Source organism: Rutilus rutilus, assembly GCF_951802725.1.
Source record: "Rutilus rutilus genome assembly, chromosome: 12".
Lineage (NCBI taxonomy): Eukaryota > Metazoa > Chordata > Actinopteri > Cypriniformes > Leuciscidae > Rutilus > Rutilus rutilus.
The window spans coordinates 23285258-23407153 of NC_140217.1; the positions used below are offsets into that span (position 1 = coordinate 23285258).

The window sequence follows — 121896 nt, forward strand, 5'->3', positions numbered from 1 at the left end:
CTTCGACGACTTGCGCTGCATTATACACACATGTTTTAAATGTGCGCACTGATGTGTTATGCTGTTATGTTGCCCTCTATCCTTCAGTGCAACAACCAGCTGTCCTATCTAACTGTGCATATTCACAGTTCTGTCGCTACGGTGACTACACTGCACTTATGTACGTACAAGGACGTGTTTTTGCTATTTTGTTGCCCTGTTTCCTTCAGTGCAAAACTAGCTATCCTAATCTAACCGTGCATATTCACAGTTTCTGGATGTATGTACGTACACGGATGTGTTATGCTGTAATGCTGCCCCGTTTCCTTCAGTGCAGCTAGCCATCCTGATCTAACTGTGCATCTCAGTTTCTGTCTCTACACAGTTTCTGTCGCTATGGCGACTTACGCTGCATTTTATGTACATACATGGATGCGCTATTCTTACGCACTTGTGTTATGCTGTCATGTTGCCCTGTATATTAGTGCAACTAGCTATCCCAGTCGAACTGTGCATATTCACAGTGTCCGTCGATACGGCGACCTGCGCTGCTTTTATTTGCACATGGATGTGTTCATGCTGCGGTGTTGCCCCGTATCCTTCAGTGCCTATACTGAGCTACTGCGTATATTAAGTTGGCGCTACAGCGACCGATGCTGTTACGTACATGTGCTACGCTGTTATGTTGCCCCGTTTCCTTCAGTGCAACTGGCTATTCTGTACTAACTCGTATACTCATAGTTCTAGCTACGGCTACGACTGTGTTTGTGTACTTACTGAGGTGCTATGCTATTGGGGCTATTATCTAACTGCGTATATTCACAGTTGTTGTCGCTACGGCCACTAGCACTGTGTTTATGTACATTCAGTTATGTGTTAATTTGCACTTCTGTACGTCGGCTACAGAACATCGGCTATGTTCTACAAGGGAGTGTCAGTTTCCTCGTGACCCCCTTACTGGCCTATCATCCCCGGTTCATGGACCTGAGAGAGTTATGGGGCCCCCCATGACAATCCCCCTCAGGAAGGTCCTGCTTCTGCAGGCGATCGGCACGATTGGCACCCCAGCCCCAAGCTGTGGAACCTTCTTGTGTGTCCGCTGCTGGGTCCATAGTTGAGCAAGACACTTCACACTAATAAGTGCTGAGAGCTCTCCTTGAGATGGCCTTTCCAGTTTCCACCTGCTCTCGCCCCAGCGAAGCACTTGGAGACCTACGCTCATTCTAAGTGAAAGATTTTGCATTGTCTCGGACCTGGTGACTGCAGTGTCACTCTCAGTCCGATACCAAGCTGCGTTCCGAAGTCGCTTACACCGTTCAGAGCACAGATTGATCCCTGCCCGCCTTCTGCTGAGCCGTCAGCCTCACGTGATGCTGATGCTCAGAGTGCTGTTGGCCCTGTAAGGGCTTTGCAGATGTGCGTGGATCACAAGGCAGCAGTCTGACTAGCTGTTTGTGTGCTTGGTGGATGGTACTAGGGACGTGCTGTTTTATACTGAGACTTTCTCACTGAATTCGACGCTTGCAATGCTGGCTTAATGCCTACGGGATTTAGGTATGCTGGCTGTCTTCTCAGAACACGTTCGCCAGGGTTTCAAGTTTGATGCACTGCCTATAGCGTCTTGGGTTCGGTGAGTTTTATTCATGTACTCATGAACTGTTAATCACCAGCTGTGCAGTAGTCTGCATTATGCAGAGTTACCATTGCTGCTAACTCTGTGTTATGACTGTTACATAGCTGTTCCGCATTACGCAGTAGTTTTCAATGTCTGTTAACTCTGTGTATGGCTATAAGGTTATGCAGCTGTCACCGCTATTGCCGTCGACACTGTGTTAACTCGTGCTTGAGTGCTTATGGTATTGTGCTGCCCTGTCCAGTGCAGCCTTCGCTTCATTGCATTGGATATGCAACTTGGTAAGGTCGGAACAGACGTTTCTTGGTCTAGTTTTGCCTATCAGTTCGAGTGCTCCTAGCGGCGCTGCTGGCTTAGAACTGTTGTCTCGTGGGAGTGTAGCTTGACCCCGTTCAGGGCTTATCTTCACTGCGCTCACGGCGGGATTCTATACAGTTCCCATATACGTCAGTGACGTAATGTCGAAGTGACCGCCTTGAAAGGGAACGTCTCCGGTTACTATCGTAACCTCGGTTCCCTGAGAGGCGGGAACGAGACATTACGTCAGCCGCCGTGCTCGCCGTTTGATCAGCTGTGCTAGCGTTCAGTCTTGATTCTGACGTATTGTCGCGCCCATGCTATTTATACTGCCCGCGGACCGGTCAGCATTTGCATGTTCGCGTCAATTGGCCAGCTGTCTCCAGCTGGCGTTAGCCTATAAGATTTCAGTGAAAATGGAGAAGGAAGGAGTTCCCATATACGTCAGTGACGTAATGTCTCGTTCCCGCCTCTCAGGGAACCGAGGTTACGATAGTAACCGGAGACGTTTTTCTGGGGCAGCAACGGAGTTGAGCAAGTGTGTTTGTTTGTTCCCGGCATTTCAGTTACAAATGTTTTATAAACAAGGCCCAGTTCGACGCTGGATTTGCAGATCATTTGAAACTGAAAGATGGAGCGGTCCCAATCCTGGTCATGAGTTGGAATTGCAGGAGGTAAGTCAAGTCAAGTCAAGTCATTTTCATTTATATAGCGCTTTTAACAATGTAGATTGTCTCAAAGCAGCTTTACAGAGATAAATGTATAATTTAACGTAAGATTGTTTTGGCTTTATAGCGGTTCTTTAATAAAGTTATTTTCCGGCTAAAGTTAGTTTTGATTGATTCGCTTCCGTCGCAACGATCATTTGTTTTTAAATTAGGGGCCGCCAAGACGACACCATTCTCTCTACACAGACTTTAAACGCGAACCTGTGAGAAACGCTGATGGCGTTCAGATGCGCATTAAGAACGGGTTCTATAGTTATGTGCGTTTGAATATATGTGTGCAGGTTTGGAATTCCCTACAAACCAAACCTAAACAAATTACTGGTGTTTCCTTATAGTTTTGATTCAGAATTTTATTTTATTTTATCAATTCGGGGTAGATACGCAAATTGAGTTTTCCCGACGACGCGTTATCTGTAGAGTGGGAAAGGGATCCTCCATAGGGAGAGACTAGTTGGCACTTCAGCACTGCGTTGACACCGGGTCCAGGCGAAGGTCCTTCATCAGATCTGGAAACGGCCTGGATCCGGCAGGCTGCGGGAAAACCTTGGGATAAACAAAGACACTAAAATTAGCGTAGATGCCATTCTTCTCATGATGTAACAAGTACATCAGGATTTATGGGAAGTGTTCCCGGTTCCAGCTGACCTAATCTATGCAGCCTAACATTGAATTATAGAAGTCTATAATGTATTATGTGAACGCTATGTCAAAGAGATGTGTCTTTAATCTAGATTTGAACTGACAGAGTGTGTCTGCTTCCCGGACAATGGTAGGAAGGCTGTTCCAAAGTTTTGGTGCTAAATAGGAAAAGGATCTACCGCCAGCAGTCGATTTAGATATTCTAGGTATTATCAACTGGCCGGAATTTTGAGATCGCAATAGACGTGAAGGAGTATAATGCGTTAAGAGCTCGCTCAAGTACTGCGGAGCTAAACCATTTAGTGCTTTGTAAGTAATCAGCAATATTTTAAAATTGATGCGATGTTTAATAGGGAGCCAGTGCAGTTTTGACAGAACCGGGCTAATATGGTCATACTTCCTGGTTCTGGTAAGAACTCGAGCTGCTGCGTTTTGAACTAGCTGTAGTTTGTTTATTAAGCGTGCAGGGCAACCACCCAGTAGAGCATTACAATAATCTAGCCTTGAGGTCATGAACGCATGGACTAATTGTTCCGCATTTGTCAATGAGAGCATATGACGTAATTTAGATATATTTTTAAGATGGAAAAATGCGGTTTTACAGATACTAGACACGTGACTTTCAAATGAAAGATTGGTATCAAAGAGCACACCCAGGTTCCTAACCGACGACGAAGACTTAACAGAGCAGCCATCAAGTGTTAGACAGTATTCTAGGTTATTACGTGAGGAAGTTTTTTGTCCAATAATTAGAATCTCTGTTTTTTCAGAATTTAGAAGTAGGAAATTACGAGTCATCCAATTTTTTATATCAGCTATGCATTCTGTTAATTTAGTGAATTGGTAAGTTTCGTTAGGTTTTGAAGAAATATAGAGCTGAGTATCGTCGGCATAACAGTGGAAGCTAATTCCATGCTTCCTAATGATATCTCCAAATGGCAGCATGTACAGAGTGAACAGCAGCGGTCCTAGTACTGAGCCCTGTGGTACGCCATACTGAACTTGTGATTGATAAGACATCTCTTCATTTACTGCTACAAACTGATAACGGTCAGATAAGTATGATTTAAACCATGCTAGTGCAATTCCACTAATGCCAACATAGTTTTCTAGTCTATTTAAAAGAATGTTGTGGTCAATGGTGTCAAACGCAGCACTAAGATCGAGTAACACTAATAGAGAGACACAACCACGATCGGATGATAAGAGCAAATCATTTGTTACTCTAACGAGAGCAGTCTCAGTACTATGGTACGGTCTAAATCCAGACTGAAAATCCTCGCAGATATCATTTCTTTCTAGAAAGGAACATAGTTGTGAAGATACTGCCTTTTCTAGTATCTTTGACAGAAAAGGTAGATTCGAGATCGGCCTGTAATTGACTAATTCTGAAGGATCAAGTTGCATTTTTTTAACAAGCGGTTTAATCATAGCCAGCTTAAAGTTTTTTGGTACGTATCCTAGAGACAAAGAGGAATTAATGATATTAAGAAGAGGATCTATGACCTCTGGAAGCATCTCTTTCAGTAGCTTAGTCGGTATAGGGTCTAACATACATGTTGTAGATTTAGATGATTTAACGAGTTTAGTAAATTCTTCCTCTCCTATAGCAATGAATGAATCAAAATTTTCCTCAGGGAGACTACAATGCACTGCCTGATGCGATACTGTAGTAGACGGTTGCATAGTTATAATTTTATCCCTGATATTATCAATCTTATAAGTGAAGAAGTTCATAAAGTCATTACTGCTGTGCTGCTTGGAACCTTCTGTGTTTGAAGCTTTCTTTTTCGTTAGTTTAGCCACTGTTTCAAATAAATACCTAGGATTATGTTTATTTTCTTCTAATAGGTTTGAAAAATAAGCAGATCTAGCAGCTTTTAAAGCCTCTCTGTAAGCAATCGAGCTCTCTTTCCATGAAATGCGAAATACCTCTAATTTTGTTTTCTTCCAGTTGCGCTCCATTTTTCTGGCTGCTCTCTTAAGGGCCCGAGTGTGCTCGTTGTACCACGGCGTTGGATTATTTTCTTTAATCTTCTTTAAGCGCAAAGGAGCAACTGTGTCTAAAGTGCTGGAAAAGAGAGAGTTAAAAGTTTCTGTTGCAATATCAAGTTTTTCTAAGCTATCCGGGATGCTGAGATGATGAAACTGATCAGGAAGATTATTAATAAAGCAATCTTTAGTAGCAGAAGTGATAGGTCTAACATATTTGTAACACGGAGTCGGCTTTGCAGCCTTGGCTAAATGTAATTTACACGAGACTAGATAATGATCTGAGATGTCATCGCTCTGCTGCAGAATTTCAACGGCATCAACATCTATTCCATGTGATAATATTAGATCTAGAGTATGATTACGACGATGAGTAGGTCCTGACACGTGTTGTCTAACTCCAATTGAGTTTACAATGTCTTTAAATGCCAAACCCAATGCATCTTTTTCATTATCGATGTGTATATTAAAATCACCAACAATTAGTACTTTATCTGCAGCCAATACTAACTCTGATAGAAAGTCCGCAAATTCTTTGATAAAGTCTGTATGGTGCCCTGGTGGCCTGTATACAGTAGCCAGCACAAATCTCAAACGTGATTTATCATTTTTACTATATATTTTTACATTAAGCACTAACACTTCAAAAGAATTATATTCGAAACTTGATTTCTTAGTGGTTTTGAAAATATTACTATAAATTACAGCAACACCACCCCCTTTGCGTTTAAGACGAGGTTCATGTTTATAACAGTAATCTTGCGGGGTGGACTCATTTAAAGTAATGTAATCGCTTGGTTTTAGCCAGGTTTCTGTCAAACACAGCACATCTAGGTTATTATCTGAAATCATATTATTAACAATGAGTGCTTTTGAAGTAAGCGATCGAATATTCAGCAACCCAAGCTTTAGCATTTGCTCATCTGTATTATAGCTGTTTTTTATTTGTTGAACATCAATTAAATTTTTAACCTTAGATGGGTTTAAACATTTTTTGGATTTCCAAAATCGGGGAACAGACACAGTCTCTATATGATGATAGCTAGGTGAAAGAGGCTCTATGTGATAGGATTTATCTGACCTGGGTGACGCGAGGCCGCTAGCAGACGGTTGGTTTAGCCAGTCTGTCTGCTTCCTGACCTGGTGCCCAATTTGTCATGTTTGAGCTCTAAGACTATGAGCCATATTACTAGATAGAAGAGCAGCACCATCCCAGGAGGGATGAATACCATCTCTTTTCAACAGGTCAGGTTTGCCCCAAAAACTTTTCCAATTGTCTATGAATTCTATATTATTACACGGACACCACTCAGACAGCCAGCGATTCAGTGAACACAATCTACTAACTATCTCATCACTCCTGCGAACAGGAAGGGGGCCAGAGCAGATTACATTGCCTGACATCGTACTTGCAAGTTCACACACCTCTTTAATATTAATTTTGGTGATCTCCGACTGGCGGAGTCGAACATCATTAGTGCCGACATGAATAATGATCTTAGAAAATTAACACTAAAGAAGGTAACATCAAATGTCTGTGTTTTGTTGGCAAGCGTTGGTAAGTGCATGTAATGTTAACACAAACATATGGTGAATCAAAAGTTATCCAGGGATAATGCGATGATGTATTGTGCGCATCTCTTTAGCTCCGCCCACGGCACGCCTCCAGGAGCACGGTGTATGTGAAGTTTTAGCTCAAAATACCCCACAGATCTTTTTTAAATTTTTTTATAGCATGTTAAAGTTGTCCCTTTTTGAGGGTGAGCAAAAACGCGTTTTGTGTGTGTCCCTTTAAATGCAAATGAGCTGCTGCTCCTTCAAGAAGAAGGCGGAGCTACAACAGCTTGTGTCCTTAGTCGCTTGCAGACATGCACTAAAATGTCAGAAACTGTTCTGCCTTTTATGTTCAAACTGGAGTTGGACAATGATGGAGAGACTCAAGAAGAAGTGACAACATGTAGAATGCAACAGGACGTTTTTGAATGGTTAGTTGATGAATTTATATTGCTGATGTGGAGTTAACTATCTTCAAGTCTTTGGTTAGCATATTCTGTAATGATAATCTATAAATCGCTTGTGTGGGAACTGTTGTAAGATGCCTACAGAGTGACAATCTATTGCATTTGTGTTGCGTACTGTATTGCAATAAATGTGAAAAGACGGACGCGACAGCTTGAGCAGACTCCCAAATACTCTTCTCAGGTTGTGTCCGAAATCGCCCCCTATACCCTTAAATAGGGCACTATTTGAAGGGACAGTCATTTGTAGTGGTGTCCGAAACAATAATGGACGTTATCGAGTGCACTCATTCAATCCCACAATGCAACGCAATAAGTGTACAACTGATGTACGCTCAACAGCTAGAGAATACCCATAATGCACTGTGAGAGTCACGTGTTGAATGAATTCCCGCATCTCGCCAGGAGATTCAGGCTGCAGCTGAATCAGTCATCCATCCATTTTACAAACCTCCCTGGTGTAGCGTAATATCATACAGGTATAAATTCCTTTTTAATTGATTATTAAATCGATTAATTACGGTTTATACATGCTAGTTTCCATAGCAGAATTCAGGATAAATATTTTCATTACTGCTGGAGCTGCCAGTTTGCTACGTTTCAATTAATTATTAAACAACAAGCACAAACTATGCCAAAGCGTCAGTCCTTCTGGTGTCTCAGTGTCCAAATTCACTCACTTCTTTCATTCACTCCTTCAAGTGGACTACCTTAGTGGAGTAATATAGTGAATAACGGTTTAGGGACGATTTCGAACGCAGCCATAAACTCACCCCCTTTGTTGTGTGTTCCCGGGGGCAGGGTTTATGTAAATTGTAGGGTTTGTGATGTCACTAACGACTTCTGTAAAAGAAAATATCTCCCTTTCCTTTTAACTTTGAGCATTGTAACTTTGCAGATGTTGTTGATGCTCAAACAGCAACATTACACACTAACTAAAGTTAGAAAAGTGAAATCATAATCAACCACCCCTTTAATAAACACAGACCAGATCAACTTTTTTTATTAAAACATAGGCCTGCTACAAATATAACCTACTAAAATACTTAATCTACAAAATAATTGAAATGTATTGGTAGGAATCGAGTAGGCTAATTTTAGTAACTCAAATCATTTGAACACATATCATTCACTAAAAGATTTGTGCATAATTTGTTCACTGACCATTTTTGCAGGTTACATCGTAACTTACAACATAAGAGGCACTGAGGCCACTTCACAAGTCATTCACGAGTCACGACCAAAAAAGTTTATCTTGCGAGACTCCACTGGGCAAGGAGGAGGAAACCCCCAACCCTACAATTTAATACTTCAGGCCATGAAAAATATGAGTCCGTAAATAGAAGTGAACAATGATTCGTTCACTTAAAAGGTTCCTTAAAAAAAAAAACTGAATCGTTTTCGAAATCATCACTATAAGCATGTTAAAGCTACACTGTGTAATTTTTTTGTTGTTGATTCTTAGCAAAAAACACTTAGTTCTTTCAAAAATATATGTGCTCATTAATGTATATTTACTTCTTTCAAGTAATAAAGTATTCTCGTAAGTTTATAATCTGCCATTGAAAGAACATACGGGTGAGGGGTTCGAATGCCGGTCGCCATGTTGCCCCTCCATCTTGAAACTACATTAGCCAAAGAGGGACATACCTGTAAATTCAAGCCTCGCCTTTCGCGCTTTACACTCAGTGACTCAGAGACGAATGCGAGAGGGAGATTACTCGCGACTGCCGGCAGATTTGAAAGATTGCTGATGGAGGATCACGCACGCCTATTTTCGAGGACATGTAGCAGAGTCGCCAAGAAGCGAAAGAGAGAATTAAAACGTCAACGCGACAGGCAAATCAGCAAGACCAAAGTCAATACTGGAGTAACTTTTCCCAGATGGAAAGAGCTCATGAGGAGCAAAGATTTTAAAACGGACGCCGAAGTTGCCTGCTTTCTTCGCGACAGGTAATTCAGCCTATTTGTGTAAATTTGAAGTTTTATAGTTGCTTGTCTAACCATAGCATGGTTGAGCATAACGCCAGAACGACCTCTAGTATAACTTGCGTTACTTTTCCTCACGTCAATGGTGAAAAAGTATTGTTTACCTTGTAACATAAATCTGTGCTGCGACGGATCACAGGTGATAGTTTTAAAGGCGCAATTGGACGAAGTCAAACTGGAAGCCATGTTAATCTTGGAATAATACGGCCACCGTAGGAGTTAAAACGCCCTCGAAATTGAAAGGAACAGAAACTAATATTCACTGGGTAGTCATATACAATTTCACCGCTAGATGGGGGGGGGGAAATATCACACAGTGTAGCTTTAAGTGTTCTATAGCCTATCCACACAGACACAGACACACAGACAGAGAGAGGCCTTTATATATAGATAGACTATATGCATACAAATAGCCTCTGTATAAAGCATAAACAGTGGTAACGTATGGTGAACATGGATAATGACTGATTACATAAAATCATGGTGTATATATAAATATAAATATATATATAATTATTATTATTTTTAATTTTTTTTAATTAAAGACGCCCCTACTCCCATGAGTAAGTTAAACCATAGAGGACCTTGGTGAGCTTCCCTTGCATGTGCATGGCCTTTACATTGCATAGTTTGTCTTAAGGCTAATTACATCAATTTGGATTTAGATCTTTTTGTATTGAGACATAATGCATAATGCAATCATGATGTGGCATGTGATGGCTGTTGTGTTGTTGTTTATCATCTCAACTGGTCTTTTGTTGTAGTCTCTCAATACAAACGTAAACCTATGAAAACCTTAATCTATGTCTGAGTTCACGGGTTTGTTCTGATTGACAGGAAGGAAAAAAACAAAGCTAAATGCTAGTAAGTAACAATGCCTATGCTAGAAAAATAAATAGGTTTATCAACTTTTAAAAGTGTGTACTTGCCATATATTGTGTTATTGACATCAAAGGTTGTGCATCTAGTCAAAACGCATTGTTTTTGGTGCAGATATTTGTCACTTGATAGAAGCTAGCCAAATCAGACATACCCTTATCCTCTAAAACCAACGAAACTGTATATGAGTTAAATAATAAAACTTTAAGGCTATTGGTAAATCACACCTGAGTTGTTGTTTATAATTTACAGAATTAACAATAAAAAAAAAAAAAAGCCTATGTAAATAATTTGACTGGATGCAAGTGCAACAAAAGTCTATAAGGTCTTGGACCACTCCACTGAACACTGGAGTTTTTTTTTTTTTTTTACTGTCTAATTAAATCTCTTTCGTCTTTATGCATGCTGACCAGCAAGCGTAACGAATAACTGCCATCAGATCTTAAGTGATTGTATTTAAGAATATACATATTTGCTCCAATAGGAAGAACAGGGTTAGATTACAAGAAAATACTCCTTATTTATTCCTTAATTTAGAGCTATACTGTCTTTCAGAGGGATCTGATCTTTTGTTATATATTTGTGGTATTCATATGAGTGTAGTCATGTTTTCGGCCATATGATTTAAGATAATTTTGTTGCAGATTTACAACATGAAGAAGTTCAAGTTGCTGTAGTGCAACATTATCCACAACGTTGTCCAGCAGATGGGGACAGATCCTTCTCATTGAGCCAATGATAGAGAAAATGACTGCTGTAATTTCTTTCAGTTCTTTAAAACATTCATTTTTTGGGCCACAAATAGGATGAGAACCTCTTTCTCAGTGTTTCAAAAGCCGAACATCTACCATACTGTGCAAGATGATAGTGCACTACGGACTGACTGACTGACTGACTGACCTAAGACGTAACAATAACATCACTTACTTTGCAATAATAAATAAATAAATAAATATATATATATATATATATATATATATATATATATATATATATAATTTTTTTTTTTTTTTTTATATATATATTATATACTATATACTATAGTAATAGTTATATAACTGTATATATTTATTCACTTACTACTTACAAATCATTCCCACTGTTGCTACAGCATGTCTGTTTTTACTATGTACCTTGTTTACCTTGTCCTATTGTTTGTTTGTTGTCCCTCGTGACTGTCTACTTTGCTTCATTTTTACCCATTGTCATGCAATGTCGACTTTAAAGATATAACATGAAAATGGTGTTATACGCATGGCAAAAAGTATAGGCCTATGTCATTTGTTATGGGGCATTGTTAAGAACACAGTCCTTGCTACCACCTTTGTTTGCTTACTAGGGTTTGCACAAACATATATTAAGGCATTTCTTTAAATTAACTACTACATTGGGACCTTAAGACATTTTAGATATTACTGCAACATTTTTCTGTAAAACTAAAACAATGGCCATGTGAAAAGTGCTGTAATAAATACATTTGACTCGTTTTTTGACAAGTTGCGCAACTTGTGTATATTTAGGTAGTTCATCCTGTTTTTTTGGTGTATTGTACGTCATTTTATTTGTTGCTCTCATGGTTACAGCAATTAAGAAAAAAATTGTCGTTCTAAATGACAAAATACAGTTCAGTTGTGCACTTTTCTCTGCTATTCTGTATGTTTTAATGACTTCTGGGTTGTTTGCACTGGTAGAGGCATGTGTCATAAATAATTAGGGAACTAATTTCAAAGCTTCATCACATATACCATCTGCAAACTTGGTTGATGGTTGTAATGTAGTACTCCGAGACCGGTCTCGAGACCGATATCTGCTTTCTCGGACTCGTCTCGGACTTGTTCCTTCAAAGACTCGGTCTTGACTCGGTCTCGACCCTTCAAAGACTCGGTCTTGACTCGGCATAGGCGGTCTCGTCCCCATCACTAGTCCAATAGAATACATACCACTAGAAATTTTTTATTTGCTCTGCATTAGGGATGGGACTTTTTCTCGACAAAACGACCGACATTCGACACATGCTCCACTCGACAAAAAAAATAGAGTGTCGACATGTCGAGGGGGCGGGGCTTGTGGGATTTCCAAATTGCATTTTTTTTTTTTTGGCTTTTAATTTATTACATTTCCTCGGTTACTTTAACCTCGGTTCCCTGAGAGATAAGGGGACGAGTATTGCGTTGCAAACGCTATGAGAAAACTCCTTTTCTCGAGAAAAGAACGACCATGACGTGTAAACAGAAGCAGCAGCGGAAATATGCACGATCCGCGAGTGCTGAAGACGTTCTGCACGGCTTTGATGGGTGCGCAGGAGGAGGACACAAATGGGCGGCGACAGCTTCTTACAGTGGCGGGAGCTTTTTCCTCAGCGCCGTCAACAGAAAGAGCGTTAACTGTAGGTACGTACACACCGCCGCCGACTTGAGCTGCAAAGAAGCTCTGGCCGCCCTGTCAAGGACGCTTGTCAAAAAGTACGGGGAAGCTTGACCGCTCTGAATGGTGAGTGCGCGCGCGCGCGGCCGGGACTCGCTCTCTCTCTCTGCTCGTGCGTGCGCGCTTAATTTCATATTTTGTTATGAACATTCACCCGCCAGTGTGGCGGATAGCCTTTTGAGATTTACTCGCCAAACAGAAAATCTACCCGCGCTTGGCGCTTGGCGGGTGTTAATTTCGGACCCTGATGTAGAATATTTTCCACCCTCCGCATTGCTGCTGCTCTTTAAAAAAAGAAAGAAAAAAAAGGCCGACAATCCGACAAAAAGTCGACACATGGGCCTCGACAGTCGATTTCCCAAATCCCGTGTCGTTCCCATCCCTACTCTGCATGTCCTAACTATGATTAAAAAAGTCAGGGTGGGCTTAACATGTTGATGACAGAACAAAAATAGGCAGAAGATGATGCATGTGGTAGGGATTTTTTTTAATGATAGTAAAAGCATAGTCCATATTAAGACGGTAAGACTGCTCCTCTAAACAATTCCCAATCTAGCTTAGTCTGTAGGCCTAACTGTTGATTATTAACTGGGGTGATATTAAATCATGAATATGAAAACTGACATGTTTTTATGGTCTTGGTCTTGGTCTCGACTCCTAAAGACTCGGTCTCGACTCGGACTTGCTTCCCCAAAGACTCGGTCTTGACTCAGACTTGCTTCCTCAAAGACTCGGTCTCGACTCGGACTTGCTTCCTCAAAGACTCGGACTTGACTCGGACTCGACTGTATTTGAAAACCAACGGACTCGGTCTCGACCCTTCAAAGACTCGGCCTTGACTCGGACTCGGCATAGGCAGTCTCGTCCCCATCACTAGTTGATGGCATACAGGTTTTGAAGAACATTGTGTTTCCTGGTAAATACAATATGGAAGAGATGTGTAAAATCCTATTGTGATACCGTTCTGGTGTGACTAGTTATATTTTATATTTCTATAACAAAATCTTAATTTTGCTAGAATATGTGTAAATTACTCTAAGGATGCATGTGGATGCCAATCTTTAACTGATTGACTCTATTGGCATTTCAGGACCAATCCTCTACTTTTCCCTCCCCTCACATGTGACAACAATTACTGGGAGAGCGTTGTGTGATGGATTCACTTGGCATCCCTATACTCTTGGGTAGAATCAGTTAGTGTGGGCTGAGGATATCACCTTGTGGATTTTGATTAGTGTAGGTGGACAACATTCCAGAATTAAAAGCAGGGAATACAAAACTGAGGTGAGTGGAATTATAATTTTTTTGTTTACTTGCCATGTGATGTGCGTCGTATAAAATGCCTTGATTCGCCCTGACAAAAAAGTTGTGTGGAATACAATTGTGAATCCAGGCTTCTTCTTCTTTTTTTTTCTTTTTTTTTATGTATACACAATAAAAGCAAAAAATAAAGCTCCAAATATCTACACCGAATGCAGGTAAATAAGCTTTATTCCTAATATCAATTTCAGCAAATAAGTTAAAATATGAAACATTGTTACCTTATTGCAAGTGCAAATACTGAAACTATCTGAACACTACTCTTCGTACTGTCTGAACTTCTTTGTCATGTGTTTCAGACATTTTTTAAAGACAATACTGTAAATGGGATGTATGTGTTCATAAAAATGAAACCAGCACATATTACTGTGGGCTTATAAAATCTGGCCTTTCATTCCACATGTTCATATTTTCAAGCTGCATATCTCTTATCTTCCATCTGTTGTCTTTAAACTGTTGAAAAAGAGTTTTGACTGGGATTGCTATGGGCTTTGGGCACACTGACTGCATTGTTTTCCCAGGATCATTTCATAATAAGGGAAAGTGGACTAAAGTGCTCACCTTAAGGTTCTTGTAACTCAGTTAAGAAGTGAATGAAGAAGAAATGCTTTGGAATACAGACCTAAAGAAGACTGCTTTTTTAAAAGCAGATTATTGCTGAAGTGAAAGCAGTTTTAGAAAGTTTTAGAAGTTTAGGCCTAAGTTTACTAAGCAAATATAATGAACTAATCATTTGTTTTATTTTATAAAAAATATATATATACTTTACAAAATAATTTGGACTTTAAAACAGCTAGAAGATCAAAAACATATGTCTAATAGTCTAAACAAGTTATGTAGTTGATATAAAAATTTAGCCAATTTCAAAATAGTTTTAACAGGATGAATGTTGAGTGTTTAAGCTTTCAAATGGTACCTAATTTATGAGGATTACTAAAATATGGGATAGGAAGAAAAGGTGATAAAAAGTGTGCCAGGTGTCCCACTACCTTGACACTGAGCCTTAACAGGCTATCTTAATAAACATTAAAAATGTGCAATTTTCTTGATTCAGGTGATGGCTTAACACAAGCTCATCTTGCCTTTCCCGTTTTCAGTCATTGGTAGATTTATGGAATGTGGGAAATTTCCAATTTCCATCACAAAGGTGACTTGGTTGAAAGGTATTACCTGCTTGACACAATTTAGTAGGAATGTCTTAGATGATTTAGCTGAGCTGGCAGCGAGTGGAGACATGTGTGATCGTACTTGCCAGAAAGGTTGCCGAAATCAGCTCTTTTTACAGCATGATCCAGCTTTTCCCACAAAAGGGAAGTTTCTGGTGGGTTTGTGTGTGTGAGCTGGGTTGTGGGTGTTCAAAAAATAACATATTATTAGTGCACACAATGTTTAAATATGTGAGAACTTGTACTGGTTGTATTTAAGCACATTTTACTGCTCAAGCTCTCAATGCAGGCTACAGACACCTCGGGTGTTACTAAATTAATTATCTTTATTTATCAAATGAGATCAAGATCATTTAAAGCCTATCTGGGCCATAATGCTGAACCAATTTTTTTTTTTGGAGTAAAGCACACACAAAAAGGCAAGTTTGTCTGAGCTCTTATGTGCAAATCAGATGAAATCACACACACTCTGTCTGGACCTTTATGTATAGGGACATAATGTAGCAATAACATGCAGACCACAGCACAGCATGTGGCAGTTACCAATTAGAATGCACTTCATTACAAATTACTATTTACTTACAATAATATCTAATCAGTAACTGTACAGTAACACCATATATAATAATCTAACTAATCTCATTGAGTTATATATATGCAAATAATAGGCTAACAAAAGTAAACCATATCAATTATATAGTATTTATTTAAAGGGGTGGTTGATTATGATTTCACTTTTTTAACTTCAGTTGGTGTGTAATTTTGGTGTTTGAGCATAAACAACATCTGCAAAGTTACGACACTCAAAGTTCAAAGCAAAGGGAGATATTTTCTTTTAAAGAAATAGCTTTTTAAGGACTAAAACGGCTGGTAGGTACTACAAGACAATCACCAACCCTAAAATTTACATAAACCCCACCCCCGGGAACACGATTTATAGATTATCATGACAAAATACGCTAATCATGACAGAATACGCTAATCAGTGACTAGAAGATAATTACACATACATAAATTCATCAAGTAACCATTCAGAAATGTTGTCTACATGTTGTCACTTCTTGAGTCTCTCCATCTTTGTCTGACTCCGGTTTGAACATAAAAGGCTAAATGTTTTTGAAATGTTCTGGACACAAGCTGTTGTAGCTCTGCCCCCTGTGCTGGGAGCAGCAGGTCATTTGCATTTAAAGCGACAGACACAAAAACGGTGCGTTTTTGCTCACCTTCAAAAAAATTATGGGGCATTTTGAGCTAAAACTTCACATACACACTCTGTAAGACTTATTTTGCATCTTGTGAAAAGGGAATTATACCACCCCTTTAAATGTCATTTGTACACCAGAAAAACTAATTTGCCCTCTACCATACTGCTCTTACGTTTTTGCCATATCTTTATATGTTATACAGTTGTAATCGAAATGATTCAACCCCCACTGCAAATCAGGTTTATTGGCAAAATGTACAGACTTTCAGCTCTTTACAATGAACAAATAATTGTATAACAAGTAACTGAAATAGCTCAACACAACAAATGTTTCAAGTGGTTTCCCCAAATTCAATTGCAACTTTTAATGACTTTCGCAGTCTCAAAATTATTCAACCCCCTGAATCCCTCACAACAGCACACATCTGCAAAACATGTCTCAAGCACACCTGATGCAACTAATCAAGGGCTTCATTAGTTGTAACAGGTGTGAACACATGAAATCTTAACTGGCTAGATTTGTTGAGTGTCATGTTTGACTGCATGTTAGAAATATGGCTAAGCATAAGAAAAGTTTTTGTGCAAAATCATAAATAAGCCACAGAAGTTTTGGGATTCTGTTCTTTGGAGTGATGAAACAAAACTTTTCGGCCCTATGGATTAACGGTATGTCTTGAGGAAGAAGAACGAAGCATATGCTGAAAAGAGCACTCTGTCTACAGTTAAGCATGGTGGTGCTCGGTGATGCTCTGGGGCTGCTTTGCATCCTCTGGCACTGGAAACCTGTAGCGTGTGGAAGGCAAGATGGATTCATAGAAGTTTCAGGAAGAAGAAAACATCGTGTCATCAGTGAGGAAGCTGAAGCTTGGGCGTCATTGAACCTTCCAACAGGACAATGATCCCAGGCATATACCTCAAATTCCACCAAGGCCTGGTTGCAGAAGAAGTCCTAGAAGATACTACAGTGGCCATCACAGCCACCTGACTTGAACCCCATAGACAGTCTCTGGTGGGATTCGAAGAAGGCGATTGCAGCACGCAAACCCAACAATATTACTGAACTGAACTGCATTGCTTATGAGGAATGGGCTAGCATTGCTTATGAGGAATGGGCTAAGATTCCTCAGAAACGCTGCCAGAAGCTGGTTTCTGGTTATACATTTCGTTTGCAGCAGGTCATAACAGCAAAAGGTTGTTCTGCAAAGTACTAAAGCTGCTTGAAGTATCAAGGACTAAGTACTTGAGATTGCAGAAGTCATTAAAATTTGCATTTTCAGTTGAATTTTTGGAAACCACTTGAAACATTTGTTGTGTTGAGCTATTTCAATTACTTTTGTTTGAATTGTTAATTGCAAACAGCTAAAAGACTGTAATTTTTGCCAATAAACCTGATTTGCAATGGGGGTTGAATAATTTCGATTACAACTGTAAATAGAGCATTATGCTAGTATGCATTTCTGAAATCAGCTATTCACTTATTGTGTGTACACAATAGTGCATAAAATCTGCTTACAAACGTTACACCACAGAAATTTGTCAAGTTCTTAAAATACAGATATAATTTAAGTACTTTACACATCAAAATATGTGTACTTGTTTAAAGCATGACAAAAGATTATAAAAACATAAACATTTTAATGTACTTTAAAACATTTAATTTGACATTACAAATTAAGTGATCTTTTTAAAAGTCTACTTAAGCGTGCTAAGAAACACTTTCTACTTAAGTACACTTAATTGCCACTTAAGTGAAACGTTTATTTCATTATTTCATTTTTAAGTGCCACTTTTATTTCATTAGAATTATTTAATCGGCAACTACATTTTCTTTTTAATTAATTACAAAGACTACAAGTGCAGATTCAATACAATTAAGCACACTTCTTTTTCACAGGTATTACCATTATAGCATTGGACTAAACAGATTTATTCCTGTTGATTTCGCCCAGTGAACAATTTCAGGAATCAATCAAGTCAGTCAATCAAAAGATCTTTCATTTCTGTCTTATATAGACCCATTTTTAGAGTCATCTGTGAAAATTCACACTGGCAACTAATAAGTACTGCTCTGCTCCTCCTTGCAGGTGTCTGAAAGCCATGCCAGGGCCAGATGGATACAAAGAACTGTGTTCTTGCCAAAACTTGCTAAAATTTACTGTCCCCCTGAACCTCCGCTTAAGGGTGAGAAGTGGGGCAGAGCGACAGACTTTATTTTGAGGAGTGATGCCCAGGAGAAGGACCACCATCGCTGGGTCAGCCAGCACTCCACACCAGTAGCACAAACCCACCAAGCAACTGCCACTGAAGGTCTCGTCGCTGCCACACAGATAAAACCAATCCCAAAACCCTGTCTACTGAAAGCACATTTCAATGCTGACCATCCTCAGTCTGTCAATAATAGAAATGTGGATTATGTCGTACCTTTGTCAGACCCAACTTGTTCAGGTTGGGATGTTTAAATCATATATTCCCATATTGTTACCTTTTAGTGTTTAAATTCTTTAGTGTTAAAATTGCTACCTTTAGTGTCTAATTTCAATTTATGAATATGAACTCCCATGAGTAGATTGAGCAAAACCAGCCTGCATCCAATACTGTCATAATAGCAGATGTGAGTAAATCTGTAAACCACTGGCAAACATTCACCAATCTGATTCCACAGATGGAAAGAATAATGACACCCATTTGGGAAACTGGCACATTCATCCAAAAACGACCTCACATAAATCAAAACGACTCCCTCCGAGCATACCTGTACCTGCCAGACCTCTTCCGAAAGAGCCAGAGCAACATCTCAATGCCGTGTGAGTGTTCATTTATCTTTGCCATAATGATTTGAATTTATTTCTCATTACTTTTGTGACTGACAAGCATATCCAAAGCCAAAAATCCAACACCTTTCAGATACTCAGCCTTTTTTAACCCCTTTTCTTAATCTTATGAGAATTGATCATAAACAAACATTTTTATTAACACCATTGATCACCTTTGTGAAAAAGAAACATACTTATTACAGAAATAAGGACATTCTTAAATAATAATTCTATACAAAGTAAAAACTGAATATACTTAAGTACTGTCATGGATGGGTGGAGATCAAGATTCAATTAGAACAATCACCAATACACAGGAAATAAACACAACCACATTAACTCACGACATATACAACACTGAACAAAGAGAACACGGGCTGAATCCGGAATCATTCACTATTCCCTACGTTAGTCGACTAATACTGTTCACTTGAAGGAGTGAATGAAAAGAAGTGAGCGAATTTGGACAGCGATTGAGCTTACATCGATTGTACACTCGTTATTGCAGTGCAACGTGGGATTGAATAAGTGTACATAACATTCACTATGGTTTCAGACACCACTACAAATGGCTGTCCCTTCAAATAACGCCATATTTGAGGGTATAGGGGGCGATGTCAGATTCAGCCAGGGCTTAAATACTCAGGGAGTAATCAATGTAACCGTGGACAGGTGTGGAACTCAACTCTGTAACCAAGGCAACTAACAATGACAGGGAACACAGGCAAACAAGAACAGATCAAAATGAAACCAAAGCACAAATTAATAGTACTGGTTCCTGTGTTTGATTTTTGTTATTATATTAATCAAGCCTCCTGCATTTTGATCTCTGAGTTTCACCCAACATTACAGAACCAAACACAAGGCTTGTAATTGGTTTTTGGGGCAGGTGGACATAATCAGTAACCAAGGTAGCAAACTAGAAATGGGGAAGAACAGGCAAACTAAAAGTCCATAAAAAAACTTAAATGTTATGGAGAAACATTAAAAATTGTTCATAATATTAAAATAATTTTAAGCTCAATCAGTAGAACATGGACCTAGCAATGTCAAGGTCATGGGTTCAATTCCTGGAAAATCCATGAACTGAGAAAGTGTAACTTAAATGCAAATGCAAATGCAATTCACTCGGTTCCTTGCCACTGTTGCCTTTGGCTTGCTCAGTTGGGGATATTTGGGGATATTTAATTTAATTAATCAATCAACAATACTATTACCAAACGTGGACGTTTTCCACTAGAAACAAACATTGATGTATTATTTTAATTTAATACTGTGAAGCTGCTTTGATACAATCTGTATTGTGAAAAGCGCTATATAAATAAACTTGACTTGACTTGACTTGACTTTGGATTAAAAAATGTCTGCCAAATGCATAAATGTAAGAGTTTGAAAGAAAAAAAAAATACTATTGAAATGTCTATTATTATTGTTACACTAAATCACTCTTGGAAACCAAACATAAAGACTGTACGCATACTTTCAAGTTTCTTACTGTATGAGAATCAGTTTGTCAGCAATCTGTCTTGTGTTATTCGTTTTTGTTGAAAAAGCATCTAAAAATTATATTGTTGAGGGCATTTATGTGGATATGCCCACAACACCAGCCCAATCTGAATGCTCCAGCTCACCGGTGCTGCACCACAGACAATCAGGTACTTGAAATCCACCATTATTATTACTGTGTAGAAATATTTCATATTTGATTCTAAACTTGCAGTGACTCTCCTGTTCTCTCCAGGTTGTGGAGTGTCCAACCTCTTCCACACCTCTCTCTATCAAAATCATTTTCTGTTCTCAGGATCCTGGATAAAAGCAAAGTAACCTTTGAGCACAACAATGAAGTTGGATCGGTCAGCAACATTATCAGGGAAAGTTTGGTTTCAGAGCTACACAAAATATTCTCACGAACAATTAAAGAGAAAGATTTTAGCACCAAAAAGCCAAAAGTAGAAAGTCTACTTAAACTTATTCATCTCAGATGTTTCCAATGGAGAGAGTCCAGCAGATGTTTTTAAAAACCAAGAATACCAAAAAACAGATGAGGAGAATCTCTCTGAGCACTTGCTTGAAATTTTTCTGAGGACACCAACAATGCTGCCTCTTCCTGGTTTGGTGGACAAACTGATAGAAAGCCCCTCTAAGAGAGACTCCAATTGCATGTGTGTTGATACTAAGAAAAAGTCACTAGAGAACTTATGGCAGGATCGAAACATTGTAAGAGACAGTGGAATTCTGAGCCGGCTCAGTAAGGAAAAGCTAAAGCTTCAAGAGGTACTCTAAAGTTTATGGTTATGGCAATGCCTGTTTTTCATTTACATGACCTCCTTTTTATAACCTCTACTCTGTTTTCTGATGTTCTCCCAACATTCTTTGCTCTTGCCCATCTTCACACCCCTTCACCAGCATCTGTATGAGGTTGTCACATCCGAGCAGACATATCATCAGAGCTTGACAGTGGCTGAACATTTTCAGGAATCTTCAGTGCTGAAAGACGCTCTGGCACCAAGAGATAGAAAGTCATTGTTTTCTAGCATTGAAAATATCAAAGAGTTGTATAGGTGTGTATAGTCTGTTGAACAAGATTGTACATTGAATAAAATTCAGTGTAGAAAACATTCAGATCTGATTCTTTCCTGTGTTCACTGTCATGTTCAGGAATTAATAATGTTGGACCTGCATGAAATTATTTCTTACTGTTCAAACCAAGTGTGGGTCCTGTAAGTTTTTTTTATTTATTTTTTTTAAAGAAATGAATACTATTATTCAGCAAGGGTGCGTTAAAAAGTGGGCAAAAGGGACAGTAAAGACTTTTACATTGTTTAAAAAATGTTGTATTTGTTTTATATTTATTAAATAATCCTGAAAAAATGTATCACAGTTTCCACCAAAATATTAAAAGAATATCAAGCAGAACAACTGTTTGCAATATTAATAACAATAAGACATGTTTCTTGAGCACCAAATCAGCATATTAGAATGATTTCTGAAGGATCATGTGACACTAACAATTGCAGTCATGGTTGCTGAATATTATTCAGCATTGTCAACAAGAATAAATTACATTTTAAAATATAAGAAAATAAAAAATATATATTTTAAATTGTAATAATATTTCACAATTTTACTGTTTTACTGCATTAAATAAATGAAGCCTTATAGTGATCATAAGATACTTTTTGCAAAAACGTTTAAAAAAAATTGACAGACCCCAAGTGTTCAAATGGTAGTAAATATATCTAAAATGTATGAAATCATTTAACCTTTTTCCTTCTAAGAATGTATTTATTCAAACTCTTATCTTAGCTTCATGGATTCAATGCTGTTGGAGCTGGCTTCAGGTGTTTTCTGCGATGTAATCTGTGATGTTGTTCACCAATATGCTCTTGGACCCTTTGGGGCGTATATGAATTACATCCGTAATATACCCTATCAGGAGCAGACATTGCACAACCTTGGGTAAAAGAGTAGTGCTTGATGTTTATTTATCATGGATATTAGCATAAAACCTGGCACTGTATTCCATAGAGATATTCTTTAGAGACAAGGATAATATGAATAAAGTGTCTGCTGTTAACTAACATAATTTTCAGAAAAGAGAGTCCTCAAATTGTGGCGATCTTGCATAAACTACAGGAAGATCCTCGATGCAACCGACTACCCCTCAAATCTTTCCTTTAACTACCATTTCAGAGAATCCCACGGCTTAAAATCCTAATGCAGGTGAGTGATGAAGAGCATTAGCATAATTAGCATAAGTATTTTCAATTGTTTTTAAATGTTACGTCATAATTCAATATGTCAAACATTTTGATGCAGAGTATCCAGAAGAAGGCCGTTCCGGGATCAGATTGTGAGGCCACAGCACTCAGAGCTCTGACGGAGATCTCCAGAGTATGAATGCCAAGCAGCTCAGCATATTCTCAAAGAGTGCTATTGTATAAACACAAGTTTGATGCACTATATTGTATGACATTTGCTGTCTTCACCTACAGCTACTAGAGGCTTGTAACTGGCAGGTGGGCAGAATGAAACAGATGGAAGAAATAGTGCAGATTGCTCACAAGATTGAGTTTGGGTGCAAGGTAGTTGCATGTCGCTGGTAAACTGTTTACATATAGGTGATTACATGTCACCTTCACATTTTGTAATGCGTAATTTACTATATCCTATTCTTTAATGTCTTCTCTGTTTGTTGGTTCTCTCTCTCAGGCTCTGCTTATTGTGTCTTCCTCCCGCTGGCTTGTGAAACAGGGAGATCTTGTTCAAATCTCTTCGAAGGAAAACATGTTTGGCCAGAGAAAACTGTGTCATGTACTTATGTTCCTCTTTAATGATCTGCTGCTGGTGGCCACCAGGAAAGGGTATGAGAGCCAAATCAACTAGCTAGTCAAACCAAGGTTACTTAGTGAGAAATTTTTCCCTAGTTTCTAGGGATTCACTGATATTAAAATATGTCTTAATTTCCCACTCCAATCTGCACCAGGATAAGAGCAAACAGCTCACAGTCAGTCTTGGGCTGAATCCGAAATCGCCCCATATAACCCCCCATTTTTAGTGGTGTCCAAAACCATAGTGGATGTTATTGAGTACACTCATTCAATCCCACATTGCAACGCAATAACGAGTGTACAGCCGATGTACGTTCAACAGCTATCCGAATTCTCTCACTCTTTTTCATTCACTCCTTCAAGTGAACAGTATTAGTAATCATCGTTACTCTGACTCTGCCATTACTCACCTGCTTTCGGTTTAATTCATCACTTTCAATAAATACTCTGTTTGCGTTTAACCTAATCTCTGTCTCAGAGTCTGGTGTTCCCCGACAGAACATCATGAACCCAACAGCATATTCATCCATCCACTCTGTTGCACCTATCCATCTCACAGGATGGCCTCCCTTTAGAAGACTCCGCGAGCTCCTCGAGTTCCTCGAGCTATTCCCACATGGTGTCCTGGAGTGACAACACTTTGAAGACTTCTGGAGTGGGTTGGATCTCTTCAAACAGCTACAATGGGAACTACCACCTGTACCTTGGAAATATATGAAGAGTTCAGATCCAAAAGCCTCTAAGTGCCATCTGAAATTTTCTTGTAAAATTATCATTTTTAACAAGCTCGTATATTTAAGTTCAGTAATTTCACTTAAAAGCCAATGAAAATGACCTATTAATTGTCATTTAAGTGAAATTACTGAACTTAAATATACAAGCTTGATAAAAATGATCATTCTAGAAGAAAATTTCAGATGGCACTTAGAGGCTTTTGCATCTGAACTCTTCATATGTAAAATATGCACTATGGCTGAGTAGCTCCTCCCTCAAAGCAGGTGAAGTGGATAAAGACATCTTCTACCCTTGGTCACAGCCTCCCCAGCCCACATCAGTCCTCCTGGTGCCATCGGTTTTCATCTCAGAGACACCACCTGCCTCGGAATTCCATTTAGTCCCTCTCTACCCCTACTTACACCAGCCACTGAGCCACAGCCCACCATGAGTCAAGAGGCGACGATTGCCACAGACACGAGCTCAGACAGCCCCTTAGCTCACCCACTATGGTCACAGAGCCCACCGCAGACCCAAAACCTGAGCCAGAGCCAGCGACCAACAAGGACCTGCCACGAATGGAGAAGGTCACCCGGAGCCAGACCCTGCAGCCCTACTCATCCAAGAGCCCAAGCCAGTCATCATGTCTGACCAGATGCGAGAGCCGGCACCCATAGCCGTCCCAGTGGGGATTCTAGTGGAATTTGATGGTGTGGAGTTGGATTCCATCCATGCCCCCTTCCCTGATGTACAGTTGCTGCCTACGAGCATGGTCAATATAATGGACTCACTAGTTCCCTCCTATTTCCAAACCAAGTCTCCTGCGACTCCATGGGTCCTGCCCAGCTTCAAGTCTCCTGCATCTCTGCTGGTCCCACCAGCTCCAAGCCTTTTGCGTCTCCAATGATACAACCCAGCCTCCCTCTCCCAACTCTTCTACAAAAGACAGCTAGTCCTTCGGCTCCACCTCCGCTGGATCCCACCTCAGATGGCTCCAACCAGCAACTCTGATCCTCCTCGGGTCTTTAGCTCAGCCTTGGCACAATGATCCCCTGGGTTAAACTCTGGCTGCCGAGCCCGTAACTCCACATTAGACTTTTCAACTAGTCGGCTCCATCCTGGCTCCTCAACCCCTCAGCTCCACCTGTGACCGCCATCCTCTCTTCAGTTTGCAACTCAACATGAGACTGCATTATGTTCTGCAACATCTCGACAGACCTGGGACTTATGCAAGGATTTTATTTGTAGACTTCAGTTCGGATTTCTATACCATCAGGCCAGATCTCCTATTATACAAACTGACCCAGCTTTTTGTGCCCAACCCAATCTGTCAGTGGATCACAAGCTTTCTAACAGATAGGCAGCAGCTAGTGAGGCTGGGAAAACTCACATTCAGGACTCTCACTTTCAGCATTTGTGCTCCTCAGGGTTGTGTCCTCTCCCACTGGTCTTCTCACAAATTACACAAATGACTGCACTTCAAAAGACCCCTTTGTTAAACTCCTGGAGTTTGCAGACGACACCACAGAAACTCCCCCCACTCACCATCTTGGACAGAACTGTGGAAGCAGTGGAGTCATTCAGGTTCCTGGTCATCACCATCTCTCAGGACTTGAAGTGGGACAATCACATTGACTTTGTGATAAAAGCCCAGCAGAGGTTGTACTTCCTTCACCAGCTGAGGAAGTTCAACCTGCTACCAGAGCTGCTGATATAGTTCTGCTCAGCCATCATTGAGTCTGTCCTGTATTCATCTATAACTGTCTGGTTTGGTTTAGCCACCAAATCAGACATCAGGAGATGAAAACGGACGGTCCGGACTGCTGAAAGAATTATAATTAAATGTTATTATGTGTCTTGTTATACTTATACTTATATCTGTGGACTGGAAGCTTCAATACCTGGGTAAATTCCTTGTGTGATGTGCAAGCACATTTGGCAATAAAGCTCTTTCTGATTCTGATTATGGCTTCACCGGGCTCCCTTGTCCTTCCGGCTCCGGCTTGGTCAGTCGTCGCTCTGCCTGCACCCAGAACTTCCGGGCTTTCACCTGCGCTTCGTCCCACCACCCCTTCGGCTCCGTCAGGCTCTGCCTTCCCCCCGGCTTCGCCTTAATCCTCAGTCACACCAGCTTCGCCTCAGTCCTCCGGCACCCTGGCTCCACCTCGTCTGCTTGTCACCACGGCTCCACCTTGACCTCCAGGATTTACAGTGTCATCCAGTCTCATCAGCCCTTCGGCTTCACCTGGGTCTTCACCTACCATGGCTCCACCTCTGTCAGTCAGATCTCTGACTCCATCCTTGTTCTGCCATGGGTCTTTGTTCTGGCTCTAGTCTGACTCGCTCTGTGATGTTTGCCTTCACCAACTCCTCCACTGCTCTCTCACTCACTGTTCCCCCTCAATGCCTCAGACCCTCCCTCCCAGGCCCTCGAGAACTACACCAAACTACGTCGTTCAAGGACCATTACATTTTTGTGGGCATCAGGATGGATGGGGGTAGTAATGTCACATATGCCCTCCATCTGCTTAGTCATCTAAACAGATACAACTGTCCCTAATCTGCACTCACTCTGTCATCCCGCACCTGTTTCTTATCGGCATTCCAATCTGCACCAAGATAAGAGCACACACCTCACAGTCAATCTTGGTCTGGTTTAGCTACGGATAACAGACTACTTACCCGCTCTACTTCCCTATTGGATCTTCCTGTGATACTCCAGCAATCTCCTGTAAACTACTCTTTGGAATATTATATGTACCCGTCAACTCACCATAATCCTGTGAAGAGGTGTGTGCTATCTGTACTATCACACTCCAGTCATCATTGTTCCACTGTAACCCTGGTAAAGATTTGGTAAATATTAGTGTTTTCAAAAAGTTACTTTAATGAGCATTAGATGATGGAAAAGGTAATCTAAATGTTAAAATAGGGGATGTGTGCACACAATAAATATTGACAGAAATGAATAAAGAAACCTCTAAAATTGCCCAAAAACTGATATGTTACATATTGTGTGTAGGTTCTATTATTAAAACCTATTTGATAGTATTCCGTTATGGACACACAGATTGACTATACCATTCAAAAGTTTGGGGCCTGTACGATTTTTTGGTAACACTTTACATTAAGGTTTCACTAAGAATGAACAATACTTCTACAGCATTTATTCGTTAATTTAAAAATGTACTCATACATTATTAAAAATCAAATATTGTTGGCCTATTTGTTTACATTACTTAATGCACTGTGAACTAACATGAACAAACCATGAATGACTATTTTATGAACTAACGTTAAGAAAGATAAATAAATAATGTGAACAAATTAGACTTTATTGTTAAGTGTAACTGTTTTTTTTATGTTTTTGATACATTAAACATCTTATGCTCACGAAGGCTGAATTTATTTGATCAAAAATACAGTAAAAACAGTAATATTGTAAAAATTGTATTATAATTAAAAACAACTTATTTTAATATATTTGTATTTTATTGCTTTTATGGCAAAGCTAAATTTTCAGCAGACATTACTCAAGTCTTCAGTGTCATGTGATTTGTGGTATTTATTTAATGTAAAATGTCTCAATATATCTATCTCTCTCTCTATATATATATAAAACAACTAACACTCTTTGCTTGTGCAGGTTGGACCAGTTTGTAGTTCAGGACTATGTGCACCGCTCTCTGATAGAGGTGACCGAGGGTAAAGACCTGGAGGAGGAGCTGGAGGGATGTGAGCTGAACTGGATATTTTAGCTGGCCCTTCTGCATAATCACCAGCACTTCTGCTGCAAACAAATTCAGAGTCATACCCTATGGTCCATATACGACCACAATACCTAAACAGTGAACTGTGTCAACTTGACAGTGTCAAACTCTCTGTATAGGACACAAGATGGCATAACAAGATCAAAACATTTAATAGTATAAAATATGATGTTCCTCTTAATATAATAACAAAGATATGTCTTTGTTTTCTTAGAGCTGAGAAGGACTTATGGGTGGAACTTCTGGGTGGGCGGAGAGATGGACAGGACACAGTGTATGAGGAGTGGGGTAAGAATGAATCACTGAATGCAATATCAGTCCAAGTGTTTTTGTTTGAGTCAGTTCAACAGAAAATAAAACAATTATTACTACTAATACTACTTAATGACATATTGACACTATCTTTATTTATTTATTTTTTTTAATTTTTTTTCATTGATTTGAATCATCGCTCATGGGAAATATTTCAGTTTTATAATTTAAACCATAGAAGTCTACAACCTATTCCCATTATGTATTATAGTAAGGTATTATAATACTTATCTTCTCTGTATTTCTATGAGTTTTTACATTTGATTTGTGTCACTCATTATATTTGTTATTTCAAATGATGGTGTTATTTCAGAGATTCAATTGACCTTGGCAGTTCTGTAAATAATACAATATACAGAAGCCTGTATTATAATAGTTACCAAAAAATAAAATAAAATAAAAACCTTTTCATTTTTGAGTGAACTATTCATATTCCTAAAACGTGTGCAGCTAAACATTGGCCACTAGGGGGCAAAAGTGTCAATGGCTTCAAGATTGTGTTTCCATAAAATGGAAAACATCTGTTCTTAATCAGAGCAAACCACTAACTTCAGTGCATATGTTCTTTAGAATTATAAAACATTTAGGAATAAATAAATTATGTTCAAATTGTAATCAAAAAGGCACTGTAGACTGTAGGCCTACTCAGGTGCGATGTATTGAGGTGTTAAATGGACAACAACGAGGGGAGCTTAGTCTACAGCTAGGAGATATGATCAACATCATACTGAAGAGTACCGATGGTGCTGTTGCAACACAACCCTGCTATTCCAAATGAAATTAGTCTAAAATTAACTAAACTTGCATGCTCATTCTCGCCTCTGCTGTTTTTTAGGGTTCCTGGAGGGCAGTAGGGTACAGGATGGACAGCGCCAGCGGGGCTGGTTCTCTGCTACATGTGTGGTAGAACTCACCAATGAACATGTGCAGAGACGTCACCTTCGTCAGCTGTAACCAGTATGTCCTACAGACAGCCACACGCCTGCTGAAACAACGCAATGGAGGCCTTGAACAACGAACCACAACATCCTTTAAATGAGAGACTGCTTTGCTTGACAGTCTATATTTAGAGATTTTGACTGCATTTTTTTTTTCACTTGAATGAATATATATATATATATATATATATATATATATATATATATATATATATATATATATATATATATAATTCAGTTTTAGTTTTGACTTTTGGTCTTACTTTATATTTGTATGTAGTATGTATAGGCCTATGTTTCACCATATTTTATGTCTGGTTTTACAGAACATCTCCAAATGTCCTTATGCGACTGAAGCTACTTTATATTATGACAAATAACCTGGTCACTACTGTCAGCAAATGTGGGGTTGCTGTTTTTGTTTCTTTATATGTAATGTACTGTGTAGGTCATGCTTATTCTGTTCTGCTCCCTTATATTCTGTGGAAATAGATTTTGTTATTATAATGTATATCCCTCTAGTCTTAGTGACTCCTTAATGATTTGCTTAGGCTATATGTCAACTGTTTTAAATGTCACCTTACATACAATGTTTGCTTATTTTTGCATGTGATCATACAGTATATATGGCATTTTTTGTGGCATTCCTGCAAATTCTTGGAAAGAGGAGAGCAGACACAACTAGTTTTGTTGTTGTTGCTGCAACTAAATTAGACAGTGTTTTAGACAACAACTGAACACAAATCAATAGTTTAAATTTCGTCTCGTATTTATTTGCCTATTGAAAACTATTCAATGTAAATGTTTCCATAACTATATTATCAACAAACGACATGGCATTTCGAAACCAATAAAGTCAATCCGCAGGTACACCTCTCAGCCAATAGCTGTCGACGATTTCAGTACGAAACTGAACCAATAGAAGGCAAGATCTCTCCAAAGTCGTCCAATCAGAATGCAGCTTTGGCCACAGTTCGCCTACAACGACGGTCGGACGTGTAACTCGTTTAGAGTTGAAGAAATACCAGGCGAAAAATAAAAGGTATGATGTCGATTTATTCCGAAATAGAGATTTAAAGCAAACGCGAACCAGTAATATTGGCAATAGTTTATTTAAACGTGTCTCAGTGAAGCGTACGGTAGAGTTTTATGATCTCTTCGCATGTTTGTGCGGTTTGACTAAACTTTCTCAAGTCTTTGTTTCATCTCTGTAATAACAAACAGTAAAATGTGCGCTTTTATTTTTCGTTGCAGTTGAGGATATTGTCGTCGGTGTTTGTGAAATACTCTCACACGAGAAGAAAAATGAGTTTGTCGTGAGAGGTTAAGATTGCAGAGATTTTTTTTTATCGTAGGTGAATTGGGTGCATGCAGCTTTAACGCATTAAATTAAATAAAGTATTTTCATTTAATAGTTTTTAAACATTGTTGCCTTATCAAGTGCATGATAATTGCTTCATTGCTCAAACAAAACGATAAATGGTCGCCCATTATTGTTTAATACAGCGGTAGGAATTGCTCCAAATCTCAAGTATTCATTCTCAAATATGTTCACTTCATTCCTATGAGGGTAAATGGGTCAATTTGGATCACAGCTTGTAAGTGAGGCTGTGCTTTGAAGGCATTCCAGTCAAATTGTTTAAACCAACCTGTTGCATTAAAGAGCCAGAATCAAGAATGATTTTGGATTTAATGCCGAGTGAATGTGATTCTCATCAAAACAGTGGAGCTTGTTTATTTAGGATGTTGTAGTTGGTCGTGTTACATTATTGCTTTAGTGTTTCCATTGTTAATCAGACCTCATGCAAGTCACTGTGCTAAATGTGACAGTAAGGGCTCATGTGAGCTTGTCTTGTGTTCATTTCACTGCTGTTGTGCTGCTGGCCAATTGTGAAAGGAACTGAATGAAGTGCCATGTGAAAGAAAGGGAGCTGGGTCATAATAATTTTTTCTGAAAGAATGAATCGTGTCATTCAAGATATTTTGAATGTGTAGAGCTGTCAATAAATGTTAGGCTGACAATAAATGCATCAGCTCGGATTGGCTCATGCCTATCATATAAAGTTGGCATGAAATGGAAATTCTTCTGTTTTCTAAATGCATCTTTTTGATCTTATTTTAAACGATTCTTCCATGTATGTTTTTTTTTAGCTCATTTTTAATCAATATATCGTAACATTTCGTCTGATCAAAGCTTGCATTCAGATCTGCTTCCATCCAATCAACAACTGATGGAAAGTCCCTGCTATAATTTTGTTTTTCTTCAATAATCCATTTCACACGGATATACGCCACAATACAGAAGAAAAGATCTGACTCTACATTGAGATTTTACATAATAACGGAATAGTTTGCTTGTTTAACACTTACAATAGATAATGGTTTACTAGTTAGAGAAACAAGTCAAAACAAAGATGAACTTGCCAGGTGGAAAGTGTAAAGTATTTTAATTTAAATAAGATTTCAAATTGTAGTTGAATGACTTAGACTGTGCAATATTTGTCTTTAAAGGATGATGTTCACCTTCAGATGGTTAAATGGTTAGTTCACCCAAAAATGACATTTCTGTTATTAATTACCCACTTTCATGTCGTTCCAAACCCGTAAGACATTTGTTCATCTTCGGAACACAATTTTTTTAAATTTTTTTTTATGAAATCTGAGAGCTTTCTGTTCTCTCCATAGACACCGACTCAACTATCACTTTGACACTTCAAAAGTTCGTAAAGAGATTGTAAAACTAATAATATGAATTGAGTTGTTTAGTCCAAATCTTTTCTGAAGAGACACAATCGCTTTATATGATGAACAGATTTAATTTAGGTTTTTATTCACATATAAACATTCATCAACTCTCACATCAGTTATGATAAATGGAACACAAGCATGTTCGCTTGACGTGATAACCAATGAGGTTCATTCTTGTGTGTTATGCAGCACGTTTGAGCTTCAGCAAGAGGTTTGTTCTCTCGCATCAAGCTGGTTCGGTTGAGCTCCTGTTTATATTCGCTGATCAGTGTTTATGTGGTTGTGAATAAAAGCCTCTTAAGAAAATTTGGACTAAACCACTCAATTCATATGGATTAGTTTTACGATCTCTTTATGAACTTTTTGAGGCGTCAAAGTGTCAGTTGCGTAGCTGTCAATGGAGGGACTAAAAACTCTCAGATTTCATCCCCCCCAATTTTTTTTTATTTGTTTCGAAGATGAACGAAAGTCTTAACAGGTTTGGAACAACATGAGGGTGAGTAATTGATGGGAGAATTTTCCTTTTTGGGTGAACTATCCCTTTAATGATGAATGATTTAGTCATTATGTTCAGTGGTGGGAATAATTACTATCTTTGTAGATCCAGTTTCATCTGTTTTCATAATAGTATCTTCTTTGAATCCTGGAGTAGTCCCTTTTATAATCTGCCATGATATCAATTCCTGTATAACTGGCGTGAGATTTAATTTCATTGTGTCATTTCTTTTATTATTGTGTTGTCCCCAGGCTGGGGTGTGTATATGTGTGAGAGAGAGGGGGTAGGCTGCATCGGGAGCAGCTATGGGTGAGATCGAGGGCACCTACCGCTCCTTGCAGACCCCTGCAGGGACACGGCTCGGAGCTCAGAACAACACCGGCATCAGCACCCTGGAGCCCGGGCAGAGCCTCAGTTCGGCTATGGGAGCGGGAGGGAAAGGCCACAACAAGGGCCTTCAGATCCGCGTCCAGGGTCTGGACGATGCTCAGGAGTTCTATGAGCTTGAGGTGAGACACTTCACATCAGTTTCTTTATTTTTCCATGTCTGTTCATCACCTTATCGGCCTGGGTGAGACTTCCTGAAGTTTTTGATTTGTAAAAAAAAAATTCAACAATATAAAATGTCTTTTAAAGGAGTCATGACTCATGACCTGTAATTTTCACTTTTCCACGAGAATCAATGTATGTTATGATTGCCTAACGATTATACACTGGCCGGGAAGCCGATATTTAAAAGTGAAGCGTTTGTTTACCCCTGGGTTCATAAACCAGCCCACGTGCACGCGCACTCAAATACGAGATTTTAATTTCTGCCCCGACTTGACGTCAAGACGGGGCAGGATATACCATATATGGACACCGCAGACCTATGCTGCAGGAAGCCCGCCCTGCCCCTCTCCCCCTCATATTCAGTCGCGAAAGATGCAGAAACGTAGTGCACACGTGAGTTGCTCTGTTGTTGACTGCCAGAATCAACATGTAAATGTGTTTTCTCTCCCAAGAACGGACCAAGCTGTCAGGGACCAGTGGATTAAATTAATTTTTAATGACGCGGTTCCTACAACCCTTCCCACTGGCTTAACGTTAGGTGTCTGTGCTAATCATTTTACGCCGGAATCGTTCACAAATTTGGGGCAATATCAGGCGAAGAATTGTATATTATATAACTATGACAACATATAATTGTATTGATTTTTTTTTATAGAATAGATAAGGATAGATAAATAAAACAAACAGTCAAGTAATAATAAACATAAAGAAAAAGATCACGTTACATGTCTGTAGAAGAAAAATATTGAATATCTAAAAAACCACAACGTGAAACAAGGCAAAAACACCACATGATAGCAAACGTTGATCTCAATAACCACTGTAAGCTGATAAAAAAAAAGTAGACTACATCTCCGTTAATGTAATCTACATTGATTAAATAAAAGGTATAATGTATGTCTCAGTCAAAATGATTGTCTTTACCATTCAGAGACATCTTTTAGTAGACGTCCTTCCATCGACTCTACATCTTCCCTTTCCAGCTCAGGTTCAGAGTCTGGCTCATACATATACGGTTGAATTCCGTAGGTCGCGGCCAGGTCGGGTTCATTCACAACTTGCGCCATGATGTCATTTTGGAATGATATGCTGAAGTTACCAGCGGTGTCAACCCCCCTCCTTCCTGCCACCAATCAACGCGCCCCTCATTTGCATTATTAAAATGACCGTCCACGACAGCCAAAATATCGCATCAGATCTCGCGAGACAATAATGCCTTCAGAAATAAGGGTCAGAGGAGCTCTGTGTTTATTTTTTTTCCACTTTTCTTTTTTAGAAGGGCCTGAAAGACTTATAATAGAGCGTGGGTATCCAAGGTAATACTAGGTTATGACTCCTTTAATGTGCTTTTAATTTGACTGTTCAAAAGCCATTACTCCAGATTTCAGTGTCACATGATCCTTCAGAAATCATTAAAATATGCTGATTTGTGCTCAAACTTTTCTTATCTAATTATATTATTAATGTTAAAAACAGTACTGCTTAATTTTTTGTGATAATGATACATATTTTCAGGAGTTGTTTTGGAATTTCAGTAGAATTTATTTTAAACAAATCTTTTGTAATATTGTAAATGTCATTACTGTCACTTTTGGTCAATTTCTTGGCTGAATAGAAGTATTAGTCACATAAAAAAAAAAAAAAAAAAGGGCTTACTATTACTAACCCCACACTTTTGAGTCACGTGACATTTTTTCATGTGCTGAAATGTTTTAGTTATAATACGTGTAAGTAAATAGTGCTTTATATTGCTTTGTTAGTAGACAAAAATAAGTATAATTAAATATAATTCTTTACTTCTATAGCTTAGGCTACTCTTTGGATCTTCTTGACTACAGTGGCTGTTGTTGGAACTCCTGAAGTGATGCATATCACATATTGTTAACTTACACCCTGATCATACTTTTTTATAGTAGTCTGGTTGTTTTGTTTGTTTGATTCCACTGCACAAATATTGTACGTTTGCTATTGTGTTTGCAAAGCTACCCAAAGTTTATTTAAAAATAAGCGCACTGTAGCAACTGTGTTTAGTTTTGTCCATTTGCGGCTGTGCTGGAGAATGTAAACGACCGTCTCTCCGGAGACCGCTGGCAGTCTTGCTTTTGCGTGCCGGTTGTGGTGGGTGACAGCTGCCACATGGCTTTAGCTCTTAAATCCTGCGTCTTTAAGTCTGTTTTACACCCAAGGCCTGAAGTCACTTTCTAAGTGCTAGCCTAGGTGTAGTTACACATCTGACAAATGCATTTTCTCCTTTGATGTTGTTTATTAATCACAATGGGTGAAATGATCTGAAAAAGCAAAAGTCTTTGGTGAAAATGCATTGCTTGAATTTCCTACAATATGACACCAGCATTTGACTGCAAAATGACATGAACGGGGCAAGATTTAAGGTCTTGTGTGTGGGTTTGTGCACTGTTGAGATTAGCAGTGTGGTTTTTAAAACATGTTTACTATTGCCAGCTGCTCAGTCAAGGACTTGGAAACATTTCACTGGCTTTCCTGCGGCAACACCTGAATTTATCTTAACCTCTCCTTTATATTTTGCTGGGCTGACAATGACACGGAAGATTATCTAAATGATGTTAAATGTGGTGTTATAAGACAGCCTAACTGTTTTAGTGGACTGAGGATGAAACTTCCCATAATTAGATCAGATAACAGTATGCTTTGAATTCCCCTGTTACAAAGATCAAACACGGGAGAGTGGAAAATGGTCATTATCCAGCTTTATTAGGCTACAGGACTCTGGAATGCGGTGGTGCCACCAAACATGCTGTACTGAAGCAGAGAGACCCTGCTGGAGGTAAATGACTGTTCATATTATGTCTAGATAATGGAAGAACAATGGGGTCAGCTCTGGTTCAAAGATTTATTACTCTTTCTAGTGTTCCCCAGGAGTGCATTGGGACTTGTTTTCCATTACTCTTTATTTAGCACTGCCAAGTGCGTATGAATTGCGGTATTGATTGATCTGCTGTCAGATGATGTGGATGTTTTATTAGGCAGATTGTGTTTAATGATTCATAAGGCAACATGGCTTCGTGATCTGTTCCATGATGCACAAACCGGCGATAACGCAGTCTGGTGTTGCTCATGAAAGGGTTTTGTTTATTCTCAGCAGGAGTGTGTGTGCACGTGCGCTTGTGTGCTCACTGCATTGTGGGTCTGATGTCATGTTGCCACATCTGTTTCCAAGATGGGACTGTGTTCTCGTAAGCACACCCAGGTACTCGAGTGTGAGAGCTGTGGGAAAATATCCCAAATTGACCCTCAGGATTAAACTACCAGACCAAAGAAATAAAGACATATGTGCTGAACTTCTGTTCATGTTAGTCTAAACAAGCAAAGTATGCATTGTCTGGTGATGGTTGCAATGACACTTTTTTCAAATGTACAAGTTTGAAACCCCATTGTTCTAGGGCTAAACGATATACACCGCTTCAGCATCGACATCGCGATGTGCGCATCCGTGATAGTCACATCGCAAGATGTGCGATGTCAAGTAGGGATCGTAGTTGATCCGTGATCCGATCGGACCAGGCCACAATGTCTGAACGCATGTTCAGCAGATTCGTTGCAAAGCTTAGGCTAACCATCATAGAGTGAAAGTTTATCATTTGAGGGTGTTTTTAAGTCCTGTCAGTTTCATTCAAGCGTGAAAAGACGCAAAATAATTCAGTTCAGAACGCCGCGCAGACGTCACGCAAACACCGAATTCAGTTCTCTTTATGCCCATCTTGCCGAGTATCTTCGTAAACACAGTCACTTATGTGAACGTAAACATATTGGATCCGTTCATCAGGTATTAAAGTGACAGCAGCCCAATAAACCTTCTGCCAACCGTATCATTAACGTTAGTCGAACAACAGAAGACAGAGAGAAAATCCCCCTTAACAAAGATTCATTTAATTTATACAGTGCAGACTATGCAGTGTTATTTTACATTTGACCTGAATACTGTAAAAAAGCATTTTCTATGCTGATGCACTCCCCTACAAAATCACCCCAGTCATTATAGAATGATTAATTCTTTCCAAACAGAGCTATTAAAGCAACTTGCTCTGACGTATCTTAAAATATGTCAGTGCCATAGTTTTGTCTCAAGATGCACATCAGTAATGTTTTTGTTTTTTTAAGCATGTTTAAAAACGCTACTTAAATGTCCTAATTTAACTAAGGCCTAATCCTGTTTTAATCTAATCCCTGTCTGTGAAACCAGGCCATATTGATAAGCGGCTAGCATTAAGGTACTAATTGTTCAAAACTTTAAAGACCATTAAAGGGTATTAAAGCTGAAACGATAAATTAGAAAACTAGTCAGTCTCACTGACAGACTGTTTGTTTGGTAGATTAGTATTCGTCCGTTCTGATCCATCCTTAATTTAAACGTACTTGATTTTTTTTATATAGTTTTAAACATAAATTGGCATGAAACTTACAGCTGTTTGATTTTAGAAACTGGCAGGTCCATATAGTCTGAAATGATTTGTCATGAGGGCGTGTGCATATTGGGCACTAGTCTGTTTTTTTTTTTTTACTCTAACCTCATTCCCAGTTCACCCGGAAACCCACTGACCTGCTCTCCTCGTCTGTGAGCCGCTCCTCTGCATCGCCAACTTGTAATTTGTGTTGCCATCTAAATGCTGAAGGCTTGCAGCAATCTCAGCCTCAGAATGTATTTATGGATATGGGTTTGTTCTCTCCTCCACAGCGTCTGCCCGAGTAATAATTTTCTCCAACTTAGAAATCAGGGAAAATGTATTTATGGACTTTTACTCCTTAGTTGGATATAATCTTTAGCTTTCTTTTTGGGCTTTCTAACCAATTTGTGAATATTTGGGCCTATTTGCCAGGTGTAAATGAAACTCATTCGAGACAAATATTTTGATCAAGGAAAATGGTCTAAATTGCGCTATATTGTCTCACCAGTGCTGACACTTTGCACGCTACAGTAGAAGTGTCCGTTATGGTGATGCGTCAACAGTTGTCACAACACCTCTTTTCTATTTTTGACACGTTAATGAACTACACCAGAGTCACTTTATTTGTCTGAACTACTAGTGTTTTTACTGGAAAAGTACAGCTATTAATTCTATTAGTTACATGTTTAATTGTTTTTGGTGTTTTAAATCCTATTACAGTTCAAAAGTTTGGTGTTGGTAAGATTTTTAACATTTATTTTGCACACCAAGACTGCATTTATTTGATCCAGTAAAATAATACAGTATAACCAGTAATATTATGAAATATTAATACAATTTACAGTAACTGTTTTCCATTTTAATATATTTTAGTGTATTCCTGTTATGGCAAAGCTGAATTTTCAGTAGTCATTACTCAGTGTCACATGATCCTTCAGATCATGGTGCTAAAAAACCCAGTCTTCTTATTATTAATGTTGAAATCAGTTGTTCTGCGTAATAATTTTGTGGAACTGTGAATTTGAAATAGAACTCTTTTGTAACATTTATGATGTCTTTTAAATCACTTTTAAACAATTTAATGCATCCTTGCTAAATAAAAGTATTACTTTTTTTACAAGTCTTGCTGACCCCAAACTTTTGAACGGTAATGTATGTGGTTATAGTAGTGTTAAAATGATCATAATCAATTATTATTAGATGGATTTCTGTTGAAATTAATGTAGGATAGATAAGCTGTGTCTGAAATGACATTAGTTGTAGAGTATGCGAAGAAGAGCTGTTCTTTAGATATGGGCTGTAAATACATTCCGGGACATACTTCATCTGCCGTTATCCTTTGACCCGCCTGTTCTTTGATCTATGACATACTTATAACAGCCACAAAAATAATTTACTTGCCTGTTGTTAAAGTACAATAACCACAAAGGAACAACTTTGTTGGCACCTGTAGCGCTTGCACTTGCTCTCTTTTAGTTTTTTTACATTGCGGTTTTCGTGGCTCTACAGCTCCTATTGCAGAATGGGAAAGTAAAGTGTCCACTGGAATCTCTGGTTATTGTTTGCCCACTGTATCATGAATGCTGTATATTCTGAAATAATACCAAGTTGACGTATGTTTTTTGCATATTACGTACTAGGGAGATGCGCATATTTGGATAGTCAATCGCAGTTGATAGTCAATCACCCGTTTTGTCTAGTATATTTTCGAGTTTACAGCTGATTGGTCTGTGTCGGTGGCAGTGCTTATCATGAGATGATTTGTTGCCTTGATATTTCCAGTATAAACAGGCTTGAGACACTCTGACTGTCAGACGTCTGGCTCCCTGTGGGTTTTTGTTCATTAGGCCAATAGGAAGTGATGAGGAAGCCGCTACAACAGTCCAAACTTCCTGTTCCATCCACACCCATGGGACGACACAGGCCTCTGCTCGCTCTCCAAAATAATCACCCAAGCTGTCAGTCAAAGTCACGGACAGGCTTGTTGCCTTAATTTATGTGTGTGTGTGTCTGCATATTAGTTCTACACAGTGTTACTTTAGTATCAAATTCAATGAGATACTACAGGTATTTTTTTTTTATCATTTTTTTTTTTACTTTCAGTTAAAGGATTTTTGTAATGTTGTGTTTTTTTTTTTTTTTTGTCATTTTTAGTTAAAAAACAAAGTATTTATAGTTTAATAATTGTTATTTTAGTTTGAGTTATTTTAGTACATCAAGTTATATGTATATATATGTGTGTGTGTATATACACACATATATACATATAACTATATAGGCTATATGTATGTATATACTATATGTATATACATGTGTATATACATATGTAACTATATGTGTATGTATATACATATACATATGTATATGTATATACATACACATATAGTTACATATGTATGTGTGTATGTATATGTGTGTAGGCCTGCACACACACACACGCACCACACACACAACATTGACCTAAATTTGTAGTCATAACAAGGACTCCGGCAGCTGTGATGGTGTGGGCTTGTCTTAGAACATCGGTTTTTATAATTTGGTTCGCCATATGTTTTCTCAGCTCTTGAAACAAAGAGAGAACATGCACGCATACACATTTGCATGGAATTTGACCAGTGCACGCAGCACGCCATTCAAGCCCTACTGTGACCTTCTGAGGAATCTATTGGAGAGCTGGGGCTCTGCGGGGGGAACGGCAGAAATAGACAGCATTAAACGGAGACTGCAGAGAACTCTCGCACAACCCAGGGCCAGAGCATGCTGCATTTTAGGAGATCCCCTGCTTTCAGTCCTGAAGAGAGGCAGAAGAGGGTGTGTGTGTGGTAGCATGTCACACTAGTTCTCTTACTGAGCTGACACTGTGCCAGGACCAGGAACCTTGCCAAATACTCTCCAATGAGGGTCTGTTCACAGCTGCTTGCGGAGAGAGAGGGTAGAGAGCCCCCTTTATCTGCTCAATGACACTATGCAACAGATATAAATACACCTTTAGCCATGTAATAATGTCCTCTTTGTCTGGACAAATACTTTTTATGCAACTCTACAAATTTATCGCCGGTCTGCGAGTTTTGGTGATGATGGATCAAAATGTTACATTTATACTTGCTACACTAACTTTTGGGTCAATGACATTTATAATTTTTTTTGTCCAGATCTGTTAGTAAAACCTACATTACAAACGCAATTCATGCATACACTATTTTGAATAAACCTCTTGGATGAATTAACATGTTTTTAGTTTCTGAATTTTTTTGGGCGGCATTAAGTCAACTGTATCACTGTCCTGATATTAGAAAGTTGTTCAAGAAAAAATATTGGTTTCACTTTATTTTGACAGTCACATTCTGTTACTCTCTACTAACTGTCATTAGAGTGCTAGTAGAGTGTTAGAAGACTGGTAGGGTTAGAATAAGTTGGTATAAATACGTACACACAAGTACTGGACTAAAGTTTATATTTTGGATATATACACTGATGAAGCTGGGGATGTCCCGATACCGATACTTTCATTTTTGGTACTCGCCGATACCGTAACCGATCCCTGAATTTTCACTGCATTTGTAATTTTTAAATGTATTGGTAGATAAACCAAAAGAATATAAATCATATTAGTTGGCTTAATTTGTTCATCAAACAAATATTTCTTTCAGTTATTTTCATGCTTAATTAAGCCTGCTAAAATGCATTGTATGAGCTTCTGTTACTGTCACTCTTCATTCTATTGCTCTATCATATTTTATCTTTCATTTAATAGCCACAGCACATATTTAGAGCTGCTTCAGCAGGGCTCAGTGCTGAGGACCGGGTCAGCGGTTCAAATGTTTGTCAAAACCAGTGAAATATCAATTATTTAATCCAATTTTGATACTACAACAAAAACTACCAGCCTAATTAATGTGAATTTTAAACAAGTAAGCAGTCAATAACAAAATAAGAACAAACAATCGAATTACAAATAGGACAAATAAATACTATAGAACAAAGAAAGGCTACAAATGAAATAAACACTGTTTTTAGAGTTTTTCAGGTAGATCTAACAGGTACAGAAATTTGAATAAAGTAATCAAATGTGGGGAAAAAAAGCATATTCATTACTGTATAAATTATATATAGATGGATATTTTTGTAAAGTTGAAAAGGGTAGCCTATTTAGTCAAGAGCAGTGAGTATTTCTTTGTCCTTTGTTTGATTAACATTAAAACACAGAAGCAGGTTTATCAAACTGCTGCCCCTTTAAGACCGAACGCACCGCATTTGAACATGGCTACGTTCATTTGAGATATAACCGACTTTGTTTACTATAGGATACTCGCCAAGACGGGCGTTATTACATCATTTTGTGTGAATTTGTCCGTACAAGCGCAAGACGTGAAAGACAATTTAATTCAGTATTTGCGCACTGAGACGCTGGTTTGCGGGGCGCGCGCTTCGGATGTTTGCGTTCATGGAACTTCTTGACCTGCACACGTCCTGTAATAATGTAGGGAACCACTCGTTATACTTAAATCAGGTAACAGTTCATGTTTTACTTTACTTGCATATACGATTTAGTTTTCATCCAAATAACGTGCTGAGTGAACGATCAGCAATCAAGAGCATTCAAAAGAAGTGCGCTCTCTTGCTCTCTCTTGTCAGTTAACGTTAATAATAAGCTACATGCCTCGGTTTATTTTCTTTGCCATTGACATCCGACTGAACAAACTTTCCACTGATGTCTGTTTAAAGGGATGTGCTCGCAAAATGTACGTGGTATCGGTGCGTGGTATCAGTGAATTTTTATGAGTAGCCTACAAGTACGAGTAGCCTATATGAGGACAGTATCGGCCCGATCCCCGATGCCAGTATCGCTATCGGGCCATCCCTAGTTGAAGCGATCACAATAGAGTAAATCACCTTTTGAAAGTAAATTGACGCTTCAAATACCAATTATATTGTTACACTATTAAGTGGCGACAACTGGCGATTAAAAGTTGCTTCATTACAGGATGAATCAGCTTTTTGAAAGGATCTCTTGAATGATTCAATAATATTTGTTATTGAATCATTCAAGAGATCCTTTCAAAAAGCTGATTCATCCAGTAATGAAGCAAGTGAAGTCTTTATGTATTTGTCTTTTCAGAATCATGGGAAAATGATGATCTGTATTTTAAACAAAAATTGTGATTCTCAATTTATTCAGTATCATGCAGCTCTAACTGTTACTTGATAGTTGAGTTGTTGTTTTTAGAATCATTAATTTTACAGTTTATGGGGGAATGGTGGTTACACTTTATTTTAAGGTGTCATTGTTACAGTGTAATTATTTAAGTACTGAGTAGTAATAATTAACTACATGTACTTACTATAGGGTTTTTCGTAGGATTAGGTGTTGGTTTAGGGTTAATTGCATGTAATTATGCATAATTTACTCGGTAAGTACATGTAACATATGTAACAAGGACACTGTAAAACTGTGCCAAAATGGTATAAAGTTTTTTGAAACCAACATTTTAAATTCGATTTTAAAGGATTTTCCTTTTCTTTATTGTGCACACTTTTACCCTTTTATAATTTTCTTTGTGAATATTTGCAAGAACTTGTGATAAACATTACTGCATGATTTATGTAGGTTATAAAACTGATCTGTCCTGACTCTACACACTTGTAATTCAATCTTGGGCTTGCTCTCCATTGATGTTCAAGTAAAAATAGACACTAATTGCCGCATTGGATGTTTGAACTGGCTCAGGCCTTGAAAAAACAGCCTGTCTTTTAAAAGCTGAGAATGTCCAGTGGCCAGAAATGGTTTTTGATCCTACACAGACCTGGAAACAGTCACATTAAAATACATTTCCTGTTCTTCAATGGCTTTAATGGCATAACAGAACGTAAAACATGCCTTTCAAAACCGTTGGCTCCTTGTGCCAACTTTAATCCTTATTGGCAAAATTCCTTCCTTATAATGTCTGTGTTTTTCCTTTTAATAAAACAATGTGTGTTGTGTAAGACTGTGCAGAGGCCCAAAGTAGACATTCCCTCTGTGTTTATGTAGACGTTGTACTCAGATTCTTTCCTTTGTTAATGTTGGAGCCGTTTTTGAATGTGCTTTCAGACTCAAAACAACTGTAACTGACAGTGAGGGAGCAGCAGTGACAGCAGGTAAATGGGCGGCTCTACAAAGAGAGGGTTAAATGGGATTGGTCAGTAGGCTCGGGGCTCCGCCCACACCTCAGCAAACACCTCAGGAAGCTCAGGAACACTGGGCCTTTTTTTCAACCCGTAACAACAGAGGAAAGAAGCACTGGCATTCACTCCCTGCTTTGTGTTTGAGACCTGCAGAGCGATGAAAATTTGTGTGTGTGTTTTAATGAATACATATGAATGTGTTTTGTTTGTGTGAGGCACAGATGAGTCTTTGTGGAGGGGTCAGTGCAGTGAGGGGGCTGCTTCGATCATTGGGAATGCGGAACAGTGGAGACAGGGGCTGGCTGATGGGATTTCGGAGGAGGGAGTGGAGCAGGACTTGTCCAGCATGAGCAAACAAGCTCATAAATAGTTCAGTTGACAGACTAAAGGAGTGAGTGGGAGGAATGGGGTGGTTGGGAGTTGGCATGTTGTGTGTATTGGGCAGATTGTGTTGGTTTGGCATAACTAGTATTACAAGTAGTACAACCTTAGTCCAGCCTTTGGACAAGTCTTTAAACTTTAAAGACTTATTAGATGATTTTTATTCTTTAGGGACTCTGGTTGTGAGTTTCTTTGTGTCAGACAATTTTAAAATCAGAATCCTCAAAAATAATGGCAAATGTCACTATTTATTTTGTAGTTGCTTGGAATTAACTAAGATTCAGTTTTGTTGCTGTAATGTCTTTTTTTTTTTTTTTTTACACCAAGAGTTCAGTTGAAAAATAGTTGCCTAAAGTATTGTTTAACAACACTGAGGTCAGTTGGCCTTTTTAGCTATATTTAGTAGAAATCAACAGATATAGATTTCTCAGTGTGTGATACCAATAACTAGAGGGCAAGATGGGTGTTAATTTGAGATGTGTATTATATCAGGGATGCCAAAAGTTCCAATACTAAAAATGTTAAATTAAAATGGAAGAATACTAGCGATCTACTATATTTCAGTGCCATATCGGTTATTGGCTACATTGTTTGGTCACATGACTTAACTATGCCTCAGGTCTGAATACTGCTTATTAATAGTTAGAAATGTAGTGGTAAGTTTAAGTGTTGGGTAGGATTGAGCGATGTAGAATATGGTCATGCAGAAAAAGGTATGAATATGTACTTTATAAGCTCATAAGGTTCTCAAGGGAGCACCTGGAGATGCTGCTTGGTACTCTCACTTTACGTGGCGCACATATCCTATGATGGTTAAACTTGGCAGTTAATCCGCAAATCACATGCATGCCATACTGTGGGGGATATTGGCCATTTCATTTTGAAGTTGTCAAAATGTTCAAAATTGTGTTACTTTAGCTCATTTGAATGAATTAAACTGAACAAAAGCAAAAAAAATAAAAAAAATTGAGTGCAGTACAACAGTATTTTCGAACACATGCATGTGTATTTGTGCACTCATTCTATTACAGTATTGCATTATAACATTTACACTGGTATTTCTTCTGACTACTTTTTTTGGTATTTATGGAAACCCTATTTGAAAGCAGATACATTTTAATTATAATGATTGAGATGTACACACACATGCTGAAATTAGACAAACATTTACATAAATTAAATGCTTCTGCTAATCAGCTATGGGGGTCTATGCCGATAATCTCAAAATAGTCCGGTTTTTTTGATTATCAAAAATGTATTGTTGCTTTATCTGGTTGTTTTATCTTAACATAGCAACAATGGCAAAACAGCTTTCTAATAGTAAGTCACAAGATGCATGATCTACCACATCAGTACAGTCAGCTCTAGGAAGCCTCGCACACACTCACTCATTTGGCCTGCTTAACGTCCTCCATACGATGCAATTAGTGGAACAAATTAGTGACTGCTTTGAGAGAGCTGGCCATGAGGAAAATCCTAGAGAGCCATCTCTTGATTGCTTCAAGCCCCTGCCACCCCCAACTCAGATGACAACTTTTCCCATCTCTCACTCTGATGTAATTTAAGGGTGTTGAAGCGTGACAGATTTGGCTTTTCATTGGTTTGGCCCTGTTGGCGGCTGTCACTGACTTTGACCTTAAGTTGGGATTTGCTCAAGCACAGATCAAGTTCACTACAGAGCCTTTCCAAAGAGACTTAATGTTTTAATATATATTTATTTAAACAATGTCAGTACTAAACTGGTACTATGCAATAGAGATGGTTCAGAATAAATTCCATGTGCATTTTTGTTTCGGTGTAAACTTGTGTGTGGTCACCTGTGCATGTGCGAGTGATCTGAGCACATAAAAACAAAGGTCCACGAACTAGTGCTTATGTTATTGCGTAATTTAGACCTTCTTTTTAGAAAAACTACAGAAATATGCTTTTAATAGTCACAATTCATCCCAGCACATGCAAGATTAATGTCCAATCAATTTTACAATGTTAGTGGCCATTCATACAAAACGCAGGCCAGTTAAGCGGTAAAAAAAAGCAAGGTCTAGAGATTTTTATTTTTATTTTTAAATCGAGCGCAGCATTTTTAGAATGCTTTGTCATGCACGAAACGCTGCAAAAGACGCGAGCACAACAGTAAAACATGTCCGTCTAGCACTTATCTACATTGAAAATCAATGTAAAAGTAACACAGTTGAATGGAAAAAATGCATTCCATGTGAACCGGACCTTACAAGAACATTTTACTGAAAATCAAGGTGGGGCTTAGCGATGGGCCAATAGTGCTGCCCTAGCAAAAACCGTGGTTAAAAAAAAAAAAAAGAGAGAGAGAATGCATAGCGTAAAAACTCTTGAGAACTCATCTAAACATGAGAGATTTGATTAGATTTGACTAAATCCCATTACACCTACAACTAGATAATGTGTTGCTTTGTGCTGTGCATGTTGAATGAGTACTATTCCTGTTGAACTGCACTCTGGGAGTTTGGTTCATAAGGCTGGCTTTAGCGAGCTATTTAACCATCTGGGTGACGCAGCACACTGGAGCAGTTGGTCAGTAATGCCAGGTACATTAAAACCCTACTCTGATCCTTATTAACTCCCATTTTAAGTGCTGACAAACTCTTTATATCCAGCTGTCCACCCGAAATGCTAGCCACTGGTGGTGGTCACAGGTCTCTTGCAGGAGCCAGTTGGTTTGATGCATACAATAAGGAATCAAATCGTTAGCCTCATAGCATAAATGCCTAAGTCATTTAAAAAAAAAAAATTACTTAGGCAATTATGCTATGAGGCTAACGAAATGTATCATTTGTGTACTATTTGAATGAAATCTCCCTGCTCTGTTTATTTTAAGGGTCAGATTCTTGAAGCATTTAGTTGATGCCTGTAACAGCGAGTGTATTGAGTGAGGGAGTGTTTTAATCTTTGCACTTAAATAAGTCCATGATCAAGAACTTGAGTGTAGGGTTAGCTACAATTACTTTTTTGTTCTTGGCATGTATGCTCTTACCACAGTGACGAAAGTCAGGAAAATGTAGCCGCCTGCGGCACATTTCCTGAGAACTTTACCCTTTTACTTCATTCAGATAAATATTGAACTAAATAGGTAATCTAATACAGTCATGTGTTGGCTGTTACATTCATAATATCATTTGGCTTGGCCTGCTTCATTTTTCTTTTTGCTTTGTGTGATTTGAGTTGATTCATATGATCAACATTCCACAAATTCATGTGGATTTTAAGATGGATGTCAGTGAAAGTAATGTTATTTTAGTTTAAAGTCATCATAAAAATAAATGTCACCTTTTCTATTTTATAAATGCATGTGTTAGATCTTATTGTGAAAGATTAATCAATGTTTCATTTTTATACCAAGTCGGTTGCTAGTCAAAACAATAGCCGAGTTACTCGAGTACTTGTGGTTGATGTTACCGTTTTTAAAAAAGACACAAAAAATAAGTGTCAACAAGTGTTTAATTGACAGCTTAATGTATGTGACAATTATGTCTCTTACATGTGTTGTTAAAACATTGTATTTAACATTGTCAAAATGACACATAAATAGACACACAACATTATAACCTTAACATCCATGTCTTTGACATTGAACAATACATTATACAACATGTATTATACAACAATAGCCTCATCATATAACATTTCACAGGTCTTCAACAGTTAAAACAATAATGGATCATTACTCGCATCACTTAGATCTTCACTCAACCCGTTTAAAATAGTTTATAATAGAATAAGACAAAATTCATGTAGTTTATTTGCTGTCTTTTCCCCCCTCCCATATATTCTCCTTGGTCGCGAGGTCATGGTTTGCGTTAAGGAAACCAAGCATGCCCTGACACCGGCCAAGGAAACAATTATTTTACTCTGTATATGGTTATTGCGTGCTCGAGTACATTGGCTTCCGACAGCGCCTACTAGTGGGTGAAGTAGTCGACTACCTGACTACCCGACTAGTCCATGCAAGCCCTAGTCTCAGCCCTACGTTTTTTTTATTTTTTTTATTTATTACCCTTTACATTTGGATGTACGTCATATAAAAAAAAAAAAAACTGTCGCTATTGCAAATTAGATGTTGCTTCACACTACAGCCCTGCACGAGACGAGTTTTCTTCATCCCGCGCCCGCCGAATTTCTGACCATTACCGCCCGCTCCCGCAACGTATGTGTTACACTCCCGCCCGCACCCGCAAAACTCTGAGAATTTATTCCCGCACAATAATAGAGATGCATTGATTTTGTGTCTTCTCCCGTCCCGCAGGAAAAAACACATATTTGTATTGCTATTATTAAAGAGATTCATGGGGTTGTTTGTTTCGTTTCCCTGGCCGGCATGTATTCTGGACACATACACACAGGACAATGAAGGAAATCGCGTGTATGCTGTTTTTGGATGGTTTTGTTTTTGTTTTTGCTGTTTTTTATTCAGGATACTCCGTCTGGCGCGTGCAATGATGCGTGATGATTCTCTCTGACCAAACAGCAGTCTGCCGTGTTTTCACGTCACATTTTAGTATCGCCTCAGCTCGCTCAGAACCTCGCCGGAGGTGGTACGAAAAAAAGTACCTGGAAGCAGATACAGTTACAACTTTTACACAGTGGAAAACCAAACAAAGGCGAGTCGAGTCGAGCCGAGCCGAGGCGAGCTGGTGCTGTGTAGTGGAAAAGCGCCATTATTGACATCTCCATCATGTCGCTAGGCTACTTCCCGATCCCGCAGTGTTTTTTTTAGCCGCCCATTCCCGCCCGCAGCAAAGTTCAAACCGCCCGCTTACCCGCGAGATTTGCGTTGGGTCCCAATCCCAATGCAGCCCTCTACTTCACACCACTCTGACTGATTAAAAATTCATCAAAATAACTATTGAGAACATTTATTTGCTTGTCATTCAGACAGAACCGCTTGTCCTGTATGTTTGTGTATTATGTCATTTATTTTGTCACAATCTATTCATTCAATATGATTTCTTTTGCTCTGAGCCTGTGGTGCTGAAGATTCAGCAGCCGTGCAACAATAAACACCTGTAATTCATTCGTGTAACTGCCATGCATTTACTTAAAGTTAATGATTTACAGCATTTCTTATTTGGTGTCAAGGTATGGCTGGAATTGTTGCAACATAGCAAACGCTGCTACCTGCTTGGAGTGTGAGAAAGAGATGCCTCCTGCTGAGATCTCAACATGTCCCAACACAGCACTCAAACGCATGATCACAGATTCTGTACTGACAGACTAATGGGAAAAGCGTACATATTACTGTTAGTTTGGATTCAGCAGTTGCCAATGTAGTCTGACAAATTGGCTTGGTGAATACGAGAAAGATTCCCCAGACTGTGAACATCTGCTGCTCAGTAATCCCAGCCACTGTTGACCCATAAACCCGCCCGACTGACGCTACAACTGTAACAAGGAAACTCCTGCTCGCTGGATAGCGTCTATGTGCTTAGAGGGTTCAGCAGGCACTGCACCGTGACGCATGGAAAATATGCTACGGGTGGTATTTCCTTGTTGGAGTCAACACCCCCTAGTTGATCCATAGCTTAGATTTGTTATGCTGTACTTCTAATGGGCTTTTAGGTTAGGGTGCTTGAGGAAGCTGCAGAAAAGAGACTTAATCCAATTATTGCTGAAGTATGTGAACTGACAGTCTGTAGAATTCTCTTCCAAGCATAAGACACACCTCACACATGGGAACGTCGAAAATGCACTCCGAAGACCAGTACTGTTTCTTTCTTTTTTTATATCAGTGTGAGTGATTGTACACCAAAGTCCCTCAATTGGCAACCATTTTTTCTTTGTAGATTATCCACCTTTTGCAGTGCAGAAGCTACTTTTTTTGAACGTGCGAGACTTCTGATTCATGAGCCGCTATAGGTAAATAACTCTTAAAGATAACAAAGTGCAGCAAACAATAAATCTATATGTGATATAAACCAATGTGTTCAGGATTATGATTTATCAATTAAAATAATCAGATAACAAATACCAGTTTGCAATATCAAGCAGAATAACAGACAATGTTTTTGGACTGGTAAAATAACTGAAAGCAAAGGACTCTAGTCAAATGAAGCAAGTAACTCTTACACTATCATTCAAAAGAGTGAAATGTAAAAAAATAATAATAATTGTATTCTAATATATTTTAAAATGTAAACGTCACATGATTATTCAGAAATCCTTCTAATATGCTGATTTGGTGCTCAGAAACATTTCTTATTATTTTCACGAATTTTGTGGGACTTTTTTTCAGGATTGTTTGAATAGAAAGTACAAAGAACAGCATTTATTTCTTATCAGAAATCTTTATATCATTGTAAATGTCTTTACTGTCTTACCCTTGCTTATTGCATCTGCTTTAATGGGAAAAGGCACAACTGATTGCCTTTCAATAATACATTTTAGGGCTGGGAAAAAATATTGCTTTTCAAATTAAAAATTTCCAATGAATGACCCTGATATCAATTCCGCACCAAGGTAGAAGAAATCATATTTTTACCAAAGTTGTTTTTTGGGAAAAAAGAAATACAGCACAACCAGTGTAGCCTGATTCCAGAAATGAATGAACCCTTATAAGCCAGTTCTTTCAAAGAATAGTTTTAAAAGAATAACCATTTCTACATTGTATGATTAATAGCATTGGTAGATAGACAGTAGGTTTCTTTCATATGCATGTAAGATTATAAATGACATTTATAACTGAAATATACCCAAATGAACTTGATCTTTAATCTGTATTAAATTGAGAGCTTATGAATCAGAATCAGATCTGGAAATCTATATTAAAAGCCAGCCCTGATGTATTTCATTAAATTCTAACAACAATTTTATAAAAAAAATGTTTTTTCTTCAGATCAAATAAACGCTATTAAAAACTATTTTCCAGGCCGGTCCAGCTAATTTGTGCATTTAACACACAAGCAGTGTTTCCATCAAAAAAGCATTTGTTTTATTTGTTGATTCTTCCAATCCATTCACAGCTTCCGTATCAAGTATTATGATTTCTTCTCCATTTCTCTTTTAGTGGTCCGTGTCCTCTTTACACTGCTGTGCATGTTGATGCCGGTTTTGGCAGAGTTTAGAGGAAGCCATTTGGAAGGTGCTTACCTGCCCTGCTTGGCACAGAGAGTACATTCTTTACTTAAGAAACTGTATTAAAGAATCAGTCAAGTTCAGAAGGTACCACAGAACTCAAGGGTAACAATCTGGCCAGCCCAAAAATACATTTCACATTACAAACAGCTGTCTGCTGTATAATTTTCCCCAAAAAAGTCGCAGGCTTGAATGGCAAAACCCAAGCACAGTGTGTTCTTGGTACATAGTAATTAGTCCTTCATTTTGTAATGACAAACCCCTGAGTCTGTTTACAGGGAAACCCCTTTTCCCTTTAAGCAGGTTTAACCGCCTGTGTGCTCTGAAATGTCCTCAGATGTTCTCCTAGCCTTTCACAGCTATATGTTTACATCAGACAGTCCAGCTGATCTCAGAGACTGAATGTGTTTTGGCCTTGCGTCTGGTTTAGGCCTGGCTGCATGCTGTGGAGAATTTCTCAGATAGCCCACAGATATTTCCCACTGACACCCATTAGCCTCAAATATCCAGCGAATTCATAGCAGACACAGCTGCTTTTCCACAGAAACATTTTACCCCTCATAACCCCATAAAAAGACCACTCTTTGAAATGAGCTATAACATCATACTTGGAAGAAGTTATACTTGATGTGATTATTTGATCTCATTGCAGTTATACATTGCAATATATTTTCTAAAATAAGTTAGTATTTAAAATAGTATTCTTGTCATCTGACTTCTGTGCAAAATGTATTATCATATATTTAACGGAAAACATACATTTATTGTATGATTCTAATTTTGAGCAAACTAATGATGTATGTGTTTTAAGTGGTGAACAAAATGGACAATTAAATATATATGTATGTATGTATGTATGTATGTATATGTTTGTCATATATATAATGTATATTAATTGAATGTCTTGTTTTCCCTTCTTTTTCTTGTAGTCAAAAGCAGATGGGCAAGCTCTTTTCTCTGAGGTGTTCAGACGGATCAATCTCATTGAGAGCGATTACTTTGGTCTGGAGTTCCAGAACCTGCATATGAACTGGGTAAGTGGCCACTTGACAAACAGTCCCCCTGTTCACACAAAGACGGGATTGTGAACGGCCCGCTCCTCTGAAAACCCGGCTAAGCTCTTAAAAGACGAGGAGGTGTATTATGTTATTTGTGCTGCCTTTCTCTGGGCCCCAGAGGTTTGCTGTTCCCTTTAAACCAGCCTGATACAGACTCTCAAACTTAAAGAACACATGCTTTATATTGTATAACACACTGTATCTATAAATGGGTGTCATTAAAAGAATACATTTATACAGAATTACTTCACACTGGAAGACTTTAGTTGATCAAACAGTTCTGTGTGCTGTGCCAGACAAAATTTGATGTATTTAAAGGATTATGTGATCCAGAAACAAAACGTTAAAGCTGAAGTGTGTAATTTTTCAATTTTAAAATACTTACCCTAGCTTAATAAGGAGATAAAATGATAAGTAAGCATTGCTAGGTTGATTCAGCTTAGCCAGTGGTGTGAGTTAGGGATGGGACTTTTTTTTCTTTTCTTTTTTTTTGACCAGTGACGGATGAGAGGAGTGTTCAGAATACCAGTTTGAAAACGGTGGTTATTTTTTACATTTTGCTTGTGTTTGATGTTGCAAGCCTAGAAATTTAATTTTCTGGCAAATTGTTTGTGGTTGTGTGCTTTTCAAAGGAAATGTAAGTTATTTTATAAGCCAGTGAAGCAAGTTTGTATGTATTTTTCATAATGAATAAGCTTAAAGGGATAGTCCACCCAAAAAATGTATATTGTCATCACTTTCTCATCACAGATAGATTGTCATCACAAACTTTCTTTTTTCTATGGAACACAAAAGAAGATATTTTGAAGAATGTTGGTAACTAAGTTTTGGTTCCAATTGTATTCCATTGTATGAACAAAAAATATATAATGGAAGTCAAAAGGAACTGAAACGTTTTGGTTACCAACGTTCTTCAAAATATATTTTGTGTTCAGCAGAATAAAGAAATGTTTGAAATGACATGAGTAAATGATATAATTTTGGGTTGACTAATCCTTTGTGTTATGTAAGTGTATGTGTTTTTCTTTTTTTGCTGGTTTCTTTTGTTTAGATCTGTTTATTAAAAAATATTTATAAAATCACTATGGAGAAAATAAATGGGAAAAGTTAGCAGTTTAGTTATTGCCATAATTCATCTTTTTCGTTTTGGTTTCTTTATTATTGACGCAATAAAAAAATTAAAAAACCTTTGTCAACAAACTTTTCATAAGTAATTCTGATATAAACACTGTAAGACGGTCTGTTGGCCATCTGTTTTTGAGTTTGCCACGCTAGCTTATTTGGAGAGGTTAGAATCAGGTGTGGAATGTGTGTGTATAGGGTTGTTGTGATGATTCCGCAAAAGTTGAGAGGTCAGCGGAGTGGAAGGAGCTGGAGGTGGAGTGAGAAAAGGTACATTCTTGCCACAATCAACTCCAGATGTTCTGTGAGGAGCAGAGTGTCTACAAACTCTACAGACACATACAATTAAAACTGATCATCCACATCTATGCAAGATCCCAAAACTGGCAAGCACAGAGTTTTGAATTAAAAGAGTGCATATCCCGGGGCATTTGAATAGGAGCAGATAATAACTTTCCATAAATCTCTGAAATATGTTTTTGGTGTGGTCACCATCTCAAGATCTCATCTGTGGCCTCTGTGACCATGATATTCTTCAGTTTTAGTGCTTGCTTCAAAGACCAAAAACAGATGTAGTTTGAAAGAGTGAGAGATTATTTGTATTATTTATTGCTTAGAGTTTATAAGCTGAAATGCCAGTCTTATTACTTTGGACTGTTTTATTTCTACAGGTTTGGCTGGATCCCACCAAGCTCATAATGAAACAAGTGAGACGTAAGTACACCTTCTGCTTTGTGTTGTGTTTAGAGATCAGAGGATCTTGGGGTCTTTGAACCTGTGTGTTTGTGCTTACCATCCACAGGGCCGATGAACACACTCTTTCGGCTGTCAGTGAAGTTCTTTCCTCCAGATCCCGGTCAGCTTCAGGAGGAGTTTTCTAGGTGGGATGTTTAGAAATCACCATCCATTCATACTGTATATACTGACAAGCTGAACCGTTCTTGTAATTATATGCCTTTTTTTTTTTTTTTTAGGTACTTGTTTTCTCTGCAAATCAAGAGGGATCTAATAGATGGTCGACTGAACTGTTCAGAAAACACTGCCGCCTTGCTTGCCTCTCATTTGGTGCAATGTATGTCATTTGAGATCAGTTAGTTTCCTGACCCAAGTCCTTCATAATGTTTTAAATCTGTTGTGTTTCACTAATTATGTTGCGTCTCTGCTTTGTAATGTCAGTCATTGACATGATTATTTCCCCTCATTTTTTTTCAAAATTGCATTACAAATGGAATGCATAAATTCATTGACTTGAATGTGTATTTATGAATAGGGGTGCATAAAGTAGAAAATGACATCGTTCAGAAACATACAGGGGGAAAACATAAAACAGACATGCTGTCATAGAGATGAGGATCAGCAGAGCCTCATGACTGTATGTCAAGGTCAATAAGTCTTTTGAAATGTCAAACAATTTTATACATTGCTAGGTTATTTTCAGGTAGTAAAATGTCTTATGGTACATAGTTGATTAAAAATATAGTTATACTTGGAAATGTTATTAGTTTAATTTTCAGCAGCAATTATTCCAGTCTTCTGTGCATTGGTGCTTAGATAGCATTTCTTATTATTATCCATGTTTAAACCAGTTGTGCTGCTTAATATTTTTGTGGATATATTTTTTCAGAATTCTTTGAATAGGCATTTTTTTTTAAATAGAAATATTTCGTAACATAAATGTCTTTAATGTCCCTTTTAATTAAGTTAATGCATCCTTGTTAAATAAAGGTTTTAATTTCCTTTAAAAAACATAGTAACTCTTGAACGGTAGTGTATGTATTATAATTTCATGATATTTGTGAAAATTAACTTTTTACATTGAGAACGTAATTAAAAACTTTTTTGAATTTATTACTTTTTACACCAGATTACATTTTTAGAGTCTTTAAATTTAAACAGCTGGAAATGTTGTTAAAGTTTTTCAAAACCATATGAAACCAACATGAATGCAAACAGTACGTTTTTAAGAACTTGCCACAACTAGAAGTTTAAAACTAGATCCTTTTTTTTTCTCTTGGATGCTCTTATTTGTCTTTTTACATTTACTTTTCTCTTCCCCCCCACACAGCTGAGATCGGTGACTATGATGACATAGCAGACAGGGAGTTTCTGAAGATGAATAAAGTGCTGCCATATCAGGAACGTGTGCAAGAAAAGATCATGGAGCTCCACCGCAGACACACGTAAGACATTTATTGTTTTGGCCTGAAGGTGTAGGTTTGCACATTGTTCCTCTTAAATGTATCTTAGACTGTCAAGCTTTGCGTTTGTAACTTCACTGAGCTGACCGCTGGGAATCAGTTGAGAAAATTTATGGCACAAAAGTAATTTTATCTTTGACATGTCCAGTTTAGTTGGAAGCATTTGTGTGGAATGAGAAGCCATTTGTTTCAAGTGGAACATCTAACTGAACTTTCAATACAAACTCCCCTGGATATCTTGAATGACAGTGTGTTTCCATTTGGTGCTGAGTTTATTTGGTTTATCTGATAGTGAGTAAGTGATTGTTGTGTGTGGCAGTTTAAGAGATTTAGAGGCAGTTAAAGGTGGACTGCAGATTCTCTGCTTGAACTTTAGAAAGACACTATTTTAAGAGCTTACAGACACTATTAGATAATATAATAAAGGACACGTATCTGCTTAAAACTATGTGGCATGTGTGCTATTACTTTTGTAAGCAATCACACTTATTGAATTTAAAAAAAAAAATTGGCCAAAAAATGGGCTGACAATTTGTGTAAATGTACATAAAACAAGAGATTTGAGGTAATATGAAAACAAAATATGTTTTTTTTTTTTTTTTTTTTTTTTTAAGATCTCAGGCATATGAGCCCTGTGTTTTTGGCTCTTTGTAATGATGCATTTCCGGTGGGTTTAATCTGAGGCTTTGGGTGTGAGAGAAGTATTGCAGGTCGGCTGTGTCAGTGGCTATGTGAGGCTGTAGTTGTAATCCAGTGGCTCAAGGCTTTTTATTAGCCATACGGCCACAAGGGAAGGGGAGGGGCTTAAGCAGATTGAACAGCTTAAAGGATGAGCAAAATTGCAAAATGATCTGGCACTGCTCTAACATTTGCCCAGGATTAGCCAGAACGCTATACAACATTAATGGAATATATCTGACCATCCCCCAAACTTTGCTTAGAAATGGTAGGATATAAGTTTTGTGAGATTTAGATTTAAAAGGTGTGTTTATATACAGGTATATATATAAGGTAGTGAGGTATACACTGCCATTTGGGGTCAGTAAGGTTATATATATACAGTACTATGCATACGTTTAGACACCTAAAGAGGAATAAAAAAAGAGGAATAAAAAAAAATTATCTTTTGGAAATTGAACTTAATGCCTTAATTAAAAAAATTTGGAAAAATCCAACCTTTAAGGACACCAATTTTCTTTGTGAATGAATAATGTATCGTAACCTTTAAAAATTAAAATCGGCCTGCCTCTATGGGTTTTTAACATAGGGGTGTCCAGACTTATGCACCCTGTATTTTAAGGAACATTATTACATTATTCATTCACAAAGAAAACTGGTGTCCTTAAAGGTGCTGTATGTAGTTTTTAGCGGCCTCTAGCGGTGATGTTTCAGATTGCAACCAATAAGTTTACAAGCGCGTGCTCTTACGCGTGCTCGAATTTATGAGCGAGCACTGTGGGTACCGGCCAGACTGAGACGCAACCTATGGACGCAACACACAAAGCATCCCACAACATGCTGGAAACTCAGGTAAACTCCCACTGCAACGTTAAAATAATAGGCTACTTTTATCAGCTTGACATTGAACTAGCTAATGCTCCATGCTCGTACCATGATAAGTATGGAACCCTATCAACATTCTAGGTTTGTAGATAAGGTTTCTCCATTATTCAAATGCCCTGCCGATGTTGATCTGTGTTTTTTACCCGAAGTTCATCCGATTCACGTCTGGCCTTACGAGCTTCAGCAGAATTATTATTTATTTTTTTTACGTTTTTATCAATATGTGGAGTTTGTGTTGGAGTCTGTGTTTTGCTGGGCGCAGGTCGTTTCTTAGTGTTATCAGACATGTCATAAGTTGCATAAGTCATAAGTCTATGTCATAAGTTGCAGTGTCGTCGCTGTTGAGTGCAAAGTCAGTAAGCTAGACGAGGCGAGAGGCTCGGTAGCGCGCATGCAGGTGACGTCACTGGCGGTAAATCCGACCCGGGACCTTCACATAAAAATAAGAATACTTGCTTTCAGAGGTAATAGCAAAACCCGCAAAGTGGATAATTTTAATGTGAGATTACAACCCCTTCACACACAGGCAATAAAAAAAGGATTCGTTTTGGTAGAAAATCTACATACAGCACCTTTAAAGGTTGGATTTTTCCAATTTTTTTTAATTAAGGCATTAAGTTCAATTTCCAAAAGATGATTTTTTTTTATTCCTCTTTTTAGTCAACTTTAGCATGGGTGTCAAAACTTATGCATAGCACTGTGTATATGTGTATATATATATATATATATATATATATATATATATACACATACATACATACATACATACGCACGCATACATACATTTTAAGTTAATATTTCTTCTATTCTGCAAGGATGTATCAAAAGTGGCACTAAACATTGTTTTAGAAATTCTATTTCATATTATTTCTGTTCTTTTGAATTTTATATAAAAATTTTTTTTTTTTTTTTTTTTAAATATTAAGCAGCACAACTGTTTTCAACATTGATAATAATAAGAAATGTTTCTTAAGCACCAAATCAGCTTATTATAATGATTTCTGAAGGATCATGTGACACTAATTACTGGAGTAATGATGCTGAAAATTGAGCTTTGCCATCATACAGGAATAAACTACATTTTATTACTGTATTAAAATAGAACACCTTTATTTGAAATTGTAATATTTCACAATTTTGCTGTATTTTCAGTCAAATAAATGCAGCCTTAATGAGCATGATACTTTTTTTCAAAATATAAGGTAATATAGTACGATACAATACAATACAAGAGGATAAGCAGTTTGGATGGTTAACAATATATTAAGAATTCAGAAACCCTCGTAATTAGCAATACAGGTGGCTGTTTAGTAAACTGCAGCCAGCAACTTACTGCTTGTGCTCATACACATAATGCTCAAGAGACTGAACGTGATTTAATGCCCCAATATACTCACAGTGGAGTTATTTTTCCTTCTTTGCTTAGAAGTAAAAAGAATTTGGAAATACTGTTGCAGCAATAAACTGTTCACGAGCATCCAGATGCCGTCCAGGCAGCTGAGAGCGACGTTTAGATTAATATTTAATAATGTGCTGTGTGCTTTTATCAATAACAAAATAAACGCACAATTACAGTACAGTACAGAATGACTCTTTTAGCATTATCCTAAACATTGTATTAGCATTCATTTCATGTGTCATTGAACGTAAAAGGGGATCTCAGGAGTGCACGTAACCGTTACATTTGGATTATCCTGGCGAAACCAGTCCGAATCCTTCTGATAAAAATCAGTCTACGGGCTTTCATAGACCACCTAGGAAGTCAGGGAAGGTCTCATTTTTAAGTGTCATTACAAGCTGTTCACACATTGGCAATACAAAAATATAAAAGTTAATGTAAAGTGGGTATGGAGGATATTTTGTGTTATTAATTTTCAAAGTTGAAAACCTATAAAATGTTATTCTAGTCAACAAATTATGCTTTACCCAAATTCTTTTTGCTGTGTTAATGTTTCACTTGTCTTTGCGCCCTCGCCTGTAGGGGGCAGACCCCAGCAGAATCGGATTTCCAGGTCCTGGAGATTGCACGTAAATTGGAGATGTATGGGGTACGCTTTCATCCCGCTGCTGACCGAGAAGGCACCAAGATCAACCTGGCTGTAGCACACATGGGCCTGCAGGTCTTTCAGGTACATGTACAACTTTAACGTCTTAGTGAATATAATTGCTTCCTTAGAGCTCTAAAAATGATTTATTATTATTATTATTATTATTATTAGTCCAAAATTATTTTAGTCTAGTCCAAATATTGGTGCATTTTTAGTGCGTTGATATTTAGTACAATAATATAGAATTCATCTGATATGTAGTCACAGGTGTGTATATATGCATGTATTTGTTTTATATCTATTTTATTAAATATTTGTCTTTTTATTTTTCAGGGCCACACCAAAATTAACACCTTCAACTGGTCCAAGATTCGGAAGCTGAGCTTCAAGAGGAAACGATTTCTAATTAAACTGCACCCAGAAGTCCATGTAGGTATCACGTTTATAATATTATATATATTGTTATATATATAATATTATTATATGTACATTTACAAACATGTAGTAGACACTACCTCAAAGAAAAAGGGATGGAATAAGTCTAACATGACAAGGAAACAATTTCATATGAGTAAAGACTCAGTCAGAATGACAATACATGCATATTTTTTATACTTTTTTATCATCCAGTAATTTTATAATGTGTCTTGTTATATTTATATGTGTGTACTGGAAGCTTAAATACCAAGGTAAATTCCTTGTGTGTGCAAGCACACTTGGCAATAAAGCTCTTTCTGATTCTGACTCACTAAAAGACACAATTTTGGAGAAATACAAAGCAGTGAAATCATTCTAAAAACTCCTGGGACATACAGAATCAACAGAGACTTGACACACAATAAGACGTAGAAGTAATGTTTTTGAGCTCTGGAGTTTTGTTGGATGAGGCCATCTTATACATCTTATGTAAACATTTTAAATGTATTCCAAGTGACGTTTGTTATTCTGTCTGGATCACTTTCATGGGTTGCTAAGAATTAAGACCACATGTTTCCTCATGTTGCCTTTCATCTGAGATGGAAGTTCTTAAGATCAATCTTTTCTCAGTGACTGATCAACATTTCGTTCCACAGGGTCCTCATCAGGATACGCTGGAATTTCTCATGGGCAGTCGAGATCAGTGCAAGATCTTCTGGAAGAACTGTGTGGAACATCACTCGTTTTTCCGTCTCTTAGACCAGCCTCTGCCCAAATCCAAAGCCGTCTTCTTCAGCAGAGGATCCTCCTTCAGATACAGGTACACATGTACACAGTATCGCTTCGATTGTGATTATGCCAGTGTTTCTGGCACTGCTGCTTATGGCCCATTCACACCAAGGATGAACGATAAAAAACATTGACAGCCAATCAGAGTCCATCCTGTTTTCAGAGCTCGAGCATTTAAAGTGGCAGGCGACAAAACTGCATCATGCTTAGAATGAACAGAACAATATTGTGCACTGGTGTGGATGCTAATTGTGTTATCATTATAGTCATCGTCCTTGCGGTGAACAGGCCGTGGGAGTTTCTAACAAAACAAAAACATACAGCCCAATCATTGTAGTCCTATTCATATGAGCTGATTTTAATAAATTGTTCAAAAAGACTTATTGAGATACTAGTTCAATCTGTTAGAAGAACCCTTCACAGAGTGAACTCACTAACATCTGCCTCACTTATGCCTCGTTTCCACTGAGCAGCACGGTACGGTACGGGACAGTACGGTACGGTTCGGGTCTGTTAATCATGATCTGGCTCGCGTTTCCACTGCCAACAGTAGGCTACCCTTACTTGATAGGCGTGGTGTTTCGATCGACGTCATTTTCGCGCGAAGAAGAACATAGTAAACTACAGTGGATGACATGCAGCAGATCTTATTCTTGCTCCTCGACATGTTTGTCACAAGAAGACAAGCGCCGACATTAGGCTTTTCTCAATATCAAGTACGCAAAGTTTGTACTTGCCATGTGCGACTCCTACATGCAAATGGTACAGCGCGTTCTTAAAAGCGTCGCTGATACACCGTTATCTCGGTTACTCTGTATGTACATTTTAAGCAACAATAAAACGAAATATGTTATAAAACACCACTCTGCCTCTTTTCGTTTTCATTTAAATAAATTAAACATTATAGGGACACAAATGTGGTTCATGCGCAACGTTATTCACTGCACATTATACGTTATTCTATTTATAACGAAATGAAATTTAAAACACAACCCTAACGTTACCTCTTTTCGTTTAAAAAATAAAATAAAATAAACATTCCAGGCAATATATGCATTTGTACAAATGTTGCAATAAACATCAGTGATAATCTTGTAATAAAAAATGACAAGAAACCATATTTCTTTTTGTAAAATTTCAGTTTTATCAATAATAGCCTATATAAAAGTTTAAGTAAAGTACAAGAAGCTATACAATAAGAAATAAAGCAAACAATTCAGTCAAATATCCAAATACAGCGCTCTAGTCTAACATTACAAGTAGTTAAACACAAATAACGTTAATATAAAACTAAACTTAGCCCTCAGCCAAAACGACTGACAGGGAACTCATTATATATTCACGAGACCAAAGATCGCCCGTTAGGTCTACACAAAACTAATTATATCTTATGTTTAACCACTACCGTCGGAGTCCGCGACGAACGCCGAGGAAAGGCTCATCCAGCCGGGAAACATGAGCGCCGAGCGCCCGCTGAACGCATGGATCTCACAACCGGGGGGAAAAAAATCATCTTTATAAATAAACCACAACCATAAACAACTACATTCTCGCCTGAAAAACTCTTAAAATTACATTTCGTGATACAGTAACAGTAGTATTATATTAAACTGTATATTAAAAAATAGCGCTTCTTATGTTGTCATTCCTCTTGTAGCACGCGCAAGTGACGATTCTCTGTCAACCAATCAACGTCCTGCAGTGAGTCTAGCTCCACCTTTTAGTACCGTTCCACTGTGCTAGGTACCCCAATGGAAGGGTACCTAAAAAGTGGTACGGTACGGTTCGGCATTTTGGTACCATTCACAACTTTTGATAGTGGAAACGCAAATAAATGCGTAATGTTCCGTACCGTACCGTACCGTACCGCTCAGTGGAAACGAGGCATTACTGAACAGGTACTGCAAGTTACTTGCATAAGTCACCAAAAGGTTTTCATCATTTCATGGAAGGCTATCCATATCATTTAAACAATTTTTTAATAATTTGTTTATTGATAAAGTTGTTTCTTTGCATTGTTTTGTTGACTGTTAAAAAAAATGTATCTAAAGTGACTGTAAAGAAATTTAATGTTTTAATTCTGTTCTTTTGAACTTTTCTTTTCATTAAAGAGTCCTTTAAAAAAATATGATCACGGTTTCCACAAAAAAATTTATCCGTACTGTTTTCCACATGGATAATAATAAGAAGAAATGTTTCTGAAAATTCAGCTTTGCCATCATAGGACTAAATTACATTTTGAAATGGAATAGTCTTAGAAATAGAAAATAGTTACAATAGAAATAAGTCTTTTTAAATATATTTTAGCGTATTTTTATTTTATTTTTTTTCAAATAAATGCAGCCTTGGTGAGCATAAGATAATTTTTTAAAGAATATTGTGAATATAAATTGTGGCTTTTACTGCCTACTCCTACTTAAAGGTAATAGAATGTTTGACTTGGTTTGTTAAAATGCATTGTGTATATGTAACAGTGGGAGGACGCAGAAACAGCTTGTTGAGTATGTGAGGGACAGCGGGTTGAGAAGAACTCCTTACCAGAGGTAAATCTTTTCTTCTTTTTTTTTTAAAGTCTCACATGAAACCTGTTTTATACTGTATATTGGACCGTTTTTCGTAAGCCATTTTGTTGTGGTGCTTCTCTCTCTGTGTATCTGCTTTGCACTAATTATGCTGTTTCTACAGGAGGAACAGTAAGATTCGCATGTCGACACGTTCCTTGGCTTCCGATGTGCTCAAACAGGTCAGTAGAGCCTAAGATCAGGGTCACATCCAACCAAACTCATGACAACCAATACCACAATGAAGAACAAAAACAACTCACTTTGTTTTCATCCACTCTCTTTACCTTACCCATCCATTTCAGAATCTGTCTTTTAACGACAGTCTAAGGGCTCCAGTGTGTCCTTCCTCTGTCACCGCCTCCTTCCACTCCCTGCATGCCCCCAGCTTACCCATGCGGACAGAGACCCCGAACCAGCCTCTGAATCTCCAACAGATGCAGCAGCCTCCAAGAGCCCCCAGCCCAACTCAGCAGGACTCCATCCAGAACTCCCAATCCACCTACGCCTTCCCAGGTGCCACTCATATCCAGGCAGCAGGAGACTGCGGCCCCTCGTTTGTGTGTGTAGAGAGTAGTTCCTCTAGTGCACGGCCCTCCCAAAATGGCAATGAGGATAGCGAGGGAGTAGGGGTGGGTGGTGCAAGCGTTGGGGCGAAAAAGGGTTTCTTCACACCTGAAGCGTTTGAGGCGGAGTTAATGCGCGTCCAACAGATGTCGTACCAGATCCCGAGTGCCTGCAATCAGCTGCATGTTAGCGAAGAGTATATAGATGATGATCCAGCTGAAATCTCGTTTTACGCTGGTGGTGCGGAAGCCTACTGTTATGGGTTTGACGAAGAAGGTGCTGAGAGATTCGAATACGGCGATAGAATCTCCGTGCCGCCCGCTACATACGGTCTCGGTCTCGAGGACCTTAACGGCAACGCTAACGCATACTCAGAGAGTGCCTTCGGCCGATCCGAGACCAGTTCCCTGGTTAACAACCGCTCCGAGTGTAGCTCGCTGGATAACCTTCCTATAGGTTCTGCCGGCGACTCGCTCTCGCTCGGCTTTGGAGGACCCGACTCTTCATCCTCCTTGCGTCTGCCTGGTTCCGAGAACCTTTCTGAGGCCAGTTCGATGGTTAACTTCCCTGCGTATTCGGTGCGTTCGGAAGACAGTTCGGCCATGCAGTTTAATGATCTGGTGGAGCAGCTGGAGCAGCTCAGCTATCCGCCCACAGCCACAGAGGGCTCGGCTGACGGCAGCTCCGATTCCGACTCCGACTGGGGGTCGGATGGAGGTCTGCCTCCAGATCATAACCTCTTCTTCAGCAACCCACTAGTGAGTGAGGCAGATTTAGACAGCTTCTTGCTGGAATGCCAAAATCTCAGGGCTCTAAGCATTGGGGAGACCCCGCCAGGCCCCACCCATCTTAAAATGTAGCATGACCCCCATTAAACGGCAACAGTATTGGTGGTTTTTAATACAGAACATGACCAAGCACTTAATTCTCCACCTCATCCTGATATAATCAGTTCTTATAGTTTTGGCACTTCCTGTTAGCGCTTCAATCTACCCCTTTTTTTCTCACGTGGCTTTCCAGTGTACTTCCTCTCTCTCTCTCTATCTATTTCTCTTTGGTGTTAATTCATTCTTTTTTTTTTTATTGTTTTTGAATCATGTGCTGTAAGTTCTTGTAGGGTCATATGATTCATTTATATTTTTCAGATTATATAGTTCAATTATTATAACTGTTTAGTTTGACTGTAGTCTGGATGGCTACAAGTTGCGCTGTGACCTTTAGAAGGGGAAAATCAAATGGATATATCACCTAGAATTGTGATATCCGTACCACTTTATGCACACAAAACTATAAACTTTCAAATTTATGAGCATTTGAAGCTTAGAAAAGAACGTTAAATCATGTTCCGTAATTATTATTTTTTCCTTATTAGGGCTGCAAGACATGGAGAAATGCAATAATAGCTGTATGCATTACATACAAGATAATGGCACACATCAGTTTTATCTAGTAGATTTAAAGCCAGAAAGTTCTCTTTCTGAGTAAAGAACTTCCCAACTACTCAAAGTGAACATCAAATCTTTTACTAAAATATCATGCTGTAAACATAAAAAAAAAAAAAAAATCTAGCATTTATAGGTAATCAACTGGAAATCTAAACAAAGGTTTAAGTTTAATTGACAATTTTAACTTGTCAAGCTCATATGTTTATTTGCAATATTTTGTAATTATTTTTGGGGGGTTCTTGCAGTTCTTGTCCCTTTAAATGTTTTGACCTAAAAGGGGTCCGAAAACGAGTTCAAATATTCATTCAACCACTGAACTGATTTGTCTGAAGAGGAAAACTCGCTTGAATATGAATAAGGAAAAATACACATCACTAAGATGAGATTTACATGCTTGTAAAGGTACTTTCATATCAGGATAACTGCATGAGCCTATTCCAGTAGTGAGCCACTCTACTCAGGGCTGTAATTTAATTAGCAGTGGAGCTGACAGCCTTTGCTTTTAAAAGCAAATTTGAGCCGAAGTTGATTTTGTGTTTGTTACTTTAGAATTGTTCGCTCCACTCTGCCCCCTGCTGTTTAACTTTTAGACGTGTGCATCTCTTATTTTATTGGACTATATGGCTGCATTTACACACGATCACTGGCACAGATTGGACCATGTTGCATGTGTGTAAACGCCAAAAGCACTCTTTTGGCATCCGATTTGAGCCATTTTTAAATCTCATTTTCAAATTTTGCATTTTGACTTTATATTTTGAGTCTTAAGTTCAGATCTGTGCATGTTTCTTTTCAGTGTAAGCCTTTGATGCCTCATTTTTCCGATTTTAGTTGTAGACTATTGTAGCCATTAACCCATGTTCTGCATGTAAAGAAATGTAGAAGCTTGCACTACAGTTAAAAAGTTTGGGTCAGTTAGATTTTTTAAAACATTTTTTTGAAAGAAGTCTCCTATACCGTTTCCTAACCAGACGCGATGCGATTCCAGCAACAAGCAATTTATCTGGCCACATCAGACGCAAAGCGACTAAAGGTGATGATACACAGGGCAACTTTTTGGGCAATGTTGCTGGGCAATGTTGCCGTCAACGGGAAACCAGATGACACACAGGGCCCACGACCGATCTAAAGTATCCAGATAGAAATTTATTGCTCATTTTCAATGGGAAAGTGCCCAAGCAACAATCGCTCAGCAAGATTGCCCAGCAACATTGCTCAAAAAGTAACCCTGTGTATCATCACCTTAAGAGACACGATAAAAACAATCAAAAATCACAGCCTATCAGAAGAGCGTGTGGGCCGGCACTTTCGACTCTTACACCATTTTAACAATTAAAAATACTTACTGAGTGACTGAAACAATCTTTTTTTTTGAATAAACTTGCTTGTTCATATTGAGTTCACAGTTAAAAGTTCTTGTTTCCTTTCATTTATTTTCAAGATCTGAGGTGAACGATCCATTGTCGATTCAGTACGGCTATAAAGGTCATGCAAGATGACATTCAGACTCATATTAGATGCTTTTAACATTAAATCATCCAAATAAACAGTACCTGAGATTATCAGTGTCAGACTTTTGTATGTTGTCGTTCCAGCCGCGACATCGCAGAAACATAGAAACCGTTTCTAAAATAGAATTGCCACATATCACAGCTGGTTAGGCCAAAAACTCTGATTAACATGAAAAAGATACCTTTTATCGCATGTAACGTCTGGTTAGGATACGGTGTTTTATTTGATCAAAGATACAGTAAAAGCTGTAAAATGTATTATAATTTAAAATGTATGTTTTAATCTCTAATGTAATATATATATCTGTATATCCGGCAGCCATTACTGATTTGGGGCTCTAGAAACATTTCTTAATGTTATCAATGTTGAAAAAAATTGTTTTGTAGAAAGCGTAATGCTAAATGATTATAGTTATTTTAAATAATCTTTTGTAACATACGTAAATGTCTTTATGGACACTCAGTTTGATGGTTCTTTGCTGAATAAAATTAATTTCTTCTTAATTATTATTTTTTTTTTTTACTGACCCCAAAATTTTGGCCAGTAGTGTAGATTTTTGCTTTCATCGACGAATGTAAGTGGTTGAGTATTGTAATGTGCTGTCAATACCACTGATAAGAAAGTGAATGTAATATAGAACTTCTAACCTCATGCACAGTATTGTATGCGCGTAGGAGCATAGTCATAGTTAATCGTCCCTATTATAAATATGGTCTGATAATGTAAAACGTCTCTATCATTAACAGTACGACCGGTTCTGGCACATTTCTGTGAATTTAAGGTTCAAGAACGATTTGTTTGTGCCTTTTATTTGCTTTATACAAAATTGGTGAACTTCTCTTCTTCTTTTTTTTCTTCTTTTTTTTATAAAATAGCCTCAGAAACATTATTCAGGTATTATAATTTAGTGAAGGGTTTTTTTTTTTGTTTTTTTTTTACTGTCTATTTTGTGTCTCTACTCTGTCCTCTCTCAATGATTTATACTGCAGGTTTGCTTTCGATGCACTTGAATCTTTTGTCTGTGCCTATTACCTTTGGGTGTCTCTTTTGAAGGTTTTAACTTGATCTTTATTTGCTTATTAATACCTCACCTAATACATTTAAATTAAAGGCACTCCTAATAGTACAAAGTATTACACAGTGCCTTAATAGGTAACATCAGCTCTGTGCAGTTGTGTTTTTGTATGACATCCAGACCACACAAATGCCTTAGGTTTCTGTTCTGGGGTTTGGAGGGAATAACACTGTCTGATTGCCATGAGTACATTGAGTTCTATGAGCCCAAGATGAAATGCAGACAGTGTCTTTGTATTGATGTCATTTCCACTTATTTTCTTGAAATCCCATTTAATATCCTGCCATATCACTCTGCTTCACTTCTGTCCTTTGCATTTCTTTAGCAATCCCATTTAATGATTCAAATGTATTACATTTGCTTTCTCAAACCCAGTGTAGATTGTTCTCCTGTCAAAACGGTGAATATCCTGAATACCACCCAAAACTGAACTAAAGTTTTGAACAATTTTGTTGTAAAGAACAACCATTTTAGTATTAACCATAATAATTCATTCTCATTGTCATTTTGAGAGCACATTTGGCCCGTTTATTTTTTCTTTGCATCCTATTTTTTAAAACTGCAGGAGCCTCTCTCTACTCCCACAAGCGAGGGCAGGCCTGGGCTGCTCTTAAACTCTGGGCAAGGCACCATTTGGCCATCCACCTAACAGTGCTTCCTTCACATCAGATCTCCCATCATGGACACAATGACTTGACTTTCTCTTTGTATTGACCATTATTATTATTATTATTATTAAGTGTTGCCAAACCTACTTTATAAAGTGACCTATGAAGTAAAAAGTAACATCTTTTCTTATTAACAAAGTAAATAATTCAGGAATTTTTGCTGTTTTTACTTTAACATCACAAGGCCAGCACTAATGGATTCCCATAATGTTTCTGGTCCAATCTTAGCATGTGTGATCTTCTCTCTTGCTTTGCGAGGGCTGTTATAGTTTAGATTTAACTGTCCATTTAACACACAAAGCCACTGTATAAGAGGAGACCTCTTTTATCTTTATGAAAACACTTTTTTATTTAATTTAACTCAGGTCTTGTTCCTCTCAAATGCGTCAGTATCTCCGATTGTGGATGTGTTTTAGTTACATGACCGATCTGCCACTCTTGAGTTTGGATTAATATGTAATCATAGTGTGCTCGATCAGTGTTTTAACTTCACTCTGTCTATGAAGAGCGTTTTCCATATCATGGATCATGATTATTATAATGTATTGTTATGATTTATACCGTTTATACCATAGCACTTCATTTTAAAACAGATGATACACCCTTTTTATGGTAGATTCAGTCCTTAGTAGGTAATGAAGCCCACCATTTTTTTCTCCCCAGAGATAGATTTATGATTTGTTTACATGCACGCTTAAAATCTTGGCGCTTTAAAAAAGAAAAGTGTTTCTTATAAGAGATGCAAAATAAACATGTTATTGGTAGGGAACATTTCTTACAATGTACTATTGTAAAACTGTCATTGCTATCGAAGGAGTCTCAAATTAAAATAGTATTATTGTGCATTTTGTTTTTGGTATTTATTATAAAAAATAAAAAAAATTATGTTTGGGTGCCGAGTCAGACCTGATGTTAAGTGACCTCTGCACAGATTTGGTCCAATTAATTTTGTTTTTTGAGGAGTTAAAGAGCGTGATTATTTAATTAAATCATGTAGTTTATCTGGCTTTTCATATGAAAGTTTAAAGCATTTCAAATAGAAATACTATTATTATATTATATTATAAAATTAAGTCACAATCACAATACTGCATCAGAAATGTTTTTTTTATATATATATGTATATAAAAATGAGGTATTCTAAGTGCTTTGGGGGATTTAATAAGAGAGAACGTAACCAGATTCACCTTGCCTTTCTTTACTTGCCTTGTGCTTTGCTTTTTGCTTCCTCAGTATACATATTTTTGTAAATTTAAATCTGAAATTAAGAGCTATTAATGCAAATACAAGGTCCTTAATGTACTAATGTGAAAATAGTTTACTTATGTGTGTGTGCATTTCATATATTTCCCCTTTGAAATAAAAAAAAAAATACTTTTTGGGTAACTGGGATTTCAGACTTTTTTGTGAATCGAATGACTTAACAAACATCAGCTACATTAGCCCCTCCTATAACCTGTGTCTATACCTAATATTTTTTGTAACCATGGTGTTCATTAAAATTTAATACAGTTTTCTTACACTGCAGGAATGCTTTTTTTTTATGAGGATATGACCTTAATCGTTTTTTCAGGATTTGTGGTTTGCAGTGTTATTTTGATTAGTTCTATATTTAAGGAGCTATTCTCAATGGCATGGATCAGTGCCACTGTCAACAACATGAGCCACCTATTTATCTTCATTTCTTTGAGAGTTTGTGGTGGGACTCACAGCTAAAGTCTTAGAGAAAATCAAGCCGATGGGCAGGAAAGTAGGAACACAGTGTTAAAACTAGCACCATAACGGCAGAGGCCGGGAGACTGTCTGGCATCATTCTGATCCTTCTATCTGTATGTTAGATGTTGCAAGATCATGGGTATGGCATTGAATGCTAGGTTCTGTGTTGGATAATGCCCGGGTATTTTAATACTAATTCAAGTAATTTAATCTTGTACAAATCTTAAGTGAACGTGTTTGCTAATATTGTACCAGCCACCCGGAAATAAATTAGCAAAATCCGTAAACAGTGCTAATGCTGAGACCATATCAGATGTCCATTTGCCTTCCTGTGTGTATTCCTTGTTGACCCTGTGATTTAATTTGCATTCATGTTGCATTTCAGTAAATATATACTGAAATATAGTCTCCGTCTAAACTGAAATAACCTTTTATTTTTATATTTCAAATTTTCACTTTATTTGAAAGTTTTAGTACTTTAAGTACTTTTGTTTTTGAGTTTTTGACTTCAACTAAAATGTATTTATTTAATTTCCAATTTAAGTTTCTCATATTAGTGTGTGTGTATTAGTGTTAGTGTGTGTGTTCATATAAATATATATGAAGACTTCAGATGCAAAAGCCACTAAGTGCCATCTGAAATTTTCTTCTAGAATGATCATTTTTATCAAGCTTGTATGTTTATGTTCAGTTATTTCACTTTAATGGCAATGAAAATGACCTATTAATTGTCATTAAAGTGAAATTACTGATCTTAAACATACAAGCTTGAAAAAAATGCTATTTTATATATATATACATACCTTACTGACCCCAAACGGCAGTGTATATACCTCACTACCTTATTTATATATACCTGTATATAAACACACCTTTTATCTAAATCTCACAAAACTTATATCATTATAACTTATATATTATAATACATTTTTATTAGTTTTATTTAATAGCAACACTGGTCTCCATTATATATGTTTAACAGATAAGTTAAGATAAGAATTTATTTCACTCATTGTAAAGGTCTGTCTTTTTATCCTTTTTAGTAATACATAAGTTACTAAATAGGAAGTCAGTTGTATTCTTTTGTGTCTATATATTTACATGTATGTTCTAATCTATGTTTATTTCTGAACAACAGATGATACTGTACACAAGTACATATAAAATACCCTGTTTATGATTACTTCGTGCAATAGCTCAAGATTAATGTTGTTTGTTGCTAATAATTACAAGTTGCTAGTTTACAAATAGTTCTGATACATCTGTTTCTCATCTATAGTTTATAACTATAATGAACTACCATTAGGATTTGATACAAAATGGGAAAATATGCACAATCTAGCATGAGTCTTTCTGTTGTTTTAGAGTTTCAGATACACTTCTTATGCTACATTCCACAGCCTCGATCTAGTGTAGAGCGCTGTTTGCTTAGGCTAGCTGCCAAACCCCGGCTCCAGACCCCCTCTCTCCCTCCCCTCTTCTCCTATGTCATCCCCGCTGGGACACTCCAGTTAAACTGTAAACCACTGCCGGCTCACCAGCCCAGCAGAATTGCTGATAATCCTTTGCAGGAATTATTTCCGGGTCGTAAAGCCACCTTTTTCTATCTGGAGTTCCTTGTTTATGCCCAGCCTCTACATTCTTGTTTTCCCCCGTGAGCTGCTCCTCTTTGAGGAAGAAACCATTTCCCCCTTCTCATATTTGTCCCTCTTTATATAGGCGTAGTGCTATCTTGCTTTTGTTTTCAGGTTTCTTATCTTCATTTTGTTTTTTAAATAAAATAGTCTGTGGTGAAGGAAATGGATGTGCTTTTTGTCTAACTGCGTGTTTATTGCACTACAAAAAGTGGCTTAAAAAGTCTGGGACCGGACATGTTTCCTGGTGTGTCATATCTTTTGCTGTTCTGCTTTGTCCAAATAGCTGAAGTGAATGCCTTTTTTGTTGACCAAATGTTTTCTAAAATTTGCCATGGTATGTTATTAGCACTTTGAATGGTCTGTTTGATCTGTCAGATGCAGGCTTACTGAATTGACAAGAAGCATGAAGAATGTCTTGTAGTTTTTAGTGCATTTGCAATTGCTTGCGCAATTGATAGCTTGTTTTCAGTGGTTGCTGGCATGTTCAGTTGTTGATGGGTGTTCACTAAACTCCTAAACTTATTTTATTGTCTTTAATATTATCATCATTATTTTCATTATGCTTGTGATCTTAACAGTATTATCTCCCTCTCTTTTTCCATCCCATAGACTCGCTGACAGCCATTGACAGCCCACAGCTGTCTCCCTTCAATGCCAAGGGTGCTCTGTGTCTGTCGCCCTCCTTCCAGATGTCCACCCTCAGTCTTCCCGGCCAGTCACCCTCGCCCCTGCACAGCCCCATCTTGAATGAGGTGGGCACCGGCAGACTAGAGGAAGACGAAGAGGGCAGGAGGAAGGTACACTGATTGCATGCTGACCTGCCCAGGCCTCAATAAGAGCTGAAAAAAATGTTCTGTTTAAGCCCAGCTCAGGGCATGCTTGGGTTTGATTAACACGAATGAGGAAATTGGAAAGAACCATTTAGCTTGCATTGATAGATTATAGATTGTAGGTGATTTGAGTTTTTTAGCTTAACCTTGGTGTGCCTTCAGCTTTTATAGATCTATCAGACATTGAAACTTTAAATATTTTAAAGTTTCAAGTAATTTTTCTCTTCAAATATTACTTGAATACTAACTTTAAATATTGCCAAGTTAAGTTGAAATGAGTTCTAGGTTCTGCCTTACTTTTCTAGGTTCTGTGTTAACGTTTTGGTTATAACTTCTAATTTCTTTGTTAAATTCTATTTTATGTGTTTAAGGTTAACTTATATGTTTGTTTCTATGTAAACGTCTTGGTTCTAAGTTCTGCATCTAGGTTCTTAGTTATGTAAGTTCTTCATTCATTTCAAAGATACGTTTTAGGTTCTAAATTAACTTGCTAAGTTCTAAGCTATGTTCATTTCTAAATTCAATTCTAGGTTCTCTGTTCGAGGTTGTACAATGTGTTCTTGGCTAGCTTCAACATTTATTTCTATATTCTCTATTTTCAGTTCTACATTAACTTCTAAGTTCTAAACTGTGCTAATTTAAGTAAAATTCTAGGCTCTTCTTAGAGATTGACTTCTGGGTTTATGTTCTAAGTTCTACTGTATATTATAAGAACTACATTAAGTTCAAAGCCAACGTTAAATTCAACTTTCTGTGTTTGAGGTTACATTCTACATAGTTTCTATGCAGTTTCTGTCGAGACACGGCAGGCAAAAACATCGATTTTTCATGCAGTGGTCAGTTTTGAGATTTTGGGCTAGTTTACTCCTTCAATATGTGTTCTTTCAAGCTGCTATAAAGAAAACGTTGAAAATATACATTAAGATGTTTATTTTATTACATTTTGTTTACTAAGTAGTAGTAAGTTTCTCCCGAATTTACCAAGAAGTTAGCATTCCAATGCGACATGCCGAGATCTGTCTGTTTACTGAAGTCTGTCATGACCGGTATCGTTGTAAAGCTCAAAGCCAAATATGGGCATTTTCTTTCTATCAGTAACCAATCATTAATGTCCAAAGGGGGATTTAAAGCTAATGACGAAATCTAATTTAGAGCTATTTAAATCTTTAACTGCCATTTTCACAAAATGAGTTTTTTTGTCATTCTCCAGTGTAAACATCTCAGCCTATGTAGCACCTGTGTACACCAAACTTTCTAGTTATACACTTAGCAGTATTCTGAAGATATTTTCAGAGGGATTTGTTAATAAATCATTCCTGGCCTGATTTATGTGACATTTTAATTTAAAAAAAAATGGCGAAAATCGATTTTTTTTTTTAAGGCTATGGACAGTATATATTGATTTCCTAGGTAATGAAAGCATATATCCTGAAATCTCTCTGAATTTTTTTTTTTTTTCATCTTGTGTGTAAACAAAATGAAAAAAGAATTTTGCATCTGGCTTTATCATATGTTCAGATCTATCTACCGAAAATATATGCAAAATCGTGCATATTAAATGAGATAATGCCTAATTTGCATAATTAAACATACAAATTTCTAAAACTTGTAATACATTTTTTTTATATACTTGTGTAAGTAATCAACTGAGGAAGTTTCATGGTGATATCTATTATTTTAAAATTGTACCCTATTCACCTGTAGTGTCTCGCCTTAACTCCTGAGTTCTAAGTTTGAGGTCTACATTAACTTCTAGGTCCTAAGTTAATCTAAGTCTAAGAACCAAGTCTTCTTGATTCTATGTTCTACATGAACTTTTACATTTCACAATTATTTCATATAACTTTAATTTGTTAAATGGACTTAACTTGCCAAATAAAAAGTGTTTTGAGGGTTTAATCAAAGTATGCTTTCTTTTTCAGAGATATCCCACGGATAAAGCCTACTTCGTTGCTAAAGAGATTCTGACAACAGAACGGACTTACCTGAAGGATCTGGAGGTCATCACAGTGGTGAGCAGAGCTACGCTCGTGACTCATGAGTGTAACAAGTTTAGTGTGTGGGGCTTGTCTGGAGAAGAGTGCTGTAGAGTAGGGGTGGGCGGTACACCGGTGTCATAGTCATCACCGGTGTGACATTGCGCCACGACATGGATTTTCTAATACCGTCAATACCGTAATAAATCAATTATGTTCCTTGAACGGCTGCATTTACATCAATAATATCTAATTCTAAATAATAGGGCTGACTTCTAATAGTCGAGGATTCGACGAATCGATTCGGAGAGGTCTGATTCGACTATGAACCTCAAACCTTTGGTTTGAAATGTGCTGGGGACAGAGACGCATTCGCATTTTCAGAAGGGCTGGGTACATTTTTATTTATTTTTTCGCTTTCGCGCAGGTCATGTTTTGAAAGACGATGTCCTGTAGCTTACTAATGTAAATAAATAAAAATGTATTCAAAAATCTGCTTCACATTTTCAGCAGGGCTGCGGAGCGGCTGTGGGTTGACTCCACACGGTTCTCATGTGCGTTAAAAAGCTTTACGTGGTTTAATGTAAACAACGATTACCAAATTTCCCTCTCATATTGCTCCTCATAACCACTGAAAATGGTAAAAAAAAAATCGAACCCGGAGTCCAATTATTATGGACGTTATCTGATATTAAGCGTTTCTGCTTCACATTTTCAGCAGGGCTGCGGAGCGGCTGTGAGTTGACTCCACGCGGTTCTCATGTGCGAGTTGACTCCACGCGGTTCTCATGTGCGTTAAAAAGCTTTACGTGGTTTAATGTACCTAAACAACGATCACCAAATTTCTCTCTCATATTGCTCCTCATGTTTATGAAATATTATAATATATGTGTGATATATGTGTTTTAGCTCTTTTGTTTGAAATGGAAAAAATCTAGCTGCTATCTAAAAAAAAAGAAAAAAAAAAAAGGTTCGACTATCAATCGACTACGGCAAAATCTAACGAATCAGATTCGACTATGAAAATCCTTTGTCGAAAACAGCCCTAGTTATTACACTGCTAATTTTTGTTTTGTTGTACACTGTTAAGTAAGATCTTTAGGTTTTTTGCAAAATAAATGTTGAGAATGCATAATACTCTCCCATGTCTCTTTTTGATAAGGATACCTACCATTTACTTATTATATTATAAAAATATTAACTTTATTCACATACTAAAGAGAGACAGGACAGGCTACTCCTCCCAAAATGTACCAAAAAAAAGTTATACCGTGATATTATACCGTCACCGTTCAAAAGATGAAAAATACCGTGATATTAATTTTAGGTCATATCGCCCACCCCTACTGTAGAGTCTGTACAATGTATACTGTATGTTGTGTCAATTAGGAGGGCTGTGTGTCTCTTTCTTTTGATGTGTTCTTGATGATTTATGGCTTTGAACTGTCTAATCATTGGTGTGTGTGTGTGTGTGTGTGTGTAGTGGTTCCGCAGTGCAGTGATTAAAGAGAACGCAATGCCTGAGGGTCTCATGACCCTCCTGTTCTCCAACATCGACCCCATATATGAGTTCCACAGAGGATTTCTCAAAGAGATTGACCAAAGGCTGGCTCTCTGGTACTTGTCCTTTTCATTTATCACAATGTAACATGTTGACATATGACAATGATATACAAGTTTTCATTTGCTTAATGATTGGAAAAATGTTTTGCCTTAGATGTTGATGATTTTCACGTTCGCAGGGAGGGGCGCTCTAACGCTCATGTAAAAGGAGATTACCAACGAATTGGAGATGTAATGCTGCGCAACATGTGTGCTCTGAAGGTGAGGGTATAGTTTGGTTCTACAAACAAGAACAACTTTGAGTTTAACTTCAATTTTTGGTATAAACTCCCAAAGATGATCTATAATTTAAGATCATATTTAGATCGTTCATAACTTATGTCATGGGGTTGTTGCCTTCATATCCTTAGGAGTTCACAGGCTACCTGCAGAAGCACGATGAGGTGTTAACCGAGCTTGAGAAAGCCACGAAGCGTGTGAAGAAGTTGGAGACGGTGTATAAAGAGTTTGAGCTACAGAAGGTGTGCTACCTACCCCTCAACACCTTCCTGCTGAAACCCATCCAGAGACTCATGCACTACAAACTCATCCTGGAGCGTCTGTCTAAGCATTACGCCCCACAGCACAGAGACTACGATGACTGCAGAGGTGGACCTGCACCCAGATAAATCTCAAATGTTTTTTTTTTTTTTTTATCTGACAATGACAATAAACTCATACTGGTTCAATTTCTGCAGAGGCCTTGAAAGAAGTTGCAGAGATTGCTGCTCAGCTGCAGAGCAGTCTGATTCGACTGGAGAACTTTCAGAAGCTGACAGAACTTCAGAGGGATCTGATTGGCATTGAGAACCTCACGGCTCCAGGAAGAGTGAGTTGTTACCTTGTACATAAAGTTTTGTTTTGGTTAGTCAAAGCGGGTGGATGTTTACTAAGTAGTTTGAAATGTAGCTTCAGTGCTAGACTTACACTTTTTAAATGGCAGAAATCTATAAGATAAAAGAAAAATCGATAAGCTCGAAGATATTGTTTCAGCTCAGAATATAGAGAAAAGTATTTAAAGGTGCTGTATGTAGGATCCAGCGGCCTCTAGCGGTGATGTTTCAGATTGCAACAACAGCGCTCGTGCTCGTGAAAAGCAATAAAGTTACAACTGTAGTCTTTCAGATCAGATAACGTTAGCAAATGGTCGGCGTTAGCTGGCGAACTAATGATGTCTAACTTGAGCCAACTAAAGCACAAAATCACAATATATTTTACATGCTTTGAAGTATTGTTAGCTTACCTGTCCAAAAGGATGAAAGCCAACTCAGGGTCTGTTTTTATACCTAAAACAAAGCAAAGGTCTCTCCATAATTCAAACGCTCTGCCAATGTTGATTCGTGTTTTCGTCCTGAGTCGATCCGATTGACGTTTGGCCTGACGAGCTTCAGCAGATACTTTTTTTTTTTTTTTTTTTTTTTTGGAGTTTGTGTTGGAGTCTGTGTTGTGCTGGAGGCAGGACAGGTCGTTTTTTGGTGTTATCAGACTCCGTGTCGTTAGCTGCAGTGCCGTCGCAATAGACTGTATATATAAAACAGAGAGGCTCGGGAGCGCGCATGCACGTCACATCCGGTGGATTTCGCAGAAAATCCGACCCGGAGACTTCACATAAAAATAGGAATACTGGCCTTCAGAGGTAATAGCAAAACGCGAAAAGTGGATCATTGTAATGTGTGATTACAACCCCTTCACAGACGGGCAATAAAAAAAGGATTCATTTTATAAAAAAAGTTACATACAGCACCTTTAAGAGGGTTAAATTACCTAAATGATTGCATGTATGCTGTCTATCACTGGCTAAGCTAATTGACCTCAGTACAAACAATACACTGCTTTGTCTCATTGCTCGTCCCTAAGATTTGTGGTACACCACTTGCAGGATGATAGTAATGTAGTGGTTAGGGCACTGAACCAATACTGCAAACATCAGATTCAGTCTCACATATCTTACAAAATGAAGAGTTCCTGGGAATCTGGAGTTACCGTTTGCTGCATTATAATTAATTACAGTAATTGTCTGTGTACTGTTTTAATAAAATCTCTAAGGACAGTTGATAATCTGCAGCCCTGTGAATGACAAAAAAAAATTTCTGCTTCTTCTCCAGGAATTTGTCAGGGAAGGTTGTCTTTACAAGCTCACCAAGAAGGGTCTGCAGCAGAGGATGTTTTTTCTTGTAAGATTGAACTTTTAGTCTGTTTTGGTGGTTTTTAATTTAACTTCTGTCTGTGCTGACCAAAACATTTGTATTTTAAGTTTTCAGATATGCTGCTGTACACAAGCAAAGGGGTGACTGCAACCAATCAGTTCAAAGTTCATGGACAGCTTCCTCTGCATGGGATGATTGTGAGTATTCCCAGGAATTATATTTGGAATGGAATTCTCACAAACTGCATACTGGATAAAATAGGCTATATACTGCTATAGCATGTGAAAAAGTATGCATTATGCAGTGATGCTCATTTCAAACACGATCTCATGTTATGTTCAATTCAACAAGTGATGTTCAGTTAGGGCTGGGAGTCTATCCCAAAAAGATTTGATTCAAAGGCCTTGAGAATCGGAAGGCAACTCCAAAAGTTGAATCAACCCCACTAAAGGGCCTGACATATCTGAAACAAACGAATGTGTCCGAAATCAGATACTGTCTGAGGAGGTAATACATTTGAGGTTAAGTTGCAACTGTCTTATATAGTGTGTATGCAGTATGCATACCACATCCTCCATGTTGCCTTTCTGATGTTGACCTGCTGCTTCCGTTGTGTCGCTTACCTGCCAGTCATGACTGCTTTCCTGTGGCCTCATGGGATAGAAAAAGTGTTCATCGAATGTGCACTTCCAGCAGAAGTAGGAGGTCATCCGGGGGTTTTTTGCATACTTTTTTTCAAATACTGTACATTTGGTCATACTACTCTTTTGCTGTAGTGTTTTTCACATGTAGTCGGGAAGTTGGCATATTGAGAGGCAATGAGTGTCTATTCATTTGATTCATCCCAGTTACTCAAATCTTTTGATTCAGTTCAGCAAAAAGACTGATTTGTTCAGTGATTCATTTGGTGACTCTTTCTGTACATTTCATTATTACACCAGTAGATGGAGACTCGTAAGTGTTGTTTTTTAATATTATTAGTGAGTTTTTGAATCATTCACTCAACAGATTTATTTTTAATTTTTAAGTCAAGTTCATGACATAACTGCACTAATTTTAATATACTTGTTTTAAAGAGATGGTAGCTAAATTAATCATAATTACTTGACTGATCAACGTGACACTTTTTTTTTTAATGGCTATTTTTACCCACATAGCCTGCAAAAAGTACATACACTTCAACTTAGTTTTAACCAGTTGAATCTTTATCACCTCAATAAGTCTCATCTCTCTCTTGCCTGAAAAGCCCTTTTGATAAATGACTCTGTCAAACAGTCTGCACAAGTGCTAATGCTGAGAGGATTTGCCCATCTTTAAACATGAGAAGAGTGCTCTCTCAGTAACATGGTGTTTTTAAGCGAAGTTAGAATTAATGTGGCTAGCTGGGTTTCTCTCAGATGAAAGTACACAGGCAGGCGGTGATAAATGACGTTTACACTGGCTTTTTTCTCTAAACATCTGCTCTGTCTCACATCTTAGCTTTGTTTTCGTAGAGCAGTGATCTTTCAGGCCTTATTTGCAGTATCATCCGTTAACTAGAATTTGAATGTGGACCACAATTCATACGAGACTCACGCTCAAAGTTTCTCTTACAAGGACTGTTTACAAGTGTTAATGACTGGAATTTGGAGGAGAGAAGTATTCTATGTTATTTTCCACCTTCTGTCATGCTGTCTATTAACATAGCCAATAATAGACTATATTACCATTCAAAAATTTGGAGTCAAGGTTTTGATTTGAAAGAAATATATTTTTATTCAGCAAGGATACATTAAAATGATCAAAAGTGACAGTAAAATACATTTATAATGTTACAAAATATTTATATTTCAAATACATTCTGTTCTTTTGAACTTTGCACCAGTTGATGGGTTTTTTTTGTATTACTATAGTGAGTTTTTGAATCATTCACTTTGATCCACTTTGTTCAAAAAGTCAAGTTCATGATTGAACTATTTCAAACAAATGCTGTTCTTTTGAACTTTATATTCATAAAAGAATCTTTGAAAAAATGTATCACTGTTTCCACATAAATATTAAGCAGCACAACTACTTTCTACATTGATGATAATAATAATAAGAAATGTTTCTTGAGCACAAAATCAGCATATTAGAATATCTGAAGGATCATGTGACACTGAAGAGTAATGGCTGCTGAAATTCAGCTTTGTCAGCATAGGAATAAATCTTTAAGTTTCAAAATTGATTTTAAATTGTAATAATATTTCACAATATTACTGTTTGTACTGTATTTTTAATCAAATAAATGCAGCATTAGTGAGTTTTACTAACCCCAAACTTTTTAACGGTAGTATATATTACCTAATGAGAAACACATTTGCAATACATACTGTTACAATGGACTTGTCTGTGCTTCGCTCCTACCCGCAGCTCATTGTGCTGGACGCTCCGGTGAGTATGAGGACAATCCCACAATCCCCCACTCCCAAACAACACCTCGAAAGTCTGCCCACAACATTTGCACTTCCCTCTCGGCTCCTTCTGCTATCCCTTCCTGGCATCAATAGAAATAAGGATTACCAGTAGTCAGGATGTTACCAAGTAGATTATTGATATTATTGGGAAGGGATTAGTCACATGATGCCATGGAATGCTAGTCGTACAGACCCCTTTGGTTTGACTGGCAGGCCTCTCTCTTGACTGTGTGTTTAAATGTTTCGCAGGTGGAGGAGAGTGAGAATGAGTGGTCTGTCCCTCACTGTTTCACCATATATTCTGCTCAGCGGACCATTGTGGTGGCAGCCAGGTGAGACATAGAGTGTGTGAAGGACAGTTCAGTACAGCTTTCACAATGTGTTTAACTAGGCCTTGGGAATCATGATGAATTCAAAGATTTGGGGTTTAATTCCTTAATTATTCTATAAACCGTTCCATTAACAATTTTTGGAAATGCATTACTCTTAGCAGCCTGTTGGGTTAATGAGATCACTTCATATTTCAACAGTACAGTAATAACAAATACATTTGCATTACTTTTTCTGCTTTTTATTTTATTTATGTATATTATCTTTTGACATATTTATTCATTTATGTATTTAAAAAAATATTAGGGGGAAACCTGTTTTCTCTACAATATCTCCTACATTTTTTGTTTGTTTTTTTGTGAGATTGATTGCTTTTTTACATGAACAGCTGAAAGGATATGAGTATAATGTATGCTGTTCCATCCTCATCACCACAAGAATGCAGATGTCATCAAAACTAAACCTTCTAAATCATTCATTCCAGTTTTTTTTAATCTAACGTAAATCTACAATATTAACTCTACATCTTAATATCTTATCTTTTTATGAAACCTTTTATTACATTACATTATATTATTATTATATTAAAAATCTGTTATTTTGAACTTTCTAGTCATAAGAGTCCTGAAAAAGTATCATGGTTTTCTCAAAAATATGAAGCAGCACAGCTGTTTTCAACATTGATGATAATAAAAAAAAATAAAAAAAAATCAGCTTATTTGATTTCTGAAAGATCATGTGACACTGAAGATTGGAGTAATGGCTTCTGAAAATTCAGCTTTGCCATCACAGAAATAAATTGCATTTTAAAATGTATTAAAATAAGAGTTATTTTGTATATTGTAATAATTGTAATTTTACAATATTACTGTTTTTACTGTATTTATCAAATAAATGCAGCCTTGGTGAGCATAAGTTATTTATTTTAAAAACTAAATCTTACAGATGGCAAACTTTTGAACTGTATATTATATTATACTATTGGTATATTATATTACAGGTATATTATATTAAATTCAAACAAACATATACTTTAATATTTGTCTTTTGTTCATATTTCAGTAAGAGTCTCTCTCTCTCCTCCACAGCTCCAAAGTAGAGATGAACAAATGGATCGAAGATCTAAACATGGCTATTGAAATGTCAAAGAAATGTCAGGAGAAATCCGATCTTCCGTTGGACCCAAGCCTGTGTGATCGCTCCAACAGTAAGTACCTCAAACCTGCTCGCGACATACTCCTCCGCTGTCCACACGTGTGCAGGTCGCGGTGTGTTTTTATCCCTTAGCCTCCTTATCACTGATCCTGAAGTAGATGTAAACCCCACCCCTTCCAACTGCCCCTCCCCTCTGCTCCTTTCCTCCTCTCCCTCCGCACAATCATAAGGATCATCCGATGAGATGTCTCTGGAGCAGGAGTCAGAGGATGACATGAACTCCTCCCGCTGCTCTCTGGACAAGCAGAGCCACCACAGGGCCAACACCACCATGCATGTGTGCTGGCACCGCAACACCAGCGTCTCTATGTCTGACCACAGCCTAGCCGTAGAGGTAGCATTTACACACACACACACACACACTCATGTAAATCTTCATGAAGCCTGATTGTGAAGGTCTTGACTACAGCTGCAGTGTAGAAATGAAGGAATGTGAGTCTAGCATTTGTTTTGGTCAGTCTTACAAAGAAATGCGTGGGTCATATTTCACACCAAAATCAGAAGAACCAAATATTTTCGATCGAAAAAGAAGCGTAGCTTAGGACTGTTCAGAATGAATGCATTCGTCCATCAGTCAAACTTTTTATCGTAAATAATTCATACATGCATATATTTTTGGTATTATTTTCATGTGTGCTAGGAACATTTCCACCCTGAATAGTCAGTACTCTATGTAAAAACAGCTTTATCCTCAACAAAGATAATTTTTAGGTTCTACATATATATATAATCATGAAGTGCTATAGGAGTAATTCATGGTTAAATAGATTTATTTATTTATTTGTTTGGTTTTAGTATATCATAAACTTTTACTTTTTTTTTATCATAAACAAATACAGTACATGTTTTTATTATTATTTATGTCAGCTATGCACATTTCCATCCTGAATTGTCAATTAATTTAGTTATTGTTTTTGCTAATTCAGTACAACAAATACTATCATTATATTTAAGGTTTAAGTAATCATGAATAGCTTAAATAATAGTTTAAATGAATGAATTTAAATAATGAGATTCTTTACATTTTGAATTGAGATGTTTAATGAGATTCGCCTGTTTAGAGCTTTACAGACATGCTATATAACATGCCTCATAAACTATATATACAAGAACACACACACACACACACACACACACACACACACACACACACACACACTTCTCTGAATCTGGCTGTTGAGGTCTGGACTGCAACCAAGCTTGTGGATGAGGGGCAAAGACTCGTGGATCTTTTTTTTGTGTCTGTCTCCTTTCTTCACCCTCCTTTTCCAGTTTTTCCGCATCCAGTAGCTTCTCCACCTCCCCCTTCCATGTTTTTTCTTTTTCTTTTATGTCTGTAAAAAATGTTTGTCCTCTTTATATGTCCATCTCTCTTCTGTTTTAACAGTTAACTGCCTTTTGGAATGAAAGTGACTGAATTAATGAACATTTTATGACAGAACTTCACTCCGACTCAAGGATTAAAAGCTAACATTCTAACACACTTCTGTTCTTCCTCTCTTTTGCTCCTTGTTGCCCTTTTTGTCTTCATCACTTTCTCTCCACCACATTATCTGTCTTTCTTCCCGTGCCTGTGCTCTGTTTGCCTGCCTGCCTGCTCTCAGTATTCAGTTCTCCAGCTGTGTCTCCAGAGCTCCCCCCTCGGTACCTGCTCGGTCAGGGCCAGAGACCCAACACCATCACACATGTGTGCTGGTACAGAAACCAGAACCTTTCTCTCAATGACTACCTGCGCATGAACCAGGTACCAGTGCGGTCAAAACCCCTCCAGTAATAGTCACCGTCATCTGAATATGAAGACTTCACAAATTAAAATACAGTTTTCCACAAGAGTGATCCTCAATTATCAAAATCCATCTTCTATCATTTTTCATTCTTTTACATCATGCTTCATGTTTTATTCAAAAAAAAAAAAAAAAAAAAAAAAAGCCTCTTCTAATGAAGATCATGGTTTTAATTTGTAATATTTTTTTTTATACACCTGTCCTTATAATAAAGAAAAGTCTTCATTAAATAAGTGAAATTTATTGAAAAGAATAAATTGTATTATCTGTTATTATTTCTTAAGGGGAGAAAACTAATATTTTAACAAAACTGTTAAAAAAATTAAATAATGTGCAAATATTATCGCAAAAAATATAAATGTGGTGCTTCAACTGTCACTCATGATACTAATATATATGATTAAGATCTTTACGCTTCATGAACTCTGTCACTCATACAATGGATCATCAACTCTTTAAGTGCTATTAATCTTTTTATTTAAAGGAATTATATAATTAAAGGATTAAAAGAAATAAAGATGTAGTAATTAAGTAATCAATTTAACTATTTGCAAGTAATATTTATATTAAAATATGCATACTTTAAATCTTATTCAAATGTCTCATGTAAAAAACACACAAAAAAGTATCTCTTCACATTCAATTAATTACATGAATTAAGTAAATAATAGCATGTGTTCAATTCAAACCGTTGAAATTTCATAGTAGTTTGCATCACTGTATATTACTGTCGATCGCTGAACATTTCTAGTGTAAACATTGTCAAATATTAAATGTTTAGCTACTTGTATCTTACCACATACTCTTTCACTACTAAAAATGTCACGTTGGATTTCGCACTCGTCTTCTTTGAAAATTAAGGCCTGCTTCCTTTGATTTAATTGGCCATCTCGATCATTTTGACATTGAGCGCTGTTAGAGCAGCCTAAAAATGCAACTTTTAAAACTCCTTGCCATCCTTACAACAAACAGAGCGTGATGGAGTGCAGCAGAGCAGCGGTTGACTTGTTTCCCTCAAGGTCTACGGTGGTTACGGCCCTGGTATAGAGCACAAGCTCCACTGTGAAATTGAGACTTTCTATTATGCATTCTTTCTTCTTTTTTTAACTACTGATTTGGAAAATTGGCACTCTCTCCCTTACCTTACACATTTCATGAAACACTAATGCAGCACTAACGGTCCGCGCTGTTGTAGCAGTTGAGGTTTTAACTTGCCGTTGCGCTCCATTGCAGAACCAGCTGTCCGGTTACCTCCTAAGGAAGTTCAAGAACAGCAACGGCTGGCAGAAACTCTGGGTCGTCTTTACCAACTTCTGCCTGTTCTTTTACAAGACACATCAGGTATTGAAATATGCACCATCCCTTTGGTTTCATGTATTTGATGTTCATTCTGAAAGCTTAAACTTCCTGTAGGAGGTCTGAATAATGAATCATTAATTCTTGTCTTTGTCCCAGGATGACTTCCCTCTAGCCAGTCTTCCGTTGCTAGGTTACACAGTCAGCACCCCAGGGGAATCGGATAGCATCCATAAGGAGTACGTCTTCAAGCTGCAGTTCAAATCCCATGTTTACTTCTTCAGGGCAGAGAGCGAGTACACATTTGAAAGGTAATGTTATTTAAATACATTTTTTAACATAATTTATAAGAAATTGAATAGATATATATTTTTTTGTAATTAATTTTAGGGCCGTCAATTGATTTCTGTAAAATTTGATAATTCGTTGAATTAATGTACACCATCGTTCAAAAGTTTGGGGTTTGGGGTGTTTTTGAAAAAAGTCTCTTATGCTCATCAAAGCTGCATTTTATTTGATCAGTAAAAACAGTAATACTGTAAATTAGTATTACAATTCAAGATAAATTATTTCTGCAACAACAACAAAATCAGCATCATTACTCCAGTTTTCAGTGTCACATGATCTTCACAAATCTATTTCTAGCTGATTTGGTGCTCAAGAAACATTTCTTACTATAATCAAATTTGAAACCTTTTGTGCTGCTTAATATTTTCTGCTTAATATCTGCCAACCACAAGCATGAAAACTCATAGCGGCTTTGTCGTCTCTTTTTTCGACATGAAGAGAGGTTTGAGTCTCGTCAATGATACAGCATGTTGATATAGTCAGAGTTTTCGTTTAATGACGTTGGTGTTGTCTTAGTCACGGGAAAAAAAGGTCATCATCAAACATAGATTTTGTTAACGAAATGAACACCATTTTGAAGTAATGTTTGATGTGCTGAAACATGCTGTGATGTGTTGCAGATGGATGGAGGTGATCAAAAGTGCAGCGAGCTCCACGGGACGCATGAGTCTTCTCGTACCCAAAGGCCCTGCAGAGATGAACGGGGGGAGCTGAGTGTGTCAGACTGATGTCCTGGAGCTGAGGGCTGGGCCCACTGTCTGCCAGGACCAAACGCACCATCATTTGATCTTTTCTGATTTGTGGCTCTGAGAGGTGCATCATCATCATAATAACTTGTTTCTTGACTCTGGACTGTTCGCTCTCTGCATCCCGGGAGTTCGAGCAGCTCATTGAAACCTTGGAGGAAAGTTTCCGCGCTCTGTAATTCTCTTCCAACGTTTCTTTCTTTTTATCTGGTGTTCTCCTTAATGAAACATAAAGTGGGTATCTTGCTCTTCTAGAACCACATTAGACTGAATTAAGTTATGTTTGATATTGATTTTGCTAAGGTTTCAATTATTATTGCCGTATTCAGGTTTTTAAGGTCTTTGCTATGAATCTGTCATTTAGGACGATATTTAATATTCTTGTCAGAACGGACTTTTGTTATGCCAGTTATTCAGTAGAAATCTTGTCCCACAGGAACAGAAGAATGATTTGAATTGTTTGTCCTGGGACAACATGACTGAATACTACTGAGGGGAGTGTTGACAAACAGAGGGTTTGTATTAAGTCTAGCGGGTGCAGTAAGTGAGATGAAGGATAAAATGTGTCTCACTGATGTAATGTTGGTCAGAGAGCATGTTTACAGGTATGATGCCTTTGAATGGCTGAGGGTGTGATGTTGGTACAGGAAGGAATCAGAGAGAGGACTATATTATTTTGACGATGAGGCAGCTGTATCATTGCATCGCGTATTGGCTTGTCCTCTTTCAGCATTGGTCAAGTCTTGAAGGTCATTATTGTGCGACTGTTACTATTTAGGGGATTTTAAGTTCTGATCGGTTGATTTTGATCTCACAGCATTGATTTAGTTTAAATCTGAAAACTAATCGGCTATTTATTTTAAAGTGAAGACTGACCAAAAAACATTCGCTAACCAAACTAAATGTAATGTTTTAAATGATGTATTCACATGTCACTAGTTTTGATTTTTGGATACTTGATGGATAACAGTTTTAAACTGACCCCCATAAGGGGAAATTGGGTCATCCACAGTGTAATATTGCACTTTTCTTTCGCGTTCTGCCATTTACACACAGGGAAGAGGAAATGGTTCTGGGGAAGTTAAAGCTGAAGTTAAAAACAAAATCGCAAGTCAAGATGTTTTCGGTCAGACTCTAAATGCTAAAATTTAAGTTAGTATCAGCAGCCTAAAACTGCCTGTTCCCTTTTTATTATACTGTATATGTGAATTTTTTTTCTTTCTTTTAAGTATATTAATAATTAATTTACAAGTTCTTTCCCTATGATCCATCAATCAACAAGCAAACTGTTTTTTTTACTAGCAATATTTTTTGCGAGGCATATCTTAATATATGTTATCGTCAAGACCAGTTGAGTTATTTGTTATTTTAATAGCATGATGATGAAGAAGAGTTCCACAGTGTTACGTTTACTTATCGGCTTCACTTTACGAAGACAGATCTGTACGATATCTGATTTGGGAGAGTTTTTTTCTTGCTCTTTTTGGATTATTGATTGTATTTATAAGGCTTTTGGCTTTCTCCGTTCAACATGCTGTACAGGGTCCAACCAAAGACCTGAATTTTTTTTTTTTTTTTTTTCGTAAGCCTGAAAAGGTTGGCCAAAGTTAGTCGGCCACACAATAAGCAGTGTTGCTTTGTGTACTCAACAACATACTGTAAGCAGCTATCATCTCGACTTGAGCTCAGCTAGTCTGATGTGTTTCAAATCCCTCTTAATTCAGTAATGCACTGTGGGCTCATGGTCTTCACCCATTTGTACATTTTATGCAAGGACTGGAATCATTTTCTTCCTCGTTTTCTGTATCTGGCAATAAGAGGCATGAATGAAAGTTTCTTTGTTTTTTGATCCCGGATTGCAAAGGACGAGAAAAGGGAGTTTACTCAAAGTCCTCAGTTTCCGGTCTCATTCAGAGAGGCACTAAACAGAGTTTTTACGAATTCGCTTCTCTCCGACTTTAATATTTAACTCTCTTGACTTTACTATTTATTTTGTGTAGCATGTTGCCGAGGCGTTGCTCCTGTACACACCGCATGTAGTACGTTCCATGTTATGACAGAGAGATATCAAATAAAACTGAACTGTGTAAACATTTTCTTCTCTTCATTTTGTCCCATTTAAACATTTGTTCACCTAAAAATAACCTAAAAATCATTAAGTACCCTGTATGAGATGACTTTTGTTGATCTCTGAAACATAAATGAAGATAGTTTTAATGAAACCTGAGAGATTTCTGAACATTACAGCAAAACTTCCACACTTCAAAGAGTTAATAAACATTGTAAAATGTATTACATAAGAACTGAACAGTTTATTCCAAGTCTTCTGATGAGACGTGATCACTTAATATCAGTGTTACATAAATGTATTATTTAGTAAAACTATTTTATATTATTAATTGAAATATAGCTGAATTCAAATAAAATAGTACATGACAAACTAAAATTTGAAATGTTACTTTGGCAAATAAAATGAGTTTAAGTACTAAACTTACTAAAGCTAATTATTTATAGATAAATAAAATAAACTAATAAAAATGACAAAAACAACTAAATAAGACTTTATTGAAAACTGAAAATATAAAAATAAAAGCTAGTTCAAAATATTAATAAATACAATGATTTATATTATACAAATAATCCTAAAATAACATTGCTTTATATGATGAATATATTTAATCTGGTATCAAGTGGTTTTATCCAAGTCAGTTCAAGTTCATTTTATATGATGAACAGATTTAATTTAGGCTTTTATTTTCATATTTAAAAATTGATCGACTCACAAACATAGAGCACATCGAATATGATAAACAAAGTGTATGCTCTGATTAATGTTTGTGAATAAAACGCTAAATTAAATCTGTTCATCATAAAATGTTCACCATAAAACCGTTTGATTCATATAGTTTATCTTACAATATATTTATTTAGTTTTGGTGGAATGGGCTTTCATTGGAGGGACAGTAATCTCTCAAGTTTCATTGAAAAAAAAAAAGTAATGAATTTAAAGAATTAAAAATTTTGGGTGAACTATGCCTTTAAGCCCTTTCCTGCATTTCCTACAGTGATTTATGCAAAAGAAAGAAATTGAGCACAGTTTTCTTCTTACACTAGTATATTTATAGTTAAATGTACTTAGTCATTTAATGGAACGCACATAAACTTGACTTGTCATTTCATATTTTACATTTCATTTATACATTTCAAAATTCTATAATGGAAACTGTAAAAACATCTCCTCATACAAGCAGTAATGGAAAGCCTGGTGGTCTTCAGCAGAAGGAGCAGGTGAGCCATCATGATAGTCTTTCCGTGGAGCTGGCCAGCAGTCCGATGGACCTCATCGTTTCGAAGGCATGCTGTTTCCGTTGAGTGTGAACCTGCAGGGTTGAGGCACAGGAAGTCTCAAAGTTCACTCCTGCAGATGATTCAGTGCTGCATGCAAGTGCCACAGTGCAGTACAAAATCTTATAGCAAAGAGTCTGCATGACCTGAAAAACTGGCATAAGCAGAAAATTACATCAAATACAATTAGATACTGTGTGGATGAGACTCTGTAAAATGTAAGGCCTGTTTACCTGCACACTCTCTCCATGACTTGATTGAGTAAACGGTCAGAGATTCCAGGGCTGGACTCCTCAGCGAGGCTGAAGGCGTTTTCCAGCTCTTCCAGGGCGCATACGCCGTTCCCGCTAGTACGCCGCTTCTCCTTCAGCTGCATTCAGAACATAACAGTCTGCTAATCCACGCGTCCAGACTCGACGTTAAAGCACAGGTTTACCCGTGATGGAGGCTCGCTGATGTAAACATACACTTTTGAATTCGTTACCTCTCTGAAGATGGGTGAGATGAATGTTGTCAGAGACGGTGACTTCGGCTGCCTCTTCATAGCGTCTGATGTCTGTTATAAAAAACAAGAGTTCTGTGATACCTGATGGATCACTTTGAATAAATGACATGGGTAAGCTGCACTTAGTACAATTTGCATAATGCATTTATAGATATATATATATATAGAGAGAGAGAGAGAGAGATAGATATATATAGATATAGATAGGCATATAGGATAGAGTTGTCTCCTAAAAAAGTATCCTACAGTTGGGTTCCGGAAGTACAAACTCCATTCATTTTCTCCATAAGGAAGACCTACTTTGAGATACGAGGTTGTTAATCCATGGTATTTTCTTCTGCTGAAGCCGGCATTATTTCAGTTTTTTTTTTTTTTTTTTTTTTTTCATGTTTAATCATGTGGAAAAACTACATTACCCATGATGCTGTACAGAAAATTACACCAATCAGACAGTCGAAAAAAGCAACACGCTCCAAAAAGCTCTTTAGCTCCACCCACTGCCATGAAGCACTGCGAATGACAGTGTTGATTTCCCTACGCTCTCAAAATACTGAACTGTAGGCTATATATATATATATATATGCATATTTTTCAATAAACTTACAATTGTTGCTATACACATAATCCATACATGGATTATGTGTTTTATATTTCTCCATTTTTAATTCGATTATGCTGTTCACAGTATATGGTTCACAGTTCTTTCCCTCATTAAAACCGTCAAGTACACAGTCTTGTACCTTTGTCTTTTTGTCCGATTTTCTAAAACTTCTTTTTGCTTCAAATTAAAGTTTGTAGTGTTGTGATTCACCTCTTAGCTGATTGGCTTGGTTCATGGATTATAACGAAGACTGTTTCAAAATCCCCATTGGAAAAATGTATGATAAAATGTACTTCCAGAATATTTGGAAAAAAAGGGGGCAGTGTTGCACTCCATAGTATTCAGCTAATCATGTGATCACAAAATGGCAGCCCCCGTGAGACGACAGTACGGTTCTACATGATTTTAAACAAAAAATGTTTAAAATCATGTATACTACGCTTCATTTCTTTGCCTAAAAAACATACTAACTACATTTTTAAAGGAGGCTTTGAGCTGCTTCTGAATTCTATGCAAATATGTAATGTAGCATAAAAGTCATATTTAACATTGCTAGATCTGTCCCATTTCACCCCTAGTATCAGAAGCAGCTCTGATGCAAGTTTAGTTCTGTTCGATTTATCATTACCCGCAATTGTGATTCCTGTGTAAATGTATGCTGCCTTTGAGACACTAAAAATTCTGTTTTAACACCTCATTTATAGATGCAGCTTTTGTATTGGCGTCGCAGACATATTTACCTTATTGTCTAAATGATTGAAGCCTCTCTGTAACTTGTTCATGGAACTGGGCCGCACGGTGGGGAAAGTCCAAATGGGACACTGGTCCCTGTCATCCCCCTCCCCGTCCCTGAGTGAAAAACAAACACAAAGTAAACACACAGTACACAGATATCACAGGTATCGCTCATCCTGGAATGTGGACCGGACACGTACATGTCAGAGTCGTCAGAGCTCGATTCGTCCCCGTGTCCCTCTGACTTCCAGCGGCGGTATCGGTCAATGAGCTCTGCCAGGTATGAGGTTTTCTTGGTGTAGCGGGTGATGAACTTGTGTTTCAGCAGCTCTTTGGCTGTTGGTCTCTGTCATATGCAAAATGAAAAGCAGTTTGCCTCAGATTTTAAAGTTTAATTAAAGCCTGTTTACACTCAAAGATAATGGCATCACTGCCAGTATTAAAAGAATTAGCGATAATACAATTCCAGTCGATAATTATTTTTGTGTTATGGCATTAACCAATAAATGGCAGGAATTAAAATTCTATAAAATTTTGCTTCCAATTTGGTCAATCAATTTAAAAGGTACAAGGGAAAATGTTATATTTATTTTGAGATTGCTAAAAACATTTAATAGTGCTATTAAATTATTAGTATTTTTAAAGACTAACTGTAATTAGATAATCTAATGTTAGAAATAGGAGAAATTAACATTAACAAATATTTAATATCATCAGATACTGTTAAATAAAAAAATACTGGCTGATAAGTTATATAGAACCAATATATTATGCATATCTTAATAGAATCGTTTTTATTATAAAGGTATTAAAAAGAGAGCTACTAACAAATCGTGGCTCTTTATTGAGACAAGATTCAACGAAGTCCTTAAAGGCTCTGCTGTAGGACCCGTCCAGTGTGGGCGGGTTACTTTTAGGGATGAGGAACAGGACTCTCATGGGGTGAAGTTCAGAGTTTGGTGGCTCTCCTTTAGCCAGCTCGATGGCTGTGATACCCAATGACCAGATGTCAGCCTAAAACATAGGGAAGACAAAAAAACAAAAAAATTGGGGGGTTAGTACTTGTGCCATCTGTCTGTCTCTGAATATTTCATTGAGCTTATTTTCATCGTGCAATCTTCACTAGTTAACAGATGTTCACGTGGAGGACTTGAACATGATACCTGTTAGCTATATGACAAACGAGACAAGGAAGTGCTTGTACCTTGAAGTCATACGCAGACTGTTTGATGACCTCTGGTGCCATCCAAAATGGAGTTCCTACAAATGTGTTTCTCTTAATTTGCGTGTCCGTTAACTGGCCGGCCACTCCAAAGTCTGCCAGTTTGACTTCTCCATGTTCAGACAGTAACACATTGGCCGCTGTAGCCAAAAAGTAGAAGGGTTATCCACATAGGGACACTTCACAGGACTAAAATCAATCAAACAGAGGCCAGTTTTAAATACTGACCTTTGATATCTCTGTGAATCTTCCTCTCTGAGTGGAGGTAGTCAAGTCCTTTCAGTATTTCTCTGATGATGGTGGCGATATATGCCTCTTCCAGAGGTCCCGGCCTCAACTGTTCAAACACACATTAGAGGATGTTAAATATAGTGACATTTCCTGTGCCTTTGAGGGGGTTTTCTTGTCCAGAAGTCATTTTCTGAAGTTATGCCTCACTGTAAAGAACTCACAAACATGGTTAATAAATACTAGCTCACCAGGTCCAGCGCCGATCCACCTCCCAAATATTCCATGATGATCCATAGTTTAGAGCCCTGAGAAACACAATAAACCAGTCAATTAAATGACCATTAATTTGTCTGATAAAAACCAACAGATATTTGATCATCTCTAAAAGGAATAGTTCATCAAAGCATGACCACATTTATGATGCACTTTCACCCTTTTTGGAGTTGGAGACTTATTTTAGTATTATTTATATACTATTATATTATTTATTCATATTTTAATTTAGCTTTAATTTTAGATTTTTTCATTTTTCATATACATATATATATAGCTTAGCTTTCATTAATTTTTAGTACTTCAATGTAAACTTATTTCAGTTAGTATTTCTAATTAGTTATTTTTATATTATATTAGTTCAATATAAATCTAATTTTTATGTGTTAATTTATTTCAATTACAGAAAACTATTTGTATTCGTTTTTCACTGGTTTGAGACACACTGGTCACTGTCTACTTTAACTGTATGGAAAAGAACAGCTTGGACATTCTGCAAAATACCTTGTTTTGTGTTCCATGGAGGAACATTGGGGACATTTTGAGACTGAGTTGTGGCCAAAAGTCATGTCCGAGGGGATATTTGTTTTTAATGAAGTTTGATTAAACCATCAAAATATGAGGAAGATATTTTACATTTTTTAAATGTTTTAAAACTAAACTTGGTTAAGGCATTTAACCCCTAAACATAGTCCCCTAAAGGGACATGGTGGTGGAAAAAAACATGAGATGGGAGGAACAAATATATTTCAAAACTTTTGCGTACACTCGTGCACTTTTGCTCGATAACTTCTACATTTGCATTAATTTAGTTAATTTCTATTTGCTCTATTTGCTCACAAACCTTTTTGCATTCTCTGGAAAACATTTGCGTTCCCCTGAGTTTGCATTTGCGAACGCAAAGTTTCTCGGGGGAACGCAAAACATTTGCGAGAGAACGCAAAAGCACTGATATATCATTTGTCCTCGCATCTCATATTTTTTTTCCCCATCGCCATATCCCTTTTGGAGCTTCGTAATAATCGAACAAAATTATTTGGCAAAAAATAAAATAATGCAAACTACTGCTACAGGTTTTATTTTACTATGAGAAAAATAAACGCATAGAAAAACAAAAACCTCACAGGAAAAAATACATCATTCTGAATGTTCCGATCCAATCTGACTTCTGACCTGTAATGCTGCCTGAATCATAATCATACACTGTTTGTTCGTTGGCCAGAGGAGAACTGGCCCCGACTGGGCCTGGTTTCTCCCAAGGTTCCCAAGTTTTGGTTCGCCTTGGCTTTTGGCTTGCTTAGGTGGGGACACCTAATATTCAACAACATTATTGATCTGCCTGCAGTGACACCATTATATGAGAACTGAACTGAGCTGGACGATGACATCACTGTTTTCTCCAGAGTGGCTGTATAGATAAATGAACTTAATTTTACAACAGAAATAAACCATCCCTGAAATTACTTAAACTGGACTATGACACTATTTTCTGTACAGCAGAAACAAACTTTGATGCACTGTTATCCTGTTATCTCTGTAAAGCTGCTTTGAAATGATATGTATTGTAAAAAACGCTATATAAATAAACGTGACTTGACTTGACTTGCATGTGTTCATAACTTCTTTGTATGAGAGTCTGGCCAAAAATGATGTCCGCACAATTTGGAATGTTTCATTGTATTATCACAAATAAAATGATTGACTCCAAGCACAACTACGCAATATGTTTACAAATTCTTAATAATATCTGAAGGAGATTATCCTAGGCCAGACATCACATTTGGCCACCACTGTACCTACAGTAAGGTATTAGGAACCAATAATGAACATTGTTTATTCATGTTTGTTCATAATGAAGGAACTAATGTTAATTTATATGGCTCAAATTGTTTTTATTTAAATTTTTTATCTTAATGTATTGTTTATTGTTAGTTTGTGATACCTAATGCATGAACTAAAATAATGCCATTGTAAAGTGTTACAAGGAAGTCATATGTTTTTGAAGGGTGGCATTTGTGCGAACTATTCCTTTAAAAATACAGAAATATATTGTAATATTTTAAAAGCCGTGTCTGAAAGAAGGAAATGCCCACAAACCGTCAGATAGGAGCCGTAGTATTTGGTGACATAAGGGCTGTCACACTGGCTGAGTACTGTGATCTCCTGCTGGATGTCTTCAATCTCATCCTCTGCCTCTTCCAAGTCAATAATCTTAATGGCCACCACCTCTTTTGTGTGGTTGTTTATTCCCTTGTAGACCTCTCCAAATGAGCCTTTGCCAATTCGCTCCAATTTGGTGAAGTATTCCTCAGGATTCAAACGCGGATTCTGAAGGGAGAAAAAAAAATGATAAACAAGAACGATTTAAAAATTCTTACCAGCTATCTATGGCAAGATCCAGCATGGTGTATTTTCTTTACACAGGTGACGGACTCTAGAAGTTGTCCTTTTATCAAGCAACAGATGAACAAATGCAGGAAGATCTACCCAGTCATCGCTCCACTGCTGAAGGTCCGGAGATGATGCGAATCTATCGAGGGAACTGCTAGAAATCACATGTAGTTTTTTAAGCACTTTTTTCATTTTCTAGGAAAACTCCGAGCCTCTGCTTCCTCGTTCAGTGTGGGATAAAGATGACTTGTACTGACAATCCATCTGGAAGTGACACCGTTTTATCAAAACAAAACAATCACTTAACAAGACTCAAAGTTCAGGAGATAAAAACTCCTCTTGGTATCAGCTCAACATCTGATTTCCGCATTCATCACACTCATATTGACCCTTTTTAAAGCAAAGCACAGCAATCAAAACACGAGCTTTTACTATTTCTTGTTAGTACCGCCCATTGGAGGCCCCATAATATGAGATAAGCAGGATATGCTTTCTAAAAATTCTCGGGAACAGAAAGTTAATTATTCTGCCAAGCACACCTGCGTTATCTGTGGGTGTGCCACTCTTTCGTCAAGATACTCATCAAAACACATGATGCACTGCAATTATCATGTTGACCTACAAAACATGCGCACTGGCTACAAAACATAAACACGTTAACTGCATCATGAATAGATGGCATCCATTATCATCTGAATATGTGTAAAATACCCACACTGTCTAATATGTAATATAACATTTTCACACTTTTTCCTCTATTCATCTATATTATGGTGGTGTCAAAAAGTGTTATGTAAAGATTCTCAATACAATATAATAGATGTGATGAAGGATGTTCAGTATAAATAAATGTTGATGCTGAATTTCATGGTCATTTTCCATGGACTTTGCCATTTTAGCGGCCCTGTTACACATGAGACACCTAAATACAGCTTTAATTTAGCAATTTTCTTGCAATTAATGTTAAATCAATGTCAAAATTAAATTTGTGAATGGGTAATAGGGTTGCAAATTATGATGTTTCTCAAAAGGTCCCAGCTAGTTTAGGATAAAATGTTGGTTTGTAGTTAGTGATTAACCTATATTTGACCTAACTTTAAAAAATTAAATAAAAAGCTTGTTAAGTGCAGTTCACACTACAATTTGTGTAAAATTTTTGAAAATTATGATCTCATTTCTTGGGTGTTACAATGTTTCAGAATATCATGTGGTAACAGGGTTGTGTGCAAAATGTGGACAGCTAAATATTAGCTATTATTAGTAACTACTATTATTACTGCTGTTAATCATTTAAAAATAGTATTATATATTAAATACGCCAAGTCTTGGTTTATTTTCCTTAAATCAAATCTTTTTTTGAAAGATGTCTCATCAAGCCTGCATTTATTTGATCAAAAATACAGGAAAAAAAGTAAGTAAAAAAAGTAAAAGTAATATTGTGAAATATTATTACAATTTATAATATTGTTTTTTTATTTTAATATAATTTAAGCTATAATTTATTTCTGTGATGCAAAGCTGAATTTTTCAGTGTCACATGATCCTTCAGAAATTATTATAATATGCTGATTTATTATCAGTTGGAATATTAGAATATATATAGAATATTAGAAAATTTCTTTGGAACCTGTGATATTTCAGGATTCATTGATGAATAAAGAGTTTTTTGTACAAAAAATATTTTCTAACAACATCGCCTAAATCTTTACTATCACTTTTTATCAATTTAACACATCCTTGCTGAATAAAAATATTAATTTCTTTCAAAAAAAGAAAGGAAAAAAAAAAACTTAAATTACCCCAAACCTTTGAACTTCTATTTTAAATAAATGCTGTTCTTTTTTTCTTTATTTTTTTTCTTTTTTCACTTTATATTTTTCACTTTTTAGTATCACGTTATAAAAAAAATGTAGGCCAAGCAGCACAACTCTTTCAAACACTGATAATAAATCAGCATATTAGTATATATGTTGTATTGGCCAAAATTTTAACTTGTATAATAAAAAACTATTAGAAATAGAGACTGGATTTTCTTTCTTTCTTTATCTTTTTTTTTTTTTTCAAGAGGAACATCCTAAGCATCACAAACACTAGTGCACTTTAGGCATACTTTACATTACAGTAATGTATTCACATAAATGCTGAGTAAAACTAACCAATTTAATTACAAAGCTTCCTACTATATTATAGTATATTATAGTAGGCTACAGTACAGTACAAAGACAAGTAAAGTTAATAATCATCATCCTAAAAGAACAGTACGTCTTAGTATGAAAGAAATGCAAGGAGGTATTCAGGTGTCATCTTCATCTCTCTGGATTACCTGGTTCCGCATGTTATGAAGGTGTGCCATGTCCAACTAGATATACCTCCAGTTCGGGGTTCACAGATTTTTCCTCTTTCTCTCCTTCTTGAACAGTCACCCACCAATGGAACAGCTTGTTCCCAATACACGCCTCTCTAAATCATCCCCATGTACCAGACTGGCCCGCTGTAGGGTTTCTAAGGTTTATAATCTGTATTCTCGTCCATCCATATGCGCAGACAATCGGTCTTTCTCGTGAATGTTTACGGTTTATGGTCTGCAGAGGAGACTCCCCGTGCAACCCCACTACTTTGACTAAGAGAGAGGAATTGTGTTCCGCGCATGCGTGACAATCTCCTTTAAAGCCCAAAGACTGCTGGGAATCGTAGTTTTTCGCTCTGAGCTACATGGCTGTGTACACGACACATAGATGCGAAATAAATAAAATGTTTCCCCCCGGTTTCACAGACAAGGCTTACGCCTATCCCATATAATACATCTGTTTTATGAAGGTAACTTGCACTGACAAATCTTAACTTATGTCAGTGCCATTGTCACCAATGTTTGTTTGTTTCTTAGGCATGTTTATAAAAGATACTTAAATAAACTAATTGAAGGCCTAATCCTGGCTTAATCTAAGCTCTGTCTTCCCCTAAACCACACCCTCACATCTTTTTAATGAAACAATTCCTTTAATTAAGCCTTTTGAATTGGGAAAATAACTAGGAGGTTTAAGATTTTCCTTGATTGTGTGGGCATTTCAGTTATTTTGAGCATCAAAATATTGTAGGCTATTATAAAATATTGTATTATAAAATATAGGCTACATTATTGTATAGGCTACACAAAAGTTTCTTGAGCATTTTGTGCAAATGTTGAGGTTTTTGTCGCACTGTCGTCCTTTTCTTATGATAAGACTATATCATGCATGCAGTAAGATTTGTGGGGGGGGGGGGGGGGGGTTTCAAATGAAAATTCAATTTGGTCGTCAGACTGAATTGGCCTGTTTATATACCAAGATTATGTTCACGCAGTCTGTATGAATTTTCTTAGTGGTCATAATGGTTAAATATTCTGCCATTTTTGAGCATTCCAATTTGGCCTGTTTATTTGACATCTTAAATATTTTTCTTTTACCTATACATTTTGTATCATGGCTTCATATCATTTTTCATGCTTCTTTTTTAATCTTAGTGTTGACCAATTAAATAGTTATAATCGACCAAATCTATAGCTAATGTGTTTTGCCTTTGTAGCCAATAGACATCACATCTATAGACCTATTATTATTTTTTTAAATCATTATTCTTATTAGGATTCCAATTTAGAAAATTGTTTTGTGGCTGTATATTATTATTTTTATTCTCTTTTTTTTGTCTGACATAAGTTGTAAAGGAGGTCAAAGTGCTGCTTTTTTTCACATTGATGAAATCGTTTTCTCTGGGTCTGAGTCTGTGTTTTCCTGTTCATTTATTGTTAGTCCGTTCAGTTGTCGTATAAGTTATGTATGTTCTTGTTATGTATGTTCATATAATATTTTTAATCTTGCAGTTCAAATTACAATCCGGCCTCTAGTTCATAAACGCCAGAGGAGAACTGGCCCCCGACTGAGCCTGGGTTCTCCCAAGGGTTTTTTTTCTCCATTGGGTCACTTGATGGAGTTTTTCGGTTCCTTGCCACTGTTGCCTTTGGCTTGCTCAGTTGGGGATATTTTGGGGATATTTAATTTGATTTTATCAATCAATAAATTCCACTAGAAACAAACCTTGTTGTATTATTTTAATTTAATACTGTGAAGCTGCTTTGATACAATCTGTATTGTGAAAAGCGCTATACAAATATACTTGACTTGTTTCAAATATTCTGTTAGCTGTCAAATTGACACCTTGCATTATTGTAAAAAAAGAAGAAAAAAAAAAGAAAAGAAATTGTGGTAGCTTCCTCTTTGTCCCTGTAGGGGGCAGTATTGTACAAAAATATTGCCCCAAGCCAAAATAAATATATTTATTTAGGGATCAGAGTAATTGTTGATTTGCAAATGCGATTCTGTTTATGTCTATGAAGATCAGCTATCCTATCTGTATTTTGATTATTAAAGAATAAACACGATCATGGGAGGTCATGTGACAGGCATGCAGGAGCATGTACAGTATGGGTTCCGCAGAAAACATAAGCATTATTCCTCAGAGGTGTGGTGTGTTAAAATTTACTGATGATTACTAGTCTCCACAGTGTCTTATTTTTCACTGGAAATGAAATGTAAACTGCTTATTGTTGCATGGTATGTTTTAAGTGTTACATAAATGTGAGCAATGTAGCCTACGGCCTCCGTCTGTCTGTCTGCGATTGTTTTAATCTGATAAACTGTCAAAAGCTATTTAGAATTAGTTGTGAAGATAGGTTATTTTAGTTTTAAATTGGGATACAGAGGAAACCTCAAATGTGGTCAGGAAAAAAGGAACTGTATCACTGTCTGTCAGTGAGATAAACTTCAACTTTCTATATGTTCCTGTGTTGAACAGAACTTTTTGTTCTTTTTTGCCCCTGCTTTTGAGGAAGTTCACTGGTGCCTCAGTAAGCTTTTTATTATACTCCATTATTAAATCAGTTATTCAACATTTGAAGGAAACTCGATGTGTTTTGCATATTGCTGCTTACTTGTCAAACATGTCAAAGCAGATCTTATTTAATGTGTGTGCATGTTTCTTTGGGAAAGCCGATGATTCAGCTGAATGGGTGGCTCCAATGATTTGGAACTGACAAGTTTAGGGCAAAAACAGTCAAGACTTGGAAAACAACTCTATGGTGGGTGGGACTATAACTTGAACCCTTTTTTGTTCAACAACTATGTAGCACATTAAAATAACTTTTACAAACATTATGTGCTCAAAACTGATCTTGTTAGATTAAAAGGGAGTACAGTGAGTCGAAAATTATGGTTTTATTACAGTAAAAGAGTAGTAACCATGTTTTTGGGGGAAAATTGATTGTATAACCACAGTTTTACTACAAATACCATGGTTTAACTATGGTTAGTGTAGCAAAATGGTTAATTTGTGGCTACCATGGTTTAATTACAATGCTTTATTTGAAGTAAAACTATTAATGGCTGACAAAAAAAAAAAAAAAAAAACCTTGACTGAGCATGAGTATTGATTGTAGTCTGTTATTGTGTATTAAATTATAGTTTGGTTAGTCATATTTTTGGGATATGGGATACCAACATAAAGGGTTAGTAGGCTATGGAAGAAATTGTTAAGGATGTTGATGGGATTCTGTGGGTCAACAAATACAAATAGGTTCAAGACAGATACAGAACAATTTAACCAAATTTAAGCTATTTTGCTGGTCTTAGCTCACATTTGGCTAAGTTGGTATTCAGATGGTCTAGCTGGGTGGGCAGTTGAAAAAAGTTCAAAACCCCTCGAAAACCACCAGCCCGACCAGGCAAGATAATACCAACCAGCAGCAGGTTTAATATGTATTGACTGAGACTACAAACAGATAGCCTAACATTTGTCACAATGCAGGACCATTTAAAATATATTAGTAAAGACAAAAGGTGATTAAACATGAAGAAAAAATATGAAGACATTGTGACCCCTATAGCCTACATTAGGCATTTTATCCAAAAATTTTGTTAATTAGTCCATGAACACACTTACCCAGACAGACAGATAGGTAGATAGATAGATAGATAGATAGATAGATAGATAGATAGATAGAGTGTAAATAATTTGAAGCATTTTGGCATAAGGCTCCATGAAAAATAAAATGTGGTGAAAAAAAGAAAGGGTCTAAATACTTTGTATAATAGAACATTTATTTGTTATCTTTGTTCCTTGATTTATCACATTTTAGCTCTGTAAAAGAGGGGCGGACCATCAAAACCATAACAGTGCTGGACTGGTTATCTTATCTCCGCCTTAACGGACTTCGGAGAGCTTTTCCATAGAAGGAGACAGACTTGATGTGTGCAGTCCATCCATACAGACCGAAGACAGGCGACATTCTGCCGCTGACAGATTCCCCTCGCTCGCGGGCTGCTGTGGAGAGAACAATACCCGAGCTTTTATTAAAAATGCCGATATTTAAGACTCTGAGGATTTATTGACTTACGAGAAATAGCAAGGGTAATCGATATCTGGTTTTCTGCTCTTTTTGGCCGCTTTTTCAGGTTCATGTCCATTCCAAGAGAAGGTGCGACCGAGTCTTTCTATTAGCTAATATAGGGAAAAAACACGCGAGTTTTCATCTTTATCCAGATCGTGTACGGCGTCATCCGACTTTGGAAAGAGAGGAGGGTGGAGAAGAAACACTTCCATACACGGTGAGAAAGGTGGAGGTTTGTTGTCAGCTGATTGTAATTCTCCACTCATGAAGGGCATGGAGATGTTGCGCCGCTCCTCAGTGTTCGCGGCTGAAGTCATGGAGGTGTTTGATCGTTCTCCCACGGATAAGGAGTTAGTGTCTCAGTCTAAAGTGTTATGCAGGGATTACATTCACTCCAGACTCCACCGGGCTGGAATAGGATGGTCGAAACCAGAGCACGGATCCGGAACACTGGCTGAGGTGTCTTCAGTCCTGCTGTGGTTGGGTAGGACATCTGACGTTTCACGCTAGACTATTAATGTTTATGGAGACTGCCATGGGGTTACATGTACTGTACTGTAGCCTACATATTTGGATGCTATACACCCCTTACGAAAATTAACCATGGTTTTACTACAAATAAAACCAAAAAACATGGTTATTGTAGTTAAACCACGGTAACCACAAATTAACCATGGTTTTGCTACATAAGCATAGTTAAATCATGGTATTTGTAGTAAACCTGTGGTTATACAAATGGTGGTTAAAAAAACATGGTTACTACACTTTTACTACAATAAAACCATGGTTCATTTTCGTAAGGGATATACCACACATACTAGGCCATACTGAAGTGTGAATATTTTTTATATTATGGTGCTAAATGGTCACACACACATATATATATATATATATATATATATATATATATATATATATATATATATATATATCATATATCAATATATATATATATATATATATATATATATATATATATATATATCAATAACATCCGTACATGATGTACGGATGTTATTGAGTTAAAAGTGCAGAGAACTTCCTGCCAATTTTCATTCTTTCTTAATCTGTGCTTGTCTGGTTCATAAGAAAATAAATGGAAAATGGACCATCCATAATTGTTCTATGAACTTTCAGAAATGAAAATAAACACGTGTTTCTCAGCTTCCTCAAAGCCTAACGAAACCATACAATTGATTGCGTAATATTTTACAACACTCTTACAAGGTTCGTCTGTGTCTCACCCATTGAAAAGTACTTTGCCTTTTGTACCATGTTAAATGTGTGTTTCATCCTTTTATGTCGTTGGACATTCTGAGCTCTTTCACAAGATTGAATGTCATGCCTATCAATAACATTTAATCTCACATCATTTTGTTGATCAGACACACTATAAGTAGCCTACCTTAAACATAACACATGGCTTTCATCTGAGTTACTCTTAACTGTCATTGTTCTGCAAGAACCCGTTTTCTCCTAGGAAAAGCACAAGAATTTTAATTTGAGACAACTGTGTGACTGGGGGAGCTGCTTTTTATGGACAAGGCATGCAAACATGCAGATCATTATCACACAAGGCAGATTGAGGGTTCCCCACCCACACTTAACCAGGTTAACCCTGTATTGTCCTGAAAAAGGTCCTTCACACTTACATTAAGACGGATGATTCATGTGGGGTGAGACACTCTTCCAAATAAAAGTCGCAAAAGGGGGGTTTCACAGTGATTCCGTAGTAGAAGAACTATGTTAAGTTTTCTTTTCTTAGCGTGAAGAACATAAAAAAAAAAAATCTAAAGAACATTTTCCCACTATAAATTATTTTGTGCAATTGAAAGGTTCCATTGATTTTCTTTAAGAAACCATCAATTCCAATAAAGAGTGCAGCTGAGCATAGCTAAAGACTTATTTAACAGACAATTTCATCATCAGGACATCCTTCCGTTAGCCTGCTTATATGACAGAATGACGATAGTAGCAGGTTTTAAGGTTAGGTTGCAGTTCTTTTACACTGTCATTGTCAAGCTTCTCCAAATTAGTGATTTTATTCTGTAAGACTCGAGACCTTTTCATCCCTATAGTTTGAGCCAAGGAAAGAAAACACATTTGTCTCTCTGTCTTCTAGGAGACGAGCTGGAGTACCTGCGACCCAACGTATACCGCAACGTAGCACGGCAGCTCAACATCACGATCGCCTCTGAGAGTATAGTCTCTGATGCCTTTTTGGCCGTCGCTGCAGAAATCTTCTCTACAGGTTGGTCAGTGTCCTCCTTGCTTGATACATTTAGTTTGGAAAACAGTTTATTGTCTGCAGATAAACTAATCGGTGCATCTGGTTCCAGAGATGTCCATTCTATCAGTTAAACATTAGCAAATACACTAAAAACAGTTTAAATGAATCTGAAAACCAATGAAACCTGGCTTATATGATATACCTATGTTTTGTTTTTTATATCTATATCAATTTTATACAAGTTTATATTTTTTTCAGACCCTTAAATCGATAGTTCACCCAAAAATCAAACAAACAACAACAACAACAACAACAAAACATTGAGACATTTCTTCTTTTATGTTCCACAGAAGAAAATCGTAAAGGTTTACAACGTGAGGGTGAGTAAATGATGACATGTTAAAAAAAAAAAAAATTTTGGGTGAACTATCCCTTTAAGTGACTTTACACGTGAGGGTAAAACTGGATCCATTCTGACATTTATATACACAGAGAAGCGGTGCTGGACTCGACCCTGAGAGCACCATAAAATGTGGGTTTTTCTTTAAAGTAAACAGTGTCCGGGCACCATGGAAGTAATCAATCCTTTTCCTGCGTATACTGTACTTTGCTCATATTTAGTGCAAACCCTTGAGATTCAGTTTTTTTTTTCAAATGACTCAACCATTTAGTTCAAATGGTCAACCCTTATTTGATCTCCAAGATTTAGTGTAGTAAATCATGGTCTTTTTTTTTTCTTTTTTTTCAACAATGGCAGCTTTTAAGATGTGCCGTAACTTGTTCGCCTCATTTCTTCAGGGAAACATTCTTTGCATTCTAATTATCAATACATAATTGCTTGTGTTAGTCCAGGTACATCAAAGATTCCTCACTAAGCACAAAGCACTACACCCGGTGACACCCTTGCACCTCTTGTTGTTACACATACCTGTCCTCAAGCAGTGTAGCTGAGTTTGTGTGGTCATTGGTGTTCACTTTATTTATTTTTAACCCTGCGAGTGGCCTTTGATTCTTTTGTAGAGTTCTATATGACTGACAATTATTGTGCGTTTTTACATTTTAAGAGATAAATGTAATATTTTCACACGATGCTTGATATATTTTAATTTAATTTCTTTTCAGTATTTTATATATTTTCCTTTGCTTTTGTTTTATTCTTGAGGCATTTCAATCATTTCTGCTTTTTCAATCATTCAGCTTTACTCTGACACTTTCTAAGACTGTTTAAAATAAACAATGGTGCAATTTCCAACATAATATTTTAACTAAACAATATTATGCATAAAACAATGTTATACATAGCATTTTAAAAAGAAAAGATGTGTATTTTTCTTTTGTGGTTTTCATAATTCATGCTGGAGAAGTGTTTTTTTTTATTTTTTTTTATGCATTGGTGTATTAAAATCTACTTAAATAAATAAAAATTCTAAATAAAACAGGAGACCAATAACTGATTCTGTCAGGAGGAAGCATTTTAGCAGATCTTTTATCCTCAACTTAATCAAAATCAATAAAGCCATTAACAAGATTAGGTTCCTTGAAGTAGGCCTACATTTTCTCCAGAATAGGAAAGTGCTAAATAAGGTGTGTGAGCAGAGTTGTGTCATGTGTTGAGTTTGTTTTTTGATCTGTTTCCCTATATTGTTGATATTTGAGTTGATCTTCTAGTCTGTAAATTAGTTCAGGTCTCCATTCTCTCCCTGTTTGTTTCTGTGGTTGCAGATTGATTTGAGTCCTCAAAGTTTCTGTTAGTCCCTTGTCTTGCTTTGTTTTATGTTATTGTGTTCGTGGTTAAGTTTTTCTGTGGTTTATTGTTTGGAATTTGTGGATTAAAGACTATTTCAGTGTTTACATCGTCTTGTGCTTTCATCTCAGCCACCAACCGTGACAATTTATCACGAGTGGGATTGTTGATTCATTCGTTCATTCAAAGATATTTTCAGTTGTTTTATTAAATGGGGTCAGAGGTCAGCGTGGTGATTGTTAGAATCTGCAACGCCTGCATAATTCCTTAGATACATAGTCACAACATAGAGGCAAGTTTCTAATTAAATGCGGGAAAATCCAGTTTAGTCTTTTTTTTGGCAGTGATACTCCTTCTACACTTTATATATAAGTGCGTATTATAAAGTGCGTATCATATGCACGTGAAAACATGCATATATTCACGCAAAAAAACATGAATATGTTTACATATTCATGTTCAAAATGTCACAAAAAAACATTTTTTGCCGTATAAATGGCACGAGAAATCAAATTTGTGCTATAAACACGCACTTTCATGAGATCGTGTTGAAATTATCAGTATTAGCAATATTTCGAGTGTCATTGTGCATATAGGAATAATTGACTCCGGGTTGGAGTTATTTTTTAATTATTTATTTTTATTTCTTTTATTAATTACTTTTCAATCATTTAGAGTCATTTATTCTGCTTATAGCCTACTATGGTTACGACACTTCAAAACATTGTTCAGATCATGTATTTCAAGATATTTGTCATGTGTAAGTTCTTAAAACGCAAATTTCTTACGCATCTAATCCCTAATTCAGTAATTTTAGAGCTAGATACGGAGGCTTTAGCCATTGATAGCAGACTAATGCTTAAGTTTCATGTAGCTTTTAAGTTGTTCAACTATTTTACTGACAAAATCGTCAGAGCAACACACGACTATGTGTGTTTGTACTGTATGTGTGTGCATTTGAGTGGAATGAAGGCGGGATACACTGTAAAAAGTGAACAGTTGGATCAACTTAAAAAAATTACTTCACTTGGTAACACCTAAAGAAATTAAGTTTTCTCAACTTAAATTATCACGTTTTTCCACGATAAAATGTGATAATTTAAGTTGAGAAAACTTAATTTCTACCAATTGAAGTAATTTTATCCAACTGTTCACTTTTTACAGTATGCACTTTCCGTACATAATAAAAACTTAATTTTGTGGTAAAAAACATGGACGTCATAATTTCTCGTTTTTATCCTATTGTTTACTATATTAATTTGCTTGGTCAGGGTCGTTGTGGGTTTTGGTTCTTTTGTTGTTGTAGGAGGAACTTTGAAATAACTGAAATCATGTGGCGAAGTGATATGGAATTGTAATGCGGTCAAGACCTGCCTGGAACTACTTTAGCCGCACACCTTAGAACGTTCGTCAACCAATCAGGTTCAAGCATTCAACAGCCCTGAAGTATAAATTGAACTAATACATTGTCTTCATTTGATTAATGCATGTCTTCATTTGAAACAGCATGTTGTAAACTAAAATATTCCGTCGGAACTGTGAACTCAACATGTCAACGTTCTTACAAGAGTCAGGGGGAGGAAATTGTGGTGTTTTCTGTTTATCTTGAACTTCAAACCAGCTTTTATCTCTTTTATTCCTCAATATGGTTTCCTTTGGCCTTTGTGTTTCCTGCCTTTGCTAGACTCCGATTAGGTTCCTGCCTGGGTTGATATGTTTATGTCTGGCCATTTGATGTTCCCAGGCGGGGTTTTGCAGCTTTATTATGTTTTGTTTAATTCCAGGCTGAAATGTTTGAAGGTTAGAGTAGTGTCCGTTTTATCATTTTAGTTATCAGGATGCCTACTTGTTTGATGAAATGTAATAGTACAGATAGCCTTTTATTTAAATTCAGACCTGTGACCATAACGTATTTACTGTATGATGGGGAAAAGCAAAGAGTCTATACCTTTCAAACTACTGTTGTATTTCATGGTTATTATTATACATTTAAAAATGTGTCTCTTTATATACTTAAAAATGTATAATTTATCAAGCTTACAAATGCTTATTACATTTAAGGCATGTTGATATCATTTATAGGTTACGGTCACAAATGAAACAAATGAATTTGCTCTGCTGAAAAAAAAAAGTCCTTGTGTCTTTCTGGCTGACACACCAGCTGACAGCTTGCCTGGCTGCCAATACAGTTATACAACAATACTCCACCCCTTTTTACAGTATCATAATGTTCTGTTAGAAATGGGGGTAAGGAATTATGTGTTTTAATGACTCACATGGTTGATTTTCAGTCCCACTATATATTAATTGTCATTGTTAATCATTAAAATTACATTTCTTTAAATGAATCATTTGATACAAAGCACTTATTTAGTTCTTACATGTTCTTACATTGTACTTATATTTCATAATTCATTTCTCTAATTACATCTATAATTACACTGTTAACCCTTCCCTTATCTTACCTACCCATACCACCAAACCTGTCCCTGGCCTGACCTTACCCATATCCGACCTCAATAGCAGCAAAAGTGTTTTGTACATAACAATTCAAGTTTTATGTAAGTACAAAGTAATTAGAGACCTAATATGAAGTATGACCTGACTTTCATACACACTTCCACCAGCACACACAAATATAAGCTGTCATTGGTATGAATGAAAGTATGTTGAGAAGGACAGACTTTGTTTGATTATACTTATGTCAATCTCTTATGTTTCTCTATGTACAGGTGTAACATGGGGGAAGATTGTGTCTCTGTATGCAGTGGCCGGAGCTCTTGCTGTGGACTGTGTTCGGCACGGGCATCCAGCAATGGTGCACACCATTGTCGACTGCATGGGCGAGTTTGTTCGCAAGAGCCTTGTGTCGTGGTTAAAGAGGAGAGGAGGCTGGGTAAGAAATAAATCTATTAATTTAGTACAATTAATTCGAATATTTATGCATTTAATCATCCCTTCACCCGGCCCAAACATACATAATACTTGATTCTGATTGGTCATTCGCTGTGGCATTCAGCAGGCAATTGCCTAATATTCGCTGTCGTCCATCATATGTGGCTCATGTTGATCAGACCGCTCATTTGGGTAACTGAAACTCTCTCTGTTTTCTCGTATCATGCCGTCGACTCGCTCTCTCATTTCATACAAGCGCAACCGGTGTTACCTTGCATCTCAGTTATCGAATGTAGTGAAAATGGGACCAATTTCTAGCCTGACTGTTTTGTACGTTGTAATAAACTTTTTTTATGTTGTTGTGGACTATTTTTTAAAGCAGAAGCAACAGCTTATTTTATATACATACCTAGTTATTTTATATATCATATAACTAGTAGTTAAGGATGATTTGGATGAATTTACAGATCAAATTCTACTTTCAAAACAACATAGGATTCCATTGTGAGAGTTTAGCGCGACGGAAGTGTTTTTTTGCTAGTTTCAGTTCGACGCAGTTATCATTTTCATGTCCTGCGCCACGTTATTTAACCCTAAAACTGGCAATGTGATCTGGGTGTAACATAGTTTTTTTCGTCTTTTTTGGGGCGTAAGAATGATTTTTTCATCAAATCCTTTTATCATTTATCACAGCCTGGTCTGTCTTGAGTATGCTGGTCACATGATTTGTTTAAAAAAAATTGTGATTAATTAGTCAGCCTGACCTAAATCCAACATGGCTGCCAGTGGTGCAGGACATTCAGATTTTGAGATGAGTAAATATATATTAAACTTACTTTTCTTTTGAAAAAATAATACTAACACTGCTAACATTAATTATGAACATTGTCTTAAGGTGCTGAAAAAGAAAATTTATAAAAATGTTGTTCATGTTGTTATTTAGCACGTTTTTAAATATATGTTACACCTGAGTCACATTGCCACATTTGGGTATAAAAAAGGGATTAACTTTGTATTCATTTTTGTAACAATCTTTGTATTCTGAGTTTTTTTTTTTTTTTACAAAGTATAAAATTTACAGGTTAAACTGATACAGCCTGTCTGTCTTGAGTATGCTGGTCACATGATTTGCTTCAAGTTATCTGTGATCAATTAGTCAGCCTGACCTAAATCCAACATTTTTTACCATTTTACCAAATTTATTTTACCATTTTTATGGTAACGCAAGGTCCGATTTCAAAACGGGTTTCACAGGCTGAATCTTGAGTTTGTACGCTTTCCAATGATATATAATATGTCAACATTATATGAGTTGAAGTATAGGATATAATTGTTTTAAACAGGCAATGGCAGTTACAGTTATAGATTTGGTCCTTTTTTTATACCCTAAACAGGCAATGTGATCTGGGAGTCACAACTCATAAAATCCAAAATACATAACATTTTTCAAAAATTCTTTTGGATATGATTTACTTAAGTCCAGATGATATAAAAATGACATGAAATTATTTGTTGCTTATCATTTTCTACTCTTGCCTGTTTAAGGGTTAAATAGCAAATGCATTTGCGCCCGTTTGTGCGCCCATGGGCGTGTTGGTCTGAAAACGAGGTGTGTTCTGGCACATTGTTGGCGCGTTGCTATTTTGAGGCAACAGCAATAGACTGCGCCATTGACCAACTGAAACCTGGTGTAAAGTCAATGGTGCAATATATATATATACTCCACTGGGAATGGGAGATAAGACTCTGATTGGTTTAACGCACGTGAATCCCAAAACACACCCATTACTCGTTATGAGAATAGGGACAACCCTTTTAGACCATTTTTTCCCGTCGTTAAACTAGCAAAAGTGGATTGGGACACGCCCTATAAGTGAACTTGCGCCCTGCGCTTTAGACCATGTGCTTAGAGCGTTAAAATAGGGCCCAAAAAGTCATACGTGTTTGGAACAACATGAAGGTGAGTAAATGATGATAGAGTTATCATTTTTGCCCACTCTTTTCAGAGTTAATAAAAGTAGCATTGTGCTGTCTGTTTATATAACCAAGCTAAGGCCCAGAAAGAGCGCAGACTGCTGCTTTTCCATTATTTGTTCAGTGTGGAGACAGAATGTGCAGGGTTCATGCAGCTTTTGGGGGGAAATCTGATCAATCTCTCTGAAGACCAGCACAGTTCAGCGAACCTGTTGAATGAGGAGCTGTGCTGGTATGTGCGTCTGCTTTGGCAGGGCATGTCTGTGGTGTCTGTTCTCATTAGACTGTCTCTGTTCAGGCAGATTCGACATGGCACTGTGCCAGAGTCATAACTGCCTGCACTTACAGTAGGTCCATATGCAGCTCTTACATCTGCTTTTGACTTTTAGATCAAACCATTAGATATTAGATATAGATATTAACCTCCTAATACCCAGCAAAAAAAATCCATATTTATTTATTTGGCAAAATGCTATACCCATCGTGGCATGTACTCTACTAGACCCCTGAAGAAGGTGTTCTGTGGTATCTGGCATCAAGACGTTAGCAGGAGATCCTTCAAGTCCTGTAGGTTTGTTGGTGGAGCCACTGTGAATTGAACTTGTTGGTCACAGATGTTAATTTTGTTTGAGATTGGGGAATTTGGAGGCAATTGCAACACCTTGAACTCTTCATTGTTCCTCAAACCATTCCTGAACTATGTGTGCAGTGTGGTAGGCCGCATTCTCCTGCTAAAAGAGACCACATCCACCAGGCAACACTATCGTCATGAAGGGGTGTATCTGGTCTGCAACAATGTTTAGTTTAGTATGTGGCACGTGTCAAATTTACGTCCATATGAATGGCCGGACCCTGGGTTTTCCAGAAGAACATTGCCCAGAGCATCACACTTCCTCCACCGTTTTGTCATCATCCCACAGTGCATCCTGGTTCCATCACTTCCCCAGGCAAGCGGAGCACACGTACACGGCCGTCCACGTGACCTTCTTTCCCCTGCTCCAAGGTCCAGTTCCGACACTCATGTGGCCATTGTAGGCCCATAACCATCATTAAAATTTTGTGCGACTTGTGCCACAGTAGACCTTCTGTTGGCTCGGACCATACGGCATAGCCTTTGTTGCCCTCGTGCATCAATGAGCTTTTGGCGCCCACAAGATCCCGGGCCCTATGCATAGGCAGTCCTGATGGGCCCCCATGTTCCTCAACCATTTTTTTTTTTGTATATATAACACCCAACGTAGGGTATAAAATTGCTAATTATTCCTAATTTTAGATATTATAGCCTATTAATTTAAAATTAAACAGGTTTCAATTTAGGCTATTATAATGGTGTGTTGTATGCAAACAGCATTGTTAGTGTACAGTTTATTTATTTAGCCTTTACCTGTCATGATAGAAACACGGAAGCAAATGCAAGTAACTCTTTTCTCTTTATTGTAAACAAGTTGATGATAGATAATGTCCAGGGCGAAACAGGATAGTGGCGCAGGGACTTCGATGGTCAGATGTGCCGTGATGAAGGGTGATGACGTGACGTGACAATTCCAGGGTGAACATCCACGGGGACACGAACAGGAACGAGGAGACACCGAGACTGGAACAAGACGAGATCACACACCGGGAACCACATACAACGATCTGACAAAGGAGACGAGAATTGAGTGAGCATATATAGGTGCTGAGATGAGCTGCAGCTGGTGACGGAGTGATGAACTTGATTGTTGATGAGTGCTGATCAGCCGACACGCCCACACAATCAGCACGCAACATACAACAACAGAAACACGAGACAAGAAAGAGGCATAGGATTTATGAACCGTGACAGTACCCCCTCCCCTAGGAACGCCTCCTGGCGTTCCCAGGCTCCCTTACCTGCCGATTGTAATCATCGATAAGGGAGTGATCCAGGATGTCTCTAGCCGGTACCCAACTCCTCTCCTCCGGACCGTAACCTTCCCAGTCCACCAAGTACTGAAATCCGCGTCCCCTCCGCCTTGAGTCCAGAACACGACTGACCGAATAAGTAGGTTCCCCATCTACGAGTCGCGGCGGGGGGGGAACCGGGACTGGCGGATTAATACGAGCAAAAAAAACGGGCTTAATTTTGGACACATGAAAGACGGGATGAATCCTCCTGTACACTGGGGGAAGATTGAGGCGGACTGTCACCGGACTAATGATTTTAGTGACAGAGAATGGGCCAATAAATTTAGGAGCAAGCTTATTAGAAACGGAGCGGAGAGGAATGTCCTTGGTAGAAAGCCACACTTTAGAACCGACGACATACACGGGAGGCTTACGCCGGTGGCGATCGGCTTTGGCCTTAGTGCGCGCCCCCACTTGGAGTAGAGTCTCACGGGCTCTAGTCCAAGTGCGGCGACACCTCTGGACGAAGGCGTGGGCAGAGGGGATCGCGACTTCGGATTCCAGACTAGGAAAAATAGGTGGCTGGTACCCTAAACTACATTCAAACGGTGATAGGCCCGTGGATGACACTGGCAACGTGTTGTGGGCGTACTCCACCATAGACAGTTGCTGACTCCAAGAGGAAGGATTCTTGGACACTAAACATCGCAACGTTCTCTCCAAATCCTGGTTGGCTCGCTCAGTTTGGCCATTGCTCTGGGGATGAAACCCAGAGGACAGACTGACAGTCGCACCCAGACATTTACAAAACTCTCGCCAAAATTTGGACACAAATTGGGGTCCTCTGTCAGAAACCACGTCTATCGGGAGGCCATGTAGCCGAAAGACGTGATTAACGACAATCAACGCTGTCTCCTTGGCTGAGGGTAATTTGGGCAAGGGAATGAAATGGGCCGCCTTCGAGAACCGGTCCACCATGGTCAAAACTACCGTGTGACCCTGGGAGGGTGGGAGGGCGGTGACAAAATCTAGAGCGATATGGGACCAGGGTCTCGAAGGCACCGGCAGCGGTTGAAGTAACCCATCTGGAGGGCGATTGGAAGTCTTACCTGTGGCACAAACTGAGCAAGCCAAGACAAAATTGTGAACGTCACGAGCCATGAGAGGCCACCAGAATCGTTGCTTGACCAAAAATTTAGTGCGATTAACTCCTGGATGGCAAGCCACATTGGAACAATGTCCCCACTGAATCACGCTGGACCGTAAACCCTCAGGCACAAATAAACGATTCGGTGGACAACGAGTCGGAGGCGTTACCCCTTCTAAGGCCTTCTTGACCTTCGATTCGATCTCCCATGTGAGTGTAGAGACGAATAGAGACTCTGGTAAAATGCACTCGGGAGTAGACGGGCGTTCGGAACGGTCAAAAATACGCGATAAAGAATCGGGTTTGATGTTTTTGGAACCCGGGCGGTACGAGAGAGTAAAATCAAAACGACCGAAAAAAAGAGCCCACCGAGCCTGCCTGGAGTTTAGTCTTTTAGCTGTCCGAATATATTCCAAGTTCTTGTGATCGGTCCAGACGATAAAAGGTACCCCCGACCCTTCTAACCAGTGGCGCCATTCCTCCAATGCTAACTTGACTGCCAATAACTCTCTGTTGCCAATGTCATAATTGCGCTCCGCAGGGGATAAACGATGAGACAAAAACGCGCAAGGATGCATCTTATCGTCTGAGGAAGAACGCTGGGATAACACTGCACCTACCCCCACCTCTGACGCATCGACCTCCACCACGAACTGACGTGATGGATCAGGGGTTATCAGAATGGGGGCTGAAACGAAGCAACCCTTTAGTTTGGCAAACGCAGCCTCGGCTGCGTCTGACCACCTGAACGTCGTTCTGGGGGAGGTCAAGGCGGTCAGAGGTGCGGCTAGTTGGCTGAAATTGCGAATGAAACGCCGGTAGAAATTGGCGAACCCCAGAAACCTCTGTAGGGCCTTACGGGAATCTGGACTTGGCCATTCTACCACAGCCTTAATCTTCTCAGGATCCATGCGCATTCCCTCAACCGACACGATGTAACCTAAGAAAGGAACAGACTGTGCATGAAAATCGCATTTCTCCGCCTTGACAAAAAGCCCATTCTCTAGCAATCTCTGGAGCACTTGTCGGACGTGTTGCACATGTTCCTGGAGAGACGAAGAAAAAATCAATATGTCATCCAGGTAGACATATATGAACTGATCGACCATGTCTCGCAACACGTCGTTGACAAGTGCTTGGAAGACCGCTGGGGAGTTGGACAGCCCGAAGGGCATGACCAAGTATTCAAAGTGCCCCCTGGGGGTGTTAAAAGCGGTCTTCCATTCATCCCCCTCCCTGATGCGGACCAAATGATAAGCATTACGTAAATCCAATTTTGTGAAGATGGACGCTCCCTGCAACCTCTCGAAGGCTGAAGACATCAACGGCAAAGGATAAGTATTCTTTACCGTGATGCTGTTCAGCCCCCGGTAGTCAATACAAGGTCGCAGAGACCCGTCCTTCTTCCCCACAAAAAAGAACCCCGCCCCCGCTGGAGAAGAGGAAGGACGGATGAACCCTGTTGCTAGAGAATCAGAAATATATTTCTCCATGGCCTCCCTCTCTGGAACAGAGAGTGAATATAACTTGCCCTTGGGCGGAGACGTACCTGGCAGTAAATCTATGGCACAGTCATAGGGACGATGCGGGGGAAGAGAAGCAGCCCGAGACTTACTGAACACCTCCTTCAGGTCCAGGTACTCCGCGGGCACGTTAGATAAATCCACTGCCTCCTCCTGAAACACAGGGACAGAAACAGACGGACAAGCAGACACAAGACAAGACTTATGACAAAAACTGCTCCACGCAGACACAGAATTGGTTAGCCAGTCCACTCTAGGATTGTGACGGGTGAGCCAGGGGTGACCAAGGACGATGGGTGCGAGGGGAGTGTCCAGAATGTAAAAGGAGATGATTTCTGTGTGATTTCCTGAAGTGATGAGAGTGATGTCTTCGGTGATGAGTGAGATGGTGGGAAGTTCCTGGCCGTTAAGAGCGTGTACTGAGATCTTGTGTGTGAGGGGTCTGAGGGGAACTTGGAGTTTGCGTGCAAATGAATGGTCCATGAAATTCCCTTCTGCCCCAGAATCCAGCAGTGCTCGACAGTCGTGAAGGTGAGTTGACCATCTCAGTCTTACCGGAAGGAGAGTAGATGTGGATGAGGACTTCTCGGCGGAGATCCCACCCGATAGTAGCCTCATACTTACTATCGGGCTGGGCCTTTTAACGGGCAGTTATAGGCGAAGTGACCCGTTCCTCCACAGTACATGCAGAGGCCCTGGGATCTCCGCCTCTCCTTCTCCTCCCGGGAAAGCCGGGCTCGACCCACCTGCATGGGCTCGTGATCGCAGACAGGGCTGACCGCGTCCCCGCCTCCGAATCGTTGGCCCTCGAACCCTCCTGTGGGGCCACTGGGCAAAGTGCGTCGATACATTCGTGATAACCGTGCGTCCACTCTTAATGCCAACGCAATCAGGTCGTTGAGAGAAGCTGGCAGGTCCATGGCATAAATCTCCTTCTGGACGCGGTCAGCCAGCCCATGCAGGAACATATCCCACTGCGCCTCCTCGTTCCATCGGCTCTCCGCCGCTAGAGTCCGAAACTCGATGGAGAAGTCTGAAACGGATCTCTCTCCCTGTCGCAAATCGGCCAGCATCCTTGCTGCCTCACGTCCAGCGACGGCCCGGTCGAAAACTCGTTTCATTTCGGCGGAGAGCTCCTGGAACGAGGCACAGCATGGATCTTGATTCTCCCACACCGCTGTTCCCCAGAGTGCCGCCCTCCCAGTCAGCAGCGTCAGCACAAAGGCGACCTTGGTTTGCTCGTTGTTGAATGTTCTGGGCTGAAGAGAGAAGTGCATGGAGCATCGTGTTAAGAAAGCTCGACAGAAGTTGGGTTCACCTGCATAGGACTCAGGAACTGGTAGGCGGGGCTCCGACTGGGAGGGATTCTCTGGTGGTGGTGGGGGAACCGGCGGTGTGGGGGGCGCAGCGGGACCTCGCAGATGTTGAAGCTGTTGGGTGAGCCCGGACACCTGCGCCACTAGAGCCTGAACAGCGCGAGCTGTATCGCTGAGGTTCTTCTCCTGGGAGTCCATTCGAAGTATACTGCTGTTCACGAATTCCTCCAGCGATCTGGTGGAGCTACTCGCTGCTTCCATCGATGGGTCAGATCGTTCTGTCATGATAGAAACACGGAAGCAAATGCAAGTAACTCTTTTCTCTTTATTGTAAACAAGTTGATGATAGATAATGTCCAGGGCGAAACAGGATAGTGGCGCAGGGACTTCGATGGTCAGATGTGCCGTGATGAAGGGTGATGACGTGACGTGACAATTCCAGGGTGAACATCCACGGGGACACGAACAGGAACGAGGAGACACCGAGACTGGAACAAGACGAGATCACACACCGGGAACCACATACAACGATCTGACAAAGGAGACGAGAATTGAGTGAGCATATATAGGTGCTGAGATGAGCTGCAGCTGGTGACGGAGTGATGAACTTGATTGTTGATGAGTGCTGATCAGCCGACACGCCCACACAATCAGCACGCAACATACAACAACAGAAACACGAGACAAGAAAGAGGCATAGGATTTATGAACCGTGACATTACCTCAGATTACATGTATAACCAAATTATCATCTGAAATTATATGTTCTGCTCTTTCAATGGGTTGTCTCAGTTCATTTTTAGCACTAACAATTACGGAGATATTCAAGCAGTTTAGCACTATAGATTTCGTGTTCTAGTTTGTGCTCCCCTTTTTTTGAAAAGAAGTCAGTTACCAATTGTTTCCCCTCATTTTGTTTTCTTTCCTTCTCCTGTCTTTCCTTTCTTTTTTGGTGGCCTGATTTGGCTTTCTCTGAGAAAGACATTTCTACAGCAGACGTTTGCGCTCCACCAGATGCTCAACTAACTAACTAACATAAACAAAATGCGTGCAGATGGACTAAACCATTTGGCGCATTAGCAAGGGGTGGGACCAGTCAGTCCCAGTATTGGAAGTTATTCAGCCAATACACTAACTTTACATTTCATCTGACATTCATTAGGAAATTTAATTAGGAAATGAAAATATCCAGGTAAAATAAAATATATTCCAGACTTTTCAAGGGCCCTGTCTCCCCTTGGGGCCCTAGTAATCAGTACTGGTTTTACCCCCAGTCCGACGCCCCTGGGCGCCCAACACCCTGTCGCCGGTTTGTGGTTTGTCCCTCCTTGGATCACTGTTGGTAAATTCTCACCACTGCTGTGCTGACCGGGAGCAACCAACAAGCCTTGACGTTTCAGAAATACTCTGACCTAGTCGCTTGTCCCTCGGTCAAAATCGCTCAGATCTTTATTCCTGCCCATTCCTCCTGCATCCAACACGTTGTTGATTACTAGAACTGATTGTTTGCTTACCATCTAATCTACCCAGACCTTAATACGTGGCCTTGTCAGGAGATGATCAATGTTATTCGCTCATAATGTTTTGGCTCATCAGTGTACACAGATTATTAATGTGAGTAATAACATGTCGAAAAATATTTTTATGTTGTATTAAGAGATATTTTTTAGGGATATATTTAATAAGAACATAGTTCTAGGATAAGTTTAATGTTTGTTTGTTCTGTTTCATGACTTATTTAGAAAGTGAGAACAAAAAAGAAAACAATCAGGACTAAGGATCAACTTTAAAATTATTTTATGGTCAGTGGTGGATGCCCTTTACTACATGAAAAAATGCTGGTTCAATTTGGGTGAGTGTAATGGTTGCCTCAGGCGAAATCATTCTCAACATTTTTCAATGTGTTCTTCTTGGGAGTGACCTGATTTTTCTTTAACTGCTGTTTTTGTAAGACATGGGCACACCTACAGACTGAACTGAATCTGAAAACAAGGACTTTATCATCAGGAGCACTAAGTGAAAGTATGTGTAAAGCAGAAGCCGGTTAGACTGTATTTTACATTGTTGTTGGTGTGAGTATGTGGGCGCTAGTGTCTACGTGCCATGTTGAGGGTTTTGCTCTGCGGGATTGCCCTGGGAGCTGAATGAAGGGCCACACACACACACACACACACACACACACACACACAGAGATACACAAAAACACCACTGAGTAAGATCTTTTATAATTAAAATTCCTAATTAACGGATGTCCCCATCTCTTAGTGCCTTCATTATCTCAAAAAAAAAAAAAAACAGGAAGATTTTTTTTTTTGGAAGAAATTAATTAATGCAAGGATGCATTACATTGAGCAAAATGAGCTTAAAGTCATTTCAAAATGTTAAAATATAATGTAATATTAAAAATTATATTTCAAACGTTCAATTCATCAAAGAATCCTGAAAAAAGTCAGTTTTCACAAAACCATTACACCATTAAATCGTTCTGCATTGTAAATGTTTAAATCTAACCACTTCATATCTGTGTGCAGACTGCATTGTGACTGATTGATTTTTATTTGAATAAATAAATAAATAACATTGCCCTGTTATATGACCCCCCCATTCATTTGAATGGGAATCCTTAGGTGTTAGTGTGTACATGTGTGTATGCGCATGTGAGTGTGTTCTGCAATGGTGATGTTCTATAGGCTCATGCCTTCATTTGCGTGTGTGTTCGTTCTGGATTGTGCCAGATTTTGTATTATTATTATTTTTATTTTTTTTACAAGTAATAAAAGAAATCCCCATTTTCCCCCATTTCACAAATTTTTTTTTTTTTTTTTTTTACAACCACATAAACTCTTCCAGTATAAAAAACGTTGTGTGTATTCCAAGTTCTAGTGTGACAAAAGTCCTAAGGTCTTGGATCACTCCGATGAACACTCAATTTTTTTTAAATTAAAAGAAAATCAATTTTTGGGTCAAAATGACCCGAAGAGAGCATAAGGGAACTGACCATCCAGCTCAAAACAAACTGAACTTTAATACTCTGAACATGTATTAAGCTAATTTGGAAATTTATAACATTTGGCCAACCCTGTAAAGCTGCATGCTGAAATATATAACGTGTTTAGACTATTGAATGTTGGCTTTGGCTTAAAAGGCACATACTTGAGTGCATACTGAAGTTCCTTTTCCTTTTGTTATTACCAGACGAACTTATTACATAACATACTCCATATTTAAAGGGATAGTTCACTTTGAAATTAATTTTTGATATGTTTTAGCTTACCTCAAGGGCATCCAAGATGTAGGTGTCTTTGTTTCCGCAGTAGTTTCAATTTTGATATTTTTAGGTCAAACCGTTCTTGTCTGTCAGTCATATAATGCAGGTCTATGGTCACTGGCTCAAAACATATGCTATATATATATATATATATTTTATATTTCTATATAGTTCTATTTTTTTATATATATTTCCTGTATTTAATTTATATATCTAAATATTTTCTTTGCTCTCTTACAGGCGGACATCACTAAGTGTGTAGTCAATACAGACCCCAGTTTTCGTTCTCATTGGTTGGTGGCAGCTGCCTGTGCCTGTGGTCACTATCTCAAGGCCGTGGTCTTCTACCTGCTGAGAGAAAAATGAAGAGCAGGATAAACAAGTGACGGACAGCTGAACACTTCAGCAGGGGTTTCTAGTCACTGCTTAAGCCTTTCACTGCTCTTATTAATGTGTTTACACTTGCACAACGTTTGCACTTTGGTAACCCTTTACAATAAGGTCTCGTTCGTTAAATAACTAGTTCAGATGAACTAACTATGAACAATATATTTTTACAGCATTTAAGCTTTGTTAATGTCAGTTGATAAAAATCCAATTGTTTGTTCATGTTAATTCGAGTGCATAAACCAACATGTATTAGTAAATGTAGGCATTAACATTAAGATGAATAAATGCTGTAGAAGTATTGTTCATGTTGACCTTATTGTAAAGTGTCACCCAATTTTGTTTAAAAGGATATTGAGCTCTTAAGATGAACTGCTATCTTTAAAGTTTTGTTATGTGTTTTACCTGGCCTTTTGCACTCTAGGCATTCCTTGCTGTTACCATTTTTTTGTATTGAACCTAATGTTGATATGCAGAATATCTATGGTTCGGGAGAGGAAATTGTGACCTTTGAATTTGTGTGTGAAATAGAATGTTCATGTACTTGGATTAATGCTGCCTAGTCCAACGTTGTCTTATTGTCAAAGTTTCTTGGATTGTTAATACATTTTTCACTGTCTTGAGTGGTTTTGATGCTCTAAATGCAAATTATTAACAATCAAGCTTCAAAATTCCAACTGCAATCCACAATGCAGAGTACAAAAATGACCAGGAGTTAGAATGCATGTAATTGAGATCAATATCAATATTTCCCAAGGAAAAACTTCCAAAGTACTGAATGTAAATGGCTGTAGGAGAGATTTGGGTTGACTAAAAAGATATAACATTTCAGTTCATGCCATATTTCAAGTCTGGACCTGCCAACTATGTCATAGTGTTGTCTCTCTTTTGTTGTAATTTATTTTTGTGTAATATTTTCACCTTACATGTGGTGTTGTTGGTGCCGCTTTGAACAATTTGTGAAATATCATGGAGCCATCACTCTATTAATAACTTAACTTGGTGTCTTAAAATTGTTTTTTTTTTGTTTTGTTCTCGTGTGTAGTTCAGTTTATAACAAATAATTATGTGGAAAACTACACATTGTTTTGTGTATGCTACACTGAATGTATGCTAAATAAAAATATACTTTTTTGTTTTTCCAAAAATCTATTTGCTGTGCTTTTCTTGCGGTAGGAACAGAACAACATAATAATAAAGCCTTTATGCTGATAATTCTACACAACATTAGTGTAATTGGTGGAAGCCGAGTGGGAGGAAGCAGTTTAGATCAGATAGAATAGTTTAGAGATATTGTTACTATGGTGATCACTCTCAACATGTGGTCCTTTACCCAGAATTTGAGAACACAGACATGAATTAAAATAATGGGTCTTACTGATTTACTGCATGAACACAAAGCATATTAATGCAAGTGATTGCATTGTACTCCTACTATTACCAGATATTGGGAGAAATTGAAGACTATGATGGTCTGTGTTCATTAAGATAAATGTTAAAGCAAATTATTCCTAATATGATCCAGATGATTTTGTCTCTAACCACTGAGTAACTGTGTCAACCTGAAAACTTTTTTTTTTACTTCAACTTTCTGCCTAATAATTTCCAATTGCGACGCCTCACTGACACCTAGTGGCTGTAAATGGAACTACAGGCGCTCAATGATTAAAGTTATCACACAGGACAAAGGTGTAAACGATTTAGCTGATATTGTTCTTGATTTTTAG

The 121896-nt window shown here is 37.8% G+C and overlaps 3 protein-coding genes across 8 annotated transcripts; 2 read left to right on the forward strand and 1 right to left on the reverse strand.

Annotated features, from left to right (window-relative positions):
* The first annotated feature begins 30093 nt into the window (after positions 1-30093).
* Positions 30094-88186, forward strand: farp2 (FERM, RhoGEF and pleckstrin domain protein 2). 2 transcript variants are annotated; one of them, XM_084426888.1, is made up of 28 exons: positions 30100-30188; positions 32642-32899; positions 51943-52047; positions 53865-53907; positions 53996-54074; positions 54168-54265; positions 55259-55373; positions 58936-59083; positions 59336-59431; positions 60076-60239; positions 62683-62751; positions 62894-62951; positions 63075-63285; positions 71999-72186; positions 74142-74231; positions 75679-75812; positions 75938-76019; positions 76169-76406; positions 76496-76626; positions 77903-77971; positions 78052-78141; positions 80336-80356; positions 80629-80711; positions 81798-81916; positions 82095-82258; positions 84942-85049; positions 85164-85315; positions 85973-88186. In XM_084426888.1, exons 2-28 carry the CDS (start codon positions 32696-32698, stop codon positions 86064-86066), a joined length of 3153 nt encoding a protein of 1050 aa, XP_084283014.1. In that variant the 5' UTR covers positions 30100-30188; positions 32642-32695; the 3' UTR covers positions 86067-88186. The 2 variants fall into 2 exon arrangements, with proteins under 2 accessions (XP_084283015.1, XP_084283014.1); XM_084426889.1 differs by lacking the exon at positions 80336-80356 and having other exon boundaries at positions 30094-30188.
* Positions 88187-89205: 1019 nt separating this feature from the next.
* Positions 89206-98034, reverse strand: stk25a (serine/threonine kinase 25a). Of its 4 annotated transcripts, none has more exons than XM_084425238.1 (12): positions 97725-97865; positions 95498-95665; positions 95108-95338; positions 92986-93042; positions 92735-92843; positions 92489-92646; positions 92113-92298; positions 91485-91630; positions 91290-91398; positions 89928-89999; positions 89677-89813; positions 89206-89478 (listed from the first exon to the last, which is right to left on the reverse strand). In XM_084425238.1, the coding sequence occupies exons 2-12, from the start codon at positions 95591-95593 to the stop codon at positions 89439-89441; spliced, it is 1341 nt and encodes a 446-aa protein (XP_084281364.1). In that variant the 5' UTR covers positions 95594-95665; positions 97725-97865; the 3' UTR covers positions 89206-89438. The 4 variants fall into 4 exon arrangements, with proteins under 4 accessions (XP_084281364.1, XP_084281365.1, XP_084281366.1 ...); XM_084425239.1 differs by having other exon boundaries at positions 89206-89597; XM_084425240.1 differs by lacking the exon at positions 95498-95665 and having other exon boundaries at positions 97725-98034.
* Positions 98035-101520: 3486 nt separating this feature from the next.
* boka (BCL2 family apoptosis regulator BOK a) lies at positions 101521-121312 on the forward strand. Of its 2 annotated transcripts, XM_084425599.1 has the most exons (5): positions 101521-102303; positions 103942-104070; positions 104400-104429; positions 108526-108689; positions 120023-121312. In XM_084425599.1, the coding sequence occupies exons 1-5, from the start codon at positions 102084-102086 to the stop codon at positions 120146-120148; spliced, it is 669 nt and encodes a 222-aa protein (XP_084281725.1). In that variant the 5' UTR covers positions 101521-102083; the 3' UTR covers positions 120149-121312. The 2 variants fall into 2 exon arrangements, with proteins under 2 accessions (XP_084281725.1, XP_084281726.1); XM_084425600.1 differs by lacking the exon at positions 104400-104429.
* The last annotated feature ends 584 nt before the right edge of the window (positions 121313-121896 follow it).

Coding starts and splice junctions, on each gene's coding strand:
- farp2 (XM_084426888.1), top strand. CDS start 32,696: ATGGGTGAGATCGAGGGCACCTACCGCTCCTTGCAGACCCCTGCAGGG. Junction 60,240..62,682: donor GGATCCTCCTTCAGATACAG/GTACACATGTAC, acceptor TATATGTAACAG/TGGGAGGACGCAGAAACAGC. Junction 62,952..63,074: donor CTTCCGATGTGCTCAAACAG/GTCAGTAGAGCC, acceptor CATCCATTTCAG/AATCTGTCTTTTAACGACAG.
- stk25a (XM_084425238.1), bottom strand. CDS start 95,593: ATGAAAAAAGTGCTTAAAAAACTACATGTGATTTCTAGCAGTTCCCTC. Junction 91,631..92,112: donor TCAATAAAGAGCCACGATTT/GTTAGTAGCTCT, acceptor TGCATATGACAG/AGACCAACAGCCAAAGAGCT. Junction 89,814..89,927: donor TCTCACCCATCTTCAGAGAG/GTAACGAATTCA, acceptor TTCTGAATGCAG/CTGAAGGAGAAGCGGCGTAC.
- boka (XM_084425599.1), top strand. CDS start 102,084: ATGAAGGGCATGGAGATGTTGCGCCGCTCCTCAGTGTTCGCGGCTGAA. Junction 102,304..103,941: donor TTCAGTCCTGCTGTGGTTGG/GTAGGACATCTG, acceptor TCTGTCTTCTAG/GAGACGAGCTGGAGTACCTG. Junction 108,690..120,022: donor TAAAGAGGAGAGGAGGCTGG/GTAAGAAATAAA, acceptor GCTCTCTTACAG/GCGGACATCACTAAGTGTGT.